Source organism: Gopherus evgoodei, chromosome 14 (genome assembly GCF_007399415.2).
Source record: "Gopherus evgoodei ecotype Sinaloan lineage chromosome 14, rGopEvg1_v1.p, whole genome shotgun sequence".
NCBI lineage: Eukaryota > Metazoa > Chordata > Testudines > Testudinidae > Gopherus > Gopherus evgoodei.
The window spans coordinates 17,098,815-17,202,441 of record NC_044335.1 but is presented as its reverse complement, the minus strand read 5'-3'; the positions used below and the strand labels follow the sequence as shown (position 1 = coordinate 17,202,441).

Here is a 103,627-nt window from a genome sequence, read left to right as displayed (position 1 = left end):
AGCCGGCCTGGGACACTCACAATCAGTCTACAAGAATGCAGATCACACCCTGAGTTTCTGTGTGCTAAATAGCCCTGCTTGAGTAACTCTGACCCCAGCAGCCTGTCTACAGCCCCACAGCCTCACTTTGGCTTCTACCGGTCTTGTTGGTAACAACTAGCAAGGTGGCCCCAACACGATCTCAGTCCTGAATTTCCCCAAAACCATGTGTTCTGAAGTGCCCAGCCCCGTCCTGAATAGCTCAAAGAAATAATAAGTTTCATCACTCCTGTAAAGAGACAAAACCACATCACAGCTTATTAACTTAACTGGGGTAAATACACCCTTCCTTTTAAGCACAGCACTGAGTTGGTCTCTAGTAAAATAAAACAAACTTATTAACAATAAGACATAGCTGGAGACAGTGATGCTACATAAAAGGAATAAAGTTAGAAAGGGTTACAAGCAAATAAAAATGAAAACACACATCTAAAAGTCTAAAACTTAATCTAGCAAGATAAAGGCTTTGTTCAAGATGGTTTCTCTAACCAGTTATTCTTCCTCCCGGCAATGGCTGACTTTCCCTCAGTTAGGACCTTCCACAAAGCAAATGGGGTTGGTTTTCCTTGTCTTTGCAGATGAAAGATCTTTGACTAAGCAAATTTCTCACCTATATTCAGTTCCAGAGAATTCAGCTTCTCCTCTCACCCTTTCTTTGAAGGGTCCATATTTCTTAGCTTGCAAGAGCTCTGGCCTCTTCTGTCTGTCTAGTGATGGATGCCCAATATGACTTCTCTCCTTGCTTATACCTTCCAAAGTTCAGTGACTTTCTTTCAAGAGGCAGGATGAACTCATGCTGTTCTTCCCGTACTGTGAGCTTCTCATCCTGCTGTATGATTTCTATGTAAATGAGGCTTCCATTGTTTCTCATTCCACCGTGCTTATTTACGTAGGAGACAGGTAGATAGCTTTGACATTCCAAGCTGTCTGGGCAGATTTGTATAGCCTAATATCCATGGCTATACATAATTCCGTACATAGTGTTATTACATACATTTCACAATTATATCAATCACCAATGTGTCATTAGCTTTCGGAAAAGACCTCACTCCATATACCCTTATAATACCATAACATTGTATACAATCAGTTGATTCAGTTGCTTATCACTTGAGATTCAGATCCCCTATCTTTATAGACCTTTGAAATGCATTCTTCTGAGAGTTACCCCTCAAAGTAAAGTTTATTCAAGCAGTGAGGAAGACAACATGAAGTCTGACGGTGAAGGAAGTTCCATGCTCTTTTTTCCCCTACTTGTGTTTCCTGAAATGCAACTTACTCTGTTTCCTGCCATCTCCTCCCCCTGCAGTCTTGAGGGTCTGTCTACTGCTTATGTGTTAACACAGACCTTCATTGTCTTTTCTGAATATTGGGCTTGTCAGAAAATCAAATACACATTCCTTTGACAGACCTGTTTAACAACTCTCCTGACATAAACGAGGAGTCCGGTGGCACCATAAAGACTAACAGATTTATTTGGGCATAAGCTTTCATGGGTAAAAAACCACTTCTTCAGGTGCATGGAGTGAAAATTACAGATATAAGCATAAATATACTAGCACATGAAGAGAAGGGAGTTACCTTACAAGTGGAGAACCAGTGATGACAAGGCCAATTCAGTCAGGGTGGATGTAGTCCACTCCCGATAATTGAGGAGGAGGTGTCATCTCTTTCTTACCAGGTCCAGGAAAGGCCAAAAGTGATACACTGTTGCCATCAATTTTCTAGCCTGCTTATATGTTTAATTGGGAGAGAAACAGCCAGCAAGAGCAGAAACAACAGCTGTAGTAGGGTAGGTCAGACACTGATGTTGTCACCAAAGCCCAGCTGCTTATTACAGATTTCACTCTGGACATTCTTTTCTTTCTGCTGATTGGCTATTTGCTTGAGCTCCCTCTTGCCCTAGCCTTCCCAGTCTATTCACTTCCTAGTCTATTTAGTCAACCCTGCCCTCCATGTTCCCCTTCTGCTCCCCTATTTCTTTAGTCCTTCTTCAGCATCCCCTCTCCTGCCCTTTGCCTGTGTGGTTAGCTAAACCCACCTTTCCCCCCAACAAAACTCCATCCAAATAAGTAGAAAAAGAATGAAGCCAGCCAACAAGAACATGATGACACAAACATGATATTTGCAAACCATCACACTGATTACCTGGCTTGTATGTTACACACTGTCTAGTTCAGGGGTGGGCAAACTTTTTGGCCTGAGGGCTACATTAGGTTTCGGAAATTGGATGGAGGGATGGTTAGGGGAAGCAGTGCCTCCATCAACAGCCAGGCATGGCCTAGTTCCTACCATCTATCCCCTCCCTCCGGCTTCTCACCCCCTCATGGCCCCCCGAAACTCCTGCCCCATCCAACCCCTCCCATTCCCTGGTGGCCCCCCCAGGAGCCCAGCCCCATCCAACACCCCCATTCCATGATGGCCCCCCCAGAAGCCCGGCCCCTTCCACCCCCCCACACTCCCTGTTTCCTGACCACACCCAGAACACCCACTCCTGACTGTCCCTGCCACCTCATCCAACCCCCTCTCCTTCCTGACTGCCCCCCAGGACTCCTGCACCCATTCTACACCCCGTTCCCTGCCCTCTGACCGCCCCGACCCCATCCATCTCCGACCACCACCCTGAACTCCCCTGCCCTCTATCCAACCCCCCTGGTCCCTGTGCGCTGACTGCCCCTGAAACCCCTGCCCTGACTGCCCCAAACCACCCCATCTGACCCCCTCTCCTTCCTGACTGCCTCCTGGGAACCCTGCCCCCATTCAACCCCCCTGTTCCCTACCTTCTGATCACCCTGACCCCTATCTACACCCTAAACTCCCTGCCCTGTATACAACAACCCCTCCTCCCTGCCACCTTACCGCGCTGCCTGGAGCACTGGTGGCTGGCAGCACTACAGCCGCACCACCCGGCTGGAGCCAGCCACGCCACAGCGCAGCTGCAGAGCACTGGATCAGGTGCTCAGGAGCCGGGCAGGAGGGTCTCGCGGGCCGAATGTGGCCCGTGAACCATAGTTTGCCCACCTCTGGTCTAGTTAGACTGTAAGCTCTTTGGGGCAGTGGCAGTCTCTCAGGGCTTGTCTACACTTAAAAAACTTTTTACCAGAACAACTACGTTCGGTAGGGGTGTGAATTTTTGCCAGCATAGCTATGCTGGTAAAAGCCCTAGTGTAGATATATTTATACCAGTATAAAAGTGCCTTATATTGGTATAGCTTTTCTCATTTAGGCTATGCCTACACGACAGACTTCTGCTGGCATAGCTGTGTTGAGCTGGGGTGTAAGAGGTGTGATCTCTGACTGACATAGCTGTGCTGGCAGAAGCCACTGAGGTAGATGCAGCTACATCAGCAAAGCTGTGCTTTTATGCCTGGTATAGCTTGTTTTGCTTATGAGGGGTAGTTTTATTACATGCAGTTTTGCAGCTTTAGGAAGGAATGCTTTGTCAGTATAGTATCCCGGTATTCCTATACTGTCATATGTTTCTAGTGCAGAGATGGCCTTCCTGAACCAGAATAAACTATACTAGTATAAGCACTTCTATACCATATAACTGCATCCACACTAGGGGGTGGAATCTGGCACTTTAACTATATCGGTATTGGAAGAATAGCAAAACATTTAAGTGGAGGAGGCAAGCCTTTATTCAGTCCGGATCTCAGGTGGAGTTCCTAGGGGGTGACAGGAATACAAATAAGTAATAAATAAATAAAAATAACTATATTTAGTCTGGAGACTTCCACACTAAGAATAACCCTGTGAGTCACAAACTCATCTGTAAATTGACAATAATAACCCTCACCTTTCCTTTGAGAAACTTGGTTGGAAGGTATAACATAAAGTCAAAGTATTTACTGATTGTAATTATGTCTCTTGCCCCTCTCAATGTTTATGACTCAGTGCTGCTAAGACCCCATCAGTGATATACACCTACCCTGCAGTGCTACTGTTCCTCCACTTTCCTCTGTCTTTCTCTGCTCTTAAACCACACATAAGAGGAAGCGCAGTGGTGCAAGGCTGTTCAGAAAGTGCCTATGAAGGACAGCCACCAGCAGCACACTCAAAATACTTTAAGGAGAGGGGGCAGCACTCTGTGGAGAGGGGGAGAAGCACATTGCAAGGTACACAGGGCCCTTAATCTGTTCCTTTGATTTTGCTGTTTGATGGATAGAAAGGGGAAGGCAGAAAGCAGGAGTTTTCTGGTGACAGAAATGAGAAGGAAAGGTGAAGAGCAAGTGCAGGGAGCGGGGACAGAAAAGGGGTTGTGGAGGAATGGAGAAGGAGGAAGGCAGAGAGATGAGGAATTTCACATAGGTGAAGCAGAGAGGATATGAATTTTAATATCCAATAAGCCAGACATCCTCCCAGCAGCCCTGCCTCCCTCTCCTATGCTCTGCTGCTCCCACTCAATTCCTCTTGCACTGTGATTTCCACTTCTTCAGCTCTGCATGATTTGGTGCCTCAGTAGGACATTTCCCGCTATCTAGCAGAGCTGGAGAATTGTCAGCTAGAAAGAGCTGACATCTCAGAGGTGGTGAATACTGAAGGAAATGGGGAAAGGCTAGGACTTCAGGGTCCAAGGAGAAGGGCCCTTTGCTTCTTTGCTCTTCCTCAAATACCTCTACAGCAATGGTTGTCAAACTGTGGGTTGGGACCGCAAAGTGGTTTGTGACCCCATTAAAAGGGGGTTGCCATGGCTGGCTAAGACTTGCTGGGGCCCAGGCCTGAAGCCTGATCCCCACCGCCTGGGGCTGAATCTGAAGCATGAGATCTTCAGCTTTGCCTCACCTCCTCCCGCTCAGGGCTGTGGGGTTCAGGTGGGCTCAAGCTTCGGGCCCCCTTCTGGAATCATATAGTAATTTTTGTTGTCAGAAGGGAGTCGTGGTACAATTAAGTTTGAGACCCCCTGCTCTACAGGGAGCTGCTGTCCTTGTCTCTCATATTGCACCTGGGTCTGTTCCAGGCCATATTAGCAACATTATGTCTGCCAGGTAGGTGTAGATTCTGCTGGTAACCCAGGCTAGCCTCAGCTTCTGCGGGAAGTCCTGATGGCTTTTTTTAACTGGATCACTGCCTGCCGAAACAGATGCTGTAATAGCATCCCTGCTTAATAGTCTTGTTTGATTGTGTGCATCTAGCCCACAGTGGATGGGGTACCAGATAGTTTGGTGGTAATAGCCCTGAACAAATAGTTAATATATTCTATTGTGTCAGTAAACACACAGGTTTAATGAAAAGTATAAACTGGTGAATGCAGGGTGCAAATCCAGAACAGATTGACATTTTGGAGCAGGAGGAAGCAGCTAGCAGCATAGAACTATAAAGAATGAACTGGGCACAATATTTCCACATGCTGCTTCCTGTAAATGTGTAAGAAGATGCAATAATTTATGAATAAAAGACAATGCAATGAAAGGGATCACATATTTGTCTTTTGACTTTGTCAGTCAGTGCCACAAGCTGCATACAAATATATCGACTTGTTACAGTCCAGATTTGACGGGTGTATAACTAAGGCTGCACGTACAGGGATAGAAAGGATAAGGAAGAACAAAAATAAAGTTTGTAGACAACATAGACAAGAGTTAGGGTCCCCATTTTCAGAACTGCACCTACACAATTGCTCATGCAAAAGTGTGAGCGTAACCAAACATGCAACTTCTGCAGTTGTTTACTCTGTTGTGCTAAATGCAGGCAAACAACAGTTTAGATTTCTCACTGGCTGTTTACCTGCACAGTAACCATCACTATATGCACACAACTGCAACAATTACCAATGCAGATTAGTCATGCAGTTGTGCAAACATATTTTTTCATGGGTAATCCTTAGAATTTGTGGCTAAAATTTGAAAGCCAAATTGCAATACAATAACTCATTGCTTGACCTGATAACTCATGTGAAAACTACAAACTGCCTTAGCTTCACTAGAATTTGACCTCAAGTAAGTTACCACAAGTTAGCAACATCAAGTTAAGAACAGGGCTGGTGCAACCATTTAGGCGACCTAGGTGGTCGCCTAGGGTGTTGGCATTTGGGGAGTGCCATTTTCTTCGGCAGCGACCGCGGCAGCCAGATCTTCAGCCACCCTGGTTGCCGCCGGCATTTAGACGGAGGGAGCTGGGGCAGGGGAGCGAGGGGAGGGCCGCCTGCAGCAAGTAAGGGAGAAGTGAAGCAGCCACGGTGTGCTTGGGGAGGAGGCGGGGCAGGGGTGAGCTGCTTCACTTCTCCCGCTTTCCAGGCTTGCAGCGCCAATCAGCTTAGGTGCCCCAAGCCTGGGAGGCGGGAGAAGTGAAGCAGTGAAGGCGTGCTCGGGGTGCTTGTGCTTGTGTGCGGAACAGGGGTGAGCTGGCGTGGTGGGGGGTGCCTCAGGGCGGAGGGGGGGAGCTGCCATGGGGGGATGCCTCAGGGTGGGGGCGCAGCGGGGGGGAGGGCGCATGGTGGAATTTTCGCCTAGGGCGCGAAACATTCTTGCACCGGCCCTGGTTAAGAACACACCTTTTTTTCCCTAATAAAGACAAGGCCACTGAGAAGAATCTGACCCCATGTGAAATTCTGTAAGTGTCAATTGGGACTACTTGCAAAGTAAGGTGCTACCAAACATTAGTAAGGGTAGCATAGTGTGGACATAAAGTAGTAGAAGAAAATAGGTAGAATTCTCAGAGCATTCCTTCATCCCTGAACAAAAATTAACTGCACTTTTTGGAAGTACTCCGCTGGACTTTTATCAAAGTCTGCCTCTGACAGTTTCTACAGACCCCTAGCATGGAACTGGTACCCAGTTTGGGGGGATGATATTTGTTCTGCCAGCTTCAACAAATTACAGAATGGTGCCAGGACATTAAAAGTCCAGCCAGCATTTTATGAGTTTTACCAATATCTTTGTAGATCCTGGCGTTTTCAATTCAGGTGTCAAAGAGGAGACTATCTAGTGGTCCAATCCTGTGTGTGTAGAGCACTTTCCCTGTAAGGCTGGTAAGCATCTCTCAGCATCTGACTCTTTGTTATTCAGTCCTAGTTAGTTTGCACTTTCATTTTCCCTGCAGCTCTTCCTATTATCAAATATTTTATTTAAGAGAGATGGTACGTGATGGTAGCTGTGCCATGCAGGGAGTGTCTGAGAGTTACTTTATTTTGCAACCCCAGTCAAAAAAATTCATGATTTTTTCCCATTTTTCAAATACTCAGTTTTGCAACGTTTAGGTCTGATCATGGGCCCTTTACAGTCAGTGGAAGTATTATAATGGACCATAAGTATATGTGTGTGGTAGCAATGTATACATTTTAAACCAACACACCCACATATACACACAGTGCACAGCATAAATACCTAGCATATGGCTCTTCATGCAGGACCACTGAAAAATAATTATGGATGCAGCCATGAATCTAACTTTACAAGTTTTATAAAAGACACAACAGGATGTGTGCTTAATTTCATAATAAGATCACACCTAGGTGGCATTCGTAGCATGAGACTAAAGGCTGGGTACGGACTAGCACTTAGGTGTACTGTCAATTTATTTAATCTTGTTGTGTCCAGACTAATAGTTAAGAGACTGGAGACACATAAGTATTTATTAAGATATTTTAATATTTAACTGCAAGAACATCAGAGTTGAAATGTTCTTTTTCCAGGAGGGACTGGTTCAGACCTGTTTTCTGACTGCTCCACCTGGTAAGCTTTCTACCAAGACTATTAAGGCCCTAATACTGATGGAATTTATGCACGTGCTTAACTTCAAGAATGTGAGTCATCCCACTGAAGTCAGTGGGACTAGTCACATGCGTAAAGTTAAGGTGCCTTTGAAAGATCAGGACTGACATCAACAGAAGAGACACAAGGTGGATGAGGTCATATCTTTTACTGGGCCAACTTCTGTTAGTGAAAGAGACAAGCTTTCAAGTTACGCAGGATTCTTCTTCAGGTCTGGCAGAAATGGGCATTGGTTTATTGATGACTCTTACACCATGCACTTACCAAGGAGTGTCTGAGAGCTGGCTTTTTTGGAGTTGCCATGGGTGTCACATCCCTCCCCTCCTCCCCCCCGCCTCGCAAGAAGAAAATACCAATCAAAATGTTTTGAAAGAGACACCTTTTCACCTTGAAGTAATTAGCTGTGGATGATAGGTCAAAATATTAAAGAGTTTGTCACTGACCTTTTCAAAAGGTTGAGGTGCTTTCTCGGAGTATGTCTACGTCTACACAACAAAAAACAAAACAAAAACACAAAAACAAAAAGCCTGTGGCAGTGAGTCAACCGACAGGCTCACACTATGGCACTAAAATAGCTGTGTAGACATTCAAGCTTGGGCTGGAGCTTGGGATCTGAAATCCACCTACCTCCTTGGGCTTCAGAGCCTGAGCTCAAACATCTACATGACTATTTTTGGCATCTGCAGACCTGGGCTCTGAGACTCACTGAGACAGGGTTTTTCTGCCGTGAGGACATATCAATACTGTCTGTCTCTGATGGTATTAGCCCATCTCTGGATATTGCTAATTTATCCCTACAAGAGATGACTTACCCTAGGGCTCATAAAAATGCCTTGGACGAGCAAAATCTCTTTTCTGTGGAATGCACCAGATTGCACCAGATGGCAGGTACTTTCAAACATTTTCCAAGGGAAAACATTCCAGGCTCTCCTAGATAGTGGATAAAGGAAATCCAGTGGTTATAGTTTATTTGGATTTTCAAAAAGCATTTGACAAAGTCCCTCACAAGAAGCTATTAAATAACAAAGTGGCCATGGCATGAGACATAATGTACTGTCAGAGATTTGAAACTGGCTAACAGGAAAAAAAAAAGATTAGGAAAAATGGTCAATTTTCAACATGGTAAAAGCTTAACAGTGGCGTGCCAGATGGTTCTGTTCTAGGAGTAGTGTTGTTTAATATATTTATTAATGATCTCCGAAAGGGGATGAACAGTAAGGTGGCAAAAACTACAAGTGACACAAAATTCCCTAGGTTAGTGAAGCCTATGAAAGATTGTGAGGAACTTCAGAGGGACCTCACACAGCTAGGTGAATGGGCAACACAGTGGTAGATGAGACTCAGTATTGAATCATGCAAGTCAATGTACACTGGAAGGAAAAATTTTGGACTACTGAGATGCACTGCTAGATTTTAAATTAATAACTTAGAATAAAACCAGAGGTAAAATTCTGGCTCCATTGAACTCAATGGCAAAACTCCCATTTCAAGATTTTACCATACACTGTAAGTATGACAAGCTTAATGGAAACCTCTGCTTGGTAAGCAGTGGAAGTCAAAACAAGCAAAGTGTTGGACCGTATAAAAAATGTGATTGAAAATAAATCATGTCAATATTAAAATGCCATTATATAAATCAATGGTATGCCCTCACTTAGAATGCTCAGTTCCTGTCAACCTAACTAAACATATATGCATATATACAGCAAAAATAGAAATGGTCCAAAGATAGGCAATGAAAACTATTAGAGACATGGAACAATTTCCATATGAAGAGAGATGAAAAGATTTATCTTTATATCTATATATCTTTATATAAAACTGTTTAGTTTAAAGAGGAGATGAATAAGAGGGGACACGATTGAGGTAAACAATATAATGAATTAAACAGATATAATAAATCAGGCACTCCTATTTACCTTCTCATAATATATGACAAAGAGGCTATTCCAGGGGATACTGCAAAAAATATTTTTTTTAACAAAATGCATAATTAACCTGTAGAACTCACTGCCACAAGTCATCACTGAGACTCAGAGCTTCGTAGGATTTAAAAAAAGATTAGATGTGTATGGATAATGAGAATATTCACTGTTACATTAGATAAGATTTGTTTAAAATATGAGATATAAATCCTTCATGGCACAGATTACACACTAACTTCTATAGCTGTCTATTAAGAGGATCTTAACATCTTACTCTGAAGTGCCTGATTTTGGCTAGTGACAGAGAGAGATTATTAGACTAAATGTACCACTGGTTTGATCTCATATGTTAATTCCTATATTTCAATAAGTCTTTCACTCCCGTTCACGTGTTCCACTGAGCAAAGAGTTAAATACAGGCTAGTGGGGGAAATGTTTGTGGGAGGGAGTCTTTTGTTTAACTATTGGCAGCATATCACTTCCAAAATCAAAACAGTCTCAAACTATGTAGGAATTGGAATCCAGTTTTGAATTTCACAGGCCTATCTTTCTCAGGCCTATCTTTAGATGTAACCAAGCTCCTGCACCCTTTGCGTTGAAATGAATTCATTTTTGTCTTGTCTCCTTGACTCTGTCCTCATAGTCTTTATTCATGTAACTAAACTCCCCACTTGCCACACAGAAGATATAGTGTGAAGCAGTGGTTCCCAAACTTGTTGCACCACTTGTGCAGGGAAAGCCCCTAGAGGACCGGGCTGGTTTGATTACTTGCCGCGTCCGCAGGTTCGGCTGATTGCGGCTCCCAGTAATGTGGTTCGCTGCTCCAGGCCAATAGGAGCTGCTGGAAGCGGCGGCCAGTATGTCCCTTGGCCTGTGCTGCTTCCAGCAGCTCCCATTTGGCCTGAAGCAGCGAACCATGACCACTGGGAGCCACGATCGGCTGAATCTGCAGACGTGGCAGGTAAACAAACCAGCCCAGTCCCTCAGGGGCTTTCCTTGCACAAGCGGTGGGACAAGTTTGGGAACCACTAGTGTAAAGAATAGGGGCTGGGAATAAAGATGGTCTGAAATTTAGGAAGTAGCCCACAGCACAGAAAAGTTTAAGAATCATGTCACTTAGCGCTTCAAATGGAAATAATTATTAAAATGCAATTTCCTCTTATCTTGGCCTGCAGGCTGTTTTCACTGAGCTGGGCTGGTTAAACTATGTTCCTCAGTTAGTTTCATTTCTAATCACTTTCACTTTGCGGTTCTCAAGCCCTTAGTGCAACATGACAGAAACTGGACTGAGAAAACACAGCAGGGAAATGTCTACATTTAAATATTTTTATTTGAATGTAAAAACCAAAACATTTCTGGTAATACTAGCTTTGTTTTTTTTAAATAACCCCTGATCCTGGGTTGAGCTGTGGCCACTTTGCACAACTCCACTGGCACAAAGTGGCTCTAATGCCATTTTAGACAGCCTTAGGGAGATCACTCCAGCATAGATGGATCTTCCACAGGTTCACACAGCAGTTTCTATTATTATTGTTATTTTTATTATTAGTAGTATTGCATTGATGCCTAAGAGCCCCAGTCACAGACCACGGCCCTATTGTCCAAGGTGCTGTACAAACTCAGAACACACCACTCTCCCCCTTTACATCCAATATACAGGATGTGGCCAAGGGCAAAGGGGTATGGCTGAGCCTCCCTTACTCCCACCTGACCACTATCTTTGGTCACCTGGCACAAATTAGAGCAGCCTTTAGGTGCACAACTGACCCAGGACTGGAGGAGTACAAAGGTGACATAAAACCACTGTTACACATTTCCTTCTGAGTTGCACTATATATTCTTTGGGCATAGCCCAAGGTATGGACTCCTGACATTATGATCCAAACTTGCTAGCAGTGCCCTTCCGAGAATTTCTCCCTGCTATTCATTTCTTTATTTGGACCCTGTCATGATCTATAGACATGATCAAGTTGAGCAAGAAATGATTTTTATGCAACTAAATAGTCACTGACTATAAATGCCCACAGAAAAAGTTCACTCCTGGCTTCCTGATACACAAGGCTAGTAAAGGCTAGTGTTGAACTGTTCTAGGGTCTTCCTTAGCTAAGGAAACTATGGAATATTATTGGGGAAAATAAATACATTCAGGAAGCCAAGATGCATCCATGTATCTCACAGAATAAGCATGATAATGCCAGGATCTGAGTAGTAAAGCTACTCAGAACTTGAAGTAAGACTCAAAGCAAAAATATCAGACTCAAAAGGAAATAACATTAACTTGTAACCAAGGAACAAAGTTTGACTGAATGAAGTTCATTCTAAATATAAAATAACCTGTGTTAATCCATATCTGGGATCAAGTGTAATTATAGCATTGGTTTAGTGACTGCAGTAGCAAAGGGGAATGGAAGATGTGGGAAGATACATTCACTGCTATGTCATAACCCCACCAAGTGCTTATTAGAATGTTCCTCAAATAATGTGCACCTCAAGTGCTAATATAATTGTGTCACAGGCACTGAGGGCTTGAGGGCTTGACCTTGTACCCACTGATGTAAATTGAAGCATTGTCACTCACTTCAATGGGCAAAGGATGAGAAGTTGAAGGCTAAAATTTCAAAGGGGGCTCAGTTCTCAGTGGCGGCTTCAGGCACCCGCGCTCCAAGTGTGTGCCTGGGGCGACAAGCCGCGGGGTGTGCCCTGCTGGTCCCTACGAGGGCGGCAGTCAGCTGCCTTCGGTGGCTTGCCTGCGGGAGGTGCCCGGTCCCGCAGATTCGGCGGCGGGTACACTGAAGCCGCAGGACCGGCAGACCTCCCGCAGGTGCACTGCTGAAGGCAGCCTGCCTGCCGTGCTTGGGGCGGCAAAAACGCTAGAGCCACTCCTGTCAGTTCTGCCTCTTGTTGTGTATAAGTTGTGTGCAAATGATAGATTTCAGACCTCAGTGATTCTTAATCAGGGGTACATGTACTCCTCGGTATACACAGAGGTCTTCTAGGGGTACATCAATTCATCTAGATATTTGCCTAGTTTTACAACAGGCTACATAAAAAACACTGACAAAGTCAGTAAAAACTTAAATTTCATACAATGACTCATTTATACTATTCTATATATGAGGGGTGGGAAAATTTACTCACTCTCCAAGCTGCATACAATAATCTTCAGAAGTTCAAGAGCTGAGTGCGCCTGCCACGGCTTGGGACTCCAACCCCACAAGAGGCACCAGCCAGGGCACATGGTTCCAGCCCTGCGGGAAAGGGGGTTTCAGGGCTCGAAGCTCCAGCCCTATGGGGAGGCACCAGCTGGGGCTTCTGCCCCACAGGGAGGGGGGATTCAGGGCCCTAGCACTGCAGGAAGGGGCCTGCCAGGGCTTGGGACAGCCTTAGGGACATCACTCAAGCATAGATGGATCCTCTACAGGTTTACACAGCAGTTTCTATTATTAGTGTTATATTTATTAGTAGTAGTATTGCACTGATGCCTAAGAGCCTCAGTCACAGACCACGGTCCTATTGTGCTAGGTGCTGTACAAACTCAGAACACACTACTCTCCCCCTTTACATCCAAAATAGAGGATGTGGTCAAGGGGTATGGCTGAGCCTCTCTTACTCCCACCTGACCACTATCTTTGGTCACCTGACACAAATTAGAGCAGCCTTCAGGTGCACAGCTGGCCCAGGACTGGAGGAGTACAAAGGTGACATAAAGCCAACATTGCACACCTCCTCCTGAGTTGCATTGTATATTCTTTGGCCATAGCCCAAGGTTTGGACTCCTAAATATTATGATCCAAACTTGCTAGCAGTGCCCTTCCGAGGGTGGGGATGCTGAATGCTCTGAGGTCAGACCCAGGAAGGTCGAAACTGGGTCAGCTTTTTGCTCTGGTGACAATATGCGCAGAGAAAGGATGCATGCTACCCCAGAGTCCTGACTGGCTTTGTATGGAGTAGTTCCAGAGCATTAGCCCGGTGATTCTGTGATACTAGGTAGGTAGGCACTAGGCACTGATTCTGTGACACGAGGTAGGCCTTCATGGGACTGGGAGGACAGTTGCAAGCATTAATTAGGAAGCTATTCCAGGCATACAGGCCTGCATGAAAGAAGGCATGGAGTTGGGTGTGGGAGGACGGAACAGTCAAGAGAAAGCACTGGGTGGAGCTAGGCAGTGTAAAGGGGTGCGGGAAGAGATACTTAGCATGCCTGTAGTGCTCCTTGCCAACAAAGGGCTTTACAAATATAAACAAATGAATCCTCACTACTCCCTGCAATACAGCTATTATTATTATTCCATTATACAGATGAGCAACATGAGGCACAGAAATGTTAAGTGACTTGCCCATAGCCACAGAGGGAGTCACTGTCAAGAGTGGGATTAGAGATCAGGTGTTTCTTGTTCCCAGTGGTGCGCTCAATCCAACAGGCTGGTACTGCATCTGATATGAATTGTAGTACACAATCACAGCACAACCCTAGTGGTTTCAAACAGAGCAGGGTTAGGCCCAACAGCACACATTTATTTATGCAAATAAGTCAAGCAGGATTTGGGCCAGGTAATGACCCACACTTCTAGACAAAATAAACCTAGCCACTTTCCCCTCCCCATAAAATAGCCCCAGGGACTCACATGCATTATAAACGACAGGACTCCACCACATCAGCTTAAATGACAAAATAATTTTTGAGTAATAGTGGTATAAAAGAAACATCTGAACTCAGCAACTCATTGCTTTTGCTCTCCTGTGACTTGAAAACAAAGACACGGTGTTTTTTTGTTCATGTCAGGTTTTAAATCTTGTCTATTTTTTATGGCCTAGCAACAAATGCTGAAATGTGAGGTTTCTATCACAGAAATGGTAACAAACCTTAACATACAGCAGTGCCAGTGGGCACTATTATAATAAAAGAAAGCTCCTGTTTGGATACACATGAAATGGAAAAACTGAGTCCACATTCATCCTGTTAATTAACTCCTCAAATGGGCCAGAGTATTAAAAAGATTAAATTAATTTGTCATAAGAAATCTGAAGTCTTCCAAATATATGGGTGTCAGTTTATACAACAACCACCTTGTCAAGCTTTAAGCAGAAGAATGTGCATAATAGATTTCAAGCATCAAGTACAAGAAATAAAGAGCATGACTGCACCTGCATTGCTTACAGCATTAACCACATTAGCACAGAGGACTGTTCTAGACAGAACCAGAGTTTGAGAACAATAGGCAGAAATATTTGTGAGTGTGCTCACTAAATCCAGAGCTCAGTTTGATCCAGTCATAATCAGACCATTTTTTGTCTGCTTTTCTGCGAACATTGTGCCGCTGTGTTGTGTTTGCATAAACACTGCGGAAGTGGTGGTGATGAGGTATTTGTGTGAATACAGGTAGCTGTTAATGATCAAGAGTATTTATTCTCTGTTTATTTGAGGTCAGAAGGTAGAAACCATATCATGTGACTCTGCAGGCCAGTCACCCAGCTCCAATAGTAAACTCTGAATACTCAGTATGAGAGTTAAAAAAATCCAACAGGCTGAAACATGGTTCCTAAACTCTATTAATCAAATAACAAACAAAACAATTCAAAAGGTCTAAATTTGCCAAATAAATTATTTCTAATGAACAGTTCATGCAGTTTTACTCAGAAGCTCAGAGCCAGAATTTTCAGATTGATGCATGTACCGATATGCACACAAAAGTAGGTATGGATTTACATGTCTAAATTGCAAGTACTAGCAATACTGCTAGTTGGTTATTTGTGTGTACAAGTTAGATATGCAAATAATTTGCATATTTGAGTGTAATACTGTCCTGGGATATTTTCTTAATATGTCTCATACAAGGAGCACAATATCAGCTCTTAGAACAGCACAATTAATTAAAACATAGTTCAGTTAAGTAACTATAAGACTTTCAAGAGCACATTGGACAGAGAAGATGTCAAATTATTCAGATGAACATCCCCTTTTTTATATATAGGGGTTAATAAATACGCATTACCAGGGCTAGATAGTTTCTTTTCCAAGTGTTGTGATGCTGACCTACAGAGATGGATTTAGCTGCAAAATTCTAACATAGTGGGTTTGGATTTGGGATGTTCAGTTAGCCCTGAAGTCAATATCATTGCACCTGTGCAAAACTGGTGCAATGTAGTGCAGGCTCAGGGAACCATTAAGTTTTGGAGTATGATCTGGAGTTTGATTTGAGCCCATCTCTGCTGGTAAGTCTCCCAATTTGGCAGCTGCCTTCCTCCCACACTGGGCTGTAGGTGAGTTTCTGCATCTTTAGGCATGGGGAAGGAGACAGTGCTAAGGCGCAAAAGAAAGGAAGGATAGTCTATAGCTGACAGGGTCTCTTACACTCTCTCACTAAGGTCACTAGAACCTTTCATAAGAACACAAAACTAGGTGACTGAGCAACAAAATAGCAAAACAAGCTAACAATATTAGAACCATTAGGAAAGGGATAGATCATAAGACAGTAAATATAATAATGTCACTATTTAAAGTCATGGTACCGCCCACATCTCGAATACTGTGTGCAGTTCTGGTTGCCCCATCTCAAAAAAGGATATGTTAGAATTGGAAAAAGTACACAGACGAGCAACAAAATAATTATGGGTATGGAACTAATACTATATGAGGAGAGATTTAAAAAAACTGGGACTGTTCTGCTTGGAAAATATATGACTAAGGGGAATATGATGGATGTCTATAAAATCATGAATGGTGGAGAGAAAGTGAATAAGTAAGTATTATTTATCCCTTCGTATGACACATGAACCAGGGCTCACCAATGAAATTAATAAACAAGTTTAAAACAAACAAAATAAAGTACTTCTTCACACAACACACAGTCATCCCGTTTAACTCATTGCCAGAGGATGTTTTAAAGGCCAAAAGTATAATTGTGTTAAAAAAAAAAAGATACGTTCATGGAGAATAGGTCTATCAGTGGCTATTAGCTAAGATGATCAGGGGATGCAACCCCATGCTCTGGGCATTCTAATCCTCTGACTGCCAGATGCTGGGACTGGATGACAGGGGATGGATCACTCAATGATTGCCTATGGGTGCTTCTGTTCGAAATGATTTTTACCTCATCTGGAGAACGACGGTTCAAAGACCAGAGTTACTTGGCTGCACTCATGTTTTGCTGACATACTGTGTAATATTTTTTGCATGGAAGTGTCACTGTGAGGGAAGTTAATTGCTTTTAATGTGGATGGTGATGAGAATGTTTTCAAAAGGCTATTTGCATACGTATTCTAGAACATAAAATGTGTAACTCCATCCAAGGCTGTGTGCTCAGGCAGACTCAGATTGTTCCAATGGATTAGTCAGCTTCACAGAAAAATTAACCACCAGAAATTTCCCAGCATGAAACATAACTAAAACCAGATCCATTCAGCTGGGATGTAGGGTTACATGTAACAAATAAAATAATAATACTTACTCAGACTATCAAGCCATAAACAATATATATGACATTATAACAAACCATTAGCTACTTAGGGCTTCGTAACCATCGCTATGCTGGTCAGTAAGGCCATTCTGAATTTTATAGCAATGGGAATAAAACTCAGGGCCTCTTATTTCAAAAGCATAGGCTTCACCCACTTGAGTTCAAGAAACTTTATTAGTTAGTATATCAATATACGGCCTGTGACACACAGCTAATCTGTTCTGATTCTTTCTAGAAGAGAGAGAGCGAAAGAATACATTCACACACTTCAGTTCATTGCAATACTTTGCAAACAATTTACTATATAGATCCCATTTTTCTTGATGTTTATTGTTGAATATACTCCCCATGTTTATTTCTATGCAGATTTTACTACAAGGAGATTTTAATTCTGTGTTGTGTCTGATCCATGCAGACAACTCCCTTTTCCTTTAATAGAACTTTTATATGTGGCCCAAGGCCAGTGTATCTCTCCAGTTGTCTTGGATATTTATACAGCACCAGCCACTGTATTCTGGCCTAATACTTTTTACTGAAACACTAAGAATCTCCCTGCCAAATTGCTAAATTTTACAAAAACAGAAAACCTAATGCTTAGAAGCACCAGGTACTGACAGAGATAGGAGTCTGGACCATATGAACCTACCGCGTGGTCTAATCTGGTATGATAATGATCTTTCATTTATATAACATCTTTCGGTGCCAGAAGCTCAAGGCACCTTAAAACTGATTTGTTACTGAAATGCAGCCAACTCTTCAGGAACTTACAAGATGCAAAGCACTTCCTGTGAGAGGTTACGTACCTTCAATTCCAAATGAAGTCAATAGGGGTTGTGGATGTTCAGCCTGTCTATCCACCTACCCATCTTATCCATTATGTTGCTCTTGTCACCACTGTATTTGACACTCTGTGCTCAGAAGAACACATAGCAATAGTACAAAAGATGGGATAGGATATGTGGAATATCATTTGGCAATAAAAACTCATTGGGAGTTTTAGGGAGGCAGAATGTGATCATCTATATTGGAATTCGGTCAAGACACCATAGCTAACACTCTGACAGTTATCACAAGTGCCATGTGATCTTGAATGGACACAAGGCATAGCAAGAACCAACAGCTGGAAGCTGAAGCCAGACACATTCAGATTAAATTTATGCACACATTGCTAACAGTGATGATGATTAACCATTGGCACAAACTACCAAGGGAAGTGATGGATTCTCCATTTCTTGATGTCTTCCAAAAAGCCTCCTGTCTTGATCTGAAGACATGCTTTAACCAATCACAAATTATATTTTAGTAAGATCCAAGCAGAGGTGAAAGTAAGCCAGTCCAGCATACTGGTAAGAGCTGGTGCACAGCCAACCGTACCGGCAGGGCCACTGATGAGGGGGGCCAAAAGGGGCAGCTTCCCTGGGGGCCAGAAATTTAAAAGGGCCCAGGGCTTCCGGCAGTGGCCAGAGCCCCAGGGCTCCCAGCTGCCACTGCCACTACCATGGAGTGGTGATTTAAAGGGCCTGGGGCTCCGGCCTTTTTTTTTTCTTTTTAATATGGAGATATACCTATCTCATAGAACTGGAAGGGACCTTGAAGGTCACTGAGTCAAGTCCCCTGCCTTCAATCACTGCTTGAGCCCCAGAGTAATGCTGGCAGCGGTGGCTGGAAGCCCCTAGCCCTTTAAATCTCCACCAGGCCACACGAATGCCTGGCAGGGGGAGTCTGGCCCCAGCCCCGCCCCTTCCACCCAAGCCCCCTCTTTCTGATTGAGCCCCTCACACCTTGCTTGCTCAGGACCCCATCCCCCTGTGAACTGGTAAGTCCCTTAAGTTACTTTCACCCCTGGATCGAAGGTATTGGGCTCAATAAAGAGATAACTGGATAAGAGTTAACATGACATACCAGAGGTTAGACTAGATGATATAATGTAGAGTTATCATACGTCTGGGTTTTCCCAGATATGATCTCTCTTTTTTTTTTTGTCCTCCTCCTCCTCTGTCTGAGCAGATATTTGAAATAAGAGGAAATGTCCCGGATTTTTCTGCTCCAGACATTGCACCTCAGAAAGAGCCATCGCCGTGCCCTGATTGGTCCCTCCCCTGCATCCACAGCTGCCGGATCCAGGGCCGCCCAGAGGATTTCGGGGGCCTGGGTCTTCGGCGGCGGGTCCCAGAACGGATGGACCCGCTGCCGCCGAAGTGCCCCGGAGACCCGCAGCGGGGACCCCCCTGCCGCCGAATTACTGCCGAAGCAGGACCCGAAGTGCAGCCGGGTCTTCGGTGGTAATTCGGTGGTGGGGAACCTCACTGCGGCTCTCTGGGGCACTTCAGCAGCGGGTCCCGGAATGGAAGGACCCCCTGCCGCCGAATTACCGCCGAAGACTCGGCGGCGGGTCCCACTTCAGTGGTAATTCCAGGAGCCTAGGAGCGGAAGGACCCCCTGCCGGCGAAGACCGGGAGCAGAAGCAGCTCTGGGGGACCGGGCCCTGCAAGAATTTTCCGGGGTCCCTGGAGCGAGTGAAGGACCTCGCTCCAGGGGCCCTGAAAATCTCTTGTGGGGGCCCCTGCGGGGCCCGGGGTCTGGGGCAAATTGCCCCTCTTGCCCCCCCCCCCCGCGGCCCTGGCCAGATCCCACCCGTGCTGACCCCACCCAGCCCACTAGGTAAGCGGAGCTGTCAGGTGCCTCTTGGCCGGGCTGTCTGCCCCACCACAGGGCCTCAGAGTTTGGCCTGGAGGGGTGACAGGGCCAGGGTGATAAGGCCAGGCCCCAGCTCCCTGCCCTGGGGAGGGGGAGAAACCCACAGGGAGGAATTAACTAATGGGCTGGAGCTGCATTCTCGGCCTGCACCAACCACCCTACTACTGTGACAGGGAGTGTGACACTGCCTCCACCTCAAGTGTGAGGCTACGGGTATCCCCTCCAGCACCCCCTAAATACCCCCTTCCAGTACACACATCCCTCCAGCACCCCCAAACACTCCTTCCCACTACACACACACTCCTCAAGCACTCCCAAACACTCCCTCCCAGTACACACACCCCTCCAGTACCCCCAAACACTCCTTCCCACTACACACACACCCCTCCAGCACTCCCAAACACTCCCTCCCAGTACACACATCCCTCCAGCACCCACAAACACTTCTTCCCACTACACACACACCCCTCCAGCACTCCCAAACACTCCCTCCCAGTACACACATCCCTCCAGCACCCACAAACACTCCTTCTCACTACACACACACCCCTCCAGCACTCCCAAACACTCCCTCCCAGTACACACACCCCTCCAGCACCCCCAAACACTCCTTCCCACTACACACACACCCCTCAAGCACTCCCAAACACTCCCTCCCAGTACACACACCCCTCCAGTACCCCCAAACACTCCTTCCCACTACACACACACCCCTCCAGCACTCCCAAACACTCCCTCCCAGTACACACACCCCTCCAGCACCCCCAAACACTCCTTCCCACTACATACACATCCCTCCAGCACTCCCAAACACTCCCTCCCAGTACACACATCCCTCCAGCACCCACAAACACTCCTTCCCACTACATACACATCCCTCCAGCACTCCCAAACACTCCCTACCAGTACACACACCCCTCCAGCACCCCCAGATATCCCCTCCAGCAGCCCCCAAATACTCTCCCAGTACTCATACCCCTCCAGCACCCCCAAAAACTCCTTCCCAGTACACACACCCTCTAGCACCCCCCAACTGTACCTCCTCTCCAGCTTCTCTTCCCTCCAGCAGTGTCCTCTACTGAAATATGGTAACTCTAATATAATGATCCCTTCTGGCCTTAACATCTATGAATCTATAAGTGATGAGCTCCTAAGGTCATGGTGAGCCATCGGTTCAGTAACAATCCAAAAGGAAGAGTGCTAGCACCACAACTTGCGTACCAAGGTGCATGGATTTTTATATTCTTAAGTATTGTTGCTTCGTTCTTCACAGCTGCTGAATGTTGCTAAAGGCTATAGTTCACTAAATACAGTGCCTTGTAACAATGCAAACTAGATTTTGCTTTTCAATGTGCAATTACAGGAATAAACTCTGAATGTTACATAATCTGTGCTTAAACTATCAAATTTAAAAGGACATTTTAAGCTGACCAAACACATTTAAGTCTATGTCTTGTGGACACTGCAGATTTCTTAGTTTTGCCTTAACTTAAAATCAATAGTGATCCTGTGAAGCAGAGGGGAATGAAACTTCTAACACCAGGCCAAATCCTGAGACTCTGATGCAGATTCTACTCAGTGCTTTCCTCTGGTAAACTCCCACTGAAGTCAATGCAAGGCTGCCTCAGTATAGACCCTGGGCCTGATTCTGCAGTCACTTACACTAGCCTCACATAGGCAGAATTCCATTGACTCCTAGCTAGTTACTTCAGAGATGAGGAGGTGAGATCAGAATCAAGCCCTGAGGCAGGACCTCAGCTTCTGGCATAGAGAAGGAGTGGTTGCTGGAAAATCCCTATTGAGGGCTCATTTTTTACACTACAGAGGTGAAGACAAATGAGGCTATAGTTGACATCACTCCTCCATCAGAAGAGAGGATTCCAAGGAGGATCCCCTCATCTGGCCAAGGAAATAGTCCTATTAACTGGATAACCTCAACCCTTCCTCTTTCTTAAAAGTTCCTCATGAATGTCTTTCCTCTGCACAACATCTCAGCTTTGGAATGCCTAGCTACATAGTTTCTATTCCATGTTAATTTGTCGTGTTTATTTGTTTCATTAAATCAACTCTGACCTATGATCAGGGCTGCACTAGCCATAGGCAAACTAGGCAGCTGCCTAAGATGGCAGATTCTGCATAGGGTGGCTGGGGCAGCTGGGCCAAACTTGAGTGGTGCTGCAACCCCACATGCCAGGTCAGAATGCCACCCACTCAAATTTTGCCTGGCTGTCCCCTGTCATGACAGAGGGGGAGCTGGGCCAACCCTAAGTGGTGCTACAACCTGCAACTTGACCTTCCCCCCTCACCACCTCCCTCCGCCTGCACCCCTACCACAAGCACTGGAACATCAGAAGGCTCACTGCATCCCTCCTCCCCTCTCTGTTCTAGAGAGCTGGAGTGGGTAGCATACTGAAGTTTTGCCTAGGATGGCAGATTGTCATGAGTGGCCTCTGCCTATTGCTAGTGCTAAGCTTTTATCACTCTGGATTTCTCATTGTATGTCCCTTAAATCTGCACGTCTCCCTCTATCTCAGCTCCAGAGACCAAGGACCCTATTCCAGTCCTTTATTTAGGGCAAAAAAGGCCACACAATGTTGAGAACTGATGTCTCTAAATGTAAAATAGAACCTGTGTGTAGCGTACGAGAAGTGATTTGTATGCTGTGTGTTCATGAGAGCTCTGCTTTAAGAAACATAGCCAATGTTATCCTGAGGAGGAATTACACAGATAGCCTAAGAAGCAGGACATTCTACTGATGAAAGCTTCAGAGATGTGCCCCTGAAAAAAATATTTCTCTAATAAAAAAGGAACAGGGAGAAAGCGTGTAGTTAGAGCAAGAGTCAACACATTGAGTTTCTTATTCCTAGCTCTGCCACTGACTTGCTGTGTCACCTTGGATAAGTGACCTGACCTCATTTTATCCATTAGGAACAATGCTCAACTAGCAGAGGCAGTGTGGTCCAGTGGATGGGGCATTGGCCTGGAAGGCAGAAAACCTGGGTTCTGTACATTGCCTGCAAAATGTTTGGCACAATGGAGCACTCATCGAGTGGGGCTCCTAGGTTCTACTGCATTATAAGTAAATATCTTATTATTTATTTATTATTGTTAATAGTTGATATTTACAATGGAGACAGAGGAAATGAGCCTGTGAAATCCCTGTGGGTCAATGAGACCTGCACACCAACTGAAGATGGGAAAAGGCTGGGGAAGACACGGATTATGCACATTCCATCAGCCAACTACCAATAAACTCTTCCCTATACTGTCCCCCTTTTAATTAACATGCCTCAACCCTGACCATGGTCAGAGGGGAGTTCATGGTTCATGGACCACTGTCCTTGGCCATTCTGCTGAGCCTGCCAACAAGGGTGTGATATGACAGCATCCCTGAATAATGTCCTCTCCCTGTGCCCTTTGGATTCCTGTTGGGCTGGATCTGTGTAAGTTTCATTCTTTATTATTTTATGACTGATAACAGTCATAAAGTGTTGATTCTGCTGGTAAATCATGCAAAGCACTGCCCACAACCCAGAAGGTGTGATTTATTTACATCTACAACTGTCCTGGATAAACTCAGGATTTATTACTTTAAAATATAGACATATTAAATGAAAAGCAAACAAACTACTGGACTCCAAAGTACCTAAAAATTTTCAAGTAACTAATACAAAGGGTGCAGGAGAGGTGCTATCTGCCGATGGCTCATGCTCAGATCTTCCAAATATATTTTATTAAGATTAAGATAAGACACATTAAATAGATATAAAAACACATCTATTATGTGAAGGGTTTGAAACAATTTTCAGTATTTAATCAGTCAGCCTGAGAGAATCCTCTCCATCTGCCCCAAAGCAATAAAGCAAGTACATTACATGGCTGTCTCTTCCTCTCCCTTCTTTCAGTGGCATGCTTAGCCTTCCTCTCTAAAATTAATACATATCCTGAGTTTGATAGCAAAGGTCATTCATCTTCAGTCCACTAAGTGTACAATGAGTTCTCTTTCCTCAACCCCATTCTGAAGTGTAGGGGTGGGGATGGGAAATAAAATAAGGAACTGCAAGCAGATGATCTTCTGACAAATAGGTAATTTCACAACAGTTCATTAGCATCCACTGTGTCTGGCATGGGTCTGACAGCATTTGAGGAGTTGCTGTGAGCCTGAGCCTGAGGAATGCTGAACACATCTTGGCGCACTGACCACCTCTGAGGTGAAGGTGTTATATCAACAGGATGGATGTTAGAGCACTGCTGGTATAATCAGGACTTTGGAGTGGAGCCCAGAGCTGGAGCGTGGAGCAGCTCCAGAGCCGTGGAGCTGCAGGTTTTTGCCTAGAGCTGGAGCAGAGCCGGAGCACAGCTCCAAAGCCCTGGGTATAATCCTTCTATAAACTCATAAACATGCAAGCAAGGGACATGGACCATCTTAGGCCCATTTAAGCTCTGATGTTACATACAATCGTCAGAACACACAACTGATTTTGCCTGCAAAGTGGGCCTGCATCCCATTTTCCACATGCAGCTCCAACAGCCAGCCATTGTCCTGCATGTGGAAAAGTGGGCACCCAAAATCAGAAGCTGACTTGAGGTCAGCTGAAAATTTGATCTCTGTCTTATGTTTACTCAAAGGAAGTAATTCCTTTTACTTACTTTTTCCCATTGCAGAGCCAAGATCGCATGGTAAAGAACATCTTATAAACAAATTCGATAAAAAGGCGCAACTTCAGCTATTAGTTTCACTGATGTAAGTATATCTCAGGTTCTCCTATAGCTCCCAATTACCACAATCTTTAATGTATTTATCTACACAACACCTTGTGAAATAGAGAAGTACTATTTTCTCCATTTTACAGATGGAGAATTGAGCCAGGGAAAGACCAAGTAACTTGGCCAAAGTCACATAGGAAGTTTGTGGCACAGCAGGAACTTGACCCCTGACTTTCTAAGTCCAAGGCCACTACCCTATCCACTGGATTATCCTTTCTTTCTTCAAGAGTAAATCTAAAGTAACTCTGCTGACTGACTATACACTGGTATAACTGAGAAGAGAATTTGCCCTAGATCTGAAGATTAACTATTTCTCCCAGGCTTCCAGTGCATGGGTTACATATAGTCAGGTACTCACGTGTGTCTGCTCTTAATTATAATCATAGTTATTTATTTAGGCTACTCTGTATTATTTAAGAAATAAGATTAAATACAATGATACCTACAGCCACATCATTTTGGATGAATTTTAAACAATTATGAAATTCCTGGGATCTTTTAAAAGAAGCATTTCAACACACACATTTGCCAGCAGATGCTCATTAGACACACATCAAAAAACCACAAATGAAAAGTCTGCAGAAAGTCCTGCAAAAAATGATCAGTTTGTGTTGTGCTGGTGTTCTCGGAGTATGAAGAGCCCATATGAGCAATTATGCCAGCCTAGTATTTTTATTTTTTGGTTCCTTCAGTGATGTTTCTAGGTCAGAATGTCAAGCACTGTGTTATGTTCCACCTCTGAATCAAGAACAGGAAATAAGGATTGTTCCCGTCATCGTCACAGAGTATTATATAGTTTGTAACCTTATATGGTCTGGGTCCTGGCTGTCTGAGAGAGGTACCAATGAGATCACCTGAGATAACTCTGCTAGCCACTATAGATTTGAAGGCTGAGACTTGATTTCAATGGAGCTATAATAATTTACACTCCTCAAGTTCTGCCCTGGAAACTATAAACTTTCTGTATTTCCCTATCTCCATCTATGTCTTCCCAGTTCCCATACACAAACACCTTATATGCCTCCCCTGGTTCTTTGTATCCCCTTCCAGGTCCATCTCCCTTGCCCACATTCCCTGCCCTCCTTTCCTATGCTCCTGGGGTCCCCTGCCCATATTGCAACCCTCTTTCCATTCCATGTCAGCACTCTGCCCTCCAATTCATCGCCTCCTTCAGCTTCCTTCAGAGCCCACCCATACTAAGGCTGGGAGCATGGCTCCGTGCCACCCTTCTATGTGTCTCCGATTCTCTATTCTCAGTCCAGGTCCCCCAACTCCCCTCCCCTTTATTCCCCTTCCCAAATTCTTGTCCCAATACATTTGCTCTGGTACCCTGCCCCCCCAATCCATTCCCCACTTCTGCCCCAGTTGAGTCAAGCAGCTGGAGTTAAACTGACCTCCCTCTATATTGTAAACAGTTCTATTACTGGCTCTGCACTTTAGACACATTACAATCCCTTTTTATTAAAGGCTCATCTCTTCAGCAAAGCCAACAAACAAATGTGGAGCTTCTAGAACAGTGGTTCTCAACCAGAGGTACACATATCTTCTGGGAGTGTGCAGAGGTCTTAGGAGGAGTGGGTGTCATCGACTCATCTAGTTACTTGCCTAGTTTTACAACAGGCTACCTAAAAAGCACTAGCGAAGTCAGTGCAAACTAACATTTCATACTGACAATGACTTGTTTATATTGCTCTATATACTATAGACTGAAATGTAAGTACTATATTTATATACCAATTGATTTATTTTATAATGATATGGTAAAAATGAGAAAGTCAACAATTAGTGGCTGTGACACGTTTGCATTTTTATGTCTGATATTGTAAGCAAGTAGTTTTTAAGTACGGTAAAACTTTGGGATATGCAAGACAAATCAGACTCGTGAAAGGGGCACAGTAGTCTGGAAAGGTTCAGAGCTACTGACTAGATCACACCAGTCAGGAAATATAATAACCCTAAAAAAAGCACCATAAAAAAGTAAACTCCAGCTAAATTTTCAGACTACCATGGCTAGGTCCAAGGGTCTGTCTTTTTGTGCCAGGCATAGCTCAGGTGACAAGGAAGGGGCACAAGTGGCTATAAGATGCCTTTGTTCCACACCAATCCTAGGACCATCGGATGACTGAAAGATGCTTTATGCTGGGCCAGCTGCCCATGGCTCCCTAGGACCATTCCAGCAGCTAAGGCACACAACAGCCCTAGCCATGTCCCCTTTTCTCTGGGTATGCTTACTGCACAAGGTTCTGGAGTGGGTGGCATATGAACCCTTACGGTGACTCTAACGCTTCCACTGATCATATCCATCAGCTTTAGAGAAGTATGTTACTACATAGCCACCCAAAGCTGATTATACAGGGAAAGTTGTGGGAGTATATCTGACCAGAAAAAGACAGGAAGCCTGAGTCATAAACACGACCCTTCTATAAATTGCAAGCATGGTCCTAAAATGGGGGCTGGAGGAATAGCAGCTCCTCCAGTTTGAACATTTTTTTTAAACACACCTACATTTTATTACATTTTGATGCATGTTAGAATAACATTCACAAACACATATACAAAGTGAGTATGTAAGTGTCTGCAAAAACCCTAACACGTTACTGGATTTTGTATGCATAATAAATAACAATCCAAATTATTAAACTTGGGTTACAACTTCAAAAGGGCCTCCAGAAATGCACCCAAAATGTGCAGGCACATATGCCTGTGTGCACAAATCCAGCCATTTTCTTGAGACACTCATATTGGAAAGTGAAGTGATAGATCCTTAGATTCCTTGAGGGGCTGAAAAAGAGTCTTACAATGGAATAACATGGCACAGCTATCTAGTTTAGTATTTACACTGTAGTATCTCACCTCCTTACAATCTTCAATGTATTTTTATCCTCACAACACTAAAGCACTATCATCTCTATTTTACAGATGTAGAACTGTGGCACAGAGAAGCTAAATGACACAGGTCACACAGGAAGTGTGTGGGAAAGCAGAGAATTGAAACTGCATTTCCCAAGTCTCAGGCTTATGCCTTTACCATTCAGTTGACCCTTTCTTCTGGCACAATTTGGTGACATTTTTATGAGTTACTGACATTTTCATCCAAGTATGTTTTGACACAGATTTTGAGACACAACATTCTGATTCAGCTTGAGGGTAGTTTGATACAATGCTATTTAGAGACAGTTGCATTTTGGTTTAGCATCAGGATGAAAGAACCATTCTGACACAACATGAAAATATTTTGAAATGATGGATTATCACACTTCAGTGATTGAATCATAGAAGATTAGGGTTGGAAGAGACCTCAGAAGGTCATCTAGACCAACCTCCTGCTCAAAGCAGGACCAACCCCAACTAAATCATCCCACCCAGGGCTTTGTCAAGCGGGGATAACATCTAATTTCAGTGGTGCTTCCCCCGAACCAATCACTGCATCAAAACATCACCATGATCAGACAAAAATGACACTTGGCCACGCTTCCAGGCACACAGCGTTTCGGTATCATTGAATCGGATCACGGCATAAGGCGATCTGCGAATGCAGAGATGTTTCTTTAGGCAGCACTACACGTAGACGCGGTGTGAGGACACAGCGCGCTGGCACAGCCGCACAATCACACCATCAGCTGACGCAGCGTTGCTGGCCAGCACTTGCAATTGTAGGGTGAGGCTGAAGCTACTGAGTGTTTTCTTACAGCCCCAGCTCCTGCAGCTATGTGATTACATCCCGGGCTCGACTTCCATCTAGAAAAGTTAAGCCCCCCCCCGCTCCCCAGTTGGCGGCTGTGAAGCATCGCTTGAAGCCGTGGCGTGGCTGCACCAACGTGTCACGCCCTGGATGGCGGTGACAGTAACCGCGGGGGCTGTTATGCAAGCTCGGGATTCCCGGAGGGGGGGCAATTTACGATTTGGGGGCTGGTGACACCAGCGACGCCATGACACAGCACGATGCCATGGCAACCGCGTGAGGACACAGCACACTGGCATGACGCTGCGGCTGCTCTCTACCTTCCTCCCCGCGAGCGCTCCCGAGGGGGTGGCTCCCATATTCCGGGACGGACAGTTCCCGCTCGTCACGTGACACCACCCCGGGTCACGTGAGCTGTCCCTGCACCTTTTCCGTCCCTGTTAAACTTCACCCTCCCCGCCTGCGCGTTCCCTCGCCCCGCCCTTTCTCTCACCATAGAGTTGCCTGGAGCGCCGCCGCCGGCAGAACCCGGAAGCAGGAGGCGCACTGCGCAGCCGCTCCCGACCCTGAGCCCTGTGGAGGACTCAGGACGAAGGGGCGGGGCCGGGGCGGAGCGAGCGGCACGATGGCGGAAGTGGAGTGAGTTGATTCTGTGCAGGGCGCTGCGGGATGAGGGGAGCGTTTGCAGGGCGTGGGGGGACCAGGGGGCGGGAATACGGGGGCGGGAGGCCGAGCCCCTCATTTCAGGCCCAGCCCCAGGACGGGGGCTCTCGCTGTGGGGGAGGGGCACTGGTAGCCACCCTCCAGCTCCATGTGCCTCCCCCCCGGGCCCTGACATCGCTACTGGCCCCTTGTGAAATGGGGCCACCTGGCCCTGCCACTGGTGCAGGAAGCGCAAGGCCCTCTCCCCTGTGAAGTGGGTCTGTCCGGCGCAGCCACTGCGAGCCCCCCTGTGCCCCCTGCTCCTGCTGCCACATTTGTACGGGCATAACGAGCCCCTGCCTAGCACACATGCGCTGATGCACAAATTAACCAAGGGGCAACTCTGCGAGGCTCATCTGAGCGGGATGGGGCCTGCCCCTTCCCTTGGTTTGTGAGTGAGCCAGCCTGCCCCCGCAGGTGTGTTTGTCTTACGGTAGAGGTTTGGCACGATGCAAGCCCCATGGCTAGGACATGTACAGTCAAATGATGGCCAGGCAGTACTGGTGCACTGGGGTGTAGCCGAGGGATTTATCTTTAAAGGTGGGAAGGCTTAAGTGCTATTAAAGGAATCATAGGCACATCCCAGTTTTAACATGGTAACAAGGCAAAGAATAGTCATCAAATGTCCTGATGCAGTATTTAGTGTATGAGGGAGGGTCCATCGAAATATTGCCACTGTGCAGGTTCAGTAGCATGCAAATGCAATACCATGGCATCTCCGTAGAGATGTTTTATTTGTATTACCATAGATGTGTTCCACTGGACAAACTATACAAAATAAGCCCCTGTCCATACTGCACACTTTCCATTCATCTGTGTGCTAAATCCTAGCTGCAATACAAAGTATTCTTGGCACATGTTAGTGAAAGAATTCAGCAATAAATTATTCCATGAGCCTGAAATCCTAGTACTTGCGCATGGTCCCATTATTAGGGACCACTTCTTTTAGGGCAGCTGCACATGATTATCGTTAATTCTGTTGCCAAGATAACTTATTGGTGATGAGTTTTGTTTTTAATCTTTCAGTAGTTTTGTGCTTCCCCCTGACCAACCTCCCCCACAATGTCCAGCTTTTGCTAAGTCTAATCATGTTCTGTATTGCCCTGACAGGTTCTCAAATGCTACCCATGAAGTCCTCAATTTCACCCTCCACACCACGCTGTCCGTTACTACTAAACTGGTGGTTCCTACACCTGCCAAACCTATCCTTCCAGTGCAGACTGGAGTCCAAGCTCAGCAAGAGGAGCAATCCAGTGGCATGACTATATTCTTTAGTCTCCTTGTATTAGGTGAATACTGAACTGGAAAAATCTCTTATTGTTCACTGTTGAGTTTGTGTTATGTCTGAAACATTTGTAAGATGCATGAGTCCTGGGGATACTTTTTTAGGTTGGTGCTGTATTTCTCCTGCAAACCCCTATCCATGAAAGTTTGTCATATAGACCCAGATTTTTAGAAAAGTTGGCTATGCAATTACATGACCAAAAAGATAAGCTTGTGGATCTGAGTGACTCTGGAATAAACTCCTAAAGGAACTAAGAACCCTCACAGACCTCGCCGCCTTCTGCTTCAAGTGCAAGGCATGTTTCTTTGACCTTATCTTTAATATAAACACATAGCAATGTGTGTCCCCTACCAAAAGAAAATACTGCACTATGCACAGTTTTTCCCTTGAGAAGAGGATGAGAGAACATATGAGAGACATTAGTCACGTCGCTTAAAGCACTGCTGGAATGCGCTTGGCTATGGTGAAGAGTGCAGTGTAAGAACCTGTATAGAAATTGCATGCACGGTTACCGTAATGATACACAAATTAGGTAACTATGGATAATTGTAGCAATTTTCACTATAGGCATGTACACTTAGCCAACTTGAACACTAATTTGTGATAATTGCACAGATATTTTGCACATACAGTTGCACACTCCATTTGTCTGAAAATCTGGGTCATCAGTAAGTCTGTTTACATTATACAACTTTTTGAAAAACAATGTTAATTGATATCTTTCTAGTGAAGGGGGTGGGCAAACTGCCCATGGGCCACATCTGGCCCGCGGGACAGTCTTATTCGGCCCCCAAGCACCTGGCCTGGAAGACTAGCCCCTGGCCCGTTCCCTGCTGTCCCCACTCGCCCACAGCCTCAGCTAGCTTGCTCTATCACCAGCGCAGTACTTTGGGCGGCGGAGCTGAGAGCTCCTGGGGCAGTGCAGCTACAAAGCCCGGACTGACCTGATACTCTGTGCTGCGTGGCGGTGGTGGCAACGTGACCCGGCTCTAACTGGGTGGCGCGGCTGTAGTGCTGCCAGCCACTGGTGCTCCAGGCAGTGTGGAAAGAGGGTAGGGAGCAGGGGGGGGTTGGATAGAGGGCAGGGGAGTTTGGGGTGGTGGTCAGGGGGCAGGGGTGTGTATGGTGGTCTGGGGGGAAACATGCTTGAATGGGGGCTGGAATCCCAGGAGGCAGTCAGGAAGGAGGGAGGAGTTGGATGGGGCATTCGGGCAAGGATTCTGGGTACAATCAGGGGACAGGGAGAAGAGGTGGTTGGATGGGGCAGGGGTCCTGGGGAGGGGACGGCATCAGGAATGAGAGGAGGGGTTGGATGGGGCGGCGAGGGTCCTGGGACAGGGAGTGGCACTATGTGGATGGGGTAGGGGTTCTAGAGGGGCTGTCAGGGAACGGGGATTGGATGGGGCAGGAGTCCCAGGGGGAGGGGGTGGCAGGTAGGAGGTGATGGCTGGGCCACAACCCCCTCCTCTAACTGGCCCTCCATACAATTTATGAAACCTGATGCATTTCTGAGGCCAAAAAGTTTGGCTGCCTGGATCTAGTGTAAACTATACGGTAGTCAAAGCTGTAACAACACAATTTCAGTAGCGTGTTTAAGGGGTTTGTCCTACCTCTGGCTGTATGAAATACAAGCAAAGTGGGGGACCTATAAACAAACCGCAATAAGAGATCCTTTCTGAAGAAGTATGTAATATTACTTGCTTGGTTCTTCAATATATTCTAGATGATCACTTTTTGCGGTGTTGATATGTGGCTTGTGTTACAATCTGGCAAACTGAGTAGGAAAGTGTGTGTGTGTCATAACAGCAGATTTTATAAGTCCTCTTGGATAAAATCCTATCTGTGTCACCCTCTTTGAAGTATTTTGTATTAAATGCAACAAAGAGAAAATCCAGTCCTTTAGATATATGCACATTTCCCTCTGATATTCTCTCTGACCAATGCCAGAATGATATTTGAGTAGGTATTAAAGAAAAATCAAAACAAAATGCAATAGATCAGACAAAACATGAAGTTTAAAAGAAAAATTCTGAGAGTATGTGTGTGTATGTGTGTCAAATGGAATTTAAAAGGCTTATTCATGGTAAAGTTTCTGCATCTTTTCCTAGGGCTAAAGAGTAGGGTCACAATTCTTGGCTGCATTCCAGCCCCGTTACACCACTCCAGCAGCATAATGGATTTTGGAAACAGATGAATTTCCCTTTTCTCCCTCTTTTTCCCCCTCCCCCCAGCAAAGGAGAGTTTCCAGAGCAGTGGATAGCCAATATAAGAGCTCTGTGCTGCCCCATTCATAGCATCTGACAAAGAGTGTGGTGGGGATGAAGGAGGGTGTGGCCAGAGTGCTCTGGGCTTTGACTGTTTTGGATTGTAAAGTGGCCCCTAGACAGCCATGAGAAGCTGCCCTAAATTAGAGTATCCCAAGGAACTGCTTTACTTCTGGGCTGGATAGGTCCCCATTTAAGCCCAAAATTCAGCGGGACAGAAGTGACACTGCTTAGTCTCTGGCCCCAGGTTTCTGCAGTCTGCTTATCTATTAAGACAAACCCCAGTTTAACTTCAGGACCTTGTTTGGCCAAAAGGGCCTATCTTCGTAACACTTCTTTCCATTTTATACAGCATCCAAGTTGATAAATGTGGCCCGCAAGCTCCCCTGGCCTGTGTTATGCGCCCTTAATCTTCCTTGCCTTCCTTGTGTGACACTTAAACCCTTCACAAAAACATTTGAAGCATTTTCTTGTCAATCTCTTGAGTGCTTCATGTCATGCCCATAGAAGAGGGTGCGGGCAGAGCAGATTAAATAGTATCAGTTACCAACTGGGCAAACTTGCCAGGAGAATAGGTACCAAATAGCTATGGAATTAGATGGACAACCAACCTGCCATCATTGTAATATCTGCTGGTAGGAGTCCATTATCTGAGCTTTCAGTTGCACCACGGTATTTCTTTTTTGTTTAAAGGAACAGAATAGAAGTAGATGCTGGCATTTGGCTCTACTAAATAGAAATTGTATTACTAATAAGGCAGTAGTAAAAGCTTTACATTTACAAAGCGCTATATAAACATTAATTAATTGCCCAGATTCCCTCGTGAGGTGGATATTATCTCCATTTTATAGATATGAAAACTGAGATGCAGAAGGTAAGTGATTTGCTCAGGGCCAACACTTGTAAGCAGTACAGCTAGTATTACTGTATATATCAGGAGTTTCTGCTCAGTCCTCTAGTCTACGGGGCCTGTCACTTGTAAATGTACTAAATGCAAAGCATGCTGTGTGTAAGGTGCCTACCAATATGAGTATAACAATGTGCAGAATTCTGAACACAGAGGCATGACTTCAGTTTCTGAACAGTATATAGGGAAAGTCCTTTTCAGTGGAACAAAGGACAATAAGTGACAAGTCCACTCATGCTGTAGGTACTTGAAAATCATTATTTTCAGTGAGGCCGTATTCCAAAGGAATAGCATTTAAAATAAACTATCTGTTTGAAAGCCACCATCAACTCTTGATCAGAAGCACATCAGATTGCCCCCTTGAACAAAGACAGTTCAGTGGTAGCTAGGGGGAGTTGCTAAAGCTTACCATTAGTAAGAGCAGTTCAGAGAAGCTTTTTAGTTCTTGAATCAGAAACAGGTTTTGTTGCAGTCTAGTTGCAGAAGCCTTGTGGAGGCTGGAAACTGAATTAGTAAAAGACCCCCAAATTCTTATTTGGCACAGTGAGGTAAGGGAATGAAAATAGCCTTAGTAATTACTTTTCTGCTTTGTCACAATTAGCTTTATCAAATATCAGAGTTTAAAGACACACTCTTGGGATTGACAGGTCCATAATTTGGTTTGTGTGTGTGTGTGTGTGTGTGTGTACATTCCCCTTCCCCCTGACTAATTCATCTCTTAATTATTTTAACCCATTTCTAGGAATCATTGAAATATTTGAACAACAGTCTATAATCTGATTACTTTCAGATTTATTTTAAATTACTAGGAAAGTTTCACAGTTTGTATTCATGGAACATTGTTTAGAAGAATGTCTTTTTCTGTCCTACCAGTTACATATTTTAATACTGTTTTACTTCTTCCCCACAGCCATCTGCATCATATTGGTGCATTTACTGATAAAGTACAGACTACATTTTTTGCCAGAGAGTGTGGCTGTTGTTTCTTTAGGTGAGTATTTCTGTGACCACACTTTAAATATTTTTGAAGTAAACTTGATTTATGTTACAATATTTTTAGATAAAAATAGGGTTTACATACTTTGGTGCCCTATTTAACTGGTGTGACAATGCCTGAACTACTGTGTTCGCTTCTGGGCTGACTATTACTAGAAAGATGTAGGCACACAGGACATAGTTCAGAGAAGAGCAACAGGAATTCTAGGGATGGAAGGACTAATTTATGAAAGAGTTAAAGAGCTAAGCATGTGTTATGACCCTGCAAAGTGATACATGTGGGCAGACCCTTATTACTGTGTGGAATCCTATTGAAATCAATCTAACTCCATGAGAGCACATTTACATGGACCACTTTGCCTGACTGGGGCTTGATGTGTTTCGTGGGGAACCAAGATAACGCTGTAAATATCTGAAAGGTGCAAGCACTACGTTGGGAGATGAAATATCTCACATGGTAAAGAGGGTATAACTGGCATTAAACTAATAAAAGGAAACTGGAATGGTAAATATCATGAGACTCTTTCCGACAGTGAGATCCATTACTCTGGAATAGTTTCCTGTAGGAGGAAGTGGAAGCCCTATCTTTGGAATGATTTGAAAACTAGATTGGACAAAGCGAAATGCGTTACTGCATCAGTTGGTGGATGGACAGGATGACCTACCAGTGCTTTGCAGTGTTGTAGCTGTGTTGGACCCAGAATATTAGAGATACAAGATGGGTGAGCTCATCCTGAAGAGGAGCTCTGTGTAGCTCGAAACTTGTCTCTTTCACCAACTGAAGTTGGTCCGATAAAAGATATTAGCTCACCCACCTTGTCATTTGTCATTTCTAACATCTAAGGGCCAGATTTTCAAAAGAACCCTGTTCCCATTTAGGCATCTAAATTGAAGTGACTAAATTTTCAAAAGTGCTCAGCACCCAACCGCTCCCATTGTTCTTCATCAGCTGATGAGTGTGATAAATCAGCCAGTAATCAAAAAGAAAAAGGAATCGTCACCCAGTGCTAGTGCTACCATTATAGAATCTTCAGGTCAGATTTTCAAAAGAGCGGAGCGCTGCCTTCAGAGCTCAAATGGAATTGCTGGACACTGAGCACTTCTGAAAATGTGGCTCTGGGTTTCTGTAATTTTAACACTACTGCTGGGTGATGGTTCCATTTTCCTTTTTTATTATTCCTACCTGACTTATCACAGTCAGTTGATTGGAAACGTGAAGATTGCTACTCTGCCTTTCAGAATTTAAAATTGGAAGAGAGGAGGAAATCTCAAGGCTCAGTGAACAAGCCAAGATTAAAAAGATAAACTGGCCAGTAAGGTCAAATGGCAGGATGTTGCTAGTATGCCATATTTCCTTACAGAGTGCTTTGTCTTTCTGTCTAGATTTTGAGACCCTGATTCAGGAGAGACTTAAGTATGTGCTTAAGTCTCATTGACTTCAAAGGTGGACCTGAGTGAGGTGTAATTCTCTGCAAAACTGGGATGCATCTAGGAGGAGGGGAATACTTTCCCAACTTCCTCTCACTCATGCATCCTCATTAGCCTGGGGTAAGATACAACGGTGGCACCTGCTACCATGAATCTTATCTCCATTTATGAGGTCAGTTTATTTTAATTGCAGAAGAACTTTGTGTGGTACATGTGATTTAACCTACTCCGAGAATATAAATTTTACTAATAGCCTGAAAACTTGCCTAGATTACTAGATACTGAACTGTCCCTATTGTACACATGGACTCTTTCTATGACTTGAGGCAAGAGAACACCACCCTTAATTCAGATCAAGCTCTTTGCCACTTCTCAGTAAGTCTGAAAAGTCCATGAGCCTGATTCTGCTCTCACAGTGGTTGTACATTGGTATAACTACTGATTTCTGTGCAGTTACTCCTGACTTACAAATCTGTAAATGAGAAGAGACTCAGGACTCAAGTAGATACTATATTGTCTAGAGGTCCCTATCACTGAAATAGATTATTTTACTGACGTAAGTAACCTCAGGCAGCAGCTTTTCAGCTGTCTGTGTAACTGCTTACCATAATCTTTGTGCAGTGGTGGTATTTTTACTTTAGTCACTAGTGGCACTGACACTGTCAGCCTAAAAATATACCACAAAGGAAAAGATGCTTAGCTATAATACTAAACTAAGTTATGTCTTTGCTACTAGCCGGATCAGCGGGCAGCGATCGATCCAGTGAGGATCGATTTATCACGTCTACCCCCAAGCACTCTCCTGTCGACTCCTGTGCTCCAGCTTGGCGAAAGGTGCCGGCAGAGTCAACGGGGGAGCGGCAACAGTCAACTCACTGTGGTGTCTTCACCACGGTAAGTCGATCTAAGTACATTGACTTCAGCTACGTTATTCACGTAGCTGAAGTTGTGTAACTTAGATCGATCTCCCCCCATACCCCCGTGTAGACCAGGTCTAGGAGTGTAGTAGTGTCATACCTACTGAGCAAGTAGTTCTCATCTTTCTCCTGGACTTCTGCCTGCTGCATTTTCTGGTTGGTTAACTGTGTTTTCATACAAATTCTCAAAGCTGTCCCCATCAGATTACTGTGCTGGAGGAAACAAAGCCCTTCGGTGCTTGCAGAATCTTAGGGCTTTCACAGAAATAAAAATGTTGCAACCTTCTGGGTGTTGTGCCACAAGAATCCTGAATTCAGAGTTGTTTCTAAGTGGAAAGGAAATCAGATTCTCTCCTCCCCAAGCATAAGACTTATTGCAGTTGCTTTTTAGTTCACAGTACTTGATTTATGGCACATTACATTGCCCACAGCAAGATCTATATTAGGAAATCCTTTAGCTTAAAGGGACACTCATCTGAAAAATCATATTTGGGCACAGATTAGTCTCAAATTGAGAAGCAAACAGTTCATAGATTCCAAGGCCAGAAGGGATCACTGTGATCACCAATTCTGACCTAGCTAGATTTCTGGAACAGTGATTCTCAAAGAGGGATCCGCGGCCCCTTGAGGTTGCGCAAGCAGGTTTCAGGGAGTCCACCAAAATAAACCCAAGAGCAGGGCTGGCATTAGACTCGCTGGGGCCCACGACAGAAAGCCAAAGCCCAAGTCCTGCCACTCAGGGCTAAAAGCTGAAGCCCGAGCAATTTAGCTTTGCAGGGCCCCCTGTGGTGCTGGGCTCTGGGGAATTGCCCTGCTTGCTAACCCTTAATGCTGGCCCTGGCTTTTAATTTACTGGGTATTCAGAAAAACAGTTTTTGTGGCACAGGTGGACCGTGAAATTTTTATAGCATGTTTGGTGGGGCTTCAGAAAGAAAAAGGTTGAGAACCTCTGCCCTAGGGCAGGGTTTCTCAATGGCTGGTGCTGGTTTCTGAGATCTCCCTGACACAGTTTAGGGAAGCAGCAAGCCGGTCTCTAGTATCAAAATGATCGAAAGACACTGTTCTAGAAGACCAAGCATTTCCTGCTGTATCTAGATTTATTCCAGCAAGAGGCAGCTTATCTGTGTTTATCTAATTAGACTGTAAGATCTTTAGGGTAGGGTAGTAGCTTTTCATGTTCTGTAAAACGCTTTACATATTTCAGAAAATGTTTCTTTTTCCATTACTTGGTGAGGTGGTTTAGAGCAATGATGTACACAAACATTAGTGTGAATGTGGTATTTTGCTTCAACTGCAGTAAAACCCAAAGAAAATACGATATGATGGGGTTAGAAAAGCAGCTGACAGGAAACAGGGATACATCAAACATTGACTATGACCCCTTCGGGCAATTTTGCTTTTTCATCAAGGATCAACATGAGGCTTAATAATGCTTCATTGTGAAATTATGGAATGAGATTAAATTGTGGCTATTCAGTGCTTGTTAATAAGTAAATTTGCCTAATAACTATTTCCTGAATGTTTTACAGTATCTGTGCTACTTGAAGAGGCACATACATTCTGGGCCAAATTCTGCTTTCAGTTACTTTACTCAAGTCAGTTGGAGTTACAGACCTTAGAATTTGGCCCAGCATGTGCAGCGTTCCCTCAGAAATTGAGTGACTTTATCATTAAGGCAAATATATTAATAGAAGTCATTGTTAGAAAGGGAGACTGCCAAAATATCTCCTTTGTGGTTTCCATATCAGGGCTTCAGTGTAGTGTAAGTCTGTTTGGAGGGACAGAAGAGGATATCACCATCCCTCTTTCCTGCACCGCATGCACAACTTCCATTTCTTTTGGCTCCTAATCCAGTTAACTATCACTGTGATTTAGGTAAACTCAGATACAATCTCCATGCTGAAATGTAGCTATTCACTGATTGCTCCTTCCGCTTTGGTTTTGGCCTCTTACTCTTGGCTCATTTGAAGATTCCACCCCAAGGGCTTTGCAAACAACAGAGTTTTACTGATATGAGAAACTAATCAGTGTTACTTTACTAGTCCTTCTGGGGAACACTGTGCAGGAACAGCAGAGGCTCTCTCTCTCCCTTCTGCAGAGCATTCACAGCAGCAGTGGAGGATTGTGGCTGGGCCACTGTGGCCTGTACTCCTGCTAATCACACAACCCCAATAGAGACTGCAGTGAAACTTTCTAAGATCTCTAACTAAGTAAGGCTGCTACTGCAGCTCAGGGTTTGTAATAGGTCACAGCAAAGGCATCTGAAGATGTTTCCAAATTGGATGGAGTATAAGATTGTGGGGGAGGGATAGCTTAGTGGTTTGACTATTGGCCTGCTAAATGCCAGGATTGCGAGCTCAATCCTTGAGGGGGCCATTGAGAGATCTGGTGCAAAAATCTATCTGGGGATGGGTCCTGCTTTGAGCCGGGGGTTAAACTAGATGACCTCCTGAGGTTCCTTCCAACCCTGATAGTCTCTGATTCTATGATTGTCATGGGCTCACAGGCCCCATGCTCTCTCAGCTCCCTGTGATCCCTGGGAGGAACCCCCATGAGTGCGACAGCCTTTCTTATGGGTTACACTCACTCTTGCGGTTAAGCTCTGCGCTCCACCGCCTTCCAGAACTGCACTACTCTGAGCCTTCAGCATCCCTGTCTCTCACTGTGGGCCTCCTCAGGAAGTCCACTCGCTCTCTGGACCCCTGGGGCCTCCACGCCCAGAGGGCACAATGCAACCCCGATCTCTAGACTGCAGTGACTCTCAGCCAGCGTAAAACAGAAGGGCTTATTGAATGTCTGAACCCAGCACTGGAAGTTCTCAGGGCCCTTGAGCCTCGCACGTCTCAGCATAGTCCAGCTGGCTCTGTCTCAGTTCCAATGGGCTCAGGCTGCTCTATGTCCCCAGTCCTTCAAGCTGATCATCCTATGTTGCCTTCCCCAACAGCCCCTTCTCCATCCTTTGTGGTTCCAGGCAAACAGGTTACCTGGGCCTCTTCCTTCCATCCTTTGTCCCCCCACTGACTGAAATCAGGTCACTGGGGTCTACTCTCCTCAGCCCTTTGTCCTCACACTGGCCAGAACTATCTGACTTCCAAGATGGGGTGAGTCTCTCAGTCACCAGTTGCTAGGGTGCCCAATCTCCAGGCCGTTGTCTGGGGTCCCAACTGCTAGGCAAGGTCACACGTGATCCTCTGCAACAAAAAACACCCTCTCCCATCACCTTGTTAAACATGCAGCACGTAGGGGAAACAGAGACGCATACAGTATTTATGCAAACCATTAAGAATAGTTCCCACTTTGTCACAAGGATAATACATTCAATGCTGTTTTGAATGTAAACTGTTACATAGCTACTGTCTTTCCAAATCTAGACCTGGTGTAAGCTGGTTCAGTTGCACTGAAGTAAATGGGGGCTGTGGCTACTTACATCAGGGCTGTGTTTGGTCTTGATCTTTTGAGTCTTACCTGTTTAGTTTACCAACAGAATCACATTTTTGCTCTTGTCAGCTCTGTAGAGGAAATACAGCTTCTGCTTCATTAACAAAATTGCCAGCTAATTGCCATAATAAAGAATCCTTAGTACTAGTGATGAGATATACAGCTGAAAGAGCACAGCTATGTTTTCAAGTATCCAGTTCTGCCTGTGTGCCAGAGGTTAGATATAAGCAAATGTGCTGTGGCAGTCACTGAGGGAGAATTAATAGCATGGCAGAACAGTTATTTTTATAATCGCTTTTCTGCCAATGATCATCTTCTTAATTGTTAGTTCCTTTTGCTCTTGGCAATTTCTAGCCACGCTTTTCTTATGGAGGGCAGGGGATGAGTGCATTCACTGGACCACATTCTGATCTCCCTTACTCAGATGTAAGTCCCAAGTAACTCCATTGAAGTTAATGAAATTACACTGGTGCAACAGCGATGGGAGATCAGAGTCAGGCCCTTTGTTATCATTGAACAGTAACTCATTTCTCGAGACAATAAGGATTATTTTCAACAAGGAGCTGGGTATTAAGTTATCAAAGGAACGACTTTTGGCCTTTGACACCATTAACTTTCCAGCTTGCACTTCGACGAAAGCGTTGAGCAATAACATGGTAAGAAATCTGCTCTGGTAAAAGTGCAGCCATTAAACTAACCTCTAAGGAAGAGCAGTTTTAGTGTCTGCTACAAAACAAGGTGTGTTTCCTCCATTATCCAAAACCAACACAGGAGTGTTTTTTCATTCTGCATCCCTCCAAACTAATATACTGATGAATTCTATGTGGACAGCTGGATTTCCTTTTTTATGGTAATCATAGTGGTGTTTTGCATGTTATATAGCTAGAACTAGGTTGTACCCATTAAAAAGTCATAAACTTGGTATAGCTTGTGCTTCCTTCCATGGACGGTGTGTGCACCCCCTGTTTGGGAAGGCTAGCCCTCTGCCCTGCTCCTTCCATTCCCCCCCCCCACTTGATTTCACCAGCTGGCCCACCGATGCTGCCCTGTACCCGGCCAGCCTGCCAGCCAGTGCCTGGAGCAGTCCAAAGGAGCCCTGAGCCTGGGCCACCCAGAGAAGCTCTGAGCCCTGCCATGACCCAGCCCTGGGTCTGCAGCGGGAGGCATTAGCTGAGATTTGAGGAGTCAGCCTCCCCCGGCCTCCATTACCCGCTGCCAGTGCTTCTTCCATTTACTCCTCTTTTCCACTCACACTCTGTTGCTGCCTTATGAACTTCTTATTGTTCAGTAGGCTTATGGCATTAGAGGAAACTCCCATCTACCTCTGAGGGATATTGGGACATTAGAGATTGTCACCCCTCCTGTTCGTCCTTCTTTCCTCATTGCCTTTTATTAATTTTTGTGTATAAGCAGGCTGTAAGTTCTGCATAAGCCCTGTGCTGCTCTTCTGCTTGAAGCAAGTTTCACCAGGATACAAGATACACTGCACACAGTTTGGCTATCTCCTGTAATAGCTGAGACAAACTGCTGATTCTCTCCTCTCTCACAGTTCAGGGCAATTGCACCCTGTGTCTGCCTGTCTGTGGTCCAGCAAGGGCACCCAGTCTAGGCTCCTCAGCCATTCCTTCCCTTTGTCAGAGACCTGCATCTCTCTCCCTCCTGACTGGGTTTTTACAGGCTGCACAGGTCCCTGCCTACACTGTTATTTGCACAAGCCAGATTGCCTAGATAGATCAGCATCTACAATTTGTTTTCTCCTCAGAGTCTATGAATAATTGTAGTTGCCCATACTTACAAGTTACCACACAGCTCCTTATAAGCAAACACATTTATTCTTAAGGTGAAAGCATTACCAAGAAAACATATAAGAACTAATAAAAATTCCTATTCACATGCTAAAAGCTTACCAGAGGTCACCCATCAGTCTTATGTGGCCTCAGTAAGCCAAAGTCATTCCAATCCTTCCTAAAAAGGATTGGGTCCCTCCTTGGGCAGACTGACCTGTATGTTTGCTTGGTCAGACAGCAGTCCCTGAGTCAGTTTAAACTCAGGCCATTTATCCAAAAGTCCTTTCTCTGCCTGTTGGTCTCTGGAGAATCCAGTTTGAGCTAGTATTTGTGAGCCTCTCCAGATGATGGTACATCTTTGGAGACATTACAGCCTGAGTGCATTTGCCTAATCATAGAATATCAGGATTGGAAGGGACCTCAGGAGGTTATGTAGTCCAACCCCCTGCTCAAAGCAGGACCAACACCAACTAAATCATCCCAGCCAGGGCTTTGTCAAGCCTGACCTTAAAAACCTCTAAGGAAGGCAATTCCACCACCTCCCTAGGGAACCCATCGCAGTGCCTCACCACCCTCCTAGTGAAAAAGTTTTTCCTAATATCCAACCTAAACCTCCCCCACTGCAACTTGAGACCATTGCTCCTTGTTCTGTCATCTGCCACCACTGAGAACAGTCTAGATCCATTCCCCATTCATGGCATCTTATTGGAGCAGCTAGTTCTGGATTCCAGAAGAGAAGAGGCAAGTCTGGATTTACCCCTCAACGGCGCACAGGATCTGGTGCAAGAGGTGAATACAGCTGAACCACTTCGTAATACAGACCATAATGTAATTGCCTGTGAGGGGTAAAATACCAAAGAAGCCCACCACAGAAGTATTTAAGAGCGTGTTCTTGTCACAAGGTTTGTCAGCAATCTGGTGGCATACATGCTAGTGGTCTCCAATGCTCAGGGAGGGTAAGTGAAGTCAATGACTCAGAAGGAATCCTCAGTGCAAGAGTAAAGAGGTGGTAACATTATAAAAGTCTGAGATAGATTGTGTGTAGTAGGCTCAGTGTCTAAGTGCAGGCCAGGTGTAGGTACCTTCTGTTCCCTACATGGGACCTAACCCCACGTTTTGCCTTAGCAAAGAGAAGGTGTTAGACTTCGTGCTATACAGCGCCTGTGCTCTGTTCCCAAACTGCTCCGTGGTCGGGAGGGTAGAGTGCTAGTGTATGTGTCATTTGTCTGTTGGGGTGTTGCTAAAACAGGGCAGAGTTGAGGTTGCACTGTGGGGTGTTGTGAAACTTAACTCTCACTTCCCCTTCTGATAACCAAGGGCATAGGAATCCTTACCCAGCAAGGTCACATTCTGATAGTTACCCTGCATGACATCTGTGTAGAGGGCTCTCTGAGCGGGGTCCAGCAGAGCCCACTCTTCCTTGGTGAAATACACAGCCACCTCCTCGAAGGTCACCGGCCCCTTAATTGGCTCCAGCACTGTTCTTAAATCTTGGAGGAGGTGTGGTCATGCTCCCCTATGGAATTATATATAGTGATACATAAACTTAATACAGTAAGATCTCGCAATGATATTGCAGGAAATTGCCATGTCTGTCACAATGTCCCCTTGAAATAATTACATCTTGAAATCCTGATGTCTATTGTAATTCAAGTCCATTTGATCATATCTGTTACTTGCAATATCTATTTTAAAAAAAAATGCAAACTTCAGTGTTAGATTTAGAGCAGAGTTGCAAACTTCTGCTTTCCCAGGGCAAAAGATTATTTTTTTCCAGGCAAGGTAAAATTATATATATATATATATATATCTCAAAATTTAGATTGTAGCTCTCCAAGTAGGGACTGTCTGCTACTCTGTTTGTGCAGTGCATGGCACAATGGGCCCTCAGTATCTTCATCTTTAGGCATTTCTATAGTAAACGTGATTAGTAATACATAATTTGTGCCTAAACTGGTACATTTTCATGACAGTTTTGCAAAACTGATTTAGAGGCACGCACTTCTGATCAAAATGCAGATAGTGCATTCTCCAGTCACTGTACACTTATGCAACTGTTTTTATCACATTGTCTTAACTACTTGATGAATTCCTAGAAGCAATTTGTAATAAATGAACTTTGCAAAGCTGCAGAAGACTAAAGATTATAGTTTATATTTATTATGTTGATAAAGAATCCACCATTTTAATGCAGTTGCATATAAAACAAATAAAAGGAAGTATTTCTTCACACAATGCACAGTCAACCTGTGGAACTGTTTGCCAGAGGATGTTGTGAAGGCCAAGACTATAACAGGGTTCAAAAAAGTGCTCAGTAAATTCATAGATGATAAGGTCCATTAATGGCAATTAGCCAGAATAGGCAGGAATGGTGTCCCTAGCCTCTATTTGCCAGAAGATGGGAATGGGCAATGGGAGATGGGTCATTTGACGATTACCTGTTCTGTTCATTCCTTCTGAAGCACCTGGCATTGGCCACTGTCAGAAGACAGGATACTGGGCTAGTTGGACCTTTGGTCTGACCCAGTATGACCATCCTTACGTTCTGAAGCTGGAAATTATATATCTATTCTTTGAGAATAAGTCACCAAAGAAATCTACGCAAGTATTATAAAAAGTTTATAATAAAAAGTTTGTTTATATCATGATTACTAGTGTGACTACAGCTTTGAGAGGTAGTTGAAGTGTTAGATTAGAATCTAACAGATTGCATTCTTTGACAAATCGCTACCCAGAGGTGTCAGGAGTAAGAAATAAACAGGGAATGAAGATAGTAATTAAAATAGATGCAGGAGAAATGTTGACTGCAAACATTTCAAGTAATAATCCAAGTTGCTACCATTTCTGAGTCAAACAAAGCTAAAGTGGAAAGTTCTCTGAATAAATTTCAGGAACCGGTACAACAGACAGTGATTTTTCTGGTGCCCTGATCAGAACATAATATTCTTTTAAGAGGGAACAAAAGGCTTGGTGAAAGGTCTTCTAATGCCCATGCAACTATTGTGTGGTGCAGCTTGTGATTTAGCTCTTCCACCTTCCCAGAAAAAGAAGTTCTCCCAGATGGGGCAAACCTATTCATGCATCCTGAACACACAACTAGATACCTGTGGAAATAGAAAGCGAAAATCGATAGAGGGCATCAATTCCTATTAGGTTCTGAACAACATCCCTTGGCTGCTGAGCACCCTCCGGCCCTCTTGACATCAGTAAGAGTAAAGGGTGCCCAGCAAGCACCTTGAAGGTTTGGACACATGCCAGGTTGCCTGTGCCCCTTCTTCAGTGCTCCTTTGCTCCGTTACTCATGCGTACCTAACTGTGTAGTGGTGGTCCGGTGGAGAGCAGATTGAATTGACCTAGAATGTTAGCCACACCTCAGTCAATGACAGATTAGTGTTTAAACCCAGGCTATAGCTCAACTCTCTTGACTTTCAAATTGCTCCAGACATATATTTGCCTTCAGGGTTTGATGATAAATGAAAGATAACATCTTTCATATCCACTTCTCAGTATTAATAATGTTACTACAAAATTATATGTTGCAATATCTAAAGCAGTGGTTCCCAAACTTGTTCTGCCGCTTGTGCAGGGAAAGCCCCTGGTGGGCTGGGCCAGTTTGTGTACCTGCTGCATTTGCAGGTTCAGCCAATCGCGGCTCCCAGTGGCCGCAGTTCGCTGCTCCGGGCCAATGGGAACTGCTGGAAGCAACACGGGCCGAGGGACATACTGGCTGCTGCTTCCAGCAGCTTCCATTGGCCTGTAGCAGCGAACTGCGGCCACTGGGAGCCGCGATTGGCTGAACCTGCAAATGCGGCAGGTACACAAACTGGCCCAGCCCACCAGGGGCTTTCCCTGCACAAGTGGCGGAACAAGTTTGGAAACTGCTGATCTAAAGTAATTACAGAGCAGCAGAGGGAGAAAGAATCCTTCCCCGGGCCATATCTATACAATAATTTCCTCTTCCTCTGCCAGTTTCCACTGCTTCTCCCTCCTGAATGTCCCATTTGTATCCACCTTTCACTTGTCTCTTCGTGCCTTTGTGATTGCTTCTCCTCCACACCTGTAATTCCCTCTCAATAATTGCAACAAAGAGTCCTGTGGCACCTTATAGACTAACAGACATATTGGAGCATGAGCTTTCGTGGGTGAATACCCACTTCGTTGAATGCATGTGATTGTTCACTAAGTCACGTCCTTCATGTCACTGAAGTACGTCAGTTAAAACACTTATTCCGGCGGGGAGCTTCTCAGTGAAAATCTATCAAACTCAGAAAGTACATTTGAAAAATATACTTCTTCAAGTCTCAGCTGCTGATTTTTGCTTCCTATATGTTTTTCTCATTTGGATTATAAATTCCCTAGAGTATATTCTGTCATCAGTACTGTTTCTACAGAGTCAAGCCTACTGTGGGTGCTCAGCAAATAATAATCAATTTCCCAGTCATTGGCTTCCAGTGTAGCTCCCATCCCAGAGTGGAAGGGCTACAAATTGGTGATGGGACTTAAGAATTACCATGACTGATTCCATCCTGCATCAAAGAACAGCAGATCTTTGATGTTTCTGTATTAACATTTTGTTCTTGGTCTCCTTTCAAACCATCTCACTGAGCAATTATTTGTATCCGCTTGGACAAGCCCCTTAAAATATTTTTGTATGAAAGAAGGCTTAGTCCTCGTGGAACATCATATGTATGATGCATCCATCAGGAGTGGTCCATGTGATGCTATTTTGAAATTATTTTGATAACTACAGTGTGACAGAGTAAAAATTACATCAGTTTCCTTGAAAACATACTTTAAAACTTCTTAGTTACTTAATCATCTTGTACTTTTCATGCAGTGTATTTCATGTTTCCCAAGTGCTACGATTTGATTATTATACCCACACTCTATAAACAAACAGAGAAACACAAAAATGGAGTCTGAGTAATGAGATGAAGCCTCATCCCTTTCTGTAGTCCGTTTAGGGCAGGCTGCAAATTATGCCCCTGATTCGCACTAAAAGTTGTCCTCCTAGTTTGAAGTCTTCATTCAGATCTCTCTGGAGATGCATTAGGTGGGAGAGCATCATGAGCTTTAGCAATTCAGCCTTTAACATATTTGGTTTGGTTAATAATTATTCTATAAAACGACTGTGTGTGAAATGGGCAATATATTTAATACCTGCTGGTGACTTTCACAGTATGTCCACCCATTTGAGGAGTGGTTCTGTCAGCTTCCCCACACTGATCAGAAGTGGGTTCCTAGTTTCCTGCTGCTTGCTCACATCAGGATAAAATTTATCTCTGTGTGGCGGGTCTGTGCACTCTCATTTTCCACTCCTGCCCTGTTCTGATGGTTTAAATGGCTTTAAGCATGGATTTGGAGCAATCAAATTTTTGAATTGCTCTGCTCCGGCTTCGCACAAAAACTTGTTTGTTTGCGCTCCAGCTCCGGGCTCCACTCCAAAGCCCTGGCCTTAAGTGTTGTGCAGACCTAGTGCTGACACAGGGTTGGATTTCACCCATCAGTCCCTATTTGAATAATTGACTCAATAGGAAGAGAAGTAGGGTTTCTCATTTGCATACAGGTGAAGAACCTTTTTAAGTAAGTAAACCTGCTGTTCACACTTAATGATGAAAGAAATGAAAAACAAACAAATTGCAAAGTTATAAAAGTGTTCTCTAAAATCTATTTTCCTTATTAGTTGTTAACAAAACCCCCTCAAAACCTGTGTACAGCATTTAAATATCCTATCTGGTCATCTTTGGTGCAGTATAAGCATGTTTTATTTTGAAATGTACTACAGAAACTTTAGTAAGATAGAAACAGTCCTCTAATATACTGTTCTAGGAATGGGAAAATGTTTTGTTTTATTTATATCTTGCCTTGTCTTTTGCTTTTAATAATGTTGTTTAGTATGCAGAAAATAGGTCAGTGGAGTTTCAAATAACAATTTAAGATCCTCTCGACAGAGAATCAGTGACAGTAACCTGAAGAGTTATGTGTTTCATGATTAGTGAATTAAGAACGTTGTGTCTGTCTGTCTGTCTGTCTGTCTCTCTCTCCCTCCAGGTATCCTCATGGGAGCATTTATAAAAATTATAGAGTCTCAAAAACTGGCCAACTGGAAGGTATATTTGAAGCAATTCATTTTTTAATGTAGTCATGTTCTCTGGGATTTTTTAAATGTTGATTATTGTTTGCAATATTAACTATTTTAGGCTTAGTTCCGAAGAGTGGGTGTTTTGGTTTGGTTTGGTTTTTTTTTTTCTGGGGGTAGGGGAGATTAGGGTTTTTTTTGCTGCATAGTATGTTTTTTTCTGAATAACCTCAACCAGGTACTTGTGTTTCCCTGTTAAGCGCCTGATTCTGCTGAATAGTAGGTACCTTCTCCAAGGTGTCTTGCCTCTTCTGTTCCCATTGAATTAAATGGCAATAGAGGGTGCTCAGTATCTTGCAGGATTGGAACAATTTAAGTAAGGAACAAAGTTCCATTATTTTTTCTTAATAACTCCCCTCCTGGTTGAATCAACATGCTTGGTACTGTCACTGTGGTCGGTCAGTAGTGTAGGGGCTCTTCTTATAAAATATTGTTCTTATACTCTTACAAATGCAAATTTTTTGCCTGTGACTGTCGAGCCAGTCTTGGCAGAGAAGAGCAGAAATCTTCATCAAAACTATTTTGCTAAAAATCAAAAGAAGCTGCATTTGCTGATTTTTATATTTTTAAAATGGGCTTTATGTTTTGAAAATTTAGCAGTTGACAGTGTTTAGCACCAGTGAGTAATAAATCAAACCCTTCCTTAAAACACTCGCATTTTGCACTGCATGTTTCTTGGGAACCCCTGGAATTGTTTGCTGATAAATGCTACAGAAGCCAGAGGTGCTTGGAGCAGCAGCATTTTCCATACTCTGGGAGCCATGTTGGAAAAGTCACAGAGCAGGGCATGCACATGCGTCTTGTTTCCAGGATTTAACAGAAGTGAAGTAGCTGTGCAGAGGGGCTGGCTATGTGCAGATGTCCCAGGCCCCACACTCTCCATAAGGTTTCTAGTCTGTGCCTCTGCATAATTGTAAAGCCCTGCCTATGAGGGGAGAATGCTACAGCAGTGGCTTCATGAGGTGAATCCTACAGTTATAGGAGGATTTTATCCCCTGCAGGCTAACCTGCATCAGGAAAGCATTTTGCTCTTGATTATTTGATGTTTTACTGCTGATTTATTTTAAGATAATTTAATCTTTAAGTGTTTGTCCTCCTCCACAGCCTCTGTGCTGTGGAGGAGGATGCAAGTGTTGGGAAGGAGAACATCAAACTGGAGCGGAGGGAAATTAATAGGCACCATGTTTAAAACAAAGGGAAGTACTTCTACGCACAAAGCACAGTCAACTTGTGGAACTTATTGCCAGGGGATGTGAAGGCCAAAAATATAATGGGCGCAAAAAAAAATTAGATAAGTTCGTGGAGGATAAGAAGGTTAATGGTTATTATCCAAGATGGTCAGGTCAAGATGACTCACTCGATGATTGCCCTCTGAAGCATCTGGCATTGGCCACAGTTGGAAGACAGGACACTGTGCTAGATGGACTTCAGACCCACTGTAGCCATTCTTATGATCTTAATTTGTTTCAAAGGGTGTAACAATCCATTAAAAGTAGTATTTCCGGTGTGGAACGGCAGCATGTTTAGGTGCAGGTCAAGATGACACTGGCTAGGAAGCAAACATGGTCTTGGATAGCAGTGAATCTGGCAACTTTTATTATTTATTTATTGAACTTGCACTGCGTTCAGTACAAACATAAGGAGACACATCCTTGCCCTAAGAATTTTACAACCTAGATTTCTTGCAGCCAAGTCTGAGTTTAGAGATCAGCAAAGCTTATACTTACTTTCATATGATTCTTGGTGGCTAAAACAGACACCATAATCACTTGCTTGTCCTGTGCTTAAATTCTTCCTCTTCTTTTCCTATGCTCTCACTTTTATCTAGATTTTAAAAATTGTAATACTAAAGAAAGAATGTGTTTAGTGGGTAGCCTGGTGTACAGTTATTGAATCAGAGTGAAAACCTGGTATTACTAGACATGTTACTAAACTGACTTTCACATAAAGGAAAAATCTAATAAATTATATTTCCATGAAATAAACTTCAGTGTAAGAGAAGAGTTTCATGTGCTGATGAGTCCACATAAATCCTGTGTTAAGAAGGTAAATTCATTACATGTGCAAATGTGAATGAGGTTTTAAATAGATAAGTGTTTCTGCTTTGCAGAGTGATACTAAGAACAAAGTTGCGGTTTCTCCTTTCATGGAGTTATAGTGTCAGGACTTAATATTGTTCTACCTGGATTTAAAGAATCCTTGTTGCTTTTTATAAAAGCAGCAGGCTTCTTAGTCAGTGCCCTTGGAATCTTGAGGGAACCCGGGGATGTAAAGAGAACCACGCTGGGCAAAAGACTGTGCGTGAGTGATTCAGCTTCTTTGCTCAGAGTGCCAGCAAAAAAAGAGAGCCATTTTTGAGGGTGGCTTTTTGTAAGGCAGTGCGGCCCAAGTGCTTAGAGTAGAGGACAAGGAGTCAGGAGACTTAAGAGCCTGATTCTCATTTACATTAAAGCTATGTCAACACAGCAAGCTAGGGATCTGATTGTCTTGCTCATGTACACACCCTCATGTTAGTTCTCATCAAGCTAGTGTGAGTATAAATACCTGTGGAGCTGCTGTAGCACTGGTAGCGGCAGTGGAGGCATTGATGAGCTGTGCTGAGTACTTATTTGTGATGAGTATGTATGTGGCGTGTCTCAGCCATGCCTGTGCTACTGTTACCAGTTCTACTGTGGATACGCTGCTATTTATAGCCATGCCTAGCGCAATGATACTTTGTGCACATGAGCAGGGGAATCACACCCCTAGCTTGCAGTATAGAAATAGCCTAAGGCTCATTTACATCACTGTGACAGTGTAAAAGGGCATTAACCTGGACATAAATTACATTTGCAAATGAGACTCAAGCACTTTAATTTTTTTTCATTGGCATCCTGTGAGCCTGATTTAAAGCTTATGGAAATAAATGAGTCTTTTCATTGACTGCAGTGGACTTCGGATCAGACCCTATATGACCTTGACCTCTTTCTTCGTTGTTTTCCCTATCCGTAAAGAAAGGGATAATAAAGTTTACTCACCTTTTGTAAAGCACTATGTGGGCTTCACTTTAGAAATGCAAAGTATTTAAATACACATCTGCCCACCAGGAACTGTACTGAGACTATGAACTGTTTTCACATGGTCCCCTGATCAGCTGTCTAATGGCAACAGTATTTGGCAATTACTGTCCTGGACTAGATTCAGATCAGGGACCTGAAGGTGAAAGGTGTGTTCTTTTAGAATTTTCCACCAATTTCCTTTCAGGCTTTGAAAGCCTGCAATAAAAATGGTAATGCTTCCGTAATATAGAAACATTTTTTCTTTTTTGCAAGCAGTCTGTTTTCCATACAGTACATTTAGGAACAGTGGTTCATGATAAATAACACGTCCTGTCTCAGTCATCAGGTGAAAAAGTTTATTTAAAAGGCAGTCCTAAAGTTGTTTACCATCCTGTAATCCTCTTTTATTTAGTGGTGGGAAATGAGACAGGTTAAATATAATTTGTATTTCCAAGTATGTTTCCATTTAGGTGGAAACTTGAAGGGACTAGATTTAGTATTATTTCAGTTATTGTGCAGTCTTTGAAATCCCTTTTGCATTTTTTGTTTTGCAGGAGGAAGAAATGTTTCGTCCAAATATGTTTTTTCTTCTCTTGCTTCCACCTATTATATTTGAATCTGGATATTCGTTACACAAGGTGAGATACTGCTAGATAATCATTTTACAACTTGATCTCGCCTTTGGACCAAATTCTGCCTCAGTTACTGTGATGCAACTCTGGAATAATTGCATTGAATTCCACCATACTTACACTCATGGAATTGAGAGTGGAACTTGGCCTCTTGGACCCAGAATGCAGGGCAAGTAGTTTCTGCTAATATTAACTGAGCATTGGCAATGTACTAAGTACTACAAAAGCATGAGTCATGTTCCATTCTCCAAGAAGTTTCTAATCTGATGCAGACAAATCAAGGAAGAAGGATCTAAAAAGAAACCTAGGCCATGGCTACACTTACAGTTCTGCAGCGCTGGTAGTTACAGCTGTGTTCGTACAGCTGTGTAGGGCCAGCGCTGAAGTGTGGCCACACTGACAGCTACCAGCGATGCAGTGTGGCCACATTTGCAGCACTTGCAGTGCTGTTGGGAGTGGTGCATTGTGGGCAGCTATCCCACAGAGCACCTCGTCCCATTTTGGCGCTGTGGCTTGTGGGAAGGGGAAGGAAGTGTGCGGGTCTTTCCACTTCCTGTTCCTACACATTCCTGTTGCTACACATTCCGAGCAGTTTGGCGGCATTGTGAGTCTGCAGCGCGATTTCTGAGATTTCTGTTACAAATGGAGCCTGAGCTGCTGAGGACCTTGCTGATGAATGTTGCCAGCACATCACACATGGCAGTGGAGCTATTCCTTCAGCTGCAAAGTGACAGTGAGGAGTCAGACGATGATATTGAAACGCCTGACGCTCAAGACACTCAATTGCTTGTGGCAGTAACAGACGTGCTCAGCACCGTGGAACGGCGCCTTTGGGCTCAGGAAACCAGCACTGAGTGGTGGGATCACATCGTCCTGCAAGCCTGGGATGACGAGCAGTGGCTGCAGAACTTTCGGATGAGAAAAGCCACTTTCATGGCACTGTGTGCTGAGCTCGCCCCTACCCTGCGGCGCAGGGACACGAGATTGAGAGGTGCCCTGCCAGTGGAGAAGCGGGTGGCTATTGCAATCTGGAAGCTGGCAACTCCAGACAGCTACCGATCGGTGGCAAACCAGTTTGGAGTGGGAAAGTCCACCATTGGAATGGTGCTGATGCAAGTTTGCACAGCCATTAATCGCACCCTGCTAAGAAGAACTGTGACTCTGGGGAACGTGCAGGACATTGTGGATGGCTTTGCACAGATGGGTTTCCCTAACTGTGGAGGGGCAATAGATGGGACACATATTCCTGTTCTGTCACCACCCCACCTGGCATCAGAGTACGTTAATCGCAAGGGGTATTTCTCCGTGGTTCTGCAAGCGCTTGTGGATCACCGTGGGCGTTTCACTGACATTTACTCAGGATGGCCTGGAAAGGTGCATGATGCACGCATCTTTCGGAACAGTGCCCTGTTCAGGAAGCTGAGGGCCGGGACTTTTTTCCCAGACCGCAAGATCACAGTAGGGGACGTCGAAATGCCCACTGTGATCCTTGGAGACCCCACTTACCCCTTAATGCCTTGGCTCATGAAACCATATACAGGGAAGCTTGACAGGAGCAAGGACCGGTTCAACTACAGGGTGAGCCGGTGCAGAATGACTGTGGAGTGTGCTTTTGGCCATTTGAAAGCCCGCTGGAGGTGTCTTTATGGGAAGCTAGATTTGGGGGAAAGCAGCATCTCCGCTGTTATATCCGCGTGCTGTACCCTCCATAATATTTGTGAAGGGAAGGGTGAAAGATTCAGTGAGGAATGGACCTCCGAGGTTCGACACCTAGAGGCTGAATTTGCACAGCCAGAGAGCAGGGCTACTATAGAGGCCCAGGAAAGGGCTTCAAGGATTAGGGATGCCTTAAGGGAGCACTTTGATGCTGAGAGCCAACAGTAATGTTTGGTGCCTTTGCTGTGCTCCTTTCTACCTTGGGGTACAGTATTTACCACTTTCTGCAATAATAAAAAGTATTGTAAAAGCCATAAAATCCTTTATTCAAAGTACAGTACATAAAAGGCCAGGGGAGTTAGGGTGGTGGACTGTACATTCAGAGGTTTGAATATGTCCTGTTTTGGATTGCTGTTCAATGTCTGCTGCACTTCAGGATTACTATGCTGCAGAGTAATGGGGGTGGAGTGCACAGGGTAAGGATTGTAGTTATCTGGGCTGGTAGGTGATCGTACAGGTGTTGGGGGCAGCTGGGGGTAATAAGAAACTGGCTGCTGGAGAAAGGTGTTTTTGTGCAAATACTGGGGAACAAGAAAGAGAGCTTTGGGAGGGTTGTGGGTTACCACGGTACAGATCTGCCTGCATGGCTACGAGAGACTCGAAAGAGTCAGTTTGGCGAGCCAGGAGGCTTATCATGTGCTTTGAGGTTTTTTTGGTAGCCAATTCCTTTCTCCTGCTTTGTGTTTGCCTCCACTCATACATTTTCTCTCTCCATTCCTGCGTCTTCCTACTTTCTCTGTTGTAGTGATTCATAACTGCTTTGATCAATTCTTCTTTTGATTTTCACGGATTTTTTCTCAAGTTCTGCAACCGACGTGAGGCCAGTGATCCGGCTGCATTAGTCAAGGTCAATAAAAAAAACATAGATAGAAACATGTAATACACAGAGGCTACATTGTTTATTATCACACAGTGAAGGAGTTTGTAGACTTTTTGTAGCATCATTCCCACATACCTAACATAATACAGAGAGGCCAGGGAAGCGAAGGCATGGCGAGCAATGGGGTGAGTGTTTCTGCCCCGACTTCACCTGAGAGGGGGAACTGACTGATGGCTCACTGGGGTTTATCTGCACTGGGTAGAGGAGGTAGCTGGTGGCCTGCACAGGGGACAGTAGGGAACATGAAGCTGGCGACCTGCTGGCAGGGGGGGGGGCGGTCCGCGGAACTGCCAGCCTGCTGGGGGGGGCGGAACGCACAGCGGTGCTGGCGACCTGCTGGCGGGGGGCGGAGACCGGAACGCACCGCGGTGCTGGCTACCTGCTGGTGGGGGGGGGGGAGACCGGAACGCACCGCGGTGCTGGCAACCTGCTGGCGGGGGGGAGACCTGCTGGTGGGGTCAGCTGAGCCCAGGGCAGTGGTGTGTGCAGGATTACCAGAGAGGCTTAAAAGGTATTCTGGGATACCTCCTTATACCCCGGAGGTCAATAAAAGCGCTGGTGGGGTCCACACTTGCCCAGCGCTGGAATCGCTATTCCCGAGGCTCGACCGGGTGTACAGCCAGCGCTGCAACCAGGGAGTTGCAGCGCTGGCCGTGCTTCGCAAGTGTTGCCACATCCTAAGTTGCAGCGCTGTAACCCCCTCACCAGCGCTGCAACTCTCTAGTGTAGCCATGGCCTTAGACTATGTCTACACTGGCAATTGAATGACAAAACTTTTGTCTTTCAGAGGTGTTAACCCCCTGCACTCTCCAAAAGACAGAAGTTTTGCTGTGACAAGAGCCAGTGTGAACAGCGCTTTCCTGTCGACAACACAAATGCCACTCGTTGGAGGTGGAAGTTTTTGTCAGCAGGAGAGCCGACAAACAGCAGCTACACTGTGCGACTTTTAGCCGCACAGCTGTAGCCACACAGCCATGTCGCTAAAGCTGTGTAGTGTAGACATAGCTCTAGAGAGTTTTCTCTTTATTAGAACTTGGCTGTAGTGTCCACGCTTTATGCCTTTGCTTTGGGCTTGGCTGAAGTCAAGAAGGCCCTGTTGTATTTTAGTGACAAGCTGGAAGACACATTCCTTGCCCTAAAGAGTTTAAAATCAAAGCTACTGGCCCTAAATAGGAAGTAAATGTATTACAATGTATTCTTCATGTTATTAAAAAAACAGATGGGTTTTCTTGTTACAACATATTGAGAGGTACTTTTAGCTGCTCAGCTCTTTAATAACAGCTTAAATCTGAGTGAACTTTTAATTCCATGATTAATATCAGCCAAGGCTTCTAGTATCACTGTGTGGAGAATCTTAATAACCATACTGAGCTAAATGAGAATTGGATCCTGCATAAAGAAGACTAGGAGAGAGATTAGTGTAATCTATTTTAATTACTGGGAGTAAAGTAAGTATTTGCAATGAAATAACATTTCACTTTAATCATACTTGTAAAGTACAAACATCAAAATGTATTCGTTTTTAAAAAAGTATTGCACATAAAGGTTTTCCAGATTTATAGTAGGAGAATATGTATTTAATTTGAAGGATGCAGAACAAAATAACAAAACAAGCAAGGAGATTCTGAGTTAAGGGTGAAACACTGTTTGTAAAGGTCAAGACTGATAGAAATAAAGACCTCCCAGCTATGCTTTGATACATGTGTGCACACTGTCAAAGCAAGTCTTTTGTAAATGTCTTTCCCCTGCCTGCTTCCTATAGATATGGGAATATGGGTACATTGAACCCAGTCCAACCAAATGCTAAGCACAGATAACCCAGCAATTGCAAGACAAATGTATAGAAATCTGCTTTTAACTTCTTAGATTGTTTTGAGGATTTTTAGTTTTACAGTTCATTTTCAGTACCTCACTCTGTCTTGCTTTTGTGTTTCAGGGTAACTTCTTTCAGAACATAGGTTCCATCACTCTGTTTTCTGTGTTTGGCACAGCAATTTCAGCTTTCATTGTAGGTGGCGGAATTTATTTTCTGGGTCAGGTAAGAAAAATGTCTTTGAAACTCCTGCATGTAGTAGGATGGTCCTTCAAAAGCCCATTTTTTCAAAGAAGGGTCAATAGTCAATGGTAAAGATTATATAAAACAGGAACTGATGATAAGCTTTACATTAGCATGTATCCCACACATTACGTTACAAAAAGCAGGGGAAGGTCTATCGGCTTGTGTAATTTCTTAGTTAGCTCCTGAAGTCATGCAACTGAGGTGCACAAAAGGTGGATCAAGATGGAAAAGTGCATTAAACAGGAGAATCAAAATTAATTGCTTTTTCAGAAATGCATCATGGGCTAAACTAAAGAAGTGATCATAGGACCGAGAGTAAGGCACCTCTGTGAGTTCTAATCTTAGTTCTGACGCTGACTCATGGTATAGCTTGGGCAAATTCATGTAATCTTTCTCCTATCTCTTATTTCCTTAACTCTACAGTGGGGCTAACAATAATTCCTTACCTCACTGATGTCCTGTGAGTTCTAGTTAGAATATACAGTCCATAAAGCACTTCTTAGGTATTAATAATTTCTGATGACATTTTTATCATAATTTTGCTGTATGATGCACACCTGTACATCAGGATTAAAGTGAAGTTTGAAACAGAGCTTCTTATGAAATTATGTATATGTTGTAAAAATAATAAAATGAAAAATCTTTACACAGCTAATTATCATTTTTTTTTGACCTGTCCTTTTAGGCTGAGGTAATTTATAAACTGAACATGACAGACAGGTAAGTTTTTGGTAAAATTGCCTAGTATCTTCCAAGAGGCATTCTCCAAAATACTGCAATAGATGTGATGAACAGTACTTGCCCAGGTGTTCTGATTGTGTTCTGGATCGCTTAGATTTAATATCACTTGTAAAATCATTAATCAGATTTAACATTTTAAATTCTTGTAATGCCTTTTTTCTAATGAAGTATATTAAGACTTACTAATCAATAGCATTATCTGATCAGAGTAAGTGGAGCAGTGGAAACGCAATAATGAACAGCTGGGCACAAAAATATTTTCACAGTATTTTTTCCTTGCAAATTCTTTTTCCCCAGACTTCAAAATTAAAATGTGTAAATTGTGATGTGCATTTGATAACCTGACATAATTAAAATATATTATTTTATTATATATTAAATATATTATATTATTTAATATAAAGCAGTCTGGCTTCCTTACTCAGAGCTTCTCCTTAAACAAGGAATGAACTTGTGAGAATTAATACCATAGGCTTTTCAGAGCACTTGGGTGGTAAAGGCTCAACATAGTTTTCTAGAAACCCCACCAAACTGCACAGAAGGTCAGATTTCTGCTCTTGGTTACACTAGTATAAATCCAATGTAACTGGATGGAGAACTTGCATTTACTCTTTTGGGTTTTTGTTTTGGTTTGTCTTTTACCATGTACACAAGCACAGAAGATTTATGTTGAAGTCCACAACTCTGTTGGCTTAGTCAGAACCAGGAAACATGACAAGAAAAAGTATGCATGAACTGCAAATGTCTTCCTTACTGGCTCTAGCATCTGGCTTTGCACAGCTGACAGCTCTTGATTTTGTGGTCTCTACCTTTTAGTATAAGATCTAAGGAAGCTTTAGCATCTTTTTTTAAATGTTTCCCTTTTGTGCTACATAGCAGGAGTATTGTCAGTAGCAACTGATAGCATGGCTAAACCAGCTCCTTGTTTTGGTCTCACTCAGTCTTTTCTATTAGTCCCCTAGTCTACGAGTAAGTATGTAAAAGACAGTTCCTATATCAGGGTTTTTTCTGACAAAATAATTAAGTTCCCCACTATGTTTGCACAACTAAAACCCAACAAACTGATATAAGGAAACCTACATTTAAAAAAATAAAATAAAAAGTCTGACAGTGTATGTAAAATCTGAAATGTAAAATATTCTAACTGTGAAAGAAAACTAGGTATCACCTAGTTGATAAAGCCTCTTTCAATGTCAGTAACTTCAATGGCATGACAGTAGATACAAGTGTGACCACAGTCAATTTTTCAAATAACTGTCTAGGGCAGGTTTTACATTGTTAATGGGATTCTGTACAGTCTGATCACTTTGTATCATTGTACATATCTGATTTGGTGGTTTGGATTGATACACATTGAAAATCTGTTTTCGCAAAGGTATACAGTTTCCCTTGCTTGCTTTTAGTGGGACATTTTTACTTATTTCTGAAAGTCTGGGGAGGCATATTGCTCCTACTTCTTCGCAACGTGGACCTCCATAAGTCAGCCTGAGTTATCAGGGTTGGTGGAAAACTCAGAGTACACAAGATCCCCATGAATTCATGGTCTATTAACAAGTTTTGCTTTATTCAACAGATGATCCTTTCTTCCAAAAAGAGACAAAAAATTCTCTTTCTTTTTGTTTTAAATATTGCTAGTCAAGTGCTCCTTAATGGGAAGATACAACTTTCTGCAAACTATACCTATACTGTTCCCTAGAAAATCCACTGGTATTTTCCATGCTTTTTCGCTGGTCAGTATTATCAGATATGCTGTACATTTATACTGGCATGTTTTCTTTTTTGGATTTTATTTATTCTTGCAGTTTTGCATTTGGCTCATTAATATCTGCTGTGGACCCAGTGGCTACTATTGCCATCTTCAATGCCCTTAACGTAGATCCTGTGCTTAACATGTTGGTTTTTGGAGAAAGTATTCTGAATGATGCAGTCTCTATTGTCCTGACAAAGTAAGTGCATTTGAATTTGTACTATACTGTAACACTCCCTTGTAGATGGACATAATTAATTTTGTTACAGATCCCCTTTTAGACTTACAAAACTCCTGATTCTTAACAAAAACTGTATTGGCAGAAAATACATGTTTTTCATCTCATATTGTTGTGTTGCTTGCCTATGTATCCAGATGTTATAACAGGGGAAGTAAGTATTGTCATTCTGCTTCTATTCTAATATTATAATAGTAATCACATTAGCTTGTCGATCTCATATCCTTAAAGTGCAGCTCTACTCTGAAAAATTACCCTATAAGGTGACTTGGTTGAGCTCTATTTCAGTTGTATTTCATTGATTCCAGATCAGATTTGCTCAGTTTACATGTTAATTTTTTTTCTTCTTCACTCCAGTCCTGGGATCTGAAAAGCAAGCGTTGTTCTTTCTGTCTTATTTAGAAAGATTTTGCTAGTCAAATTCTTCTTTCATTGCTTCTCTTTGACTCCTGGGCATTGGCTTATGGAATCCTGACTGCAAGCCAGTGGGGTTGCACTGATGGCCCTGCAAAGGGAATTAAGTTAAGAATTCTATTGACAGTACATGAGCCAGAAGAGAATCCAGTTCACTCTCTTAGCTATGTTGGTTCTGCAGGGCTGACAAGAGTAAAATGTTCCCCAATTTTATTGTTTTCATTGAAGTCAGTAGATATCACTAAGAATACATAGGGACAGCAGATCTCCTGAGTAAAAAGGTGTTATATTTACATAGCCATTTTCAGGGAAGAAATGTACTTTAACCACTATCTATCATAGGTACTTTTCAGTAAGATCATGGGGTCTGCGAGCTCTAACACAATTGGGCTCTTTCTTTCCATATTGTCTCATGCTGTAGCAGTTTCATATTCCATGGGATCCAAAGAGCTTTCCCCTTTCCTCCCAGCCTCTCCCCTAAATTACTTCTTTTGCCCTTCTTCAGTGAACCTGCAGCCTCTTTCATCCACATGGGGATGGGACTTTCTGTTTGTTTGTTTACTCTCCCACATAAGGATCATATGATTTTTGTCTTTTTATTCCTTCTCCAACCTTGAGTTTTTACCATTGAAAAATGCATTTTCTTTTCCCTACTAAAAGTATGGAACCTCTGTTGCTGTACTGGGCATCAGTGTAGCCTATTTATGCCATTGTGAGAAGATTTCGCAAGAGCAATGTTAGGTTTCCAGATTTTTAATGGAATTAGGTTTCCCTTTAGGGTTTATAACAACACTTGATTTAATATCTTCTGACATTGCTCTTGTTATATCACAGTAAAAGCCTTTTTAAAAGCAGTAGCGACAGAGAACTGTAGATTGCTTGAATTTTTTTCTAAAGACATTTGGCTTTTTCAGATCAAGTCTTCATAACTGTTGGTTGCTAATGTTTTTTTCTTTTTTTAAATCATTCCCAGCACAGCAGAAGGTTTGACAAGAGAAAATATGTCAGATGTAAGTGGATGGCAAACCTTTCTCCAGGCACTGGATTACTTTCTGAAGATGTTCTTTGGCTCTGCAGCACTTGGCACTCTTACTGGCCTTATTTCTTCATTAATATCCTTTTATTGGGGTAATGTGATGCACATGCATAAATTGGTGAAGTCTACTGTTCTAACAATGATTTTCATCCAGTCATTCTGTAACGTTCCTTAGAGGGATGATTTTTATATAAGGTCTTTTTGTGGGCATATTTTCTCTCGCTTATTTTGTTTATAATATTAGTGCTAATGTTCCTATTTTTAAACCTTACATAAAAGCTTTGTATGCTTAGATTAATATAATTAAGGTCTAAATTATTGCATACTATTTTAGATTATATGTAAATAGAGTGTTATAAATTTGCTAGTTGTTTTCTAAATTCATAATATTCTGTTTTCAACATTGATCCATTTTAATAGCATACGTCCTGGTTTTCACATGTAAAAATGGTAAATTAATTTTTAAAAAATAAGAAAAATATTTATCCCAAAGAAATTTTAAAGTCAGACCATGAAATCTTCCAGCCTTACATGTCATATTCAGCTAACTGAATACGGATACAGCTCAGTTTGGGTTTATATACTGAATTTTATCTGTGGCTTTCTACACCAGCTTGAATTGGTTGCTAAACAACCCGAGAGCTTCTCCCCTAAGATAAGGAAGGATGTTTGTTTAAACTAGACACCTTTGTTGCTTTTGAAAGCTTGCTTCAATGTTTAAAATAGAAACCTGTTTCATATTTTTTGTGCTAGCCTTATGCTACAGTTATTTGTTTAACCTGCCATATTGTCAAGTACTTTGTTTTGTAAATGAGAGGACCAGAGTGTTTGTTTAAACATGGGCACATTTGCTATCTTTGTTCATTAGAACTGTTCCATGCACTTTTGATTAATTCAAAACATCTCAGCAAAAGAGAGAGACTGACATTTTCCTGATGCAGCTGTTTTTCATTTAATATCTAACTGAAAAAGGCCAAACAGAAAAGCAGTTTAACTGCTCTGATATTTTATTGTTTGAGCCTGAAAATATTAGTTAGAGCAAAATATTTCTGTGAAGCAAAGAAAATTTATAATAGTTGCCGGCAGATAGATATGATTGAAACTTGCCTGTTCATTAGCCTGGAGGAACCTGAACTTCCATGTCACAGATGTCTTCTGAATTCGAACAAAGATGAATGTGGACTATTTTGAAAGTGAGACAAGAGCATGATTCATCAAGTGCATGAACATGTTGATGGAGATGTTATTGCTGATCAATCATGTCCATTTGGAACTAACTCAAAGTCTAGCTGAATATACAACTGATGACATATAGAGCATGTTTGCCCTACTAAACATATAAGGTGAAATCTTGCTCCCCTCCTCTGCAACCATGTTGCATTTCCACTGCATGAAATGGAGCAGGGAAGGACTCATACAGGTAGTAGAGGTCTGCTACAGTGAATCTGAACTCGTAGATTACACTGGTTCACAGGTAGTGTATGCTGAGCCACTGATTAAATCTCCTCCTGAGTTGGGAATTCACTTGCTTTGGGTGCTGCTGTAGCCCTGAGGCTACAACACCAGCTATGGAACAGCTCTGATTCTCCTCTGCTTTCTTCTTCCCGTGAGAAGCCCAGCTCACAGCTTGGACAGCTGAGATGTGGGGGTGAGAGTGGGGTCCAGGTTTGGTTCTAACTTAATTAAACTTCGCACTTTTCACAGTAAAGAATCATTTTGCCTTTAATTTTTTCCAATCTTTGATGCTAAGTGAGAAATAACTGCATTACAGCTGCTTGAAAAGCAATCTAGGCCTGGGTGGAATCCTGGCTTCATTGAAGTCAGTCCTCACACCTTCTCGTCAGCTGTCTAAAATGGGCCATCTTGATTATCACTACAAAAGTTTTTTTTCTCCTGCTGATAATAGCTCATCTTAATTAATTAGCCTCTTACAGTTAGTATGGCTACTTCCACCTTTTCATGTTCTCTGTATGTATATATATCTTCTTACTATATGTTCCATTCTATGCATCTGATGAAGTGGGCTGTAGTCCACGAAAGCTTATGCTCAAATAAATTTGTTAGTCTGTAAGGTGCCACAAGTACTCCTGTTCTTTTTGCAGATACAGACTAACACGGCTGCTACACTGAAACCAGTGGAAGCTGTGTCATTGATTTGAATGGAGCAAGGATTTCACTCCTAGTAAATCTTTCTAGAACAAATTCAGGTGCAATCAGAGGTCAGCTCACATTTTCATAAATGTCTAAGCAAGGACAAAGGAGGATTTTATTTCTGTCGAAAGTAGAAATGAGAGAAAATATGTGGGTCATTTTAGTTCTGAGTCCCAGCTTCTAACCCATCCCATATTGATAGAAAGACATTATTGTTTGAAGACTGTTCTGTGACTTCTCTGCAATAAATGTGGTGGTCTCAGTTCAGTTCTAAAGGAACAGGAATACACATCAGGATTGGAAATTTCTGCCAGTCTAAGTGGAGGGGTCAACAAGTTAATGTGCATACAAAAGTGTTGCTTCCAGATCCAGGTTTAAACATGTTGGCATGGTACTGTCCATATTTTATGTACTCTTTCAAAAAACAGTGGCCTTCAGTCTCTAGGGCTTTCTGTCTAACAGCTTTCACCAACTTTAATTTCACTTCAAACCCTCGCATCCCAGAAATGATTAATCAATCCACAGGACTTTTTACAGGCTTAATATTAGCTATTCATGAAACAAATTTATGAAATGTGGTGAATGGTGAACCTGTATGGAATAGATTAGAATTTTTCTGTGGATTTCTTTTCTTTCTTTTTCCTTAATGGTTTGATATGTACGTACTAAAGCACATTGATTTAAGGAAAACACCATCCCTGGAGTTTGGGATGATGATTATCTTTGCTTATCTTCCTTATGGACTTGCAGAAGGCATCTCACTCTCAGGTAAGCAGCAAAATGAATATGTGAAAAATTAGTTATTGAATTGTAAAAAGTTAGCAATCTGGTTGTACAGGTTTTTCAGTTTCTTGTATTCTGTTCTCTTCCCCCAGTATTCCAATGTGTGAGAGAGACCCACTGATACTAATATTAATACTGTAGTTTCAAATGACTCATTCTGCATATTTGCATGCACAATTACTCTGTGCATACAGTCATGTTACTAAGGCATACAAATGGAAATGTAAACTGTTTTGAAACCTGACCTAGTGGTTTAATGTGTTAAAGTGTTTGGTGTTGCTGTGAAAATAGGCTTTGCCCTGTAAACAAGCTGTGCTAAAATACTGAGCATGTTACATAAACATTTCAAAACATGAACCTTTTTATTTCTGGTATGTATTGCATAGTAATATAAAAATCATAGTAAAATACTGTAAATTAGTCATTAATTATTGTATATGGCAGAGAATGTTTACAAATATGACTTCTTAATTGCTGACATTAGAAAGTTCTTCACTTCTTTTTTAAGTACGTAACACATTGTAACAACAAACTCCCTTATTTGTTCAGACTACTTCCAGAAATGATTTATCAGAAGAGTAGAAACTCTGAATAGCCTTGGTCATGTTCTATAACTACAAAAGTCATCTCTGCATTCCAAACAGAGGATTCTTTTGAGTACACTTCAGATACTTGTTCTTTTCCTTTCATTCCGGTTCATCAGGGCCACTCCTGTTTGGGCATGTAGCTGTAGTCAAATACTGTTAGCTTTTCAAACTTTCTTTGTTTTTCACTAAACAGGGCATTGTGTTATAACCCTCAGGTAAGTTTATCATTATTCCCAAATGCCATTTAGTCCTTTCCGTAATCTTCACTGCAGTTGATTTCCTCTTGAGGAACATGCTGTGCCTTGTGCTTACTTAATCCACAGATTCCTTACAGGTGACAGCATAGTAACTTCACAAGTGAGTAATGTAATGTGTTTCCACAGAACTGCAAAAATCACAGCCACCATCTTGGATTCACTCTTTCTCCGGAACAAAACCCTCGGGTTGCTTTTGAAACTTTTAAAGCCTTTTTTAAAATGTTCAGCTCTTCATGAACAACTGAACCCTGCACATAATGCTTTCTTATTGCTTCTTGAGTGCTCAGAGAAAGTAAAACATATAGCCCAGGGACTGGATGGGAAATGGAGTAAAGTAATCTTCCCCCAACTTAAAGCTAGGGTGCAGGACTGCACCATACTACCCCACTTTCTAAGCTGCTGATCCAGCCCATGGGGTGGAATATCAATGGCTGGCTCACCCTGCCACTTGCATATGGTGTTAGGGCCACTGGATCTTTATAACTGTAAACCCAATGTCCTCTCCCTTAGCTCTCTGCCACTGCTACCTTCCGTGCTAAAATGTCTGGGTTAGAGGCCCCCTCTGCATTGTTCTGGGAGTGCCTGGGCCCACCTTGCACAGCAGCTTTGCCCTGGCTCCATCATGGGCCTTAAGGATTGTGCCATCTCTCTCTACCAATGATAAAATTCCCCCCAGTCTCAGATTGAGAGTGAGCAGTGTGTAGAGCGGGGAGACAAACTTTTCTTGGATAATTAAATGATACAATTTCTTTGCCCCATAGATTTGAATTTTTCCCTTTTGGTCTTGCCTATCTTTGCTGTTTGCCAGGGAAATTAAAAGCAGAAAAACATGGTTTGGGTTCAGCGTATTACACACCTCACGGACATCCTGATAAGAAAACCTGAAAGAACAAGTGTTTATTCTTTAAACTAGACATGGAGTTCCAGATCCTGCCCTTGAATACACCTGTGCAAGCTTATTTTGGTGAATTACATTTCAACAGCAGCCAGCAGTCCATCTACATTGGAGCTCCCAATGTTCCCATGACTATGGAGCTGAACCAGTGTTAGCAATGATGGGAAAATTTCCCCTAGAATAGACACCCCCTTCCTCAGCTTTCCCAACTTTAAAATGGGATAATCCTACCTTGTGATGGTGTTGTGAGGATTAATTGTTTGTAAAGTTCCATATAAATGCTAAATATTATTCTGCTGTTTGACAGTTGCACTGTATCCACAGGTATCATGGCAATCCTGTTCTCTGGCATTGTGATGTCTCACTACACACACCATAACCTTTCCCCAGTTACACAGATCCTGATGCAACAGACACTGAGAGCCGTTGCTTTCATGTGTGGTAGGTACTGCCTTTAGCTTAAGCCTAATATCCATTAGATTAGTATTTGTTTTGTATGAAAGGAAGATTCTGTTAGGGTCAGGAGGGAAGGTTGAGTGATCCTCAAGCCAGTCGTATATCAGTACTACATGTCTCTACCAACACACTTACTACTATGAAGGCTGCCACATAGTCTAAAGTTACCTTTACTGACATTTTGGGTAAGCTATACAGTAAATCTTCTCCCTCCCACATCCTTCATTCCAAGCTCTAGCTAAGACTTGACACAGAATTGAGAACCAAATAGATTTTCTTGCATCCTTTCCCCCTCTGGCCTAGTTTCAGTTGACGGAGACTTGAACAGGTCCCTATTTTTAAAATGGTTTTGGATATAAAGAAGCTAATTGAAAAAATAATAGTGTTTCAGACATTGGCAAAGATTAATAGGTATCTCCATTCAAACTGTCCGGAGCAACGCAATTGGTAGCCTTTCCTTTTCTTCCTGTTGGCTAAACTTGTAAGGAAGAAAGGGAGAAGATTGTGCATCACAATATAAACTTATGTTTCAGGGCACCTGCATGATACCATACCTTGTGCAAGAGGAATAGCACTTAGTGTCTCTGTCTTTCTTCCTAAAAAAGAGCCCACTTTGCTAGGACTAGATCAGCTGAAAATGCAGTAATCATATAATCCAAAATCTAATAATTTTAAAACACATTGAATGTTCTAAATAGCATATTGGCTTTGTGCTTCAGAAATTAAAGTAACATTATGAAAATGCCTTAGTAATTGTTAATGCCACTATTGGAGACATTTGTAAAAATAACTTTCAGGTGTTGTTAGGACAATATATTTGCTTGTACAATGCAGTATTTTAATTTATCATACAAAGCATTAAGAAGTGCTGTAATTTAGTAAGATTTAAATATTTATGCATGTAACTTTATAATAAAATGTTTGACTCAGAATGTTTGAAAGTTCCATGAGATACTCATTTTTATATAGGGCCTGATCTAAAAAAGTTCACTAGGGTAATGGGCATCTTCTCATTAACTTTGATGGGCTTTGAAACAGGCCCAAAATCTTCAAGCAGGCAAGCATACCAGTGAAGACATTTTTCAGTAATTTAGGGTAAAATTCTGCTAGCCTTCTTCACGCTGATTAGTATTTACTCCTGAAATCAGACTACTCATGGAGTAAGGTGCTGCTCAGTGAGAATAAGGGTGGCAGAATCTGGCCCTTACATTATGGTAGATATGTCTATTTTAAATCTGGCCTGAGTCAAAGCAGCAGGGAGTGTGTGTGCGCATATATATAATGTATGTAATAGCCTATTAAAGGAGTAGGAAAGGTTTTAGATACCAGCTTTTATTGACCAGCATAGTTTTATTTGAATAACTAAGTTTGATCTCTCTTTTTCAGAAACCTGTGTTTTTGCATTTCTTGGTCTGTCCATTTTTAGTTTTCCTCACAAGTTTGAAATGTCCTTTGTCATCTGGTGCATAGTAAGTATTTACTTTCATCTGAGAGTTTTTAAAACCTTTTACAATATTTGTTTAAAAAAATACATTACAGTATTTTTCATGGTCTATAGGGCTCAAGAGTTGTTTTTACAAAACCTCCTATATTTATCTTTTCATAAAATATTCTCAGGCTATTTATGTATTTTACATCATGCATGCGAAATCCCCAGCAGTGAATTGAAATGAACTATTTCTTCTGATTGTCCACATGACTTTGGCGTGGATATCTCAGAGCATATTTTAAGGAATTCTAGTGTAGCTAGTGCAGCTTGTGTGTATGAGATTATTTGAAAAGACCTGAAGAATCCCTGCTTGAGTCTTTCAGTCAGATTTATGAAAATAGCGTCTTTTCAGAAGTCCCAAAGGATGTAAAGACTGTGAGGGAAGCACTTCTTCTCTATGTAACATTTTAAGTTCCTGAATTTTTTACAGATTTTAATTACAAAGTAAAAGAAGAGTTTGGTATAAATGATACTTTAGATTATGCCTCACACTGTTGTCATGTTATCAGTGCCTGTTACTATTATCATAATACCAGATCACAAATCCATAACATGCTCCCCTTTCACAGAGGGAAAAGAACAAAATATTAATTCACAGTGGGGCTGGCGCAGAGGGTAGCACCAGATCCTGCCACATTTGAGTGTATACTTCAGAAGTGCCCTTATTCTGCCATGAGAGACGTTTAGGTGTTGGTCTCATCTGTGGGAGCTGAGAGGCTGCTCTCAGTGTATTACATTTAACTACCTCTTCTCACAAGCAGAGTGGCATTTCATTCTTGTTGAAGACTGCCTTCACAGCCCAAAGGCAAAGGCAGTAGTTATGGCTGGTTGCCATGCAGAAAAACGGCACAGCTCTAGGAACTCCCACACGTTCTAGCTCAAGGATATTTATCTTGTCAAGGCCTGTTTGTTGTGGTGGTCTTTCATGAGCAGCATTACCAAGAACTCCACCTTACTAAGTGGAATTTTCCTTTATATTTGTTGACATTCATTCTGTAGAAGAAAATAAGCCTCAGTTCTCATAATTCTATTGCATATATTGGGTATGTTCTTTTACAATGATACCTGGGAAGTGCTGAGGGACTGAATTATAACCAGCTGTTTGGCTTTCCACTTATTTCTCTGAGGTACTGGCCTATGGGGAGGCAGGAGAAATTTCTGCTTGTCTTTCAGCTGCTCCACAGATGATTAAAGGAGCTGGACTGCTTTTGGGGGGCTATCAGAGGCGCTCAGCCTGCACTCAGATGAATCCCTGGGTTTTTTGGAATGCACTCTTGGCTTTCAATTCACTTGTCACCTTGTCATTTGTAAAACAGCATCTGGTAACTTTTTCAATTATTCCTATAGTCTCTCTGTAATGAGATTTAGTTCCAGTGACTTGGTGTTTGAAAATGTAAACTCCACATTGACCTATGCAGAGCAATTGCTTCAAGTTGGATTACCAGTATAACTAGTTATGAGGAGAGTAATACATTCCCTTGACTATTCACAAACTGGTTACAATTTATACTGCTCTATAGGGAATGGATGTAATGCATTAAATAGCCTTTAACTCATTATCTAATTTGTTGCTGTTAACAGGTGCTTGTTCTGTTTGGCAGAGCAGTGAATATTTTTCCTCTCTCTTACCTGCTCAACTTCTTTCGCGATCATAAAATCACCCCCAAAATGATGTTCATCATGTGGTTTAGTGGTAAGTCTAAGCTTGGAGTTTACAAAGTAGTGTATCATAGTAGGTGCTGCTCTGCATGATATTGTGCCTCTGTCTATGGAGCAAACGCTAAATGGGCATTTGTGTCCTCAAATCCACATGCAGCCGCAATGCTGTGTTTTCCCTATGCAGGTGAGCTAGGCAGTAAAGAGTCCAGTGTACAAAGACTGCCTTTAAAATAGCCTGATCTTAGGGAGCTAATAGCTTGACAGATTTGCATTCAAAAGCTGTAGAGATCTGATTTGTTTAGAAATTCAGATAGGCAATCAAATGCGAGGGGATGGGCACAGCATAAGAACCTAGAAGCCTTAAAACATGAAATAGGTTTAGAAGAAGAGACTTCCAGTAGGTTGAACACCATGTTCATTTATAAGTATGCAGAGGGCAAATCTTGCTGTTGATGTAGTTTTTATTCTTGGTTTATAATCCTCTCTGATCAGGTTTACGTGGGGCAATTCCATATGCCCTGAGCCTCCATTTGGGCTTGGAGCCAATAGAAAAGCGGCAGCTCATTGGGACCACAACTATCATTATTGTGTTGTTCACAATTTTATTGTTGGGTGGAGGAACCATGCCCCTTATCAGACTGATTGATATTGAGGATTCTAAAGCGCGAAGAAGGAACAAGAAGGATATTAACCTCAGCAAGACTGAAAAGATGGTTTGTGCCTTTTATTCTGATTTTTTTAAGAGTGATCATTGATACTTTTCTTTAATTTTCAAAAAAGATCAATGTATAATAAATATACAATGGTCCTTTCTGTTGGAAAAAGAGATGAAAGCAAAGAAAGGAGTTTTTAAATTAAGGGCTAAGACAGTGTGGAGGGGCACACAGTTCAGACAGAGACATCCTTTAAGGGAGGATTTGTTTAGGGCAGGGGTTCCCAAACTTAGTTCGTGGCTTGTTCAGGTTAAGCCCCTGGTGGGCCGCAAGATGCTTTGTGTACCTGAGCATCTGCAGGTATGGCCGTTTGCAGCTCCCAGTGGCCGCGGTTTGCCATTCCTGACCAATGGGAGCTATGGGAAGTGGTGGCCCAGCCCACGCCACTTCCCGCAGCTCCCATTGCTCGGGAACAGCGAACTACAGCCGCTGAGAGCTGCGAGCAGCCATACCTGCAGACGCTCAGGTAAACAAAGCGTCTTGTGGCCCGCCGGGGGCTACCCTGAACAAGTCACGAACCAAATTTGGGAACCCCCTGGTTTTGGGGATTCTCTTTTATCATTGGTTTTCAACTTGTGGTCAAGATAGTTAAGTCCAAAGCTGACTGCGAAAAGTGACAAAGGGTTCTAGTAATTCTAGCCATGTCAGTCCCAAAATATTAGAGAGAAGGTGGGTAAGGTAATATCTTTTATTGGACCAACTTCTGTGGGTGAGAGAGAGAAGCTTTCGAGCCACACACAGCTCTTTTAGGTCACTGTTATAGGAATAGATAAGAGAGAAAATATCATAATGTCACTATGTAAGTCCATGATATGTCCACACCTTGAATACTATATGCAGTTCTGGTCAGCCATCTCAAAAAAGATGTATTAGAACTGGAAAAGGTACGCAGACGGGCAGCAAAAATGCTTAGGGATATGAAACTGCTTCTATCTGAAGAGAGATTAAAAAGTCTGGGACTGTTTAACTTGGAAAAGAGATGACTAAAGGGAAATACAATAAAGGTCTGTAAGATCATGAGTGGTGTGAAGAAAGTGAATATTTACCCCTTCACATAACACAGGAGTCAGGGATCACCCAATTACATTAATAGGCAGCTGTTTTAAAAACAAAAAAACTTAAGGATGAACTTCAAACAATGCACAGTCAACCTGTGGAACTTGTTACCAAGTTATGTTGTGAAGGCCAAAATATAATATAAAAAAGAATTAGATAAGTTCATGGAGGATTGGTTCATCAATGGCTATTAGCCAAGATGGCAAGAGTTGCAGCCCCATACTCTGTGTCCTTAAACCTCTGACTGCCAGAAGCTGAAACTGGACAACAGGGGGATGAATCACTCTACAGTTGCCCTTTTCTGGTCATTCCCTGTGAAGTATCTAGCACTTGCCACTGTCAGAAGACAGAATACTGAGTTAGATGGACCATTGGTCTGACCCAGTGTGGCCATTCTTATGAAAATACACTAAAGGATAAAACCTTGTCATTTTAAAATATTGTAAAAGCATTACTAGACCAACATTTACGTGAGTAACTCTATTCAAAATTTAGGGATCTAAAATAATGACTATAACCCAATCTAATTACAAATAGATCAGCACAAAATAAAGTAACCCCCATGGAAACACAGGCAAGGTTCAGGATGGACGAAGTCCTATACATATTGACAATAGCTAGTACATGGTGAGTCCCATGTTGCTGAGGGAGGCCACTGGCACCTCTATCAGGTGAAAGTTGTTTAAAATAACAAGTTCAAAACAAAAGCAAAAGGTGCAGTGATCAGATTTATACGGTTGTTCCAATATGTCTGATCTTTGTAGGGTAATACCATTGAATCTGAACATTTATCAGAACTCACAGAAGAAGAGTATGAAGCCCACTACATAAAGCGCCAGGATCTCAAAGGCTTTATGTGGCTTGATGCCAGGTATTTGAATCCATTCTTCACAAGACGGCTCACACAGGAGGTGGGTTTTGCTTGTTTTGTTATTCTGTGGTGAGTGTTGGCATAGCATTTTGTGGAATTCCATTCAAAGGCAACTAAGGGTTTGTGATATAGGCTTGCAACTTTCGAGCTGGGCATAGTGAGGTAACCCGTCTTACTTGTTTATAGAGAGTTGACTGGCTTGTAAAATGCTAATTTGATTTCAGTTAACACTTTTCATGGCTTCCAAAGTTTGTAATAAATGTACAGAAGTGTGAGCTTTTATTAAATTTCTCTTTAATGTTACAGACTAAGATCCCTATATCAACAGTTTGGTTACTAAACCTAGGCTTAGTAGACGTTTGTGCCTAAAAATGGAAGCATCAGACCTGGCAAAGCTAAAATGTTAGTGTAAAATGGTGCCCCCACGCATGCATGCTTTTTAAAAACCCTATGGCACGAGCAGGTGCAGTACTGGTTATACCCAGGGCCCTGTATATATTGCAGCTGTGGAATTTGCTGTAGAATTCACCCCTTGTCACAGAGTTGTGCACTGGAATTGCAACTCTCACTTAAAAAGTTTCTCCTCCTTCTTGTAAAGAGAAACTGTGACTTGAAAGCAATCTGATGCCTCTGCTTCAGGCTCTCTACAAATTATGACTGAGAGGTGTGAACTGCTCTACTCTTCTCATTCAGAGCCCCGTAGACTCTGGGATTCTGCAGCCACAGATTGGGCATTTTCCCAACATGCTGTGAAATTTAGCATTTTTTGTTGTGGAATTCACCGTTTTGCTGCACTAGGCATGTTTTGTTTTATCTCTGGGCCCAGGTAAAACCTGCTTTCAAGCTACTTCTTGCTCTGGTGCCTTTTCCTGCAAGAGAAAATTAATTAGATTCCAGTGCATGCTCCCTGCACTGTTCCATAGAACCAGGCAGGTGGATTGGGAAACCAGAGCTAGAGTCCACATGTGCCAGGGAGCCAGAATATGGGCTGCTTGGAGAACAGAGCAGCATCCAAGGCCTCAGAAGATAGGATGAGCCACTGAAACTGACTACAAGCATTCTGCTTCAACTTGACGCACATACAAAGAAAGGCGATTTGGAGCCAGGCCACCCAGAAAACATTACTGCTGACAGCTCAGCTCTGTGGGCCTCTGGAGAACACAGGGGAAAAAAAAATCTGTCATCAGAAATAATCGTTGCTGAAAATAACCACTGACAGATTGTACGTTGATGTTTATTTTCCACTGTGAGCATAATTGTGTCTCTGCTTAGGGACAGAAGCGATGGAAATGAAGGGTATATAATGAAGATACAGTAAATCGTCACTCTCACTCACACAGTGCTGTATCTAAACAGCAATTTTGATTTCCTTTTGCCTTAGGACCTACATCATGGACGCATACAGATGAAAAGCCTCACCAACAAATGGTATGAAGAGGTGCGACAAGGACCCTCAGGGTCTGAAGATGATGAACAAGAGCTGCTATAGCAGCCTAGAGGAGGAGGACTGTAACGGGTTTATCATAGAGCACCAAAAACTAGATTTAAGTAACAAAAGATTCTGACTGTACAAAAGCCCCGGGTATTAAGAATGAAGACTTCCCACTGCAGGTCCCACCATGTGCTGCTGTACTTAAGTTTCACAGAACCAGATACACTGTACTTGATAAGACCAGTCGCTGCAGGACCCCCTTACAATAACACAAAAGCAGTATGTGGGCTGAGGATAGAGCCGTACTTTTAATTCTGAATATCTCAGCACTTGTAAGTTTCACTCAGCCCATGCAAAACTGCATTGAAATAACCTTGAAGAAGAGTGTCTTCCACTCTGATGTAAGCTGTAAATTCATGTTACAGTTCAGGTTCCGTAATACGGCTCCACAAAACAGAATGAGTTGCACTTTATTGTATACTTTAATACTCATTCATGTCTTGGGGAGTCATGATGGTTTATACTGTGAATTTTTGCCAATAAGAATAATTGAATCTTTGTCTGGAACAAAACTGTAATTTGCATATTATGGATCCAGAATGCATAGTGAGCCCCCAGACAGGAAGCAGATATTGTGCATGGACATAAAGCACCAGATCCTTTTAAATACTCAGTGTGTCTGCCATTGCTTTTGTTATTTTAATGTTGAAATGACTTAATCCACGGTACTTGCCACTGTTTAAAGTGTGTTTTAAGGAAAAAACATAGAACTGGATTTGAAATCCATAGATTTTTTATTACTTATCCCCCCACCACACTCACTCCTGAAACTTATAAATGGTTACACTTTTTTAACAAAAATTATAATAAAAAGGGTGCTCCTAGCTGGCACTACAAGTTTTGAATCTCAGGAAGCAGATATTTTTGCTTTGCCTAAATTCATGAAATGTCCCTAACACCCATTAGGAGTGTAGGGAGGTTTTTAAATTCTAGAGGCACTAATAGCAAGCTTTTCCACATAGGTTTTCATGGTGCACACTTACTGAGTTTCAGCTATAGTAAATACAAATTTTTTTTGCCTAGTTGGTCATTTGCACATGCTTTAAAAAAACAAAACAAAACACTTTACTGAGCATTTTCAATCATGGATCTGTTGTGTTTTTTTGGACAAATAAAGGACACTTCAGGAATGTATTCCAAAAGCACAACTGCTCAAAATCGTAAATATGGATTGACTTACTAGTTTTTCGTGTGTGTGTGTGTGTGTGTGTGTGTGTGTGTGTGTTTGGAAGCTAGTCCTGATGTTTAAGAAAAAAAAAAGCGCAGCAGTTTCTAGCTAATCTCTCTGGTGAGCATCTGTACTTTCGAGCCACCGTTAGTGGTTACTGCATCCCCTAAATCAATACAGATTAAGGTGAATAGGGAAGTGGATTAGAGTTTTTTGGTTCCCTTTTCTACATACCCACTTTGAAACAAGTCTAGTGGCAGCACTTGATGCTGGCAGCTTTCCAACAGCTGTAAATTTGACATGCTAAAGTTAGACATTGATATCTGATTAATTTAGCTTTGAAGCAGAGCATTACTGAATATGTGGGCCTCCTCACACTATGCCCCATGCAGAAGCAGAACTATTAGAGAATGTCTCCCTCATTCATGAGAGCACAATGTGTGATTTGCGTGATGCTGCCATTAAAAGGTTGATCGTATAGTCCAGCCCTCCTCACTTTAATTTCAGACTCGCTTCTGCATTTTCACTTGAAAACTAATTAATCTCACTACGAAAGAACACTTTTTGCAGGGTAACAAATCAAGTAACCTCTCTGTGCTAATCAGCCATGATAAATGCACTTTATTTCTTACCCTTGTACGTGAACAGAATTTGGCTTCATGCTTTATAGAACTTGAATGTGCTATGTGATGTGAGCATGAAGGGGAATGAACTCAGATTGTTTCCAGTGTTGAGTACTGAAGAATCGCATCTTGCTTGTTGTTTGGGAGGAGAACAGATCTGTAACTAATCATGGTAACCAGACTGAAGGAAACTTTAACATTAGATCTTTCTAACTAGTCCAGAGTTAGGGGTATATGCTTGAAAACATTTTTTTAGGATGTGAAAACCCTAGCTGCAGTACTATAAGAGGTGTGCGTGAGAGAGAGTGAGAAAAATGTAAATTCCACTTTATAATACAGCTATTTCCTCAGGTGCCCGTCCAGAGTTAAGCGCCCATTTGTATGGTTTTTTATGGGATGTCACACTTGCTCACAAAGAATAGTTTAAGCCGTAGGGGCTAGGAACCTTTTGAGGTTGCTGAGTATATGAGGATCTGTTTGCCAGATTCATATGCTCTTGGCTTACAGGAGAATGGTAGAAATTGTGTTTTAAAATAAAAAAAAGACTGGTGAGACCCAGCTTTCCCCGTTCAAACAATGGGTTGAGTGTTAGGCAGCTGTTCCTGTTGTTTTGGTGCACTATGGTAACTAAATAATTGAGGTTAATTGTCAGTTCTTGGAGATATTTTTGTATCATTGAAATGTCAGTGATTTCAGCTTTCTGGTAACAAATAGCAGCTGTTGTCCTGATTTACCTATTCCTAAGAATTGTTTCGTGTAGAACACAATGGTACCAATTCTTGGCTATGGCTGTGTAGTGCACCGTGCACCTCCAGATGGAGCAGGAGAGCTGCAAAGGTAGTTTTAAGTCACTCTGTGCTCCCTTTGTGCCAGACATAACTTAGAGCACCCGGAAGGCAGCTTTAAGATACGCTGGCTGCCAAGAGCCCCAAGGGACTGCCAAGGTGCAGGGAAGTCTTGGCCATACCTCTTGTTCTGTAGACATTCCACAGGTTAGCTATGGAGAGAAGGGGTGGCACATGAGGTGCTGTGTTGCCTCTTGCACCACTGGAGAGTCCCCTGATTGCCCTATGGCTCTTAGGTTGGGTTTAGAGCCACTTTTGTAATGATGCTGCAACATAAAACAGCCAAAGATCAGAGCCACTGTTCTCAGTTAGCTAGTTACTTCACTGAAAGATGAGGCAATCTATCAAATGAATGAAATTCTATGCCAAGGTATCAGTCTTCTGCGGAAGTTAGATTTCATCATGATAAATTGGTCATTTCCTGCCCTCTGCTGGTAATTTTTGAAAATACAGTTAAATCTAAGTGAGGAAACATTTGCTGCAAATAATTTAAGACACATTAAATGGATGCAATGAAGTGATAGTTTCTAAATTAACGAAAGCACCTGAAACTCCTAATTTCAAGGCATATTTACTTTATTTAAATGTAAAAAGCATCTGTGCAAAAGCTTTAACAAAGAGATCCTATTTAATGGATCTATCAAAGACTTACATATGAGAGGAAAGGATGGGTTTGTGGTTAAGGCAAATCACTGGGGAGTCAGGACTCCTGGGTTCTAGTCTAGCTTTGCTGCAGAATCACTGTGTAACTCTCAGGCAAGCCAGTTAGCCTTTGTGTGCCTCAGTTTCATTAGCTTATTCTGTTTTTACTTAATTTGTGCCTTTAGGATTGTAATAGTTTCTGAGACCTGTTTGTGAGCCATGACCTACCACTGCCCAGCTCTTTGTACATTTGCAGGACTATGGAACTGAGGTGCCACTTCAGGTAATATTTGAGAGCTTCAGAGACACTGAGGCAGGCTTTGTGTGAACCATTCTGAACATCACATTTTAGTCTTGCTACTTGCAGCAACTGAGTTTTTCCCTGAATACAAGACAAGGCAGGGAAGAACCATTCAGTTCTGACACTTTATGGTGATGACTGATTTGTAGGTTCATTTATAAATGTGTTGGCTTTTCTGTGGCATTGATCACTCTACTGTGGGCAGCTCAAACAAGAATGGATTTAACTTTACAACACTTGTGTGAGGAAGGCCTATATTATTACTCCCTTTTCACGGAGTTGAACTGAATTATAGAGCAATCAGTGGCTTGCACAGGGTGCCACGCAGTGGCTGTGGCAGAGTAGTGAATTGAATCCAATTCCCAGTCTGATACCACAACTGCAACCCCATCCTTCGGCTGGAATCTCAACTTTGAGTAGCTTTCATTTGAAAAGGGAGCAGAAATCATGTTTAAATGGAGACTGTCAAGGTACAATGATTAAGAGAACGTCCTCTCACCTTTTGAGAGCACTATTAAGATCTGCCTCAAATCCAGTGTTTGCTCGCTTTCTCCAAGCATCCACGTGTGAGTTTGTCCAGTCAGTTCTTGTGCCACTTGCTGACTTTACTCCTGACTGCTTCTAGTGCTCAATCCAATTTAGTCTGAGTCCTCCTATCACAATAGGTCTTGGAATAATGTCAGTGTTATAAACGTGTTTGCTAAAAGGGTGGTACATGAGGGCAGGTGTCTGAACGTAGGGAGTATCATTCTTGCCAAGTTGACACAAGCAGGCTGACAATTCTCAGCTAACAGCTCTTCTTTACAATTGGGCGTGTCTCTCTGAACAGCCTGTTTCGTGGCCCATAGATAAAGGATTCTGTAGCACCAGCAGAAGAGTTTGAGCCAAAAGCTAGGATTTGCTTCTCCTCCATGTACCTCCAGAAATTTTTTTCTAGCAACATGAAGACATTGAGACTGCCACTGCTGTAAAAAGCCCCCTCTTCACCATACCAAAGACACAAAAACATACAGCTTTTACGAAAAATCCTAAACTGTTGACAGTGATATCCCCTGTCCAGCCCCTTGCAAAATCCCATGTCAACCTATGGCCAGATTTTCCTGTCAGTTACAGTGGCATAACTCCATTGAATGTGATCACTATAGAAAGCAGATTCCAGAGCAAAACAGCTGTCCACTAACAGCACCCTGCCACCAGGCGCTAGACATTCTGATCCAGGCAGCATTAGCAAGAGACCAGCAGAAAGTATCAACTTTTATAATCTCTCCCAGCAGTTCTACAGCTCTTGTCATCATAGTAGGTCATTGTCGGGCTGGGAAGATCAATAGCAACATCTTGAATTATAGTTGGAAGGGACTAGGTGGCTGTGCAGTATTGGGAAATATCAGTGCAAAAGCCTGTAAAATAATATAAAATTTCTGGGTAGATTTGGTGTCTCCATTACCTTGGAGATGAAGGGATTGTCAGAGTTCCAACTCGAATGAACAACAATTTACTTTGTATCACTGCCATGCATTTTATTTAAAAAGGCAGGATGAACATTTTGGCTTGGCTGTATTTCAGTGTCAAACATTTCCCATTGCTCAGAGCTTCCACTCGAACTGCTAAAGGAAATGGCTAGCATGAGTTGCACTATTTTAGCTGTAGAATTTCTTTGAAGATGAGCAAAGCACACTGTTAGTAAGCTTTCTTGGAGGTGAGGCTGTCCTTGTTGCTTCTTTTTAACAGTTTTTAGTAGAAGTTAAGCTCACAGAGATCAGTAATGGACAGGGTGGACAACTGAGGAAAGTGAGGAAACGGTTAGTCTTGAAACTCAAATGGGAGTAGGGAGGAAGATGGCAAAGGAAGGTTATTTGCACTAATCTGAGATTTTGTAGTTGGAGCTTTTCTGTAAAGCATAAACACAGAAGGAAACCTGGGCATACAAATACTTTCGCAATCCCTGCCAACCCTAGCCTCTGTAGTGCTTGGTAAAGCAATATACTAGTTTGAGCTGAATGAAACCTACAGATAAATAACTTTTACTGGATTGGAATCACAGGCTGCCTGTTTTATCTGTGCTGAGCAGCTAGTGTTTATGAAAAATGTACAGTTATATGCTCACCAAGAGATGCTCAAAACTGAAGCATGATCCTACACTCTCTTCACCCATTGTGTAATATATTACCAATAAATGCAAGGTGGCATTTGGTTCCGTTCTGTTATGTATCTATTTCTAGAGAATCTTGTACAAATTTTAGGGGTTCCACTATACCGTCTTTCCATGCACTTGTGCACACCTGGGTATTAAATAGCCCACAAAATGTATCTGGACTGTGTTTTTTTTTAAAATAGATCTTGAAAGGCTGCAATGATTTAAGGTAGTAGATGTGGAATAGCACTGCTGTATCAGGGTTCGTGCTGCACCGTGTAGCCACATAAATGAGGCTATAACTGTACAGCCCTGGCTTTGAAATGAGTAGCTTATCACATTTAAGAATTTACTTTCTAGTTTAATGGAAATTGAGATATTCTTCTATTGGAGTACGCATAGAATCATAGGACTAGAAGAGACCTCAAGAGGTCTTCTAATCCAGTCCCCTGTACTCAAGGCAGGACCAATTATCCCTGACAAGTGTTTGTCTAAACTGCTCTTACAAATCTCGTGTGACGGAGATTCCACAACCTCCCTAGGTAATTTATTCCAGTGTTTAACTACCCTGACAGGAAGTTCTGAAGCCCTTTAGAATAAATGGAAACTCGTATCTAAAGCCATGTTCACCTGGTTGAGGATCTACACAAATTAAATACACAGTTTTTAATTATTTGGCTCTATAATGCTCCTGAGAGATCCAGAGGAGTTGGGATGGGGCAAGGTTCACACCATATTATTGTATTTAAACTCTGACACTAATGGAACAGGGGAAATATCTACCGCTTCCCTTCATATAATTTTATTGCATGACCCAGAAGTTTTGCTTTTGATCGTATTTTTGCAACAATAGCCACTTGTGCTGTGTGACAGGTAAAAATTGATCTTTCAGCTGTTGAGCAACACTGTAAAATTTCACAGGCTTTTCTGTCAACGTTCCTTCCCCCCTTCTCCCTCCCGCCAGCTTTGCAGTGTAATATGAACACCTCCAGTGTTGTATATACTCAGAAGGACAAATGGAATCTGGGCAGTGCAAACAAGTTTCTTCAGCACTTTTTAGTACAGCTTTAAGTAACTGGTGTTGCATCCAAACAAAAGTTATATTGATGGTCATTTTCTCCAAATCCTGAATGTCAATGAATGTCACAGTAAATATGTTTCATATCTAAAACACACTTTAAAATCCAGTTGTGACAATTGTATTCCCAGCTTTTTACTCAAATGTGTGCTCAAGTTGATAGTGAAGAAATGCAGGAATGGTGAAGAAAGCTTATAAGCACTTGTTAACACTGTATAGATGTTTTAAATTACTTTATTTGCATGCAGAATCATGGACTACTTATGTGCAAATAAAACCCACAATTCTGAGAATCTGGGGACCAATATCTTTTGAACATTGCCTTATGATTGTAACTGGGGTCTCTGTTTCAGTCTTTATCAGATTCCTGCCTTTGAGAAATGGTTCTTATTGCAATGAATTTTTTAGTAAATGTGTGGTATTTATAAGGGGTGTACAGAATCCAAACAGACATATTTGCCTGAGCAATATAAACTTCATGGAGTTGTAAATTGAATAGGACATTTATTTATTTTGAAATAAAAGTTATAACCAGAAAACTGCAGTAATTTGTCTTCTTCCAGTGCTGCAGCATATGTGATGTAATTCTGCTTCATACTATTCATGATTTATTTTGATTTACTGCTGTTTTTGTGGGATTCACTCTGCTAGTGTTTGAGTGTTAAATACAACTGAAGTAGTGCGGCATAGCTGCAGTTTGTGCCATGCTGGTAGAAATCACAGATAGAAAAGACCAAATAGTCCACCTCTGTGCCAGGCCTGATTGTTCTGTCAATACATTCCAGATGTACATGGTGGCCCTCACCTCACGTGCTGTCCATCTCCCCCATGCAGATGTGAAATATGTGGTGTATTGGATTAGGGCTGCTATGGTGTATGACCCTGCTAGTTCTGAGCTCAAATGTTAGGTCTAGTTTTACCTAGGGTTGACAGGGATGGGCGGTCAATATCAGGTATTGTGCAATTCTCCCTTTCTTCCTTGTTTACTTTAAAATGTCTTGAAATCCAGTCTTGTTGTATTAGTTAAGTCCTGGAAGTGTACATCAAGTTTAGAATAAGTGTTGTTGGGAAAAACTATAGAAAATGAGGTGGGTCAGGTGAGGGCTTAGTTCAGGGGTCGACAATCTTTCAGAAGTGGTGTGCCGAGTCTTCATTTATACACTCTAATTTAAGACTTTGCAGGCCGGTAATTCACTTTAATGTTTTTTAGAAGGTCCCTCCATAAGTCTATGTAACCAAACTACTGTTATATGTAAAGTAAACAAAGTTTTCAAAATGTTTCAGAAGCTTTATTTAAAATTAAATTAAAATGCAGATCTTATCAGTTTAGTATGATCCTTGCCCTTGCTTTTCCTTGCTGAGTTTTCCAGTGTCTGGCACTTATTTGGATACTTTAAGCTTAGGGTGACCAGATGTCCTAATTTTATAGGGACAGTGCCTATTTTTAGGTCTTTTTCTTATATAGGCTCCTATTACTCCCCACCCCTTGTCTCAATTTTTCACACTTACTGTCTGATCACCCTATTTAAGCTGCACACAGGCTTCTGAGTGATCAGTTGTTAACTGGCTGCCAGGAGGTCAGCGGCTGGAACCCCAGATCAGCAGCTGAGGTGAGTGGAGCTGGTGGCTGGTAGGGCTGAGCAGGGCCGGAAGCCTGGACCCTGTCTGGCAGGGGGCCTGTGCTGGAACTCCAACCAGAAGCAAGGTGAGTCGGGCTGAGGTGGGGACCCCGGCTGGCAAGGGGTCAGCGGCCGGAACCCCAGAGCAGCAACTGAGTGGCTCAGCCGGCTGCCGGCTCCTGCCAGCCGGGGTCTCAGCCCACTGCCAGCCTGGGTTTCCTTCACCCAGGCCAGCAGCAGGGACTGAGTGGGGCCGGTGGCAGGACCCCGGCTAGCAAGGGGCCAGCAGTGGGGACCCCAGAGTGGCGGCGGGCTGAGCGTTCAGCCCACCACTGTGTGCCATCAAAAATTGGCTCACGTGCCATCTTTGCCACTCCCTGGCTGTGTGCCAACCTACGGCATTAGTTAGAAATAAAGCCTTTTGTCTTGAAGTCACAGGTTCAAATCCTTTTAGACTCCTCATCTCACAGAGATTTGATTTTGAATGTGACATGAGCTGGTGAGCTCCAGACAATTCTTAGTAGGCTGATACACACCCTTTCCAGCAGTAGACCATGACTGAATTAGCACTGTGCCTACCCCTGCTCTAGAGGGTAGATTATCATTTTTTGTCAAGGTCCAAATTTCTTGGTCAAGGTATAGTCAAGGTCCAGACTCAAGAGAAAATAATTAAAAATAAATAAAAATAATTCGTTTAATAAAATAATAATTTAATACAAATAAAAAGATGTTGGGGTCCATTCAAAGCATCTGGCAGTCCAGATTTGGCCCATCGTCTGTCTATTGGCAGCCCCTGCTCTGGAGCCTGGAGGTCACGGGGTGAGGAAACTTGCATTGCTACTCTCTGTTCCAAAGCTAAATAGGACTTATTGTTCCAGAATTTGCATTTGGCCCTCTTAGTGACCCAGCCGCTAAGGCCTATCGACACACAAGTTGCATCAATCTAACTCAAAACTGGTTTAGTTTAAAACAAAAACCACACACACACAATGCAGCCCCATTGGGTGGACACAAACTGATTTAAGAGTCCCTTATATGAATTTAACTTAAGTTGGTAAGGAACTGGCTTAAGTGCCATTGATACAAGGCACACTGACTGATCTAAACTCCAACAAAGGCCCAAGTCATTTCTGAAAAGAACTTAAGCATCCAGGAGAAAAGTCATCTGCAGCTTTTCCTATAACAAGGAAGGGGCTCTCCTTTTTCTGTACTGGTTTGTGGCCATGTTCCTTTTTACCGAGCCCATTCACAGGAGAAGGTAGCAGGCAACATGGCCTTTTAAGCCTGCCAGGATATCGTGGCACCTAGGAGCCTCAGGCATGGCATGGCCCAGGGACCCCACTGCACCAGGTGCTGCATAAACAAAACAAAAAGACAGTCCCTGCCCAGAGCAACAATACTAATGCATGTTGCACCTCAACTGAACCATTCTGCTGCTTTGATGTGATCACTACGGGCCATAGCACCCATTGCAAAGCATGCTGAGTTAGTGAGTGCAGGGCCTGTTGACCTGCTGCTACTTCAGTAAAACGTTAAGAAAAACACTGAGGAAAGCAGGGGTTTTCCACGGATCAGTTTGGTAACATTTAGAAAAAGCCAGCTTTTGAAATGCAGTTCGTATGCCAAGGCAAGATCATAGCCCCATTAACCTTCTTCTGAGTTGGCTTGACCTAAAATTCAGCCGTCTAGGTGTTCTGCCTCCCTGTCTACCGAGCTGCTTTCAAAACCAAGGCAGCACCAGTGACAGGGCTTTGTATAGTTTAAACACGGGTTTAGACAACTCCTCACCACTAGAGGACAGCAGTTATTCATATTTACATTCCATTTGTGACCTATGGATACAGGTGCTGCTAGGCAAGGCATCAGGCAGTAACACAATGAGCCTACAAGTGTCTCTAATTGACTCATAAAGCCCAAGAAGCCTTAGCCTAAGCAGCTAACCAGGAGTAATCATAGAACACCAGCTATACTTGTCAGCAGTTTAGTCGGACAGCTCTAACCAACAGGGACATCATGCCAGCTTATAACATCTTTAGCTACTTAAAGTTGAGGGGAGAAATCAGGAGACATTCGATGACCAGATGCCAGGGTAACTGATGTATATGCATGGAGGTAAAAGGCCTCGTCACCTGCAGGAAAAGGGCACCAACATTGTGAGGAAAGGAAATACAAAATATGGGAAAGGGACAGAAGTCCCTACTGAATATGCATTAGGCATAGTGGGAGTCCGCATAACATTACAGAAGCTGTATTCCAGCCTGCGTGACGTGGGAGATGCCAGGACGATGACCAGACTGATGACGACGGTGATGAGGATGATCAGGATAATAACCAACACTTCAGGTTTTTCTGCAAGTGGTGGGCAAGTATACGGATGCTCAGATGCTGGATGTTTTGACCATTTTGTATTATCTCTGTCTACTGTGCTGGATGGGAGTGTTTGTGCTTTTGTTAACGGAGCTAACAAAAATATTACAAGGGTAGAACCCGTTTCGTAAGCATAATTGCCTCTCTCATGCCCAGGAGAGTCTGTGTAATAACTAAAACTTCAGGATCTGGTCACAAGGCAGACCCCTGCAAAACTAGAGTGTAAGGGGTATTTCTAATCAGTCAGTCAATCCATAATTATAAATAATCAAATGAAAGACAAGGTGGATGAGGTAATATCTTATTGGACCAACTTCTGTAGGTGAGAGACAAGCTTTTGAGCTTCCACAGACCTGTTCTTCAGGTGTAGGAAAGTGCTCAGTGTCCCAGCTAAAATTCCTTTCCTAGACCTGAAGAACAGGTCTGGGGCAGCTTGAAGCTTGTCTGTCTTACCAATAGAAGTTGGTCCAATAAAAGATATTACCTCACCCACCTTGTCTCACGAATATCCTGGGACCAACAGGGCTACACCACTGCTTACACAATTGATATATCAGTTAACACATTGTTTGTAAACAAAACACTGTTAGCCAAATTTCTAAAGACTCCAGTTCTGCTCCTCCCAGCAACAGAATGTAGATGCTTAATGACCTGCTTGTTCCTATAGTCAAGTAATACGATCCAGTCTAACAATGGCAATGTCAAGAAAAGAGGCCAAGGGCTAGATCCTTAGCTGCTGCAAGCTGGCCTCAGAGTTCTCTCAATGGATTCCTCTGTTATGATGGTGCTCTAACAAATTTACACCAGCTGAGGATCTTTTCCCAGGTCTCTGTCCATTTGATCACAGCTGTCTGTAATGGCATCTGACTCTTTTCAAGACAAAAAAATCTCCATCAATTGCCTTAATATTACTAATAAGCTGCTACAGTGGAGATCCTGTTACACTTCATTTTAATGTTCTCCTTGATTTGTTTTCAAACTGAAAGCTATTAAAGGTAGATGATGGAATAACGCCAACCTCTTTCAGATTTCTTCATCCCATACTGTCACAGGGTGCCTAGGCTCTTTAAAGGAGAAATGGGGCCAGCTCCACTTGTTCCCATAATTTGCTGCCTCCCAGCCTGAGAGGATGGGACGAATGGGGTCACACATGGGCCTCATAAAAGACCAGAGAGAACTCAGGAAGTCAGAAAATACAGGAAGCAGGGCAGGCTCCTCTGGGAGGCCATGAAGCAGGGTCTGCCAGAAGCTGCTGAGTCCCCTGGGAGGGGAGGCAGTGGGAGCCTGCTAGGAAGGAGATTCAGGGCAGAAAGCTGTAGGAGACAGTGCTCAGTTAAAGGGCAAAGAAGAGCGCTGTAGGGCCCAGAAATAGGGGCAAAAAGCATGGAACTTCAGTGAGAGATAGACTGCAAGAGGGACTCCAGGGAAGGCAGTCCAGGAGTTAGTAGTCTATAACAGAGAGGACTGAGAACAGAAGATGGGGCTTGTCTATGACAGATGCTATAGCGGCACAACTGTGACACTGCAGCTGCTGCTGTAGCACTGTAGACACTTGCTACAGCGATGGAAGGGGTTTATTTTTTTCCATTGCTCTAGTTAATCCACCCCTCCAAGAGGCAGGAGCTAGGTCAACGGAAAAATTCTTGACAATTCAATTCCTACCTGTGTTACAGTGGGATCTCTGTGCCTCTGTGCTCTATCTGGGCAGTGGAAATCATACTCCCTTTTGTTAGTTTGGTATATTTAGATTGTCAGCACATCAGGCAGGGCCAATCTCTTACTATGTGTTTGTACAGCTGCATTATATGTACAGTTTGTACATTCCCCAGGCCAGAGGCCACTACAGTAACAACATTGTTGCTGAATACCCAGATAGAAAATTCAGGCTCTGTAAAGTGTCTTAGCCAAAGCAAAGGTCTGCTGGTTTTCCTGGCAACTGTGAACTGTGCCACTGAGCATGTGGCTCAGATCACTGACAACACAGCAAGGGAATCCCACGTGCAAAATTCCCCCAATGGCGAAGCCCATTTGTATGAAGTTTTATCTTGGGTTTGCAGCAGGATTTAGCAAAACTGCCCAAGCAAAGGAAACAAGCGGTTCTTCAGCGGAGCTGAGAAAACAACCAGCAACATCTTTACATGCATCTCTGTTCTTGGCCCTCTTTGCAATTGTTTGCCACACTATTACAACAGATGAAGGGACACCTAATTTGAAGCACATGAAGTTGTTGTGTCACCCCTTCCATGAATTCTCCTGCAGCTGCACAGTGGTTGTCATCAGACTTTCTTCATGGTTCCAATTCTGTCAGGCTGTACTGGTGCATGGAACGAGAACAGATGTTAGAGCAGGGGGATGATCAAGGACCATGTGCAGATCTGTCGTAGCTCCACATCTGATCAGCACATTTAGACTCTCAGTGTGTGAGGGGCTTTGAGAAAGCAGAGCAATGCACCAGGAAATGCCATTTCATGGGAAGCTAGTCAGCTGCTTATTCCCTAAACGCTGATGGGCAATGTTGGAATCCAGGGGACCTAATGTCATTGAATTAGCAGATCTCCAGCTCTCTGAAAGGCTTAATACCTTTTTGGGTGGCTGTTACTTGTCACTCAGAGTGAGCCAGTCTGGCAAGAGCTGGCACACTAAGTTATCAGAAGGCAAGTCTGTGTACCATGATGATGGGCGCAGCACAAGAACCTGAAATAGCATAGAAATGAGAAAGTAGCTTAATCAATATTTGATGTTCAGTCTCAGCATGGACAGAAGTTCTCCAGGCGTACAAAGAAATTAACATTCCAGCAGCTCTGCTGAAGTGGCATATTTTCAAAAGGTGGCTTTTTAAACAATTTTAAACAAATTTAAAAGCTATGGATTGTGCTCCATGCAGTGCTAAACTTTTAAAGTGGGGTATTAATTGTGCCAACTTAATGGAAACAATATTACTGGCTTGTGTTCACAGAATTCCTTCCAGCAGCACAGAGCAGTTTTCACAGAATTCAAGAGGAATAAAACTGACATTCTAAGATGGGACTTTTATTATGAGCCTCTTGGTCCATGAGTAGCTGGAAAATGGCTTCTAGGCCAGGCTGTGACTGCCAAGAGATAACAGTTCCACTGCATGGGGAAACAGCTGGGTGTAAATGGGCTTTCCCAGTAAGCTTTGCTCAGTGAGTTTCTCCTTTCAGAATGCCTCGGTTCATAGTCTGCACAATTTAATAGACCCAGTCATTGGTCCAACAGAGTATCCCACAAGAAGGCAGTCGTTGCCACCTTTCCTCAAGCAAAAGTTGAGCTGAAGCTGTTTTAGTTTGAGGAATACAAAGCCCCCATTTCTATTTCCTTAAAAACAAGGCATAACCTGCATTGTATAGTAAACCCCCTAAAGAATGAGCAATCTGATCTTTACATGTTCTCCTACAAACTGTCTTCAGAGGAGGCACGTGAAGGCTAGAACATGAAAAAAAGATTTGTCTGTTTATTAGCTAACAGAACCAGGTAACGCTGAACTCAGCTAGTAAGTGGATTGAGCTAATTAACCTTTGAGCTCTAGGAAGTAGTGTGCAGAACACTGTGCTTTGAAGGTGGAAAGCATAGTGTACATGCTGAGCCCTGAACGGTCACTGGTACTACACAGTCAAGATGTGGCATGTAGGCACTGTGCTAATGCAACCAGGCTAATGGGCCAGCAGGGCACACCAAGGCTGGGGAGCATGTGCTGCTAACCCTGGGGAATGTTTAAAGCCTGCCTTGTTCACTTCTTTATTGTAGTAAAACCCAGAAGTGATGCAGAAGACAGGAGAAGCTTTGGGGCCTATCAATGCCCGGCCCTTGGTTATTGTGCGTGAAGCCTTGGTCAGCGGTTTGGCACAATATTTAGTGAGCACTTCAGCACAGAGAAGTAAAAATTAATAATGATCATTTTGCTGCACAACATAAGATTAAGGTTTAAATTAAGATTCAGGGTAGATCAAAGAATTGTGATAAGAAAATAATTAAACTAACCGCAGGGCAGTAATGACAGGGCCCTAATTGCTTCTGCTGGAAAATCAGAGGAAAGGATTGAAGGAGGATTGAGAAGATCCTATTGTTTCTCCTCTTTCAGACCCTGCAGGGCCTGAGGCTGTTCCTGCCTGACCCTTGGGGGTTGTTGGGTTGGGTTGGGTTGGGTTGGGCAGGTCACAGGCAAAATGAGGACCTCTCAGATTCAAAGCACCACCCACTGGCTATTTCACCTCGGGGAATTCTGCACCACTGTGCATGCGCAGAATTCATGTCCCCCACAGATTTCTTTGCTTCCCCGCAAAAAAATGACTCTCTCACAGGAAAGCAAAGGGAAGCCACAAAAGCGGTCATGCAACCACCCCCAGCAATATGTTTTGGGTGTCCAGGGCAGCTGAAGAGGGCGGGGCTGGGGACTCCTACCCTGCACTAGGCTCAGCAGCTAGTCCCAGCGGGGCTAGGGAAAAGGGGACTTCCTTGTTCCATGCACAGCAATTGGGCTGGGTCAGATCCAACCACAGATTTCTCCCCAGGTTGCAGGAAGCTCTGCAAAGTCTTTTCCCCAACCCTGCCGCTTCCTGCACTCATCACTACTCCACTGTAGGGGAAGGGATCACTGTACAGAAAGCTGTTCCCCCATCTGCCCAACCCCTGTGCATCCAGACCCCCTCATACCCAGACCCTCATGCTGAGCCTCACCCACTCATGTCCAAAAGCTCCCCTGCCAAGCCACACTCCCTCTGCACTGGGACCACCCTGATGAGCCACCTGCATCCAGAGTCTCATTACCGCTGCACCCATAACCCCCAAGAAGCACCTGGGCATCCATACCCTTCCCTGCACCCAGATGCCCCACCGAGCCACCTGTTCCCAGATTGCCCCACACAGAACTCTCAACTCACACCTGGATTCTCCCCCTCTCCAAATAAGCACCTCCATACTTGGATCCTTCCAGGATGAGTCTTCCTGCCCACACCTGGTGCACCTGGCATGGAGGGGAAGGGCCCTATGGTGTCTCTGGGGCAGGTCCAGTCCTTCCTCTGTGTCACGGTTGAGTACAGCCTCACCGTTGAGTCCATGTCCTGCAAGGGAGTTACAGAGTGATCTCCCACCTCTGTGCAGCCAGTGGCCTGTGTTCCCCAGTGCCATGCTGGAGCCTCCACATTTATTTAACAAATAACATATGCAGAATTTTGCAGTATTTTAAAATATTGTGCACAGATGGGTTTTTTGGGCACAGAATTTTTTTTTTTTTTGGTGCAGAATGCCCTCAGGAATATAGCTATATTTAAGAAGTGGGGAGAAGCAGCAGCACTGGGCTAGAGCAGCCTCTGTAGGAGTGAGACTCTCCATAGCTCACCCAGAGGAGGAGACAGAGGTGCCCTGCTCACTGCAAGAAGCTCTTCTCTGGTACCGCAGCCACCATCACCTTTTCTCCCCAGCAGGAAGTACAGCAGCAGCTTGTGAGCAGCATGGCCAAGCAGGATGCTGCCTCCATTGCTCCAGAACTACAAAGCCCATTCTATAGCTGGGTCAGGACAGCAGACCCCTGGTCCTCATTGGTGCTGCTGACAGAAAAGCTGGTGCTGCTGTCAAGGAGGTGAGGCCGGCTGTTCACTGGCCTTTGGGCAGGGGGGCTTGCCCCCACAGCTGCTACTTTTCCAGATGGGAGTTTTCAGTTAGAAGTGGAGAATTCACTCCACCCTCCCCCTGCTATCACTGTTTCTGGGTCCCAAGAGACAGGCACTGTTTCAATATTAGTTATTCTTCCAGAAGGAAGTGCTGCTCCTGGAGGAAGGTGGGCTCAGGTAGGGCGTTGCCTTTCAAAAGGAGAAACTGGAGGGAGCTTGGCAGAGAGCAGCCCAAAAGATGTATGAGCTGGAAAGTCAGAGCTCTGGATAAGAGCTAGGTATGGGACCTGTGGGGTAGACCTAGGGGAGGCCTGATAGCTGTCTACAGATATGCAAGGGCCAGTAGAAAGCTGAGAGGGATCAATGATTAGTCATGAATCTATGGGGATAGAACAGCCATGGGCTTCACTGCTCCAGGGCAACCCAGGCAGAGCCTCAGGCATGTGTTCACACTGGGACATGCTGCCAAGGGCACGGGTGGAATCACATGCCCTAGAGAGCCAAAGAGACACTGGACACCCATCTCTCCCCTGTTCTTCCTCGGGACTTGCAGCAAGGCACTATGGGAAAGGGTGGGGGAATGGTCTCAGAAGAGCTAATACCCAGGCGTGTCCATTCCTGATGCCCCAGGAAGTGGCATGCAGTATGTGAGCCAGGCACAGCAAGGATGTTGGCTCTGAAGCCAATGTCAAAGGGAGCCCACTGGGCTGTGATGCTCATCTCTGGCTGCCATTTTCCTGTCCCTCTGCTGTCTTGCACATGACTGCAGCCAGGCCTTGACATGAAGCTGCAGCATCTTCTGGTTGGCCGGATTGTCTCACTCGCCCTTGTCTGCGCTACAGGGTTAAAAAGTCTCAGGCTTTCACTCCCCCCAGCTCCTTCTGGAAACATCCCCCTTGACCTTCAGTGTCATTTATTTAAGGCTACAGTTCTTTAAAAATGTATTAATGTGGGAATCATGGCCCAACGCAAGGAGGGAGGTGGTTGTCAAGTTCCTTCCTGGCACAATTCCAGTGAAGTAAGTGGGTGAGACTCCACTGCCTGCAGCCCAGCTTTCCAAGGGCACAGCTTACCCTCCCCTCCCACAGGTCTCATGCATTAGCACTATTACTAGAATCCCGGTCAGGAGATACCACAGTTACTCACAGAGCATGTAATCCACACCCATGCCTGGCAGCAGGAGGCTTTTCTTTCTCCCTGAAGCATCTCCTGTGCTGGGGCTGTGGGTCAAGTCTCATCTCAGGTCTCTAAAGACACCCTAAACACCTTTCAAGTCAGATCAGGAATCATTAGCTGCAGCATTCACCATTCCCTCCCCGCCCCCCTTAAATCAGTGAGAGGGCTGAGCTGGACCCAGGGTGACAGTCTTCAAGGCAGATCAGAGGACTATTTAAATAGTGACCAAAGCTGGTGGCTGCAGCTCACTTGTACTGCAGATAGGAGGACAGACAGTCTGTCCCCCAAGAGGGATTTCTGTTCTTTTCAGTAGATATTTAATAAGCAGATAGAAGCTGTAAAATCAGGAACACGTGAACTGAGTCTCCATCAGACTTCTCCACTCTGCAGATTTTTGGGCAGATGTGCAGAAGCTGGTATTATGCAACACCACAGCGGTGCTGAGCACTAGGCAGGCAACACATGGACAGTTGTGTTAGTTTACAGTAACACTTAGAGACCCCAGCCAGGATAGAGACCCCATTGTGCTAGGTGCTGTACAAACACTGTGAGACAGTCCCACTCCCAAGTGCCTACAGTCTAAACAGACAAAGGGTGGGAGAAAGCAAACTTTATTTATTCTATATTGATGGGAAAGGAGTCCCAGAACTACCAAGTGTCTAGCCCAAGGTCACACAGGTTGTCTGTGACTGAGATGGGACTTTAGCTCAGATCTCTTAAGTCCCAGTTCAGTACCTTAAGAAAAGCTCTCATCTCTAGAGAGGAAAGAGGATTCTTATTTATCCTCTTTTGCTAAAAATAGGTAAATATTGGACATTAGCATGCTTATACTTGAAACCATTTAAACTTCATTATACTAGCTCTGTGTAGCTCAATGGCTTGTCTTTCTCACCAACGAAAGTTGGTCCAATAAAAATCTTTTTTACCTCGTCTTTATAATAGGTACTATAGAATTACAGGCTATCACCCTAAAGATTAGTACCACTCAGCCCTTCACGGTTGTGGCACTATCCCTCAGTTTCCGCTCTGGGATGATGCTCATCTGCCTTTGTAAAGTTCTTTGAGATGCTTGGAGGAGAAGTGCTACCTATGTGCAATGTAAGGGCCCAATCCTACAAACATATAGCCAGATGTGCAATTTTACTCTTGCTGGTGACCCCATTCAATGAGATGACTCCTGTAACTAAGGTTACCCATGTGCCCAAACATTACCACCAAAGACTTTAGAATGGTAAGTGAAATTGACACCCTCAGAATTAAAAAAAAAAGCACCAGGCTAGTAGCACACAAGTTTATAAATATTTGAAGGCTGGAAACAAGTAAGAGGAATTACACACAGCAGAGGAAGGGGCAATAACTTGGGGATAAAGGGATTAAAATAAGCAAAGGAAAACCTTCCTGACAGCAACATCTGCCAGCTAAATGAATGGCCTCTTCCAGCAGAAGTGCCATCACATGGGACTTTTTAAATTAATAGGACAGAACCCTACAAGACACTCCAGAGAACAGAGCTACACTGACATGTGGAGGCACTCGTCTCCAGTTTCTGTGACTCATCCCTGCACATGCATACGCGGTACCATGGCTTGATCAGCTGCTGACAGATCTAGCATATGCCAGTAAATGCATCACATTGAGTCTTTTCAACCAGACAAGGGAATGTAAATGTCACATGATAACTGACTCAATGAACACTGATATCGAGTCTAATCTCTCACCCAGGGATTAGATTAGAGGGGAATGGGAATTGCCAAAGCTCCGAATGCTCCAAGGCTGGATCTGTAGCCTTTCAGGTTACAACACTAACATAAAATCAGAAACAGCAGTAATGTTGGTGGATCCCTCTTAACAGGGTTCATTCACTGTTGGAGTGTTTCCTTGTAGCTGCACCTGGGGATTAGCACCATTCAGGTCTGATGCCCTCCTTCCAATGCCTGCTCACATGGTGTCTCTTCTCACTTTCCAGGGATTGCAATGCTCCCTTTTTGTGACTCAGACCTCCAGACAAGTCATTTCTCCTTCTTGGGTCTCAGAGTCCCACTGGATCAGCTGTCCACATGCCATTCCAGATGGCCATAGAGCAGAAGACTAAGTCCTGGACCACCTTCATAGTAGCTAGTAGGGGAACCCAGGCCTACCCACTACTCTAGATTCCAGACAGGTGCTCTACATCTAACAACTACAGGTTGATTGCTCCTAGACCCTAGATTCACTCTTCCTTTCCTTCTGCCCACCCCTTCTCTTTTAGGTTCCCAGCCCAAACTTCCTCCTCCCAGGCAATAACTATAGATTGGGGGGGGGATAGCTCAGTGGTTTGAGCATTAACCTACTAAACCTAGAGTTGTGAGTTCAATCCTTGAGGGGGCCATTTGGGGAACTAGAGTAAAAATCTGGGGATCAGTCCTGCTTTGAATAGGAAGTTGGACTAGATGATCTCCTGAGGTCCCTTCCAACCCTAATAGTCTATGATTTCTCCTCTTTCACATTTCACTAGGTTCCAGAGCCCTTGATAATTTCCTCATCTCCTAGAGAAGGACAACAGGCTGTTTCCCTAGCAGCCCCTGGTCTTTGCAGCTTCCTCTCTTTATACAGGCCCAGTCTGCTTCTTCCCAGCTGTACTTCATCTTCCATTAGGCTTTATTGAGTGCTGGCCTCCCACAGGTACAGCATATAAAGTTAATTTATCTAAATTAAACTGTCTGCCTTGTGGGGGTGGGAGGAACAGCCTGTCACCACCCTCAAATAGCCATGTGATGCTAGCCCCACCCCTTCTGGTGCTCTTCTGTAACTGTGTCCCTGCGCTCAATGAATGTTCTTGGAACATAAAGGTCACTCTTCTGCCTTTATGTGAATGTTGATATGAGACAGTAAAGATAAATATGGGCCCCTGTTGAAGGGATAGTTTTGTTTCAAGATGAGATTTCTCTCCTGTGCATGCTGGGATTCTAACCTTCTGAAGTCACAGTCTGTTTTTAGCACCGAGTGGCAGAAGATAAATGACAGAGTCCCTTGAGACAGCAGCAGATGGATTAAGATTGTCAGTATCACTGAGAAGCTGAACATAGCTGCATGTGCTAAGTGTCGTTCCTACACTGGGCATGAACAGCAGCTGGGTTAAATGCACTAAGCAAATAACCAAGAGATAATCTCACCTAGAGAAGGAAATGAGGCTCTCAGAGTGTCTGGCAGATTGGTTTGTCACTGTGTGTGCTTTGGGATCCTTCAGTATGGCAAGAGCATTTGTGCAGGGGTGTTAGAGGATACAGACCTCCCTCTGCAAAGATACTTTGCCTTGTTTTTTGCAACACTGTGTGGTAGTAGCCATGACAAGGAAACATAACAAGCTGCAGTGGGCCCCAAGCCCAACGAGCAATGAATGAGCACAGTTGTAATTCAGAAGGACACCTTCATGGTGCCTCTAATTCTAGATTGAGCAGGTTTCATGAGGCGTTTCACTGGGCTGAGAGGAAAAGTTTAACAATTTTAAATGAGAAACAACATGTGCTGGTACTCTAAGTCTCCAGGTTTTGGAGGGTTGCAGCCTGCTGGATCTGACAGCGAGCAAGTGTATGTGTTGATCTGTTCGTTCAATTAGTTCAACAGCCTTGTTCTTTGGGGTTATTACAACCACCCTGTTGGTCTGCCCTGGACACACTAAGCTCTGAGAGACATCCCTGCAGCTCAGCGATGGGCAACTAAAAATATCTGGCGGGACAAAATCCTATTCACACAACCAGGATTAGCAGGTCTTCAGAAGTACCTCAAGGCCACATCTCTTTTCAAAGGAAAGCTAAACCTAGAACAATCAATCTGAGATGAGATGCTAATGGTCCCTCATGTGCTTCTTACCTGAAGGATGAAGGTGCTGCTGCACTGCTTAGGAGTTCTGATTACCTTGTCTGCCACCAAATGAATCTTTTTAGCGTGTTCAAGCTGCTTATTCCCTTTCTGTCCCCAGGCCGGAAAATAGGACTTCCCATCTTCTAGTCTGCATTGGTCTGAGACAGCTGGGATCAATTATTTCCATTGGAGTGCAAAGCTGGCCCTGTAGATGAATACAATCCAAATGGACAGGGCCGCTGAGGGCTGTGCGCTGTCTGGCCAGAGGATCTTGCACAGGGTGGGAATCGGGCAGCAGGGGGAAAGCAGCAGGAGAGAAAGAACACCCTGGACCTGTGCAGCAATCTTTTAAGGGAATTCCACCACTGTGATGAGCTGGGAGCACACTCTGAGCATGCAGACCCCAGCACATGGGGGAACATAGCCCATATCAACGCAGACTGTACACTCCTTGGCATGTCACAGAAAGAGAAATATTCTTCATCTTGCCACACACTAATAATGTTAAAGGGGAGGGCTAAGCATGTGAGCTGATGCTTTGCACCCAGCAAGGGGGTGGGCCATGATCGCATGCATGCCTCATTTCAGAGCCTTCTCCTTGAGGTGCTTCATTCAGAGCCTTCTGCAGTCATTAGCCTGTCCCAGGGCCTATGCTGAAGCCAGCTCTCACTCCCTGGGCTGCGGGTGCTGCAGAAACCTGTAGTGTCTGAAATAGCATTGCTGATGGCTCCAAGACGGCTTGAGAAGGCTGGTGGAATGAGTTAGTGGCCAGTGCTGCAGGATAGAATTCAGAGAGAGGCAACAACGTCTGTTCCTCAACAAATAATGTGAAATAAGGGAGCAGAAACAAATAGAGAAGCCCAAGAGCAATTCTGGCTGGAATTTCAGCCCAGTCCTACAAAGCTGGACAAAATGCCCACCCACCTCCAAGGACAGCCTGCCTGGGCAACCATATGGACAATGTTTCTGCACTAAGACAGGGGAAGCTCAGCTGAGGTTAACAGTGAACCAGGGCTTATAAAACCTAAGTCCACCAGAACAAAAGGCCTCTCCCCCACAGATGAGGGAGGGACTACAGAGCTCTGGGTTCAGCTAGCATTGGGAAGAATGACTGAGGAAATAGGGGCAAGGGCACTCTTAATTTGTGCCAGCACTTGCCCGTTCATAGCCCCAGCACTGCTGGGCTTGCCACATCAGTTAAGAAAGTAAAAAAAGCTGCTTGGCCCCTAGCACCTAATTGGTTGAGCCCTGGCATCTCTTTCATTACAAATTAAGCAAGGATGAAGTTTTGTGAGTAAGGCTGGCAGGGTTGGGCCCATAGCACAGAGGTGCAGGAGCTGTGGCTGATTCGTGCTCCTCTCTCTCAGAAGTTTGGGAACCAGACCATTCCCTGATTCAGGGCAGCCCATGGGAGTATTCACAAGCCACAGCTGAGCAGACATGGCAGCGGTCCTGGGGTTGGCAGGAGCAGCTGATCCCCTATTCTGGTCTGTCAGGCCAGATGGCCTGTTCTGCTCTTTGGTTCTGGAGACAGCAGGATATGCTTGTGCCTTGCTCAAAAGCAAATACAAGTTGTCAGCTCAGGAGTTTGTTCCCCTGTCTGAAATCCAACTGGATGTGCTCAACTGACCACGCATCACGGAGCAAGGGAATTGCACTGACAGCTGCAGAAGGTCCTGCAGAGCCAGAGTTGTAGCTTCTAGGAGAGCTGATTAAAACAGAGCCAGCCTGGAAAAAGGAGCTCTGTACCTGGCAGGAAAATGTAACCACGCTAAAGCACAGGCTGCCACATAGGATACTGGACTGGGAAGGCAGGATTCTGTTCCCAGCTCTGCACTAACTGTCTCGGTAACCTTGGACTTCATCATTTTGTGATTCTGTTTCTCCTCCTACCTCTTGTGTGTTTTGCCATTTAGACTGCAAACTCTGGAGGGCAGGGACTGCCTCTCGCTATGTGTATACACAGCACCTAGCACAAGTGGCCCTGAACTCATAAAAATGATAAACAATAATGTGTGCTGCCCATCTATAGGCCCTTTCCCTCAGATTTTAGAGGCCTCCTCTTGCTGATAGTGCTGCAGCCTAAGTGAGGCCGTTTAGCTCAGGCAAGCTAGTCCCTCACGTCCAGCCAGAAAGGAGCCCAGACTTGCTCTCCATGTTGCTATTTTAGGCTGAATCTGAGGAAATATTTCCTTATGTGGAGATCAAGTGGACTGTGGACTGGTCTCCCAAGGGAAGTGGTAGCCTCCCAGCTTGTTTGAGGAATTATATATACTGCATTAGACAAAGCTCAGAAGAATAAATTGTAAGGAACAATCCTGAACTGATCTGACATAATTGTTCCAATCCCTTGTCTGGAGTGTATGAGCCTTTGATACTCAATAGTATGTTAATTGGCTTGATTCTCTTCTGGTGTCACCCCACTGACTCACTGAAGTTACTCCTCATTTACACGGATGTGAATGAGTCAGAACTGGGCTCGGTGTCTATGGGGAGTAGTGGGGGGTGAATGGCTAATCAGCTGGCTGAGGATATGTCCCTTTGATAAGGGCTGAAATTTTGGAGAAGAATTTCTCTCCCAGCTATGCTAGAACTACTGACAAATGAGCCATTCCTACCATTTTCTTGATATAGTGCTCTTAATCCAGGAGATTTCCATATTCTCATGCCCAGGGGGATCTGCATTAGTAGTGATATTAGTTCAGCAGAAGGTGGAGAGCTATCTTTTATACAGGAGAGTGAATACCAGGCTAACGGAACTGACTTCAATACAAGTTTTGCAGGAGTGAATTTATTTTCAAACCATACAATTTTTGCAAGACAATGAATATTAAACAGAGAAAGCGAGTTTTAAGGATTTCCTCGTGGGCAGGGGTGTCACTGTGGTGGGGGCATTCCCAGCAGTAGCCCTACAGATTTCTGTGGCAACTACTGAATGAGCTTGGCCTGGCTCAGGTGGGATTTGCTGTCTTGACTGGCCAAGGCAGCTGTGACACACAGATAGCTGCAAACATTTGAAACTTGGTTTCCCTTTGGCTGTTGTCTTCGTTTGCTGCCCTGTTTTTTGTTTTTCCAGATTTTGCAAATATTGTAAGTTTTTGCAGAGCATGAATAGAAACCAAAGCCCAGATTTTCAGAGCTTGACCTGTTCCATTGGTACAAATGGCTGTCTAACTGGTCACTTGCACATGTACATGAAATCACAGTACCGGGGGAGGGGTAAATGTGCGCTCAGTTCTGAAAAGCTGAGCCCCATTCTTGTTCACAAACCCACTCACTTCATAGGGAATTGCCGGTTAGAAGAGGCTAAGCAGAGACCACTGAAGCACAAAGGTATTTGCCACCATTCACATGACTGTCATGCTGTCACATGCTAGTTATAGTTATGCAGCAGAAGCTGATAATGATCATACACATAGAAAGCACCTTTCATCTAGCAGGATCCCAGGGTCCTGTTACAACCCTGGCGCTCTGATTTACTGTCAATGTACAGCAATCACTTTCTCCACCATTGGGGTGCAGCCACTTCTGGGTTAAAGTGCAGCAACCATTCAACGCTCCATAGCAACACAACACAACAGCCTAAGGACAGGACATGGAGGATACTAAGTGCAGTAGAAACTGCTAGAAAAATGTAGGTAGGAAGAATATAATGATCGACCTTGGAATTCGATCAGGACATTGGGGGCTAACACCCTGTTTCTTGTTTTTAAAAACTGCCTGCATCTCTGTCATCCTCTTTAAACCCAAATGAGATAAAGCCCCTAGAAAATACACAGTAGGGAGTGAAGCACTGGAGTGAAATCCAACCCCCACTGAAGTAATGGGAGTTTTGCCATTGGTTTCACTGGGGCCTAGGATTTTGCCCTAGGTGGCCAGTGGAGGGTGCCTTCTATCTCTAACCCCTATGATCCCATTTCCCCACCCTTCATCTGTTTCTGCCTTGCTCCAGCCCTCAGTCCCTTCTGGGAGTCTTTACGATTTCCACAGCACCTGGGTGGCACAAGTGATGGCCCTGGATAACTCTGCATAAGTCACTTGTCCATTTTTGCACACTGCTTGATTCTATATTATTTGAAAAGTGAGTGGGAAGGTATGTCAGTGCAGCCAGGAACTAAAAACAGTATGGAATTCACAGAATTCTAGTTTGGGCCTTGGAGGGTGTCCTTTGAAATGTGGAGAATGAAGATTTGCTGGGATGTAATGATGAGCAGCAAACTACTTTCAGCTCAGTCAGCGGCTGGATATAACTGGAACCCTTACCATCTCCTTGCTGGGCAAGGAGCAGCTGCTCCCACTGCAGTCATTTAGTTCACAGGTGTCTCTTCGGGACACCTGCAAAGCAAAGCTTATTTCTGATGTCATTTTTATTTCTCTGGACAGTATTGGCCCAGTGGAGAGAGACATTTTTTTGAGGCAGATGAGCTTCCTCAGTGAAATGAGACACCACAAATTTATCTCACATGAAATCCCAATCCACAGCCAGTATCAAATTACAGGAGAAACTTTTGGACCATATGTCATCTTATCAGCTGATGAATGATTTGCCTCCTTCCTGTTTCCTGCATGGAGTGTAACTCCCTCTCCCCGGCAACGTGAGATTTGCTTTCCTCTTTGACCCTGTGGCCATTCTTAGCCCTAGATGTTTTAGGCACTATTGGATAAACTCTGTGAACTGGGGCAGGAGAAATATGCACCAGAATTATAGTCATGGTGAAGGCACAGTATTTGGACCACAGGCCTAAATTGTATTCCCTGCTCTGCCACTGATTGATGGGGTGGCCTCGGACAAGTCTCTTAACCTCCCTGTGCCTCAATTTCCCTATATGTAAAATGGGGATAACACTTTTCTCTTTTGTAAGATGCTCAAATTAATTAATATTTTGTAAAGTGGTTTGTGCTGTCTGAATAACAGATGCTGCTACATATGTGTAAAGTATTAGCATTACTGAAAAGTCCACATGGTGCTAAGAAAAGATAGCAATATTCCACTGCTCAGAGAGTGCGTTCTAAGAATAGCAATATCTGTATCTGCAGAGAATAATCCATGAGAAAGAGATAAGAGTCAGATTACAGAATAGAGAAGACAAGTAATTTGTTGTGTGCTGTGGAAAGAATACAGAGCAACATGTTATCACAGTAGCACTGTATATGTGAGATGGTATTTGCCAATAGCTCACTAGAGAGAAAATAATTTACCATTCCAGGTAAGTGTCTTAATGGTCTAATGCCACTTCCCTGCAGTGTTGCTGAATGGATTGTGGAGGAGGGTAGTTTTGTTAATTAACTAATAATACTGAAAAATTGATGTAGAAAATCATTGTTAGGAGTAGCTAATTAAATGTGACCAAGAAGGCAGCTTGCTCTGATCACTACATGAGGGAGCTTGGGTTTGTTCCCACCTCTGCTACTGACTCTTTGAGACCTTAACTGTGTCTCTTGACATCTCGGCTTCTTGGCGGACCCTTTTGCAGATAGGTATAACAATTCTTACCTACCTCACAGAACCGTGGGAAGGCTACATTACTTGCTGGCTGCAAAGTAATGTGAGCTCCTGTGATGGAAGGAGCTATGTGATGAGCATCATGATTTCAGTGGTAAACAAAACGATGGGAGAGCATAGAGGGCTGGATTCTGAACAGCGCAGCTCCATGACCTTAGGCTGATTCCGTGCTGGCCTCTAAGTATTTCAAAGCAGCTCAAAACTATTCTGGGTTCCAAGAGCTGGCGGTATCTGCTCTGTGCCAGCTGGAGAGCAGGCCCCACCTAAGGAGACCTGGTTGCTTTCTTGCCCCATTTGCACTACCAGAGAGCTGTGACAAGGCCTTAATGCAGCTTAGACCCAGAGAGATCATGCCCTTCACTTGAGGGTTTCAAAGCAGCTAGTGAAAACAACCGCTTTCTGTTTTGGCTTCTGCTCTGTCTATGGGCCAATTGTCATGATGTGGTCTAATGGGTGTTCAGGGTTTTCAAAATGTTTTCCTTCTTCTGCCAGGTGACTCTTTACAGTGTTGTCAACAATTTCACAATATTTAGTGTTTTCTTAAAGTGCCAGCTCCCAAATTCATGTGATTAGGTGAGAATTTTACTTTTCATTTTATTTATTTATTTCATACTTATGGTTACAGAGAAAAGCTTAAAAACCTCATGGAGGCTCAGCAGCCAGAGGGAAGTATAAATTACCCCAAATTGTATTTAAATCTCAGGATGTTTAAGCCAATCTCCTGGATTTCTGGGACCTGACTCAGGATTTTTTAACAGTTGGCACTGGCAATTCTGTTCCTGCGTTTCTTATTGGTAGTTAGTGTCCCATCTACCTCCATGTGACACTGACTGGAGCAGCTGTTACCCAGTCACTGGCTCTGAGAGTTACTCTGGTTTATGACAGACCTACATTTCTTAGTATAAAACAGAAGTAAATACTTAGAGATCCTGGAAAATAAGAATCCTATCAATGATGCTTTCGCATTTCAATAGCCCCTTTCATCTCAGGATCTAAAATCACTTTAGAAATCTTAGCCATAATCAGGCTTTCACAGAGGCTAAACTCTCTTACAAATGAGGAAACTGAGGCACTGAAAGGTGATGTGAGTTACCTAATGTAATGCAAGAACTGAGTGACAAAGCTAGGAATAGGTGCTGTGACTGATGCCTCCCAGTCCTGAGTGCTACATTAAAGTAATAAGAGTCAAACCAGGGGGGAGAATTTTGAAATCTTGTTTTAATTATGTTTATCGAATTTCGTTAGTCTGGAAGCAGTTTCTGTATTGCGGGGATGGGGAGGCTTAGGCATCTGGCCAGCTGAATATTAGTGCAGATACTGTGAGCCATTTAGTGTCTGAGCTGCTCTGTCTTCCAGTGGATGAGAGCATCTGTTTATTTAGGGCCAAATATTGCCACCCATACGCACACTCAGTGGATCCTTATTCTGCACGTAGCCCCATTGAAATCAATATAGCCAATTGTGTTAGTACAGTACAATTCAACGTGAGTGTGGGTTGCGGGGCATCAAAATCTGGCCCTTCGCTGTTAGGAAACATGTATTATCTTTCTCCTCTCCCACCTTCCCTGGTGATGGAGTATAAATCCCACACTGGTCCTGAGAGGGTTAACAGGAGCCCAAGAACTCAATTAGCTTGCCTGTTGGCACCTGTAGGGGTGGTAAGTAGGTCAATTAGCAGATCCACCTGAAGAAGAGTTGTTCCTTAAAAAGACTTAGAAAGCTCAGTTAGAGAGGATGCTATGAGCTCCTGCTCTCTGAGATTCCCTTCTTAATAAGGGAGTGGGGAATAGGAGGGAGTTAGCACCTATGGTGGATTTCAAAAGAGGGCTATGACTCTGGGGAGCTGGTGTTTAGCTGAGGAGCAGAGTATAAGGGAGGATTTCTGAAGGACTGAAGTCCAAGTCTAGTGATTTGGGATCCTTTAGAGAACCCCAAGGAGAATCCTGCAAACCACAACCCTGAAGGACAGGTGAAGCCTGAGTCCTTGGGGTAGGTGTGAGGAAGGTTGCTACATGCTGAGCCCAAGAAAGCTGAGGTAGGAAGAAGCAGAGGGCCTGGGTAGACAGACCTTGCCTGCTTAATACAAAGTCCCTGCCTTGGAACCTAGAAGAGAGGGGAAGCCTGGGTTCCCCTACCAGCCACTGGAAAAGGTGGCTGAAGACCCCAGAGATAGGGGGTGGTAGTAATACTAACAAGTCCAGACTTGAGCCAAAGACTCAGCTTGAGGCCATGAGACTATTGTTTGTTGGACTTTGTTACCCTCGAAGGGGCGAGATGAAAAGTGGTCTGGCTGGAGGGCTGTGTCACAAGATGAGCCACACCACTGCAAGGCTGGAGAAATTGTGGGCAGCGGTTGCTGGACAAGGAGGGCCTGCTAGGCCATCCTCAGTCACAAAGGGGTGCTCTAGCGATGAGCTTACTCTTCTACACCTCCATTCTTCTTTTATTATATTTTTGTATTTCCTAATCTGAGCATATTGTTGTTCTCCCCATCTCCACCACTGTATTTCAAGGTGGAAATTTTTCTTAGCCATTAACTTATTTCAAAATGCACTGGTTTCAGTGTGTCCAGAATGTGTATGAGTTACCTGGCTGTCTGCTCCATTTCCAGTGTGTATTGTTTTCTCTGACTCCTCATTTATTAGTGGTCCTGGTAACCGACAGAATTTCTACAGGATCTTAGAAATGTTTTGTATATTATACAACATGGTAGCTAGTGTTCCATGTGCTGAGGATGTTTTTCCTGAGGGTGTTGTATTCATTTCCCCAGTTCGTTTTATGGTTTGGGATATCTAATTCCAATAGACAACTCTATAGTAAAGAGACTGGGCACCCCTTTTTGTCTTCCATGTAGCCACTCTTTCTCCAGTCTGAGTTCTCCTGAACGTGGCATTTCTGGAGTTAAATCTTTTTTTATATATCCAGGACATAGTCGCCTTTTTTCTGTCACAGAAGGATATTCTTGTTTTGGGATTCCCTTATTTACTCAAATGTTCTAGTAAACTGCATTCCTTGCAGTGCTTATGCAGGAGCTGTTGTGCAGATATAAATTTGTAGTATTTGTGCCCACTCTGTCAGTTTTGCCATTAGAAGGTGGAGTTCTGAGAACAAGAAACAATGCGAGCTGACCAGATTGTGTATTGGTGCACGGGCTTCTCACTCCATTTCTTTCTGCCTTGTAAATTGTCCTGTGACAGGTTCAGCGCCTAATCAGGAATTTTTCCATCAACGTCAATGGACTTTGGATCATGCCATTCGATAATTACTCTGCTGTCCTCTACTCCAGTTCCCTTCCCTAGGAATGTTTTGCCTACACATTGTTTAAATTACACCTAAAAGCTAAATGGACAATAAAGCCCAGTCTTGCATCACTGCAAATCTACCTAAATGGATGTCATGGAGTTGCAGTCTTGCTGTTCACACTGTGGGGAGAAGTACATGGAATCTGTATTAATTGAACTGGATCATCTTAGACCCAAATCCCTATTTGTAGGATAGGGCTTTGTTTTATATTAATGGTGGTGGTTTGTATTAATGAGAGAATTGGGTAATATGGCATAAGCACAGAGTGATGTCTCAAGATTTAATACAATACTTAGTGCTTATATAAGGCTCTTTGGAGTCAAAGCACTTTGCAAACATTAGCTACTTAATC

General features: G+C 43.5%; 1 protein-coding gene across 2 annotated transcripts; it reads left to right on the top strand.

Annotated features, from left to right (window-relative positions):
• Positions 1–28,821: 28,821 nt before the first annotated feature.
• On the top strand, positions 28,822–78,130 carry SLC9A8 (solute carrier family 9 member A8). Of its 2 annotated transcripts, XM_030533637.1 has the most exons (16): positions 28,822–28,918; positions 30,092–30,270; positions 34,348–34,428; positions 48,055–48,113; positions 51,735–51,818; positions 56,345–56,446; positions 57,153–57,187; positions 59,011–59,154; positions 60,581–60,719; positions 63,457–63,562; positions 65,641–65,757; positions 67,159–67,241; positions 68,843–68,954; positions 69,413–69,633; positions 71,454–71,600; positions 72,942–78,130. In XM_030533637.1, the coding sequence occupies exons 1-16, from the start codon at positions 28,905–28,907 to the stop codon at positions 73,047–73,049; spliced, it is 1,731 nt and encodes a 576-aa protein (XP_030389497.1). In that variant the 5' UTR covers positions 28,822–28,904; the 3' UTR covers positions 73,050–78,130. The 2 variants fall into 2 exon arrangements, with proteins under 2 accessions (XP_030389497.1, XP_030389498.1); XM_030533638.1 differs by lacking the exons at positions 28,822–28,918; positions 30,092–30,270; positions 48,055–48,113 and having other exon boundaries at positions 34,356–34,428.
• The last annotated feature ends 25,497 nt before the right edge of the window (positions 78,131–103,627 follow it).

Coding starts and splice junctions, on each gene's coding strand:
- SLC9A8 (XM_030533637.1), top strand. Junction 48,114..51,734: donor AAAAACTGGCCAACTGGAAG/GTATATTTGAAG, acceptor TTTGTTTTGCAG/GAGGAAGAAATGTTTCGTCC. Junction 65,758..67,158: donor AGCCGTTGCTTTCATGTGTG/GTAGGTACTGCC, acceptor TCTCTTTTTCAG/AAACCTGTGTTTTTGCATTT.